At 43.1% G+C, this 142881-nt stretch overlaps 3 protein-coding genes and 4 pseudogenes across 9 annotated transcripts in view; 4 read left to right on the top strand and 3 right to left on the bottom strand.

Moving 5' to 3' along the window:
- The first annotated feature begins 7621 nt into the window (after positions 1-7621).
- Positions 7622-31972, top strand: CGN (cingulin). The gene is made up of 21 exons (XM_012767595.2): positions 7622-7758; positions 12812-13686; positions 14403-14503; positions 14652-14721; positions 14832-14930; positions 16372-16499; positions 17364-17496; positions 17829-18041; positions 18466-18614; positions 18865-18997; positions 22414-22623; positions 22943-23149; positions 23541-23798; positions 25514-25684; positions 26234-26395; positions 27380-27469; positions 28490-28573; positions 28666-28784; positions 29129-29237; positions 29627-29790; positions 30435-31972. Exons 2-21 carry the CDS (start codon positions 12826-12828, stop codon positions 30574-30576), a joined length of 3603 nt encoding a protein of 1200 aa, XP_012623049.1. The 5' UTR covers positions 7622-7758; positions 12812-12825; the 3' UTR covers positions 30577-31972.
- Positions 31973-33227: 1255 nt separating this feature from the next.
- TUFT1 (tuftelin 1) lies at positions 33228-75682 on the top strand. Of its 3 annotated transcripts, none has more exons than XM_012767597.3 (13): positions 33228-33347; positions 56302-56376; positions 56781-56882; positions 57871-57957; positions 58510-58599; positions 60454-60519; positions 64428-64541; positions 68352-68480; positions 69026-69120; positions 72390-72495; positions 73827-73910; positions 74794-74894; positions 75465-75682. In XM_012767597.3, exons 1-13 carry the CDS (start codon positions 33288-33290, stop codon positions 75526-75528), a joined length of 1173 nt encoding a protein of 390 aa, XP_012623051.2. In that variant the 5' UTR covers positions 33228-33287; the 3' UTR covers positions 75529-75682. The 3 variants fall into 3 exon arrangements, with proteins under 3 accessions (XP_012623051.2, XP_012623053.2, XP_012623055.2); XM_012767601.3 differs by lacking the exon at positions 33228-33347 and adding an exon at positions 53801-56089; XM_012767599.3 differs by lacking the exon at positions 56302-56376.
- On the bottom strand, positions 37145-37239 carry LOC142869783 (uncharacterized; annotated as a pseudogene).
- LOC105873063 (large ribosomal subunit protein uL6 pseudogene) lies at positions 51733-55226 on the bottom strand (annotated as a pseudogene).
- Positions 63143-63522, bottom strand: LOC142861132 (small ribosomal subunit protein eS25 pseudogene; annotated as a pseudogene).
- Positions 75683-94888: 19206 nt separating the features above from the next.
- Positions 94889-142881, top strand: part of SNX27 (sorting nexin 27) — an 81696-nt gene continuing 33703 nt past the window's right edge. The window contains exons 1-3 of one of the 5 annotated variants that reach the window (XM_076000126.1): positions 104597-105070; positions 130631-130862; positions 142499-142691. In XM_076000126.1, the coding sequence (XP_075856241.1) occupies positions 104760-105070; positions 130631-130862; positions 142499-142691 (736 nt within the window). In that variant the 5' untranslated portion in view covers positions 104597-104759. Of the gene's footprint in view, positions 95095-104596; positions 105071-130630; positions 130863-142498; positions 142692-142881 lie in introns of those variants that run through there. The other 4 variants (XM_012767603.3, XM_012767602.3, XM_076000127.1 and 1 more) reach the window with 4 other exon arrangements.
- Positions 100185-101455, top strand: LOC142869578 (ubiquitin carboxyl-terminal hydrolase 40-like; annotated as a pseudogene).

Raw genomic sequence — 142881 nt, forward strand, 5'->3', positions numbered from 1 at the left:
CCCAGGCAGTGAGTAATGCAGTTCCCTAACCCCATCTTACTGCCTGCTTTTGAAGACCACTCCTGGAACCCACTGAGTCAGTTCAGGTGGTCTGGGAAGCAGATGCTGAGACAAAGTTAGGAGTGGGAGAGGCTTATTGGGTGTTAACGCCTGTCAAAGATAAATAGGAAGGAAGCAGGAATGGGCAGAGAAAGCCTTTAGATAGTGACACAGATCTGATACCTTTGAAAGGAAATGAGGTGAGAAGCAAACCTGGGCAAGGAGACCCTCAAGCCATGGTGCAGATCTTTTCAAGTTGCAGTCTACCCAACAGAAAGCTGTGGAGAAAAGATGATATATAGTGGAATCCAACAGTGGGCAGAAATGGCCAGGGCCTAACACCTACACTATGTTCAGTCATTGGCTAGGGGCCGTCCAGGAGGATTGTGGCCTTACCTCTGACATTGTAGTGGGTCCCAAAGGTGATGCAGCTGGAGGCTGACAGCTAACTGCATTCTGGCAGTTGATGGCAAATTCTTTCTTAAAGGGATCCATGGCTGCCATGTCAGGTATTTTGTCTTTGAGCCCAGTGCTATTTCCATATGTCAACTTGCCTCTGTAGTATGAAACATGTATTTTGAAAAAGATTCAGATAAAGAACCTAAACAAATCGGGCAATTAGGGTGATTCTGGTAAAACTCTTTGCCACAATGGATTGTGAGAGAACCGGAAGAATCTTGGGCCTTCGGGAATATGTGTGTAGATTTGAGCTGCCAAGTTCCTGTCTCCTTCAGTGATGGGGGAGGGAAGTGAGTTGGGAGGTGGAATCAGCTGTTGTTTGGGTGTGTGGAAGGAAGCTGGCTCTCTCCTCAGAATGGCGTTTTAACAACTCAGAAGAAAAATTATGCAAAAAGAATCTGTTCCTTTTAATTTCATCAGAATTGGAAATATGTGGCCTTTCTTGCTCTTTTTTTTTTCTTTTAAATGATACTCGTATTTGGAATGTATACTGGAGACTTTGAACCTACTGAAATTTAGTTGCAACCGGGCGTGGTGGCTCACGCCTGTAATCCCAGCACTCTGGGAGGCCGAGGTGGGCGGATTTCTCGAGGTCAGGAGTTTGAAACCAGCCTGAGCAAGAGCGAGACCCCTGTCTCTACTATAAATAGAAAGAAATTAATTGGCCAACTAATATATATAGAAAAAATTAGCCGGGCATGGTGGCACATGCCTGTAGTCCCAGCTATTCAGGAGGCTGAGGCAGTAGGATTGCTTGAGCCCAGGAGATTGAGGTTGCTGTGAGCTAGGCTGATGCCACAGCACTCACTCTAGCCTGGGCAACAAAGCGAGACTCTATCTCAAAAAAAAAAAAGAAATTTAGTTGCTTAGAACATCAGAGGTGGGCAGCTGGGACAATAGAGGAGTTGGAGGATGTGGGGCAACTCACGGAGCTTCCGGATGAGCCTTTTCCCTGTCAGGGAGTGACTCTGATTAGATTGAAAAAAGTTTCTTGGGATTCTTTGTTCCAAACAGTTACTCTTGTTATGTACCAGATATGGCTACATTTACTACTGTTCCCAGCTGATAAAAGGAGATAGAATATGAATAGGGTTTTTTTCCCCCCTCAAGAAGCTCCAAAGGAAACAATACAACTATGAAATCTGGGATGTCTTTGTTCTCAGAGGTAACTGAGTAACAAAGATTTTAGAAGACTCCTCTAACAGTATAGCTTTCCCAGAAGTAAAATTAGAACAGAGGTCTCTTGACTCCTGACTCAGTGCTGTGCTTCAGCGATGTCCACTCATGAAACCTCCGTGGCTCTGCCCCCTAGCCAAACTGAGGAAAGAGTGCAGGACATAGGTCAGAAGGGATGAAATCTTTTTTGGGGACTATTGAAGGCCTTGAACCCAAAGGTTGGAAGGGTATGGAAGGTGAGTATATACAGTGACCTTTTTTTTTTTTGAGACAGAGTGTCACTCTGTTGCCCTCAATAAAGTGCTGTGGTGTCAGCCTAGATCACAGCAACCTCAAACTCCTGGGCTCAAGTGATCCTCCTGCCTCAGCCTCCCAAGTAGCTGAGACTATAGCCATGCACTACTGCACCCAGCTAATTTTTTTTATATTATATTATTTATATATTATATTATTTATATATTATATTATCCTATATTTAGTTGCCCGGCTAATTTTTTCTATTTTTAGTAGAGACGGGGTCTTGCTCTTGCTCAGGCTGGTTTCAAACTCCTGACCTTGAGTGATCCTCCCGCCTGCCTCAGCCTTCCAGAGTGCTAGGATTACAGGCGTGAGCCACCGTGCCCGCCTATTTTTTATTGTCTTACCTAACCACACTCAGAATAAAAATTTTACTCAACCAGGAAAAGCCCCAAGCGGTAGTATAATTGCATGTTATTAGTGCTGTTGAAGAGCAAAGTATTTGTAAAGAAAGTTCAAGAGAGGAAGATGAGTAATGGGCTAAAAGGACATCAGGATGTGTGGTCCTTGCTTTCCCTCCCTTTGCCACCACTGTAGTACATAGGGTTTAACAATCTAGTCAAGCCTTGCCATTAGATTTGTCATACAGGCCTAGATTTACCTTCTGAAGTACTGCCACTTTCTTGCTGAAGAGCCTTCAGTAGCTCTCCATTACCAATAAAGCCCACATTTCTTACCCTGATATTCAAGGCTTTGTAAAATCTACCCCAGAATTTACCTTTCGTCTTATTTCCCACTATTCCCTATTTCTTTGCTCAGTCTATAGGCTCTCCTTCTAGTTCATTCAACAAATACTATGCTTCCCTGTCCCCAGGGCCTTTGCACATTTCTTGCTCTCCTTTCCCCCTCTCCTTTCACCCACCTGTTTTTTCAAGGCCCAGATTAGATGTTACCCTATTCTAGTTAATAAACTTTTCAGTAGCATTTCATTTGTGCCATAGACTTGGCATTTATCATATCCTTCCTTTGGCTTTTAGATCATTCCAACTGCTCCAGAATTTGTTTACAAATTCTCCAGCCCGAGAATCATTCTTCTCTTTGGCAGGTCCAGCCATCTGGTGAACTAAATTTATTAATATTTGACTCAACTTTTTCAACTCCCCATTTCTTCACATCTGTTCTTCCAATTTAAGTTCCAGAATAGAGACCTCACCTCTCCTCTAAGTTCCAGGCTTTGACTTTCTCTCTCTCTCTCTCTCTCTCTCTCTCTCTCTCTCTCTCTCTCTCTCTCTCTCTCTCTCTCTCTCTCTCTCCCTCGCACCCTCTCTTATTTCTTGGCTCTTGCCCACTCTTCTGGCTTCTTCTGAAAACATAACCAAGTCTATCCTTCTTAAAAACAAAACTAACAAACATAGAACTTTCCCTTTCTTTTACCCTGTTTTCCTTTAAGGCAAGGTATCCTGTCTCCTTCCCTTTTATTGATAATATATTGTTTTCTTTGAGACAGGTTCTCACTCTGCTCCCTGGACTAGAGGGCAGTGGCATGATCATAACTCACTGTAACCTCAAATTCCTGGGCTCAAGTGATCCTCCTTTCTCAGCCTCCCAAGTAGCTGAGATTACAGGTTCAGGCCACCATGCCCAGCTGATCCTTGTATTTTTGTGGAGACAGGGTCTCTTCTATTGCTCAGACTAGTCTCAAATTCCTGGGTCCCAGTGACCCTCCCATCTCCTCAGCCTCCCAAGTGCTAGGATTACAGGTGTGAGCCATCATACCCTGCCGATAATATACTTTTAAAAAAAAATTTCAATCCTATCCTGAAGATAATATGCTTCTTATGTTGCAGTCCAAGTTGAGAGCCTACCACTCTGCTGAAACTGACTTCTAGAAGATCAACCATAACCTTTAAATGCCAAATTCCAGTCTCTTCTCCTACTTGAACATCTCTGTTCCATGGGCTTTTTCACCTCTCTGACTACTCCAACACTGTCCCCCCTTTTCTCCCCATCTGTACCATATTTCTCATGGTTTGTTCTTTGGTCCTCTTCACAAACTTTTACATGTATCAGGGTGATTATTAGTTCTGTCTGTAGCCCAAACTTCTCTTCTAAGCTTCATTTCTAGTTGTTTGCCAGACATTTTTCTGTGGATGTCCCACTTACTTCTTCAAAATGGCAAATTCCAAAGTTAATTTATCATATTCTTCCTTTTCTAGGTCCTCCCTAAATCCCTCCTGTCTCTTGTCCTTTCCATCTCAGCTAGCATCACCTCATTTCCATTATTATTTTTTTAATAGGTGCTGATCTTTGAGAGAACAATTTCAGTACAGTTGTTAGTGGTAGCAATGAGTCTTGGAGAACTCTGGAAAGAGCTGTAAGACAGGAATTTGGCTCCAGATCCACTCCTTTAATGAAATCTTCTCTGATTTACCTAGAACTTACTCTTATACCCCATTTCACAAAATAAAACTACTCTTGCACATATTAATATATCAATGTTATTTATTTCTCCTTTCTGGATAGTAGCAGGTCATTAAGTATGAAATGTCCAATTTCCATTCAAAAGTTTAGTTTATTATATCTCAAACAAGAAGCAGTACAATTAATTAAAGTATGTGTCTAAACTATCAACACAGTTTTGCCATCTTAATGGTAGCTTGTATACACCAGCAGCAAAGAAACCTGCAGAGCCAATGGTGATGAAATCGACAAAGGCATTTTCCACAGCTAGTTGAGAATTGAATATTTTTCCTTGCTAAAAGGGGTCCAAAGCCTGGAAGAAGTGGTAGTCAGTTGGTGCAAGATCTGGTGAATACGGTGGATGACAGAGAGTTTCCAAGTCCAGCTTCTGTAGTTTGAGCAGCCTTGTTTTTTGTGAAATGTGGTCTTACAAGAGGATTGGCGTGTCTCTGTTGACCAATCATTGCTGCAAGCATCCTCATCATTTTGTCCAATTAGTTGCAGTAGACATCTGCTGTAATAGATTGGCCTGGTTTCATAAAACTGTAGCTGGACCACCAAAGAGACACCATTAGCTTTTTTGATGAATATTTGGTTTTGGACTGTTTTCATCTTTATCCAACCATTGTGCTGAAGGCTTGTGATTGTCAAAAAGAATCCATTTTTCATGACATGTAACAATACAGTGTACAAATGGTTCACCTTTATGTTGTGATAGCAAAGAAAGGTAAGTTTTGAGACAATTTCTGATGCTCATTTAATTCATGTAGTACCTATCTATCCACCTTCTTTGTGACACAGAGTCTCACTCTGTTGCCCGGGCTAAAGTGCTGTGGTGTCAGGCTAGCTCACAGCAACCTCAAACTCCTGGGCTCAAGCAATCCTCCTGCCTCAGCCTCCCGAGTAGCTGGGACTACATAATCTTTTAGTTGTACTACTATATAATCTTTTAGTTGTCCGGCTAATTTCTTTCTATTTTTTTTAGTAGAGACAGGCTCTTGCTCTTGCTCAGGGTGGTCTCAATCTCCTGAGCTGAAACAATTCTCCTGCCTTGGCATCCCAGAGTGCTAGAATTGCAGGTGTGAGGCACCATGCCCCACCCAGAATAGAACTTCTCAAATCATCCACGTACTCTTTATTCATTAGCCACATCCTTCCCAAACACTTTCTTGATATTTCAAGCTGTCTGTGCTGAATTGGTTCCACGATAGAACTCATATTAAAAAATAACATGAATTTTTGACTTATCCATGGTTTCACAAAAATTGCTCTAAAATTTTTTTGAAACATAATCAGAAGATAAAATGTGTGTATGAAAGAATGAGGATATGCCTTCACAATTAAAATAAATCTACAAGTGTCAAAGTTAAATGTCAGAGATATCAATTGTCAAATTTAGTACTTAAGGAAATCAGACATCCTATACTTAATAACTTAATATATTAGCTTTAACGTTCTGCTTTTGCCATATTTATAAACTGGCTAACTTTGCCAAACTATAACATATCTTAAGAAGAGGGATCACTTCTCTTTGGAACACTGGAAAAAGACCATGGTGTCACCTTTGTCACCTGTGCCTGATTATGGCTTCCCTTTGAGATTGAATGCTTCCTTGATGAACACATGACAAAGACTGTGACTCACTCAGGCTCCTGGTTTTTCCTTGTAATCTGTATTCATTGTGCTGGGTAACCACCCCAAGTTTTTATTTACTGTAAATACGCTAAGTATCCTAATTGTTAAGGTATTACCTGGGAGAATTTGTGTGTTTCCACTTTTCCCATATCTGGGTCAATTTAACAATTCCACATTAAACAACAACAACAAAAAAAACCTTTTTAAAAAACTGCCCCTCTCCCCCAAAAAACTGCCCCAGTTGTCTGGAGGTGGGATCCCTGAGGGACAATTCGTCTCCTGATCTCCGCCTCCACCACACCTGTTTTGCTGTCCCTCCCCAGGGCACGGGCCGGTTTGAGGGCTCTAATCCTAACATAAAGCTTCCTTTGGAATGCGGAGACTTTGTATCCCAGCTAAGGAACTGGTAGGTGGACTTTATCCTCCTCGACCCACACCCAGTTTCTGAAGGCTAGGGGGCGGGGGAGGAAGCGAGCTCGCGAGAACTCCTGGCTGCATTGAAGATTCCTCTTTAACCACACAGAGGTACACACAGTAAATGTTTGTTGAATAACGAAATGAGAACAATACCCAGCAACGTAAGCTAAGTCAGTCTCTTTTTCTACGTATCTCCACGGCTGACATCTCAGAAGCCTGCGTTAATGCTGTTTGACTGCAGCAGGTATTAGCGGAGCTGCTGTGGTTTGCACAGCACCCCAGACTTGACTCTCTTCTGGAAACTGAAATCGATATCCCTGGTTCTTGAAAGGCTAACTCTGACAGGGATTTACAATTTGGGATTGAGTCCCCTTCGGTTTAAAATGAAGGTCATTCCCAGTCAGGTAAAGCTGTGTCCTCCGCTCTCATTCATGCATTCAGCAAATATTAAGCGCCTATTGCATTCAGCAGATATTAAGCGGCACGGTCCCTGCTGCAGGCGTTTGGGACAAAGCAGCGAATGAGAGATCCTTGCCCAGGTGGGGCTTACCGTGGGGAGGGAGGCAGGACGATGGAGATTATTATTTACATTATATAAGTTAGGAGGTGATAAATATTACACAGAAAAAGGTGTCAGGCTGGAAAATGATTGTGGAAGCCAGGCGATGAGGGGAGAGGATCCCAGATTGGGGTTCTGGCTCAGGGCGGGGAAAAGGGAGACGAGCTGGAGGGAAGGAGGCTCTGACGACGGGGAACAGCGGCGGCGCGTTCCGCAGAGAAGCGACGGCGGGGCATTCCGGCTCGCGCGGAGGTCGGTGAAGGGCAGAGAGGGCTCCGGCTGGCGAAGCCCACTGAGCAAGCCGGCGGCGGGAGGCTGTCCTCCTGCAGAGCCGAGAGGATGCTCCGGCGCGCTGCGGCCGGGCCGCGGTGGGGGCCGCCAGGGGACTCCAGCCACTACGCCCCCAAAATGGCCTCCGATGCCCCTCGCCGCCCCGCCCGGCGCTCCGCCGCCCGCCCGCCCGCCACGTGACCCGCCCGCTCCCCCCGCCCACCCGGCTCGCGACCCCGGGTCTGGGTCCCCGCGGCCGCGGCCCCGCCCCTCGCGGGGAGCGGACCAACCGGAGGCGGGGTAAGGCGGGGCGGGTGGTGACGGCCAATGGGGGTGGAGCTCCGGAGGGGAGTAACAGGTTGGTGGGAGGGGGAGAAAGAAGCAGGGAGAGCAGAGGGACGCAGGGGGAGGGCCGGAGCCGCGCGTGCTGCTCTGCCCGAGCCCGAGCCGAGCCGAGCCGGAGCCCGAGCCCGGCGCGCGAGCCCGGGAGCGCCGAGCCCCGCTGGGTGAGTGGACTGGGCGGGGGCGAGGGCACCTGAGAGGCAAGCGGGCCCTCAGGTGTATCCCTGAGGGGCGGCGGTTCAGGCAATCAGAAATACCCGCCTCCTGGGCACAGGTGCTGAGTCGGAGAGGGAAGGGGAGGTCAGGGTCAAGTGGCAGTGCTGATTAAGAGCTGGCCCCTAGTCTGAGGTGCCAGAAGCAGGTGAGTGGGAAGGTGCCAGGTGAGGCTAAGGCTGTTCCTAGGGCATGAACGCATTTCAGGGCGAGGATATCTCTGGAGGTCAGGTGCAGCCCTAGGGGCAGAATTTCTCCTGGAGACCAGAGTGGTGGAGGGGGGAGGAGTTAGTCCCAGTTGGGCAAAGGGAACTTGCTGCCTGAGGTTCAGAGACGTAAGGGGAGGGCATCTGCAGGTGCTGTTTTCTTGAGGTTCTCTACTGAGTCTGCCAGTCTGAGCTGGCCGCTGACACCTCCCTTCTGGCTTTGAGATGGCTCTGAAGTGTGGGGTCTTTCTCTAATTCTTCACCTGCAGGTGAAGGCAGTTGTAAATAAGAGACACCGAGGGACAGGATGAGAGGGCACCCCCATCTCTTTGCTCGGTGTAAAAGTATTGAAGGCTTTCAGTTTCTGTCCTCCTTTGCTTTCACACACGGGAGAATTTTTCCTTTTTCCTCTTGAGAGAATGTCCTCCAAGGGAGGCGATGAGGAAGCATTGATCCCTGGGCCTACAAAAAATGTCTAGGAATACTTAATTTCTCATGAGGCTTCTTTCTGGAGGTTGATGTCAAACCCTTTCCCCTAAGCACACGTATTTTTTCCTGTGGTTCTAGATGGGGGCCACTGGCTGAGGTTTGGTAGCCCGACCAATTTCCGTGATGTCTCCCAGAATCCCCATTACTCCCTGAAATGCCACCAGGCATCTCTGACTCCTGAACCATGATGGCTGGCAGACTGGCAGTAGGCACCGGTGGTGCAGGAAATAGGCAGGACTCCTCAGGAGACCACAGACTAGGGGAATTACACCTCCAGATCGCAGGCCAGATGAAAGGTACACGTTGGGGCCCAGACAAGACTGCTGAGGCAGATTTCCTTGCCTTAGGCAGGTGAGAGAACCAGAGCCAACCTTAGCGTGGCCCCTTTGAAGCCCTGCCTGAGGAAGGTTGTTGTAATTGGGAAATAGTAACCGCTATGTTTGTAGACAGGTTGCCTACACGTGCCTCTGGACCTCTTTTTTCATCCTGGATTTTGGGATTGGGGGGTGGGTTCCGGAGGACTGCTAATCCAGAGATTTGCCTGACTCTAAGAGGATTCTGGCTTTCCTAGAACCCTTCCTGTTTCCCAGGCTGGGCTGCATGCCATTCCCCTTGTGGGAGGTGAGGAGGGGGCAGGGCTACTTCTCTTCATGCCAGGGAAGGGAGAACTAAGGGCTAGGGAGGTGGCCAAGGCAAGTGTGGGATCAGGAATGTAACTTTGGAAACTTGAGAGGGAGGGGTGGAGGAAGACAAAGTCTTCCTGTCACACACTGGCCTGTCACCAGGTTCTTGTGTATCTGCTCCTCTTGCTTGTTCCCTCCTTACCATTGTCTCCTCCTTCAGAGCCTTGGCCTTGGCATCGGGCTGGCCAGAGCCCCTGCCCCTGGTCTTGCCCCTCTGCCTCCTCTGTGGTGTGGAATTTCTCTGGTCTGCTTTACAAACTGCCAGTGTAGTCTCCCTGGCCCTCCCCTTCCCCTTGCCTCTCAAACCAGTCCAGCCAGTTCGCGGGGGCCCAGTTCCTCATTGTGTGTTTTTTTCCCCCACTGGCCAAGCAGCTCTAGCCTAGCTCTCAGATTTCTGCTTTTTCAGTGGACCTAGCCAGGAGTCTACCTGGGGGTTCTTTGTGGATCCACCAGGAGCCTTCTTATCTCTTTAACTATGAGAAAAAGGGAGCCAAGTGATCAAGGTCACTGAGTTGTCCTTTTCTGTTTTGACCATTTGCTTTCCTTATTATCTCCAAGGGAGTTCTAATCTCTATACCTCTAGCTCTCCCATTTTCTAAATCTGCTGATTATTTAGCATCTAGCATATTCCCTGGCCCTGTGTGTATCAGGCCTTCTTTTGCACACCCGAAACCACCCCACCCCCACTTCCTGCCAGAAGTCCAGAGACCCTGTCACTCCTAGTTGGAAGCCAGACGCATAAGGCTGGGCCAGAGGTGATGGAATTGGGGCAGGGCAGGCTAATGAGTAACTCAGGGAGAAGTGGCTGTCTGGTACAGGTGTAGAGTGTCCTCCCCCTCCTTGCAGGCAGGAATGGCAAAGGCAGACAGATGAAGCTGAATTAACTGTAGCCTGGTCTCTTCCCAGAGTACAGTTGGTGAGGAGAGGCCTGGGCATGTGCCAGGGCAAGGAAAAGCAGGGCCAGGCATCTGGTGAGAGCGCAGGCCTCAGACTCCATGTTGCTTGGCGCTGGATCGCTGTTTACCTGCTCTGGGGCTTACGCAAGGCCTTGGAGCTGCCCTGCTGCCTTGGTCCCGCCCCGCTGTCCTCTGTAACTGAAGGCGGGTAGGTTTCGGGTTTTCCATGTTGAATCATTTAGAGCTCTGCTTTCTGACCCACCCCAAAGAACCCTTCAGTCCTCTGGTCCCCTGCTCCACATGTCCTGGACTGAAGGTGATTGAGGTTAGGCAGTCAACCTAACCTCAGACCTGGGGGAACACTTGATACTGCCTCTGAACAATTTGGTCCTTTTGCCCAAGGGGATGTGCACCCTGCCAGTCTTAGGTTGGGAACTCCTTGACCTGGATCTGGAAGATCAGTAGATGTACTGACAGGGTAGAGCTGCATCATGAATAAATCATGTGCTTTCTGAGAGCTGGCAGTCTAGGCACATCTGGTTCTAAGATCATGACTGGATAGAATAGTGCAGACCAGGAAGAGGTTCTGTTACTAAGGCAAACTAGATTTGCCTTGGGCAAATCTCCCCACTGCCGTGTGAGTCCGCCTTGGTTTGGTGTATGACCTTTAACAAATACTTATTGGCATCTACCATGTGTCCAAGCATCTGAGGACAGAGTGGTCAATTGATAGCCGTGGTCTTTGCCCTCCAGGAGCTTATAATCTAGTGGGGGAGACAGGAAACAAATAATCACTCCAATACATGTATAAAGATAAACTGGGGTAAACCTACCGAAGAAGAACAATTGCAGAACGTATAGCAAGAATTCTCACCTGGTTTGTGGGTGGCTGATTTGTGAGATCTGACCTGATTTATTGGGGGGTGGTCAGGGAAGGCTTCTCTGAGGAAGTGACACCCTTCTATGAACCAGGTGAAGCCAGAAAGTACCTGTTGGATGGAGTGGCATGTGTGAAGGGTAATATTTGTTGTCAGTTTTGATATAGGCATAGTCTAGGTGTTTTCATATTTAATATCTTGTCATTGCCCCCGTTTTTTATTAAAGTAGAACCTAAGTATAAAGTATACAAAAATGTTAAGTGTGTAACTTGATAATTTTTTATAGTTGTATATGCCTATGTAATTATTATCTAATTATCACAGGTAATCACTGTATTACGTATTATCATTATACCCATTTTACAGATGAGGAAATCAAGGCTTGGAAAAGTTGTGATTTGCCCAAGGTGATATATGTGATGTGAATGAATAGCGAAGCTAGGATTCCAGGCCAGATTCTGACTCTAGTCCAGTGTCTTTTACACTGGATGAGTAGTTTGGAGAACTACTTTACCCCTCTGCCTTCATAAACTTCGTAAGATGCTATGGTAAAAGTTGGTGTGGGCTGTCTCCTGGGGGAGGGTACTTTGCTTTCATCATTTTCTCATGGAATCTCAGGGCCAAAAAGATGAATCATTTGCAATAAATGACCTTCCTTTTCTATTCCTTTCTCTTGAGAGGCAGGCCTGGGAATTCTAAGAATGTTTTTCCTTAGACCTGAGACTGTTTCCCCCACCAAGCCCTTTCTCACCTGGAGCTCTGCCCCTCTATCCTGTCCCCTCCCTTCTCATCTCACCCTGGTTTCCTGGCATCCTAGCAATCCCTGAAAGGGACCTTGCCAAGTTTCCTTGGCCCAGAACTCCACAGGGAGGTTGAGTTGGGAACGTTTGTGTTCCTGTCTGGCACGTTAGAGGCTCCTCCTCCAGTTTGGTGCTAGGCTCTGGTGGAGACTGGATTTTTTTATTTACTTGGAAGAGAATCTCTCCCCCTAGTTCCTGGAGCCAGGGCGTACCTGGGATACATTCCATTTGCTGACTCTGCGCTTGGGCAGTGTGCACCCAGGAGCTGGCCTGTAGATGGTGGTGGCTCTGGCCCTCCGCTGGGACGCATGTACCTGTCTTAGGGCCCCATGGACTGGCACAATTAAAACCGTATTTAAATCTTTTCTTGATTAGGTACTATATCTACATGGTTCCAAATTCAAAAGGGACAAAACCATGCACAGTAGAAAGCCTACCCCTTTCTACTCTTTCAGAGAGTAGAAACTCTCCTCTCCCTGCCCTTGCCCTCAGTTTCTCCACCCCCGAGACATCACTGTTATTAGTTCTTTCGAGTCTTTTCCCAGAAGTGGGATGATACACTTGGAGGTCTTCTGTATTTTAAATGAGCTCTGGGAGGGGAGGCCCCCTTTTCCCCAGTGGGATGGAGGCATCTGTTCAGCAGGGTTTGGGTTCTGCCTTCACTGTGGGGAGGAGGAAGGCACATGTTGGTGTTAAACCCCAGGGCTATGTCATAGGAAATGGATTCTTTTAGGTCAGTGGGTCTCAAAGTAAGGTTGGTATCTGGGCCAGTAGGCTCAGCATCACCTGGGAACTTGGTTAGAAATGCAGATTCTTAGGTCCCAACCCAGACTTACTGAATCAGAAACTCTGGGGGTTGGGTCCAACGATCTGTATTTTAACATGCCCTCCATGGGCCTCCTGTTATTCTGCTGCTCAGATAAAGTATGAGAACCAGTGCTCTCTATCTAAGGAATTGACAGGGCAATCAGCCCCACCAGGGCTGGGCAGGTGGAGGTTTATCAGTACCTACTTCAAGTCTCTTAGCTTAAACTCTTTTCTTCATCTCCTAGGACCCCTCCTACCCATGGAGCAGGCATTTACCATGGCTGAGTCCCGGGGCCCTGTAGACCATGGAGTTCAGATTCGCTTCATCACAGAGCCAGTGGGTGGTGCAGAGATGGGCACCCTACGTCGTGGTGGGCGACGCCCAACTAAGGATGCGAGAGCCAGTACCTATGGGGTTGCTGTGCGTGTGCAGGGCATCGCCGGGCAGCCCTTTGTGGTGCTCAACAGTGGAGAGAAAGGTGGCGACTCCTTCGGGGTCCAGATCAAGGGTGCCAACAACCAAGGGGCCCCAGGATCTCTGAGCTCTGATTCGGAACTCCCCGAGAACCCCTACTCTCAGGTCAAGGGATTTCCTGCCCCCTCGCAGGGCAGCACGTCTGACGAGGAGCCTGGGGCCCACTGGAATGGAAGGCTACTCCGCTCCCAGTCCCAGGCCTCACTGGCAGGCCCTGCCTCTATGGGTCCCGGCAACAGGAGCACCAGCTTGCTGGAGCTTGCCCCAAAAGAGGCTTCCCCGGCTAGCACTATTGACACTGCTCCCCTGTCTTCAGTGGACTCGCTCATCAACAAGTTTGATGGTCAGGTTGCCGGCCAGGCCCGAGGCCGGACTGGCCGTCGAACACGGATGCTACTCCCTGAACAGCGCAAACGGAGCAAGAGCCTGGACAGCCGTCCCCAACGGGGTACCCTTGAGGAACGGGAACGTGAGTCCCCCAACCACCTGACCCCTGGCACAAAATACAACAGCCGTGGGAGCAGCGCGAAACAGCCAGTCCAGGCTCAGAGCAGTGGCTTTGGCCGTTCCCGTCAGACTCAGGACTGGGTCCTTCAGAGTTTTGAGGAGCCGCAGGGGAGAGTACAGGACCCCACCATGCTGCAGGTCAGCCCCAAGCCCTCCCCATGTGCCAACCTCAGCTCCTTCTCCTCAGCCCTGGGACTCTGTGCTAATTCACATAACCAAAGGCAGAAAGTCTCTACCTTTTGTTCTGCACTTTATCCACATAATAGGTGATATTCATATGCCCAAGATACCTCCATGGATAAAATTCTAAGGGAAATGAAACTAACTGTGAAATCAGTGTTCCCAAGCATGGAGAGTTACTTGTCATTGCCACAGTAACTGTGCGCCAGTCACCAGCATTTGCTAGGTCTGCAGCGTCCGTAAGGCAGGCTTGCAGGATAGGAGCGGTTTCGCTGGTGCTCTTGTTGAAATGCCACACCTTTCTCTCCCACTCAGGAATTAAAGTAGGTGGGGGAGTGACTTTACTTTGAGACAAACTTTAAGTCCATTCTGAAAGAAAGTCATTTATAAACCAGTATGGTAACTATCATCAGGGGCACATTACTTGTGACCCAGCTCACAGCTGGTTGAGATCTGTTGAGGAAACTCAGGTTTGTAGCCATAGTGTAGAGGTGTATCCTGCTTGGACCTCTCCTGGCCTGTTGTTCAGGCCTCTGCAGCCTGTCCTCTGTGCCGCACTTCAGGCTGTTCCTCGTGCTCCAGGGCCTTGTCTCCCGACTCCACTTCTGCTCCAGCTGAACCCCACACATGCTTCTGGCCTAATCCTCCTAGTTCTTTGTTTTTATTTTTTACAGTTCAAATCAACTCCGGACCTTCTCCGAGACCAGCAGGAGGCAGCCCCACCGGGCAGCATGGACCATGTGAAGGCCACCATCTATGGCATCCTGAGAGAGGGGTGAGCGGGGGCCCACCCAGCAGTGGGAGCACACACTTCCCTTCTTTTCCTTCCAGCTTTGTTCCCCATCTCCCCTGATTTTACCCTTGGCTTAGCTCAGCTACCTGTTTCCTCCCCTAACCCTTGCTTCTGACCTTTTGTCCTCCAGAAGCTCAGAAAGTGAAACCTCTGTGAGGAGGAAGGTCAGTCTGGTGCTGGAGCAGATGCAGCCTCTGGTGGTGAGTGGCCTTCTCTGGGTGGAGCAAGGGTCAGGGTTAGGGCTTCGAGGACCTCAGAGGATCTGGATCTGGACTCATTTCCTCCTCTCTTCCCCCTATATCTCTGGCAGATGGTTTCTCCTGCTTCTACTAGGCCCATGACTACTCGGCAAGGTGAGCTTGCCCAAAAAATGGAGGAGCTACAGCAAAAGCTGGATGAAGAGGTGAAGGTGAGGAACTGCTAGTTGCTGGAGGGATGAAGGATCACAGGGAGAAAGCCTTGGCCTGGGATGGGCTGAGCTAGCAAGGGACCGAGCATGCTTGTTTGTATCTTACAAGACAAGAGTGTGCGTTAGTTCGAACAAGGACTTGTGCCTCTGGAGCTTAGGGAGGCAGAGCACGTTAGGAATCCAACTACCTTTTATTCCCTTCCCTTGGGAGTTGCTATCATGGCTTTGCCACTTTCCGGCTGTATAAAACTTGAGAAAATTGCTTATATTCCCTATGCCTCACTTCATTGTAATAATGATGGCAGTAATAGTAGCTGTTATTTATGGAGTATAATTTTTGTAGTGGGTACTATCCTGGATAATATGTAATCATTATATTATTGGTAACCTTGTAAAAGTAGGCATTCTGGACCCTTTTCTGATGAGAAAACTGAAGATCAGAGAGGTTAAATAAATTGCCTGTGGTAGTAAATTGCAGAGAGGAATGAAAAAAATCCAGGTCAGTTTTTTTAAAATCACTACTTTCTCCTTTCACACTATTGCCTTGTATGTAGTTGGTGCTCAGTATATGTTGGATTGTAACATCCCTGGTTTCCTGGAAAGCAACATAGTGTAAGGGTTAAGTGGTGGGCTGTGGAGCCTAACTGGATTCACATCCTGGTACTGTTACTTGTTGGCTTTGAAACTGACTTTGACAAATTCTTTAACTTTTCTAAACCTTGGTTTCCGTAACTATAAAGTGGGGATAATAATAGTACTGTACTAGTTATCTATTGCTGTGTAACAAATTACCCCCCAAACTTAATAGCTTAAAAGAAATATTTCCCAGTGTCTGAGGACCAAGAATCTGAGATCAGCTTAGCTTGGTAATTCTGGTTCCAAGTCTGTCATGAGGTTCCAGTCAAGCTTTTGGCTGTGGCTGTTGCCTTTAGAAGAATAGAGTAGGTTAGAGGATCTGCTTCTAAAGTGGCTTGCTCAACTGTTGGTTGGAGGCCTTAGTTCCTGGCTCTCTAGACCTCTTCATAGTGCTGCTTTTGACCTCACAGTATGGCAGTCACCTTTCCTCAGAATGAGGGAGCCAAGGGATGTGGTCAGGAGGAAGCTGCAATGCCTTTTTATGACCTAATCTTAGACTTTATGCATCAGTTTCTCCTTTTTGTATTTGTTAGAAGGGAGTTCCGAGGTCCAGCTCATACTCAAGGTGACCAGAATTAGGCTTTATCTTTTGAAAGGAATGTCAAAGAATTTGCAGACCTATTTTAAGTCATCATAAGTACCAAGATTTGTATGAGGATGAAATGCAGATAATACATATAAGTTCCCAAGACCAGTGTCTGTCATGTAGTGAGTGTCCAGTGAGCATTAGATGTCCCCGTTATTATGAGTCCTCTGAGAGGCCTTCTCCACCCTCCATCTGCTATGCTCTCATTCCCTTTTCCAGAAGCGTCAGAAACCAGAGCCATCCAGAGTTGGGCTGGAGCGGCAGCTGGAGGAGAAGGCAGAAGAGTGCAGCCGACTGCAGGAGCTGCTGGAGAGGAGGAAGGCGGAGGCCCAGCAGAGCACCAGGGAGTGAGTACAGCTGGTGGCACATATGGGGCTGCTTGGGCGACTAGGCCAGACTCAGAGCCCTCCATTCCCGAAGGTTGAAGGAGGCATAAGGAAATCTCCAGAAGCTAAAAGGTGCAGGGATGCTTAGGATAGGATAGGACCTTTCTCTTTACCTTCTTTATCAATAATGGTGATGAGTGTGCATGATTTGGAGTTAAGGTACCTGGATTTGCCCATGTGCCTCAGGTTTTTAATATGTAAAATGGGCCTAATGATAGTACCTACCTCATGGGATTGTTGTGAGGATTCATTCATCTAGTCAACAGATGTTTGCCATGAATGCTATGTGACAGGCACTAATCTAGGTTCCTGAGATACATCAGTGAACCCTACAGATGAAGGGTCCTGCTCTTCAGAAGGTTAGTTTGTAGTGAGAGAGAACAGACAGTAAACAACCATATCACATAAGTAAATTTATAACATGTGAGAAGGTAGTAAGTAGAGCAGGATAAGGCAGATCAAGAGGGCCAGGGTGTAGGGAAGCAGGTTGCAGTATTCAATAAGGAAGTCAGGGGAGACCTCATTAAGATTTGAACAGAGGAGGTTTTATTTATTTATTTTAATTTTTTTTAGAGACAGGGTCTTGCTCTGTCACCCAGACTAGAGTGCAATGGCATGATTATAGCTCACTGTAACCTCGAATTCCTGGGCTCAAGTGATCCTCCTGCCTCATCTGCCCAAATAGCTAGGACTAGAGGTGTGTGCTACCACACCCCAGCTAATTTTTAAATGTTTTTGTAGAGAAATGAGGTTTGAGTGAATTAATGTATGTGAAGTATTTCGAAAACTGCCTGATGCATAGTGCTCAATGTTATCTATTATCAGGCTCCAGAACATGAAGCTCCTTCTGGACCAGGGTGAGAGTTTACGACGTGGGCTGGAGACCCAGGTGATGGAGCTGCAGAACAAGCTGAAGCAGGTCCAGGGCTCTGAGCCTGCCAAGGAGGGGCTACTGAAGGTAAAGAGTGGGGTTGTATACCCCAGCCTCTGCCTCCTTTTAGCTGGAGCATCCTCAGGTCTGGTCATCCACAGTTTCCCCAAAGTATGGGGAGCAGATAGCTGCTGCAGGCATTCCTTAGTGTGCTTTCAGGCAAACCAGTCACAGGGTAAGGCTAGAACACAGCGTAGTAGGTTTCCTTCATCCTAACTAGGCATGTGGGAGGTCAGACAGCACCTGGTACTATGCCTAACCCAAGGTACTCAATAAATATATTTTGACAAATGAGTGAATTAATAGACAGATGGATCCTAATATGGTCTCTTCTATATTTCCACCTTCATTTTGCCCAGGACCTGTTAGAGACCCGGGAACTTCTGGAAGAGGTCTTGGAGGGGAAACAGCGGATAGAAGAGCAGTTGAGGCTGCGGGAGCGGGAGTTAACAGCCCTGAAGGGGGCCCTGAAGGAGGAGGTGGCCTCCCGTGACCAGGAGGTGGAGCATGTCAGGCAGCAGTGCCAGCGAGACACAGAGCAGCTTCGCAGGAGCATGCAAGACGCGACCCAGGCACGTGAGGAGGCTGGGAGAGGGGGGTGCTATAGGGGAAAGGGGCTGCCTTGGAATCTTACATTTTTGGATTTTTCCTGGTTGCAACTGGGGACTCCCCATAAAGGACATATGTGAGATGTAGTGAAAACCTTGGCCAGGAAACCTGCAAAAGCGAGCCAGAAGTACCATGAGGTTATGTGACTAAAAGTCCCATGGGGAAATTACTGGGAGAGGCTTCCTGTAGATGACAGAGGGGTGGACTGTGAGTGACTTGGGGAGAGAACCTTCTGCTGGCATTGCACCAGCTACCCCTAGAGTATGAGGGGTGCAGCTGGCATAGTGACCTTTGGGGTCTGAGCCTTCCCTTTTACACACTCATGCTTTCATTTGAAGTGACCTCTTCCCACTGAGACTTCTGGTGCCCAACCCTCCTCTTCTCTAGGACCATGCCGTGCTGGAGGCCGAGCGGCAGAAGATGTCAGCTCTGGTGCGGGGGTTGCAGAGGGAGCTGGAGGAGACCTCAGAGGAGACAGGGCATTGGCAGACTATGTTCCAGAAGAACAAGGAGGAGCTTAGAGCCACCAAGCAGGAGTAAGGACCTCGCCCCACTCCCAGAAAACTTACCCATCATTCTTATAGCCCATTCCCTTTCTAGCCTTGCTGTGCTCTTGCTCTCCCATTTCTCAGGCTGCTCTTCTCCAATTCACTGTCCTCCCTTTTGGGAGTACATGCCTGGTGTGTTGGCCTCCAGAGAGGTGGTTTTTGTTGTCCCACTCTCCTAGGCAGGTGGCCTGACCGTGTACCCTTTCTTTTTTACTTTTTTCCACCTCGTTGGACTCAGACTCCTGCAGCTGCGGATGGAGAAGGAGGAGATGGAAGAGGAGCTTGGGGAGAAGATAGAGGTCTTGCAGAGGGAATTAGAGCAGGCCCGAGCTGGTGCCGGAGATACTCGCCGGGTCGAGGAGCTCAAGAAGGTACTTGAGAGTTGGGGGGCAGAATGGGAGGTGGGGGTGATGGCATCTGCTTCACCTATCTATGAGGGCCTCCCTGATAGTGGGGCTGTCTCCTGTGTGCTTGGCTTTCAGGCCCCATCCTGCCTGGTCAGCTTTATCTCTTTCTGGCACAGAAGGAGTGAGTATAGAGGTTTCCAGTGGAAAGGGCTCTCAGCGGCCAGGTTGGGGTATAGCCAGAGGCTGCTGGCTGCCTCCCAGGAGACATCATGGGTAGAAGCATTTAGGTGGATTTGTGAAACTCCAAGGTCATTTTTGCAGGCTTAGAAACTTAATTTGGTTAGCATAGCAAAAGCTGCTCTGTCTTTCATGGGGGACTCATTAACTACACTTACGAAACAAATGTTTACTATTGGAATGCGAGTTTATTAATTTACAATGAGAAGTATTATCACATGGACTGGAATACTTTGTTGGCATGGCCAGCTGACCTACATGGGAAGCCAAATTGTCATCTGAAGGCTGTGTAAAAAGTATAGAATCTGTACATGGGGAACTGAAGGATCCCAGTGTTTAATGAGACTGTCTGCTCAGTCTCCAGGGCATAGCCTTGCTGGTGGGGCTTTAACACTCGAAGTTCATGGTAAGATTCCCTTGTTGTTGTTGTTGTTGTTCTTCTTCTTTCTTTAAGTTAATCCTCTCTCTATCACGCATAGATGATATTTTTAAAAGAGTCACAAATGATAAGGTCATAAAATTGAAATGAATGCATAATTTCTTCATATTCCTTATGTTTTAGTTTATGAACAATAAGGCAACTGATTTTTTTTTAATGATTTAGATAACTTAGAAAATGTTTTCATTAATTATAGGGAATTGGCATTGATGGCCTCCTGAAGATTCTTCCAACTTTATATTTTATTGATTTACTATGATGGATGTATAGTAGGTGCATTATTATTAGTTAATCAATGCTTGTTTATTACACCTCTACTATAAGACTACCTAATTGTAATCAAGGTAATTATATTTTTAAATGAGTAAAAAAATTATAAAGTAATTATTTTCCAGATAAATAAAAGCCTGAGAGTATACAAAATACGTGGCAGAGAAAAACATAACATGTTAACCAAGTATACTTTGGTGATTGACATGCTGTGTTATATAATTTAAAATTCCATTTTGTCAGAAAAACTCCTGAAAGAATGGTGAAGTTAAAAAAAATTTTTTTTTTTTTTTGAGACAGAGTCTTACCCTGTTGCCTGGGCTAGAGTGCCATGGCATTGGCCTAGCTCACAGCGACCTCAAACTCTTGGGTTCAAGTGATCCTCCTACCTCAACCTCCTGAATAGCTGGGACTACAGGCGCACGCCACCAGACGCGGCTAATTTTTTTTTTGTTTCTATTTTTAGTTGCCTGGTTAATTTTTTTTCTATTTTTAGTAGTTCTATTTTCTATTTTAGTAGTAATTTTTTTCTATTTTTAGTAGTCTCTTGCTTAGAAGTCTGTTCACTGTACAGGTTGAATATCTCTTATTCAAAATGCTTGAGATCAGCAGTGTTTCAGATTTTTTTGGATTTTAGAATAATTATTTGCATTATGTTTACTGGGTGAGCATCCCTAATCTGAAAAGCTAAAATTCAAAGTGCTCCAATGAGCATTTCCTTTGAGCATCATGCTGGCACTCAAAAATCTTCGCAATTTGGAGCATTTTTGGAATCTGAATTCTCAACCTGTATTATTAGCTGACATAGTGAATGAACTTGGACAGTCCACTGGACAATCTCAGTTGATTTTATATTCTGGGTAAAAAAAAAAAAGCAATAACTTGTGTTTTATCTATTTCGTATGTTAAGTATATTTTATCAGGTATTTAATCAATAAAATATGCATTAGAAAAAAGACTAACAAAGTCCAGTATAGACCGTATATACTCTGCTATTTTTCTTTTTATTTCAAATTAGTTTTGTTAGTGTCTTCCATTGAAGATTCACTACCTATATACCGTATAACCCTTTAGACTAATTATGGTTCTTTCTGAATTTCAGAAGTAGCTAATAGCTAAAGAATTAGAATCAGAACTCATATTTAAATTTTATTTTTAAAATAAATCAGAAAAAATAAAATAAAATAAAATAAATCAGAGCTGCACCAGTATTTATTGTGTCACATATTTCGGTTTTCAGTATTTTTTTTTTTTGTGAGACAGAGTCTCACTTTGTTGCCCAGGCTAGTGTGAGTGCCGCGACATCAGCTTAGCTCACAGCAACCTCAGTCTTCTGGGCTCAAGTGATCCTACTGCCTCAGCTTCCTGAGTAGCTGGGACTACAGGCATGTGCCATCATGCCTGGCTAATTTTTTGTATATATATTTTTAGTTGGTCAATTAATTTCTTTCTGTTTTTAGTAGAGACGGGATCTCACTCAGGCTGGTTTCGAACTCCTGACCTCAAGCCATCTGCCTGCCTCAGCCTCCCAGAGTGTTCAGTATATTTTTTTAAACAGCCAGTTTTATTTTTTCCATATCCTCATCCACTGTCCTTCCACATAATTTTTTTTTATGGGATTATATTTCACTTACCATAAAACTCATCTTTTGAAACCGTACAATTTAGTGGTTTTTAGTATATTCATAAAGTTGTACAGCCTTCATACTATCTAATTACAGAACATTTTTGTTACCCCAAAAGGGTACTCTGTACCCATTTCCCCCTGGTGATCACTAATCTACTTTCTGTCTCTCTGGATTTGCTTATTCTGAATATTTCGTATAATTGGAATTCTATATGTGGACTTAAGTGTCTGGCTTCTTTCACCTACATGTTTTCAGGGTGGTAGCAAGTATCCGTACTTCTTTCCTTTTTATAGATGAATCATATTCCATTCTATGGACATAGCATATTTTGTCCATTTATCAATTGATGAGCATTACATATTTCTACATTTAGGCTACGAATAATGCTATCTAGCTAAAGAATAATGCTGCTACATGAACATTCATGTATAAATTTTTTGTGTAAACATGTATTTTCAGTTCTCTTAGTTATGTACCTAAACGTGGAATTGGTAGTTCATATGGTAACTTTGTTTCACTTTTTAAAAATTGAAAAAAAAGTTTGATTATTATCAGTGCATAATATTAATAGTTGTATGTATTTATAGGGTACATGTGATGTTTTGATACAGGCATACAGTGTGTATTAATCAAATCAAGGTACTTGCATATCCATCACCTGAAGCATTTATCATTTCTTTGTGTTAGAAACATTCCAATTTTATACCCTTTTAGTTGTTTCACTTTTTGAGAAACTGCTGACTTGCTTTCCAAAGTGGCTGAACGGTTTTATATTCCCTCCTGGCAATGTATGAGTTTCAGTTTCTCCACATTGTGGCATTGAAGTCTGGCTCTTGTGCTTCATCACCATTCCCCTTCCCTTCTAGGAGCTACGTCGGACACAGGAGGAACTTGAGGACCTGCAGGCAGAGCGGCAGAGCCAGGAGGTGGCTGGGCGGCACCGGGACCGGGAGCTGGAGAAGCAGCTGGCAGTCCTGAGGGTTGAGGCTGATCGAGTTCAGGAGCTGGAAGAGCAGAAACTCCAGCTACAAAAGACCGTCCAGCAGCTGAGACAGGACTGTGAAGAGGCTTCCAAGGCAAGGGGAGTGGGCACAGGGCTTAGGAGGTGGAGGCTGAGGGTTCTCGAGGGCTGACGAGCCAGAGGGTGTGGCAAGTTACCTATCGTGGGTATGTACTAACCAGCTCCTTGGTCCTAGGTATGTGGTTAAAGGCAGCCAGGATTTGGCAGCCCACAGCATCTCTGTAGGGGTGGGATTCTCAGGGAAGCTTCTGGCTGGCGGTAGCACCCCTCTATAATCTTTGTTCTTCTGGGCTGTCTCTGGGAGGGCTTCCCTGGGTGTTGTCAATGGCCCTGAGCCCTGGGGTCTGAGCCACCGCTCCCTGGACCGTCCATAGGCTAAGATGGTGGCCGAGGCAGAGACAGCAGTGCTGGGGCAGAGACGGGCTGCAGTGGAGGCGACGCTTCGAGAGACCCAGGAGGAAAATGACGAATTCCGCCGGCGCATCCTGGGTCTGGAGCAGCAGCTGAAGGAGGCACGAGGCCAGGCGGAGGGTGGGGAAATGGTGGAGGCACGACTTCGGGACAGAGTGCAGCGGCTGGAGGTCAGTGCTTCTGCTCACAGTGTTGGCTTCCTCCTGGTTCTCTCTGCTCATCCCTGGCAAATATTCCCATGCTGCATACGCAGCCATCAGTTTTATTTTGCTTTTAGTGTGCTTCTGTTTTGCCTCCCGAGACCCTCTGTTAACCTTGGGTTTATTTCCTAGAGTATACTCAGGTGTGAATGTTCTAGACTTTGCACTGGTATTTTTGTCTCTTATCTCCCATCTTTGCTTGCTTTCTGTGTCTTGATTTTTTTTCTGGTTCCTCTGACCCTGTTTTCAATGCCCACATTTTTCATAAATGCCTCCTTCCCCTCACCCAACTACCTACCTCAACTGGCTTGAGCCCAGGCTTTGCCTTCTTCCAGTCCAGCCCCCTTTCCACTCCTCCCAGGCAGAGAAACAGCGGCTAGAGGAGGCCCTTAGTGCAGCCCAGGAGGAGGAGGGCAGCCTGGCAGCAGCTAAGCGGGCACTGGAGGCACGGCTAGAAGAGTCCCAGCGGGGGCTGGCCCGCCTGGGGCAGGAGCAGCAGGCACTGAGCCGGGCCCTAGAAGAGGAGGGGAAGCAGCGGGAGGTGCTTCGGCGAGGCAAGGCTGAGCTGGAGGAGCAGAAGCGTTTGCTGGACAGGACTGTGAGCCGACTGAACAAGGAGGTGGGGCACGGTGTGGCCTGGGTCCTTAGGAAGAGGCCCGGCTGGCACAGAAGCTGGCCTGAGGGTGAGGGGCAGGGGTGGGAGTCAGAATGTGTGATGTTTGCTTTCCTCAAGCACATTGTATGGAAGGCCAAGGTCAAATGTTCCAAAAGTGGCAGCCTTTCTAACTCCCTTCCATGCTTTTCAACCCTTCCCCCCACATCTCATTCCTTTGTGGTCTTCATTCTTGGAGAATATCTCTTAGGAATCTACCTTAGAAGTCAATAAAACCTAAACACAAGAATCTTCGCTGGTAGAATTTTAAATTTGGGGGGAGGGGAAAGAGAAAGAAAAAAGGAAATAAATGGCTTTTTGCTGATAAGGTTCTCTTCCCAATCTCTTACTTTATAAAATGAGAGCAAATACTTAATATATTATATCAGTTCTAAGGTACACATTTTATCATCTGTCAATGAAAAAACGTGCACATTTTATCATTTCGAAATAGAATTGTATTTTTTTTTTGAAGCAGAGTCTCACTCTGTTGCCTGGGCTAGAGTGCTGTGGCATCTCAACCTCAAACTCCTGGGCTCAAGCGATCCTTCTGCCTCAGCCTCCTGAGTAGCTGGGACTACAGGCATGCGCCACCATGCCTGGCTAATTTTTTCTATATATTTTTAATTGTCCAACTAATTTTCTTTCTATTTTTTGTAGAGACTTTCTATGGGTCTCACTCTTGCTCAGGCTGGTCTTGAACTCTTGAGCTTAAACGATCCACCCACCTCAGCTTTCCAGAGTGCTAGGATTACAGGCATGAGCCACCTCGCCCGGCCTGTAATTTTTCTATTTTTAGTAGACACAGGGTCTCACTCTTGCTCAGGCTGGTCTCGAATTCCTGAGCTCAAGCAATCCTCATGCCTCAGCCTCCCAGAGTAGTAGGATTACAGGCATGAGCCACCAAGCCCGGCCAAGGATTGTATCTTACAATTGATGATATGTCATAGTTCAATTGGCAGACTTTTCTTTCTTAGTGGTACATCTTATAATCATTGGCACCTTAAGAGTTTGCTGAAATATAGTCATTCAAGTTTTACTTTGTGTTAGGCACTATTGTAAGTGTAAAACTTTATGTAATTAACTCACATGTTTCTCACAACAATCTTATATAGGTACTGTTATTATCCCATTTTACAGATGGGGTACTGAGACCCATAGAGCAGTGGTCCCCACCTCAGATCATCAGGCATTAGATTCTCATAAGGATTACAAAACCTGGATTGTTCGCATGCGCAGTTTATAGTAGAGTTTGTGCTCCTATGAGCCCCTAATGCCGCTGCTGATCTGTCAGGAGGTGGAGCTCAGGGAGCTCACGTGGTGATGTGAGTGATGGGGAGTGGCTATAAATATAGATGAAACTTATCTCTCTTGCTTGCCTGCCACTCGCCTTCTGCTGTGCGGCCTTGTTCCTAACAGGCCACAGACCAGTACCAGTCCTTGAAAACCTGAGGGTTGGGGACCACAGCCATAGAGGATAAGTTACTTGCCTCTGTTCACTAATAAGCGGTAGAGCCAGGATTTAGCGGTAGAACACAGGCATCTGTATATAACTATTAGCCATACTAGGGAACCTAGGCCCAGGAAAGAACAAGAGAGGGCTGCCTTGGCAGGCAAGAGGCTCTTGGAGAGTCTTTGGATTCTGCCTAGAGAAGGGACAACTCTTTTCTTCACGTTTTTAGCTAGAGCAGATTGGGGACAACTCTAAGGAAGCCCTGCAGCAGCTCCAGGCCCAGTTGGAGGATTACAAGGAAAAGGCCCGGCGGGAGGTGGCAGATGCCCAGCGCCAGGCCAAGGATTGGGCCAGTGAGGTGGAGAAGACCTCTGGGGGCCTGAGCCGCCTTCAGGATGAGGTAGGAGCCTGAATGATAGGAAGGTGAGAACCATCCCATTGTCCTTGGGTTTGGAGGTCATTGCCTTTTAACTGAACCTGTGGCCAAGGGTCTTGGGGCCCAGGTGTAGTCTAATGACTTGCAGAGACATGCTAACGGTGGGGTAGGGTAGAGGGGGTTGTCCACCCTAGGCACAAACAATAGGTGATACATCATCTGTAGAGCAGTGATTTTCAAACTCTGCTGCATATTAGAGTCACTTGGAGAGATTTAAAAAAAAATCTAATGCCCAAGCTATAGCCCATAGCACTTAAATCATAATCCCTGGGGGTGGGACCCAGGATCAGCATTTTTAAAAACTCCTCAGGTGATTCCAATTTGTGTAGAGAATTTTAAAACAATAATGAAAATGGACTAAAAGTCCCATCTGCTTTAAATTGTCACCATGTGCTGATAATTCTAAAGAAAGTCTGTGATGAGATGTGTCTCTCTGCATGGGCAGATTGCTCCCACCCCTCAGTCCCCACCTTCTGACTACACTGAGCTGTTGCATCTTTTCCTTCTGCCCAGATCCAGAGGCTGCGGCAGGCCCTGCAGGCATCTCAGGCTGAGCGGGACTCAGCTCGGCTGGACAAAGAGCTGCTGGCCCAGCGACTGCAGGGGCTGGAGCAAGAGGCCGAGAACAAGAAGCGCTCCCAGGATGACAGGGCCCGGCAAGTGAAGAGCCTTGAGGTCAGGACATTGGGGGGTGGCCTGTGGGGGTCGGGGCATTCTGGGTCCTGGCATAGCTGGGCCTTCCAAATCCTCTTTCTATACTAGAGATGGAAACTGGCAGCCTACAGCTGATGGGTTTTGTTTGGCTACAGTATTTTAAACAACTTTGAATTAAATGATAATGTTTAGAAATTTATAGGTGTCACATAAAAATTTGGATTTCTGGCTTCTTTCCTATTTGGAAGATATGCTAACACTGAGCTTCCAGTCCTGGGTGTGCATGGCAGCAGTGGGCTGGAGCTGAGCAGTGTGGCTTTTCCCCTTTAGAGTGAATAGTTCTCTTCAATATGCTATATATGATAATAGTAATAAGAGCAGCAGCAGCAAACATACTGTGCTGTGTGACAGGTACTTAGACTCATTTAATCCTCAGACTAACCCTGTGGGGTAGACAGTCTTGTTTTTCTTCGTTTTACAGATGAGGAAAACTGAAGCACAGAGAGATTAAGTACCTTGTCCATGGTTCTACTGCCAGAGAGTGGCAGATCTGATTTTAAAACCCAGGCAATCTGGCCCCATGTACATACTCTCAGCCTGTGCATAGTACCGCCTGGCTTGAATTTGCTCCCCCAATTTGTACTCTGGTGCTTCGGTTTCTGAGTCTCTTCATCTCAGCTTTGGCCCAGGTACTTAGGTTTCTCTGTCAGTTTTCCCCTTAGAGAAATAGGGTTCTCCAGTGAGGACTGGATTCTGGGGTTTGCCTTCCCGCCAAGAGGCCATGACCAGAGCATGTCCCACTCCCTCCCCACAATGCCACGGCTGGGCAGCAGAGGGCGCCAGCTTCATGGTGGCTGAGAATAGGGACAAGTACCAAAAGGTTATTGGGTTGGGTGTGCAAGAGAGGTCTGTGGAGGCTGGAGTTTGAGAGGGTGCTGGTCTGAGTTAGTCATTCCGGTGTCCAGCATTTGGGGCAGAATTAACCTTGTTGTCCTTCTGCTACAGGAGAAAGTCTCACGGCTGGAAACAGAGTTAGATGAGGAGAAGAATACTGTGGAGCTGCTAACAGATCGGGTGAATCGTGGCCGGGACCAGGTAGTCCCTTTCTTACCCCTCATCTGTGTCTACTCCTGACTAGATAACCTCTTTTTTTTTTTTTTTTTGAGACAGAGTCTTGCTTTGTTGCCCAGGCTAGAGTGAGTGCTGTGACATTAGCCTAGGTCATAGCAACCTCAAACTCCTGGGCTCAAGCAGTCCTGCTGCCTCAGCCTTCCAAGTAGCTGGGACTACAGGCATGCGCCACCATGTCTGGCTAATTTTTTCTATATACATTAGTTGGCCAATTAAATTTCTTTCTAGTTATAGTAGAGACGGGATCTCGCTCTTTCTCAGGCTGGTTTCGAACTCCTGACCTCGAGCAACCTGCCCGCCTCGGCCTCCCAGAGTGCTAGGATTACAGGCGTGAGCCACCGTGCCTGGCCTACATAACCTCTTAATCCTCTCAAAAACAACTCTACCCTCCCGTCTTTTGTAATCTGGACAGTTCTAGCTATATAATTTGTGCATGGCCCAGTCTATTTCAGGCTCGTCTGATTTGGGAAGGGTTGGCAAGTTTCCTCAGGTGGAAAGAAGCCAAGAATTTGGGTTGAGGAAGGAATCTTGGTGGTCTGGGCTACTCTCTGACCTGAGTTGGGGCTGCTTTGGTTCCAAAGGGATGCTAGTTCCCAGTGGGACAAAGGATGCCCTGTTTACATTCTGTATCTCCTCCCATTTGAATAAGCTGTGATTTCTTTTTCTTTTTTCTTTCTTTCTTTTTTTTTTTTGAGACAGAGTCTTGCCCTGTCACCCTGGGCTAGAGTGCAGTGGTGTCAGCCTAGCTCACAGCAACCTCAACTCCTGAGCTCAAGCTGTCCTCTCCCTTCGGCCTCTCAGAGTGCTAGATTTACAGGCGTGAGCCACCGTGCCTGGCCTAGTTGTGATATCTTAGTTGCCTAGGAATCTGGTGGGGGTTAGGGTTTGAAGACCATCGTCTCGTTACTCTGCTTCACTTGGTTCAGCTTGCTGGTTCATCCTTAGCCCTCCCCATGTCTGGTTCCTCTCACCCACTCCCACCAGGTGGATCAGTTGAGGGCAGAGCTCATGCAGGAAAGGTCTGCTCGGCAGGACCTGGAGTGTGACAAAATCTCCTTGGAGAGACAGGTGAGGGGGAGAGTGGGGAGTCTTGGGGATACAGCCCAGGTGTAGAATGACCAAGTGGAGTGCTAAACATGGAGGCTCCCTGTCCCTTTCAGAATAAGGACTTGAAGACCCGGTTGGCCAGCTCAGAAGGCTTCCAGAAGCCCAATGCCAGCCTCTCTCAGCTTGAGTCCCAGAATCAGATGTTGCAGGAGCAGCTACAGGCTGAAGAGAGGTGACATGAGCCTGTCCTCCCTCCTTCCCTCCCTCCCTCCTTCCTTTCTTCCCTCTCTCTGGGCTTTTCTCCTCTGGGGCTCCCTCCGTCTTCCACCTCAGATATGATTGACCTAGCCTGATCTTTAGGGGGCTGTTTCTCCTGATAAAGAGCAGAAGGAGTTGCAGAAATTCTGAAATGTGATGACCTCAATCTCCCTGATTCTTTGGATCTGTCCTGGATCCTCCCCAGTCTGATGGTGGGCTCATGACTGAGAGAAGTCCTTGGAGGCAGTAGACTTGGGCTAAGTTAGGGTTCTCTCAGAAGTGGCAGCACCCAGAGCTGTCCTTCTACCTCATCCTCAGGGAGAAGACAGTTCTGCAGTCCACCAACCGAAAACTGGAGCGGAGAGTTAAAGAGCTGTCCATCCAGATTGATGATGAGCGGCAGCATGTCAATGACCAGAAAGACCAGGTAAGGACATGGCACCCTGGGGCCAAGCAACCGTGGGACAAGCATACAGTATGTGTTTGCTTGAAGGCCAAGGGAGGCCCCTCTTCCACAGGTCTTCCAAACTTGGACTTTTCTCATATTAAATATAAAGACAGGGACATTAGATTGAAAGGACTAGAGCAGTTGTTGCAAGCATATGTATTGAGTGCTTATGTGCTATAATAGGTTCTCTGTCTAAGTGTTCTACATGTATTAATTCATTGAATCCCCAAGACAACCCTGAGAAGTTAGGGGACTTGCCCATGGTCACATTTTTCTAGGGAAACTATCCCTTGTCAAGATTGTTACAGGAGAGGGTCCCAGGCCATGGTAGCAGATACTTTCCTAATGGGACTTGGTATCCTACCCAGCTAACCCTGAGGGTGAAGGCTTTGAAGCGGCAGGTGGATGAAGCAGAAGAGGAGATCGAGCGACTGGATGGACTGAGGAAGAAGGCCCAGCGTGAGCTGGAAGAGCAGCATGAAGTCAATGAACAGCTCCAGGCCCGGATCAAATCCCTGGAGAAGGACTCCTGGTATGGGCTGCTCTTCTGCCCCCTGCCTCATAGGGACAGTAGAACTGTAAGGGAATGGTCTCCCCTGAGCTGGCTAAGGAGGAGAATCTCTAAGATGGGACTGTGTAGTCACTTATTCCTGGCTGGAAGCCAGTATGATTATTTCTTAATATCTCAGCTGCCATCCTCTCCCCAAAACTCAGATTAGTGAGGGATCTTGTGAGTAACTTCAGGTCTTAGAAAAATTGGAGTTGGCCGGGCGCGGTGACTCAAGGCTGTAATCCTAGCACTCTGGGAGGCCGAGGCGGGCAGGTTGCTCAACGTCAGGAGTTCAAAACCAGCCTGAGCAAGAGTGAGACTCCATTTCTACTATAAATAGAAAGAAATTACTTAGCCAACTAATATATACAGAAAAAATTAGCCAGGCATGGTGGCACATGCCTGTAGTCCCAGCTGCTCGGGAGGCTGAGGCAGCAGGATTGCTTGAGCCCAGGAGTTTGAGGTTGCTGTGAGCTAGGCTGACGCCACGGCACTCACTCTAGGCTGGGCAACAAAGCGAGACTCTGTCTCAAAAGAAAAGAAAAGAAAAATTGAAGCATGAAAAGGATGGTTGTCTCAATCTTTCTATTCTTCCTCCCTTACCAATATTCTTCTCTCTGACTTAGGCGCAAAGCTTCCCGCTCAGCTGCTGAGTCAACTCTCAAACATGAAGGGCTGAGCTCAGATGAGGAATTTGACAGTGTCTACGATCCCTCGTCCATTGCATCACTGCTTACAGAGAGCAACCTGCAGACCAGCTCCTGTTAGCTCGTGGTTCTCAAGGGCCTAGAAACCAGACCTATCCTAACCAGCCCTGCTTTGCCCTGCTCACCTTGGATTCCTCATGCCTGTGGATGACCCAGTTATTCAGACCTAAGACAGGGAGGGGCCTGAGTGATGGTGTTAAAAAAAAGCATCAGCAATAAGCTGATAGATGGACTTTCCCTTTCCACTGGAGGAGAGGATATTGTAGGCCAACCAAGCCTTTCCCTCAAGTGCCGACACCTCCCTCATCTCTCTCGTAGTGGAAGGATGGTCAGCATACAGGATGAGGAGGACTGAGCAGGATGGGAAGGGATATGAATTGCCATGTGTATAAAGCTTTATTTCTTTAGCCCTTAACCCTAAGGCTCAGGGAAATACCTTATGCTCTTCTGCTCCTGGGATTCCTGCAGCCTATTTTCCTCCCACCCTGGGGCAGGGTGAGGGGAACGTTATGGGTAGTAGACACGCAGGCGTGGCTCTACCCACTTCTCAGATGCTCCTCTTTGCACAGTCATGGGGCCCATGTGGTAGTCCCCACACCCCTCCAGTTCCTGTATTTTTGTCTTCTCCAAGCAGGAGGGTCCAAAGGGTCCTTTATCCTCTCCCCTTCCCATCTTCACCATTCCTACCTTGCTTCTTTCTTCTCAGTGCCTTAGCCAGGGTGAGGAGGTAAGGATGCTCTTCTTGCCTTTTTTATCTGCACATTCATACCTCTCCAAAGACCAGCCTTTCCCCAGCTGGGGCTCAGCCTTCCCTGCTGCCCCAGTGACTGGTCAAGAGAGCTGCTTGCTGGCTTCTCTATCAATGAACCCCTGGGAGAGGGACTTTTGGTAGGGCATGATAAGGTGGGGGGGGCCTGGTTCTGCTCAGGGTTTTCATCCTTCTTCCTCTCCTTCCTCTTGACTACAGATGTGGTTCTAAAGTGGTTGCACCTGGGAACTTTGACAACTGTCTATACAGGTTCTCAAAGCAAAGGTCTCAGTCCCTCTGGCCTTCCTTGTGGCTTTTCTGACCAAGTGTACCCAATTTCAATAGGGAACCAAGAAATTCTTATTTTTTCAGGAGCTTGGCTCTGATTTAGAGCTTTGCCTGGGGTAGAAGCTGACTATTGGTAGAATTGAGAAGAGGCAATGGAGGATTTATTCCTTCTTTGGATTTTGGGGAGAGCCAAGCCCTGGTGGGGAAGAGGTATGGGGGATGATTCACCTCTCTTATTTCCTAAGCAGGTTCTATAGGGAGCTTGTGGGAGGAGGAAGGCTATTCTCACCAATGACTTGTAATTTCATGATTTAAAAAAAAAATTCCCATATTCTTCTGCAAATCAGACATTCTCTCCCAATCTAATCCAGCCTTGGTTTTATTATAAATTAAATATTAAAATTATATATCTATATTGAAATCCTTGACTTGTCTTCTCATTCTTTTTCCTGGGTCATTTGGAGGTTCAAGTTTTATGAAAACGTCATATTAACTGTATAGCTTAAAGCTGAAGCTGGAGCTTTCTTTACCTCACTTTTCAGAGGTCCTTTACAACAGATCAGATGTGACCTAGAAAACCTGGAAATGTTTATAATAGCAGCTCCATTCTCTCCTGAACAACCTTTTGGGAAGAGCAAGGCCAGTAAATGCCTTCTTTGAGGTTAGAGGGAAACAGACCAGAACTGGTTTTATTCCCCTAGGTCCCAGGGATGACCCCACCATTCATGTCCCAGGTACAAAGATCCCCATCCATTTCTAACTCACATGACACTTGGGAGGTAGAGAAATTTCTGCCTTTACTGGCCTTGTGTTTCCTTAAACACAAGTTACTTTCACCAGCGCCTATTGCTAGGTATAGGGATACTGCCCACTGGATACTAGGTCAGACCTTACCTATTCTGCCTTCTGTCCAGGTGGACCATAGCTATCTGCTCAGGGCAGCTGAGCTGGTAGGAGGCTCTGGGGTCCCATTTGGCCAACCCTCTCTTCTAGACCCTCAAGATCCTGGCCTAGGCTTGGGGAGCAAATGTCATTGGAGAAGTCCAGGCTCATCCTCTCTCAAGAATACAAATTCCTTTTAAGGCAATGTGTCCCGCCTCTCCCAGCCATATAAGGGCACCTTAGGTGTAATAGTTTCTGCAAAACAAGCCCCACCCAGAACCTAGCTGGCTTTGACTTTGCCCTGGGCCTCTTGCCAGGGAAGGGCACCTGCCAGACTGGCTTAGGCCAGTATGAGTGAGCTGGCTCTTGGTGCCTGCTTTTCTGCGTTGGAGGAAAGGTTTATTCAGCTCTGCAAATCCTACAGGCTGGCGTATATATAGAGGAGAATGTATGGACACTTTTTAACGTTCCAAATCCTCATCCTCTAGGGGCAGACAGGGTGATTCTCTCTGACCAACACTGATCTTGGAGAGTTGAATGGAGACAGCAAGACTAACGAAGAATGTTGAGGTGCAACTATGGGTAATTAAGCAGCCCTAAGTCGCTCCCAAGCCCCACCTTTATGTAAATCTGAGCCAGCACGGGTGGGCGTGTCCCAAAGCCTCTTGGCCCCACCTACCTCGCGCTGTCTCCTCTTGTCGTTGGCCAGACAGCGCCCTGGGGGCGTGGCCCACCTGCAGCCTCCGCCCTTGACGCGCCTATACAGGGGGGCGGTTCCGCGCGCGCCCGCCTAGTAGGCGCCGGACCGCAGGGCCGAGGCCCGCGTTGTGCGCCGCGAGCCCAGCGGGAAAGAAATGAACGGGACACGGAATTGGTGTACCCTGGTGGACGTGCACCCGGAGGGCCAGGCCGAGGTAAGAAAACGCGTCTATACCGCCTTCCCCCTTGGTATGCTCCGTTTCTAAGTCCGTCCCTCCCGTGCCCCGCGTCGAGTTGGCTGACATCACCTGGTGTCCGGCTCCGTGCGGTCAGCCCTCCTATCTCTTTTCTATTGCCGGAGACGGGCAGTGGGCGTCCCGGGGAGTCTCGGGATGAAGACTCTTTCGAGGCTCGAGGGCTCGGGCGTCCCTGAGCGCGTTACTCGCGCGTCCTGTGGGCCGCCAGATCGGGTCGGAGGAGAATGAGCTCAAGAGACCGGATCCCTGAGCTCTCCTGGACATTGTGTCCCGCTGAGGCGGACTAGGCTTTCCCCTGGGTCCGGTGACCTCAGAGGCCATTCAAAGACTTTCACGGTGCTTTGAGTGATCGATCAGTAACAAAAAAAAGGGTAGAGGGTGAAATCCTAGGGCTCGGTCTGGACGGTGGGGGATGGGTAGGGCACGGATGGCGAGATTGGCCTGGGACTGACTCACCTTTTGCCAAGAGGGATATGGCTTTCCGCCTGGGGGTCACCTCTCCTCTCGGATTTCTCCTTCCCTCTTGCAGTTCTCCTCCCCTCCCCCTTCCGACCAACCGATAGCTTCCCGGGACGGTTTGTCGGTTTTGCTTCCGTCTCCAGCGGCCAAGCCCAGGGCACAGTGGATTAAGGGGATGTGGAACTTGGGCTGAGACTGGAATGGAAGTGACCCATGCGAGGGCTTCTGGACGGGAATGAGCGTTGGGGAGAGAGGGGGCGTCTTCCAGTGCAAGCTGGTCTATCCAGCTTCCCTCACTGCCTGCCTCCTCTCCCTGTTCTCCCAACCCCAGCTCACCATATGATTTTTCCTCTCCAGAGGCAGAGGAGGGTCATTTGTGGCTGAGTGTTTCTAGGCTCTGCTGGGGAACGTAAGCCACATAGGAGTGTACTATTTCATCCATTTCCAGGCTATTGTGGGTGAGTGAAATGGGAGCCAAGGTGACTCGGGGTTTGTATCACCCCCACCTCCCACCCCATCTGATTCCCTTACCCTCTGCCTGTCTCAGCATGCCCCTGAGGTAGAGCTAACCCAGCTGCAGCTGGATTATGGCTCTTCTTCAAAGAATATTTGTAGAATAGGTACTTATTTCAAATTTAAAGTGCAAATGGCCTTTTAATTCTGCTCACAGTCCCCTCTCCATTTCTGCCCATGCGATGAGTGTTTTTGCCACATTACAATATGGGTCTTGCAGCTGCCTAACACCAGTCGCTCAACCCCCAGTCATCTGTAGCCTGGCACTCTCCCACCTATGGGACCCTGAAGAGATGGAAAAAATCCATCCCTTACTGTGTCAGCCCCAAGTCCTACTTTCTCTCTCTCTCTCTCTTTCTTTTTTCTTTTCTTTCTTTCAAGATGAGAGTCTTGCTCTGTTGCTCACGCTGGAGTGCAGTGGCTGTTTACAGGCATGATCATAGTGCACTGCAGCCTCAAACTCCTGGGCTCAAGCCATCCTTCTGCTTCTGCCTCCTGAGTAGCTGGGGCTACAGGCATGTGCCACTATTGGCTTCCTACTCCATGTTCTTGCTCACTGTTTCGGAATGGTTTGGGGAAAATGGTATGAGATAATAAAGGAGAGGGATGTTCGGGCTTCTTTTTGCTTTCTGTAGCAAAGAGATCCAGAGAGAAGTCTAAGACCAGGCATGGGCATTGTTGAGAATGCATCACCACCCTCTGCTATTTCTTGATGTTTTGGCTGCTTGTCTGGTGGGACAGAAAGAGTCAGTAGAAAAATAGTGAACAAGGAATTCAGATAGTCTCCAGCCATAGATTAGTTTGAAGCTAACCAGAGACCTCTAGAACAAGGGGGAGACAGAAATTCCCTTTTATCCTTTTTTTCTAGGCCGAACTTGAGAATTATTTTACTCCAAAGCTTGGAATGAAGTAATCATTGCCCCGATCTAATCTTGGAGACATTCCTGGGCCCTTAAGTAGGGGGAGGAGATGGTAAACAATCAATCAGTCAGGAGACAGGCTTTGTCCCAGATTCCTCTCCTCTGAGCCAGCCTGAAGACAGAATTTATGGCTCTGGACTGTCCCCAGGAAGCTGTCATATATTCACACACTGAAGAGTGCTCAGTGCATGTGCAAAATGAGTGAGTGAATAAACACACGAACAGCTGTTTCTGCTGGAGTCAGCTAGGCAGTTGCACTGATTGGGTATCATAGTGGGAGTCAGGAACCTTGGGTTCTGTTTCCCCACCAACCTGGCCCTGTGCCTTAGTGCAGCACATAAGGACATGGAAATATGGTTAATATATTCTCTGCGTTTTTAAACTTTTATGTTTTAGGTTGTTTTTTAGAGATAGGGTTTTACTCTGTTATCTAGGCTGGAGTGCAGTGATAGCTCACTGCTGCCTTGAACTCAAGCAATCCTCCCACCTCAACCGTGGCAGATAGCTGGGACTACCAGCATGCATCACACCCAGTTAATTATTTTATTATTTATTGATTTATTTTTGAGACAAGAGTTTCACTCTGTTGCCTGGGTTACAGTGCCATGGCGTCAGCCTAGCTCACAGCAACCTCAAACTCCTGGGCTCAAGCAATCCTCCTGCCTCAGCCTCCCAAGTAGCTGGGACTCCAGGTTTGTGCCACCATGCGCGGCTGATTTTTTCTGTATATATTTTTAATTGTCCAGCCAATTTCTTTCTATTTTTAGTAGAGACGGGGGTCTCACTCTTGCTCAGGCTGGTCTCAAACTCCTAGCTCAAATGATCCTCCTGCCTCTGCCTCCGAGAGTGTTAGGATTACAGGTGTGAGCCACCTCGCCCAGCCAATTTTTTTATTTTTTATAGAGGCAGGGTCTCCTATGTTGTCTAGGCTGGTCTGAAAGCACTGGTGGGTTGTTTCTATTGTTGGAGGCAGATGCAGCAGATATAAGGAGCCAGTGTTTTTCAAAACTAGAGACTGTAACCACTAGTGGATCTGAAATCAACTTAGTGAGTGGGAACCAGCATACATAAAGGAATAGAATTAACACTCTCACAGCGTTAATGGGGGTAGACATTTGTGGCAACACTTTTGTTTCACTTATATATGTGTGTGTATGTACATATTATATATGTGTGTTTACTGGATCATGATGTAAAATATATTTCTGAGTTTGAAAAAGTTTGCAAGCCAATACAGTAATTTATACTGGAAAATAAAAGAACAAATAAACATCAAATTCATTTTTATTAAACATTTCCATTAATTTCCTTTGATTATAAACTCCAGCTGACTTAAGCAGAAGAGTAATTTATTAGAAGGAAATGGGGCAGCTCACAGAATTTAAGGGAAAGCTTAAAAAGACCTAACCGAGGGAGTCCTAGGGCCTGGGTAGGTGGAAGGAACTAATGAAGGCTTTCTATTGCCTGGTGAATTGGTTCTAGCTGTTTTAGGTCTTTTTGCCATTTTGCTCAAGATTCCAGGGAGAAGATGCCATTGTCCCTGGCCCCTACTTGGCCAGGGCAGAGTTCTTTGATTGACAGGCCCACCAGATTACCAGTCAAGGAGGAAGATTCTCCAAAGCAAGACCCAAGTGTTCCCAGTGCAGGGGAATGGAAGTTGTGCAGCAAAAGAACAGATGTCCATGACATTAGACTTTGGCGTAGATGATCTCTGATTCCCTCCCTCCCTCCCTCCCTTCCTTCCTTCCTTCCTTCCTTCCTTCCTTCCTTCCTTCCTTCCTTCCTTCCTTCCTTCCTTCCTTCCTTCCTTCCTTCCTTTTCTCTTTTCTTTTCTTTCTTCTTAAATCACTTTTTAATCAAGGATTAAATGTGCATAATTTAAAAAAAATGTTTAATTATGGCCATGTTAATCTTCTCTGTATCATTCCAATTTTATTATATGCACAGCTGAAGTGAGCACGTATGTGCATGATTTTAAATAGATCTAATAATATCAAAAGGCTTTTAAAAGAAAGTGGTCCCCTGCTCCAAGTTCTGCTCCATGGAAGTAAACACACTCAGCTCTTTTAGCTGTTTTGTCTGGTGTTTACCTCCACATTTCTAAATAATATGTTCATAGTGATATTTATTGATTTATCAGTTTTAGACATTTATTGACTTCCTATTATAGGAATTATAGGAAGATTTATACTCCCACCTCTTACATGCTCCCTTTCCATTCTCTTAGTGCAACTATATGTCAGTTTTTAGCTAGACTATGATTTCTGCTGGTAGCATTGTGGTTAAGAGCATGGCTCTGAGAATCTGACTGAGGTGGGCTCTAGTCAGGGCTTCGATGTTTGCTTTGTCCAAGATCATTTTGGTAAATTACTTGAATTTCTTCATTCTCAGTTTCCTCATCTGTAAAACATGGATAATAATTGCACCCTTCTCATAAGGTTGTTGGGAGGATTAAATGAGATAACATGTATGACACATTAAGTACTGTTGCCTGGCACGTGGTAAGTGCTCAGATGCCATTAGGTGTTGTTTTCTATTTGCTCTTGGCTTAGACTAGACCATTTTAACCTTTGAGCACTCAGCCAAGGGATGGACGAAGAGTCTGGAAACTCTGGTTTGATCAAGGTTTGCTTCTCATTATGTTGACATTTGTTTATTCCTATCTATTTCTTTCCATTTCCTTGATGGTCCAGGTCCTTGTGCCAGTGGGGATCCCAAAGGTGAGAGGGGGCCTGTAGATAGACACAGGGCAAAGACCTGAGTGACCTTTGCTAGTCCTAACTCAGCCAGGACTGGTCTCAGACGTGGTGATGGTCAGGGTTCATTTTGGCATCCCTCTCTGAACACCTTTCCTCTTCTTTCTTTTTCTAACCTCATGGCCAAGGCAGCTAGTGTCGTATGCTGCTCTAGGCTCTTTGATAAGGTGATTTTCTAATTTTTTTTTTTTTGAGACAGAGTCTCGCTTTGCTATCCAGGCTAGAGTGAGTGCTGTGGTGTCAGCCTAGCTCACAGCAACCTCAATCTCCTGGGTTCAAGCAATCCTGCCTCAGCCTCCCAAGTGGCTGGGACTACAGGCATGCGCCACCATGCCTGGCTAATTTTTTCTATATAAATTAGTTGGCCAATTAAATTTCTTTCTATTTATAGTAGAGCCGGGGTCTCGCTCTTGCTCAGGCTGGTTTTGAACTCCTGACCTGGAGCAATCCGCCTGCCTCGGCCTCCCAGAGTGCTAGGATTACAGGCATGAGCCACCGCGCCCAGCCATGATTTTCTTTAAGTAATCTATCATTGTTACTCTTCCTTAGAATATTTGCTTTTTTTCCATCCTCTGTATTGTTATTTATTTATTTTTTTCTGGATTTGTCTTGGCCAGGGAGGTTCCCTAAACAGCTGAGTGGATTTCAAATTTTTTTATCAGCTGCAGTCTGAACCCTTATCTTTATGTGGAATAGTGATATTCCTTTAGGACCTTAGAAGCTGAAGTAGTTTAATACCAAGTCTTTCCTGAGCCCCATTCTTTTTTTGTTTGTTTGTTTAAACTAAAGCTATGATTTATTAAAGGCTTGCTATGAGGTTAGCAAGCCTTTAATATATAATTTTTATAACAGCTTTATTGAGATATAATTCATATACCATAAGATTCACTCATTTAAAATATATAATTCAATGGTTTTTAATATATTCACGGAGTTGTATAGTCATGAATAAATCAATTTTAGAATATTTTTATCATCTTATAAAGAAATCCCGACCCATTAGCAGTCACTCCCCATTTTCCCCCAATCTCCCTAGCCCTAGGCAACCACTAGTCTACTTTCTTTTTCTATGGATTTACCTATTCTGGACATTTCATATAAATGTAATCATATAATACTTGATCCTTCTTTTATTAGAAGAATAATAATGTGGTTTCTTTTATTAGCATGACGTTTTTAAGGTTCATCCATATTGTAACATGAATCAGTACTTCCTTCTTATGGCTGAATAGTATTCCATTGTATGGATGTATTGTCATAGATAAGTTCATCATGGATGAATGTTGGTGGACATTTGGGTTGTTTCTACTTTTTGGCTATTATGAATAATGCTGCTATCAACTTTGGTATACAAGTTTTTGTGTGGACATATGTTTTCATTTCTTTTGGAGAAAAATACCTAGGAGTAGAATTGCTGGGTCAGAATATTTGCATTTTAAAAGAGAATTCATCTGGAGTCATTGCTGCTTATTCCAAAGGAACGAACCCATTCTAAAATGATGGAAGTCCTGGCTCTGTGACACCTGGGTGGGGAAGAAACTCTTGGGCAGAGGAACCTTTCAAGTTTGGTGACTGCCTGTTCCTTCCACTCATGATACTTGCCCTAACTCAGCCCATAAATTCCTCCTCACACCATTCCATCTCTCCCATTTATTGCCAGGTTCTTACTTGGAGGAGCACTGCAGCTGATGTCTCCAAGCCTGCCAGGACTTTGGGGAATGTGGGGCTTTGCCAGAGGAGGAAGGAGCAGGGAGGATCTGAGAGAGGAGGGTTACCTAATCACCAGGCATTTGGCACTAACATGTGCCCATACTTCTCCGGGGTGGAGGGGTGTGTGCACCCAGATGGTTTCGGTTCCAGACACGTGTGCTTAGAGCAGGTGGGACTCGCTTCCCAGCCTGCTATTAATTATGATACGTGCTTCTTTGGGTCACAATGCATAGTCTTGTGAAATTCTCTTGTGTCCTAGGGGTTGGGAAGGTTTAGTTGGGGGAATGCGTATGTGCCAGGAAGGCTGGTGGCCCAGATTTAAGCCTGGCCAATAGAGGCAGGAAGAAGAGAAGAGAATATAGCCTACGGTGGAGATGGATTGATGAAGGAAGAAAAAGGAAATGGTTTTCTGGGGTCTGGGACACAAAAGCAAAAATCACAAAGCAGCTTAGTCAGACACTAGAGCTGGCAGAGTTACTTGTGTCAGCCCTTTGAGCCGAGAGGGCCCTGAGGAACTTGCCCTTTCATTCCAGGCTGACTGGTCACCAGGCAGGTGTCTGGTAGAGAGACTGGCTTAGCAAAAGGGTGTCCCCTTCAGAGTTGGGTTCAGGAGCCTACTTCCTTCCCTAGACACACTCTCACTGCCAGGCCCCAGTGTTTGCCTTTGCTAGGGCTCCAGGTGATGAGAAGGGCTGCCCCATTTAGGGTGCCACCCAAATGCCTTTTCTTGTTCACCTCTCAGTCACCCCGGTCAGCCCTCTGCATACAGCTTGTCCAGCCTATGCCTCTGGGTAGGTAGCCAGATAAAAATCAAATGCCTGTTTTGTTGGCTAATCTGTGGGGAGGAAAAAAGGGAGTGATTCTTTGTGTCATTCTCTACAAAGGGCCATCTCTGGCCCAGAAAGCACTGCAGAAGGCAGGAGCAAGTACCTGAAACCTGCGAGCTGAGTGGGTTGGGAGTCTCACCCAGGAGAGGCACCCAAGCATCCCATCTGGCTCTTTGACTCTGTGGGGCTCTCCTCGCTCTGGTCTCTTGGGAAACATTTCCCAAGGGGGCTGGCTATTCCCATTTCTTAGACTAGGGAAATTGAAGAGGCTATTCCTGCGGTAGCTTGAGAGACCATGCACATTTGGGGTGGGAGAGGAGACGGGATTTAGGGACAAAGTGATGGAGGAGGGAGTACAGGGTGAAGGAGAATTAAGGTTGCCAGTTTGCAGCTTGGGCAATCTCCACTTCCCTTACTTTCTCTTAGAAAAAAACCTACACTTGACCCCCACCCACCACCCAGTCCTGTGGCCCCTGTAGAAGCCTGGGAGTGAGAGCTGGGAACATAGGCATTTCCCTATTCATATGAGCCTGTGGTGTGAGAACCTCACCTCCCTCTTTATCTCCTGGGCCTCCCTGTTTATCTTCCTATCTCTTCTTCTCCTTTAGTGTCTTGATCTCTAACCCCTCAGCTATGTGTTTACCCGCTCCCTGCTTTGAGGAGTGAGTCACTGCTACAGGTTTGTTTGAACAGAGTGATGAGTCTGTCTCTAATTTGGAGGTAGCTGGGCTTCTCCCCAAGAATGTTTATGAGGTTAGAGGCTGCTTACCTTGTGATTAGCCCTGCTTCCCCACCCCCACCCCTAGGAGGCTCTACTTCTCATCTTGCCTATTAGAGTCCTCAGTGGAGACCACCCTGGCAGACATTTTTGGGTCATTCCTAAAGTACCCTGGAGCCTGCTCACAGCCCTGAGGTCACTCCAGTTCTGGAAAACAAAATCACCAAGCAGAGAGGAACCCTCCTTGGCTCTGGGTTGGGACTGCGGGGTGAGAGCTGTGGCCTTGTTAACTAGACTGCAATCTTTGGTTCTGCAGGATGAGGTGCCAGAGAGAGCCCTAGATTTTTCACCAGCTCTATTTAGACAATTTACTTCATCCACCCTCTTCCCCTTGCAGGCTTGGTAGAGCTACTTGGGAAAGTAATGCTCATTTGTGGAGAGATTTATGGTTTGCAAAGCACTTTCACATTGCTCCTATGTATCTGCCTACAATGTCGGCAGGGTTGGGATTATCACTCCCATTTTACAAGTAGAAAACTGAGGCCCAGAGAGATTAAGTAGTTTGCTCAAGGATTAATGGATGTCATTGCGTACTCAGACATCCTGCCTCCAACTCCAAGTTTAGTATTTTTTCTTTCCTTCTCTTTATTTATGTGTTTTATTATAGGAGTGTTATACAAATATATTTTTTGTTGCTTAAGTTTAAAATACTAGAAGTATATGGCATAAAACTCCCTTTACTCACCTGCTTTTCTTCACTTTATTTATTTATTCTTTTTATTTTATTTTATTTTATTGAGACAGAGTCTCACTCTGTTGCCTGGGCTAGAGTGCTGTGGCACTAGCTAGCCTAGCTCACAGCAACCTCAAACTCTAGGGCTCAAGCGATCCTCTTGCCTCAGCCTCCCAGGTAGCTGGGACTACAGGCATGAGCCATCATACCTGGCTAATTTTTTCTATATATTTTTAGTTGTCCAGCTAATTTCTTTCTATTTTTAGTAGAGATGGGGTCTCCCTCTTGCTCAGGCTGGTCTCAAACTCCTGAATGCAAATGATCCGCCCACCTGGGCCTCCCAGAGTGCTAAGATTACAGGTGTGAGCCACTGTGCCCGGCCTTCTTCTTCACTTTATTGATTTAGAAATGCCATGTGGCATGCTAGTTAAGAGCCTAGACTAGAGAGATTGGGTTTGAATCTGGGCTCTGCCCCTTACTTGTTGTGTGCCTTGGACAAGATAGTTAACTTCTGTGCCTCAGTTTTCCCATCTGTAAAATGGGGATGTTGGTAATATGACTAGTACGTATTACATAGTATTTTTGTGAGTATTAAATGAGTTAGTATTAAATATTGCATGTAAAGCACTTAGAACAGGGCCCAAGAGGGATCCACACATAATCATTGCTATAACTGGAGTTGGCAATTACCAGTACTATGAATGCATGTGTGTGTGTGTATGTATATATATATATATGTGTACTTCAGTAAATGAGAAGGGCAAGGCATAGTGGCTCACACCTGTAGTCCCAGCACTTTGGGAGGCCGAGGCAGGAGGCTCTCTTGAGCCCAGGAGTTTGAGACCAGCCTAAGCAAGAGCAAGACCCATCTCTACAAAAAATGGGTAGAGATGTCCTGCTAAAAATGTCCTGCTAAAAATTAGCAGGACATGGTGGTATGTGCTTGTAGTCTCAGCTACTCGGGAGGCTGAGGCAGGAGAATCATTTGAGCCCAGGAGTTTGAGGTTGCTGTGAGCTAGGCTGATGCCACAACACTCTAGCCCAGGCAACAGAGTGAGACTCTGTCTCAAAAATAAATAAATAAATAAATAAATAAATAAATAAAGTGAAGAAGAGCAGGTGAGTAAAGGTAATTTTGTCTCAAAGAAAGAAAGAAACAGGCCGGGCGCGGTGGCTCACGCCTGTAATCCTAGCTCTCTGGGAGGCCGAGGCGGGCGGATTGCTCAAGGTCAGGAGTTCAAAACCAGCCTGAGCAAGAGCGAGACCCCGTCTCTACTATAAATAGAAAGAAATTAATTGTCCAACTGATATGTATATAAAAATATTAGCCGGGCATGGTGGCGCATGCCTGTAGTCCCAGCTACTCGGGAGGCCGAGGCAGTAGGATCGCTCGAGCCCAGGAGTTTGAGGTTGCTGTGAGCTAGGCTGACGCCACGGCACTCACTCTAGCCTGGACAACAAAGTGAGACTCTGTCTCAAAAAAAAAAAAAAAAAAAAAAAAAAGAAAGAAACAAGTACTGCAGAAGCTCCCTCATGTTCCCTTCTAGTTACTACCTATCCTCTACCCTCAAGCGTAACCGTTATCCAGACTTCTCACATGTATGTTAGTTTTGCTTATTTTTGTGCTTTTTATGTAAGTGGAATCATATAGCATACTTTTATGTCTGGATTGTTTTGCTTAACATTTTTGTGAGGTTCACCAATGCTGCATTGCAGTACTTCATTCTTTTTCATCATTGTTCCATTGTATGAATATATATATATCACAATTTATCCACTCTGCTCTTGATGAATATTTGGGTAGTTTCTGGTTTAGGGTTATTACGAAAAATGCTGCTATGAACTTTCTAGTATATGTTTTCATGGGGAGCATATGTATGTGTTGGGGGTGAAGGAAAAGCTTCCCCTTCACCCACTGAAATTTCACTTAAAATCACTGACAAAAGGCAGACTAATGGCAGAAAAGACATACAAACCTACTTGATCATAGTTTTAGGTGACATGGGAGCCTTCAGAAGGAAGACCCAAAGATAGAGGGAAAACGATCCATTTTTATGCTTAGGTTCAACAAACAGCTATGTAGCTATGTAGAACTATGATTGGACAAAAAGGGTATGCTAATAGACTGAGTGGGGAAACTCAGCAAGGCCTGTCTGTCCAGATTTTTCTTGGCCTCTGTGTGCAGCATTCCTTCCTTCTGGGTGTGGAGCAAGACCCTTTCTGGAGTAGGGGTCTTATGAATTATAGTAAAAAACAGAGGTCTGGGCCAGGTGCAGTGGCTCACGCCTATAATCCTAGCACTCTGGGAGGCCCAGGCAAGCGGATTGCTCAATGTCAGGAGTTGGAAACCAGCCTGAGCAAGAGCAAGACCCCGTCTCTACTATAAATAGAAAGAATTAATTGGCCAACTAATATATATAGAAAAAATTAGCCAGACATGGTGGCGCATGCCTGTAGTCCCAGCTACTTGGGAGGCTGAGGCAGGAGGATCGCTTGAGCCCAGGAGTTTGAGGTTGCTGTGAGCTAGGCTGACGCCAGGGCACTCTAGCCCAGGGAACAAAGCGAGAGTCTGTCTCAAAAAAAAAAAAAAGGTAGGTCTGATGATTTATTTATGGCCAGTTTCCTAGAGAAGCAGTGGGGAAGGGAGAGGGCAGGAAAAGTTAGAGTAATATTTTTAGGTTTTATGGCTGGCTGTGGGGAAAGTGGTTCAGGTTTCTATGACCTGCCTTGGGGAGGAAGGATTCTAGTTTCTATGGCTATCCTGGGGGGTGGGGGTGGGGGGAAATGAGAGACCAAAGAAAGGAGGGCAGGACAAAGACAAAAAGTTTTTGCTTCTGAGACCTTCATTTGGGGGTATCATTTTCTGAGACCCTGTATATGCGTTCCTGTTGGGTAGAATAATTAGGAGTAGAATTCGTGTCCTAGAGCATGCATATGTTCATCTGTGGTAGATACTTGTGGACGGTTTTCTGAAGCGATTATGATAATGAGCCAGTCCCACCTTCAGTTTGTGAGAGTTTCAGTTGTTCCACATGCCCGGGGCACTTGGCATTTTTTTGCCTTTTCTTTTTTTTTTTTAATGGATAAATACCTCTTTTATTTAGGGAGGGAGGGCACAAAAATACCTATTTCCAGGCACCAGATCCCTCTAAAAAGAAAATAGCCTTGCAGTTGTCCTTTTCATTTTAGTCATTCTGATATTTTGTGGTATTAGTTTCTAGTTCTTTGATGATGCCTAATGAAGTTGAACCCTTTCATATGTTTATTGACCATTTCTTAATGATGTATCTGTTGAAGTCTTCTGCTCATTTTTTTATTGGGCTCTATGTCTGTCGGTTTCTCTTTCTTTAAATATGCTTTTTAAAAAAATTTCAATTGGCCGGGCGCGGTGGCTCACACCTGTAATACTAGCTCTCTGGGAGGCCGAGGCGGACGGATCATTTGAGTTCAGGAGTTCAAAACCAACCTGAGCAAGAGCGAGACCCCGTCTCTACTATAAATAGAAAGAAATTAATTGGCCAACTAAAATATACAGAAAAAATTAGCTAGGCATAGCAGCGCATGCCTGTAGTCCCAGCTACTCAGGAGGCTGAGGCAGCAGGATTGCTTGAGCCCAGGAGTTTGAGGTTGCTGTGAACTAGGCTGACACCATGCCACTCACTCTAGCCTGGGCAACAAAGCAAGACTCTGTCTCAAAAAAAAAAAATTTTTCAATAGATTTGGGGGTACAAGTGTAGTTTTGTTACATAGATATGTTGTATAGTGGTGAAGTCTGGGCTCAAGGTGTATCTATTACCTGAATACTGTACACTGTACTCAATAGGTATAAACAAATATTTTGTCTTGAAATAATTTTAGATTTATAAAAAAATTGCAAAGAGCATACAGAGAACTCTTACATACTCTTCACTCAGTTTCCTCGAATGTTAACACCTTAGATCACCATGGTACATTTATCACAACTAAGAAATTAATGTTGGTACAATGCTGTTAACTAAATTATATAGACTTTATTTAGATTTCACCAGTTTTTCCACTAATATTCTTTTTCTGATCCAGAATCCAGTCCAGTATTTAGTTGGGTTTAGTCTTTTTGTTTTGTGGGAATGCTTTATATATTCTGGATATCCTTTGTCAGATCTATGTGTAGTGAATTTCTTTTACTTTGTCTCTTAGTAGTGTCTTTTGATGAACGAAAGTTCTAAATTTTAATATAGCCCAATTTATCAATTTTTTATTTTTATGGGGAAGATTCTTTTGTGCCATGTTTAAGAAAAGTTTTGCCTTTGCCAAGATTATAAACATGTTTTCCTATAAAACCTTTATTTTGTTTTACATTTAAACCTGCAGTCTACTTGGAATGATTTTTTTATTCTTATTTTATTTTTTAATTGACATAAAATTAAACTCATTTATGGATTATATAGTGATGTTTGAATACATATAATATACAGTGATCAGATCAGGGAAATTACTGTAAAAGCTATCATCTCAAACATTTATCATTTCTTTGCATTGGGAGCTTCAATATCCTCTTTCTAGTGATTGAAGCTATATATTATGTTTAACTGTAGTCATACAGTACTGTAGAACACTAGAACTTATTCCTCCTTGCTAGCTGTAATTTTGATATCCTTTAACAAATCTGTACATATCACCCTCCCCCATATACTTCTAGTATTCTCTGTCCTACTTTTTACTTCTATGACATGAATATTTTTTTAGCTTCCACATATGAGTGTGAATATGTGGTGTTTAGATTTCTGTTCCTGGCTTATTTAACTTATCACAATGTATTCCAGTTCAATGCATGTTGCAGCGGATAACAGAATTTCTTCTTTTTTTATGACTGAATAGTATTCTGTGTACATACCACATTTTCTCCATTCATCTGTGGTTGGAATCCTAGGTTGGTTTATTATCTTGGCTATTGTAAATAGAGCTGCAATAATTGAAGGTGCAGATGTTTCTTCAATGTACTGATTTCCTTTCCTTTGGATGAAGGCCCAGTTGTGGGGTTGCTGGATCATATGGTAACTCTATTTGTAGTTTTATGAGAAATCTCCATACTGTTCTCCATTGTGGCCATATTAGATTACAGTCCCACAAACAGAGTATAATAGTTCCCTTTTCTCTGCATCCTTGCCAAGAATTGTTAATTTCTGTCATTTTGATAATAGTCATCCTAACTGGGGTGAGATGATACTTGTGTGGTTTTGTTTGCATTTCCTAGATGATAAGTGATGCTGAGCATTTTATCATATATTTCATACATTTGCTGGCCATTTGTGTGTCTTCTTTTGAGAAATGTCTGTTGGGATCTTTTGCCCATTTAAAATAGATTGTTGGCCAGGCTCGGTGGCTCACGCCTGTAATCCTAGCTCTCTGGGAGGCCGAGGCGGGTGGATTGCTCGAGGTCAGGAGTTCGAAACCAGCCAGAGCAAGAGTGAGACCCCGTCTCTACTATAAATAGAAATAAATTAATTGGCCAACTAATATATATAAAAAAAAAAATTAGCCGGGCATGGTGGCGCATGCCTGTAGTCCCAGCTACTCGGGAGGCTGAGGCAGAAGGATCGCTTGAGCCCAGGAGTTTGAGGTTGCTGTGAGCTAGGCTGAGGCCACGGCACTCACTCTAGCCTGGCAACAAAGCGAGACTCTGTCTCAAAAATAAATAAATAAATAAATAAAAATAAAATAGATTGTTTATTTTTGCTATTGAGATGTTTGCATTCCTTGCATATTCTGTATATTAATCACCTCTCAGATGAATAATTTGCAAATATTTTCCCCATTTTGTAATTGCCTTTTCATTGTGTTGACTGAGCAGATTTTTAGCTTGATATAATCCCATTTGTTTATTTTTATATTTTTTGCCTTTTTAAAATTTCAGAATATTACAGGGGTAGGAATGATGTTTGTATATCAATTCCACAATTGATGGTGTGAGGTAGGAGTTAATGTACATTTTTTTTCCTCAACAAGGCATTTTTACTCTAACCTTTAGGCATATGGAGTCATTAAAATATTTTGAAGAGGAGCATTATGTCAAATTTAGAGGAACTGGTATTTTTGTATGTCTACTTGTATTAGTCACTATTTTCTTGCTTAGCCATCATGCTGTCATCTTACCAACTGAAAAACTAAGGCTGAGGGAGAGTCGTGTCAACATATACAGCAAATAGAAAACCAGAGCCTATGTCTGAGCCAAGATCTAACTGTTCCAAGTGCTATCTTTTTTCTGCAAGGGTGAGAGAAAGGTTGGGCTTGAGGTGCAGTGAACCAGGCAATAAATCTGGTGGTTATCTAGGTACTGTTGTATATCATCTCATTCTATCAAAATAGAAGATATATCCTAAAATAGAAATATATATAAGAAAAAAAGAAATTGAAAATAACTTATGTAGGGTTAGGTTGAATAAATTAGTTTATCTATAAAATAGAGTACTAGTAGCCATTAAAAGTTAATTTTGAAGAATATTAATGTGAGGGAAATTAATGATAAAATGTCAAAAGGGAAAAAACACTCACGCCTGTAATCCTAGCACTCTGGGAGGCCGAGGCGGGTGGATTGCTTGAGGTCAGGAGTTCGAAACCAGCCTGAGCAAGAGCGAGACCCCGTCTCTACTAAAAATAGAAAGAAATTAATTGACCAACTAAAAATATATATACAAAAAATTAGCCGGGCATGGTGGCGCAAGCCTGTAGTCCCAGCTACTTGGGAGGCTGAGGCAGTAGGATTGCTTGAGCCCAGGAGATTGAGGTTGCTGTGAGCTAGGCTGATGCCACGGCACTCACTCTAGCCTGGGCAACAAAGTGAGACTCTGTCTCAAAAAAAAAAAAAAAGGAAAAAACACAAATATATAACTGTGTACAATAGTATATACCTTTAGAAATATGCATGAAAAGTTATAAAGAATACATTATTTTAATGGACTATTTTTGGGTGGTAGGATTATTAATGCTTATTTTCTTCAGTTTTTGTCCCTAAAAATGCTTCATAGACTATTAATTACTTTAAAAAGAAGGTAGTTGTAGATTCTCATGCAGTTATATGAAATAATAGAAATCTCAAGTACTCCTTACTGAGTTTCCGCCCGTCACAACCAGGATTTTTTTTTTTTTTTGAGACGACAGAGTCTCACTCTGTTGCTCCAGCTGGAGTGTAGTGGCTTCATCATAGCTCACTGGAACCTCCAACTCCTGGGCTCAAGCGATCCTCCTTCCCTCCCTCCCAGGGTTACACTAGCTTCATAAAGTGAATTGGGAAGTGCTCCCTCCTTTTCTGTTTCCTGGATGAAATTATGTAGAATTGGTGTCAATTATTTAAACATTAGGTAGAATTCTGCAGTGGAACCATCTTGGCCTGGAGATTTTTTTTAGAGTTCTAAAATTATAAATTTAATTTCTTATTAGTTATAAGATTATTCAGATTACCTGTTTCATATTGAGAGAGGTGTAGTTTGTGTTTTTTTAAGGAATAGATTCATATAATCTAAATTGATAAATTTACGTTCATAGAGTTGTTCATAATGTTACCTTATCCTTTTGATGTCTTCAGAGTATATGAAATATTTCATTCCTCATATTGGTAATTTATGTGTTTCTCTTTTATTTTTTATCAGTCTTGCTAGGGTTTGTCAATTGTATTAATCTTTTCCAAGATCTTTGTTTCACTGATCTTACTTTATTTTTCTATGTTAAATATCATTCATTTATGCTATTATTATTATTATTTTTTTTTGAGACAGAGGCTCGCTCTGTCATGGCCCAGAGTGCCATGGTATCAGCCTAGCTCATAGCAACCTTACACTCCTGGGCTCAGGCGATCCTCCTGCCTCAGCCTCCCAAGTAGCTGGGACTACAGGCGCACACCACCATGCCCAGCTAATTTTTTTCTATTTTTAGTTGCCTAGCTAATTTTTTTTTTCTTTTCTATTTTTAATAGAGATGGGGTCTCACTCTTGCTCAGGCTGGTCTTGAACTCCGGGCCTCAAAAGATCCTCCTGCCTTGGCCTCCCAGAGTGCTAGGCTTACAGGTGTGAGCCACTGCACCTAGCCTACTATTATCATTATTATTTCCTTCCTCCTGCTTGCTTTGGGTTTAGTTTGTTCTTCTTTTTCTTGGTTCTTGAAGTAGGAACTTAAATTACTGCTTTGAGACTATTGTGTTTTCTAATGAATGCCTTTAGTTAGTGCTATAAATTTCCCTCACAAAACTGCTTTAGCTGTTTGATATTTTGTATTTTTACGTTCATTTAGTTCAATGATCATTTAATTTGCTTTGAGACTTCCTCTTTGACCCAAGGATTATTTAGAAGTGTGTTGCTTAGTTTCCTAATGTTTGGAAATTTTCCTGTTATCTTTCTGATTCCCTTATACTTTGATTCCATTGTGGTTAGCTAACATATGGTTTCAGTTCTGAGTTTGTTGAGGTTTGTTTTATGACCCAGAATATGGTCTATCTTAGTATATGTTCTGTAGGTGCATGAAAAGAATGTGTATTTTGCTGTTGTTGGTTGGAGTGTTCTATAAATGTTGATTAAATTCTGTTGGTTGATGCTGTTGTTGAGTTCTTATATATCCTTGCTGATTTTTGTCTAGTTGTTATCAATTTTTGAGAGATAGGTGTTGAAGTCTCCAAATATAATTGTGGATTTGTATATTTCTGCTTTGAATTCTATCAATTTTCGCTTCACATTTTGCAGCTTGTTTGATGCATGTTCATTTGGAATTGCTATGTCTTCTTTGTGGATTGATCCTTTTATCATTATGTAATGTCCCTTTCTGTCTCTGGTAATTTTTTTTACTATGAAGTCTACTTTATCTAATACTAATGTAACTACTCATACTTTCCTTTGATTAATGTATACATAATGTGTCTTTCTCTACCCTTTTACTTTCAGCCTGCCTATGTCTTTATATTTGAGGTGTGTTTTTTCTTCTTTTTTTTCTCTTTTTAGAAGATATAAGACACCTGTACGAGGTGTGTTTTTTTATAGACAGCAAATATGGGGTCATTTTTAAGAAATTCATTCTGCCAATCTGTTTTTTAAATATACAGTCTGTTTCATTTCCTACATTCCAAAAAAATTAAAAAACTAACTAGAATAGTATAATGAACCCATATTTTCCAATTTCAACAATTATTAATTCGTGAGTAATCTTACTTCACCTACAACTCCATTCAGTGCCTACCACAACCCACCTCAGATATTTCTAAGCAAATCATTTCACCCAAATTTCTTTACAACCTAACCAAATAGTCATCAGATTAACTCCTCAATATCATATGTTCAATTGATGCATCTGAATCAAGAGCTAAATAAGATCCATACATTCCAAATGGTTGCTACCTCTCTTTTACTTGCTTAATTTTTCTGATAAAGACTTTGAACATACTTTACTACTTTGAAGGTATTCATCACGCTTTCCTCATGGACTGGATGTATAGTAAGAGAAATCAAGACTGAACATTAAATTTTGCCTTAAAAATTTCTGTTCTATTTCTTCTGCATTGTTCTTAGTTCACTAGAATTTATTTCTGAACTATTTATTTGCCAGGTAGTTAAAAGGGATAATCAGCTTAAGAAAAAGTCCCAAATCAATATGTCTTTGACAACATCAATAAAATTGTAAATAGGTCTTAGGAATCATCTGGCATCTTGATGGAGCAGGACAACTCGTAGATCTTATTTATCAGCCTGCTAACCTGCTCTTTTTTCAGAGACATAGATTCCATCCAAAATTTTTCTGATATCCTTGTTTTTATCTGTTGTGGCTTGCTGAATCAAAGCAGCTGAATTTGAACCAAGCCCAATGTCGTTTCCTTCAAGGATTAACTCATTTTTCTGGGCTTGAGATATCGAACAAGCAACACCTGGCCTTATCTGAACCCTGTGGATATATTTTGTAGCCAACAAATTTCGTATTTCAACAAGAGAGCCGTTGTTCTGGATAACGACATTGATGGGGAAGTGAGCATACGCAGAGCTCATCTTGTAATGGAAGTCCTGTGTAACATCCTTGATGGTGTTCTGTGCATGATTACAAATAGTGCAAACAGTAGCCAGTTCCTTTCTGTTTCCCCACCATTTGTCAACCTGGAGCCTCTTTTTCTTTCCAAGGTGACTGAGTTCTACATTGATGTGATTGGAGTCCCTCTGCAGGGTTCGTCTGGGATCCTTCACAGTAACTGCGTCCCTTGAGAGTGATGTCAGTGTTTTTTGGAATGTCGGCAGTCTTATTGCTGAGAATGTCTCCATTCTCATAGTAGATGGGGCAAAGCCAATCTCTGCTTTTTTAATTGGTATATTTAGACCACTTCCATTTAATTTTTTTTTTTTTTTTTTTTTGAGACAGAGTCTTACTCTGTTGCTGAGTGCCATGGCGTCAGCCTAGCTCACAGCAACCTCAAATTCCTGGGCTCAAGTGATCCTCCTGCCTCAGCTTCCCAGTAGCTGGCACTACAGGCACGTGCCACTGTACCTGGCTAATTTTTTCTATTTTTAGTTGTTTGGCTAATTTCTTTCTATTTATAGTAGAGATGGGGGTCTTGCTCTTGCTCAGGCTGGTCTCAAACTCCTGAGCTCAAACAATCCTCCCACCTTGACCCTCCTGGAGTGCTAGGATTACAGGCATGAGCCACCGTGCCCAGCCTAAACCACTTACATTTAATATAATTATTGGTATGGTAAGTCTGCCATTTTCTTTTTGTATTTTGTTCTCTGTTTTTCATTTCTCTACTTTCGTTTTCTTGCCTTCCTATGGGTTACTTGAACACTTTTTAGGATTCTATTTTGATTCATTTGTAGTATTTTCTTTTGAAACAGAGTCTCACTTTGTTGCCCAGGTTAGAGTAAGTGCCATGGCGTCAGTCTAGCTCACAGCAACCTCAAACTCCTGGGCTCAAGTGATCCTCCTGCCTCAGCCTCCTGAGTAGCTGGGACTACAGGCATGCGCCACCATGCCCGGCTAATTTTTTCTATATATATTAGTTGGCCAATTAATTTCTTTCTATTTATAGTAGAGATGGGGTCTTGCTCTTGCTCAGGCTGGTTTCGAACTCCTGACCTTGAGCAATCCGCCCACCTCGGCCTCCCAGAGAGCTAGGATTACAGGCATGAGCCACCATGCCTGGCCATTTGTAGTATTTTTTAATGTTATCTCTTTGTGTAGCCTTTTGAGTGGTTGCTCTAGGTATTAACATAACTTATTGTAGTCTACTGGTGTTGTCATTTTATCAGTTTCTGAATGAAGAAGAGCAACATTTCCTTCCCTTTACCTTCTCCCATTTATAATATTAAATGTTATAATATTATATATTATTTAAATATATAATATTTAAATATTTACTCTCCATACATTTAGAACATCAGTATTATAATTTTAGCTTCAATCATTAAACATAACTTAGAAAACCTAAGAGGAGATGGAATCTCCATTGCATTTACCCATCTTTTTTCTGTTTCTGTCTTCACAATATTTCAGGTTTCTTTTTTTTTATTGTTTCCTTTCTGTTTAGAGAATTTTTTAGCCTTTCTTCTAGTATAGATTCTGCTGGTGAGAAATTCTCTTGGTTTCTCTTCATCTGAGAATGTCTTGATTTTCCCCTCATTCCTGAAGGATATTTTCTCTTGTTTTAGGATTCTGGATTGACAGTTAATTTCTTTCAGCACTTGAAAAATATTATACCACTTCCTTCTGGCCTCTCATTTCTGATGAGAAATCTACTTTTATTCAAATTATTCCCCATCCCCCAAAGTGTCATTATTCCCTCTCTTCTTTCAACATTTTTTCTTTATCTTTAGTTATCAGAAGTTTAATTGTGATGTATCATGGCACGAATTTTGTGTTACTCTATTTGGGGTTTGCTTGGCTTCTTGAATCTGTAGGTTTATGTCTTTTGCCAAATTTGGAAAGTTTTCAGGCATTATTTCTTTAAGTACTTTTTCAACTCACCTTCTTTCTCCTCTTTGTCTGGGATTCTGATGACATGAATGAATGGGATAATCTCTCAGTGCCCCAACCCAGCCTAGTTGTCTAAGCGCTTCCATTTGGAATGCCTGAGTTTATGAAATAAACCAGACTTGACCTTCATTGGCTGATAATTCCTTTGTTTTCACTAAGGGATGCCCACACTTTTCCTAGCTGCCTGCAGGTATGGGGAGATTGTGTTTTAACCCAAAGTGCATGTTTTAATCAAAATATGTCCTGGTGAAAAAGAGTTGGCAGTCATTCTGGCTATTTTGAAATCATTTCCTCTTCTTTTTTTTTTTTTTTTTTTTTTTTTAATAATGTTCTCTTGACCTAGATGTTATGGAGCATTCATTGTGCATTAAGAAAATACTGTGCTAAAAGGCTGAGGCAGACAGCAGCCCTTAAAGAGCTAAAAATTAGGAGGGGTAATTCCTCATGGAACACAAATAACTGAGAGGCAGATGTGAGGAGGAGGCCTTGTGATGTTGAGGGAGCTCAGGGAGGGAACATGTGTTTCCCACAGGATGCAGGGGCAGCATCATGGAAGATGTGGCACCTGGACGTGAACTCTTGAGAGACTTGCAGATGCCACAGGTGAAAATAGGAAGAAAGAATATTTAAGGTACAGGAAATGATGGCCACAAAGGCACTGAAGTTGGAAAGCATGGGATGGATGTATTGGATGGGGGTGGTGAGTTGACCCAGACCATGGAGAGCTCTGTATGCCACACTAAGGATCTGGCTTTCATTTCATAGGCATTAAATGTTTTTGTAAAACCAGCTGCTTTGCTAGGATTGGGAAGGCTTAAGAGCCATTTGGCTATCTTTCCTAAATTTGGGTGCATTCCAAGCAGTGGGAGGAGGCTAATGTTTGAGTGCTTCCCTCCTGTGTGGCAGAGAGTTACCTCCATACATTGTCAATTAATCTTCAACAAAACCCCCCTCAGTTGTATGGTAGTATTCCCATTTTACAGATGAGAACACCAAGAGTTAAGTGTCTGACCAAAGACTGATTTCTTCTCTACCAAGTTGGAAGGTTGTCTTCTCCAGGTGTTTCGATGGTTAGTAGGGTTCCTTAAAACCTGTTATGGGTAAGATGGCATTGATGCTCCTGGGCCTCGAGGCACGGGATGACCAGATGACCTCAACGTCACTCTTCCTTGGGTAGCCCAGCATCCGTCTTCCCTTTATCGCCTGGAAGAGGCTTATACTCCACCCTCATGCTGTCACAGAATGGAATCTGGAAGGTACCTGAAAGATACTTAGTCCAACCCCTTATTTTTCCAGTGGGAACCAGAGGACCCAGGTGGCTAAGCCCGTCATTCACCTCCACATATAATGGGTTACTGGAAGGTTTGGTCCACTCTGCCTTGCTGGCCCTCTGTCAGTGTTGTTGTCTTCCCAAATCTCTAGGCCCCCACTTGTCCCTCTCGACACATGTTTTTCCTTTCAGGTCTTTTATTTTCCCCACAAGGTGTTTTAGTTTTTGTGTTTTTTGGAGATAGGGTATCACCCTGTTACCCAGGTTGGAGTGCAGTGTAACCTCGAACCTCATTGTAACCTCAAACTCCTAGGCTTAAGTGATCCTCCTGCCTCAGCCTCCTGAGTAGTTGGGTCTACAAGGGCACACCACCACACTTGGATAATTTTTAAATATTTTGTAAAGACAGGGTCTCTCTGTGTTGCCTAGGCTGGTCTTGAACTCCTGGCCTCCCAGAGTGCTAGGATTACAGGTGTGAGCCACCATGCCCAGCCTGTCTACTTTGAAATTAGGTTGATCTCTAGATAAATATTTATTATCTTACCTGCTTTCACTTGGATAATTTCTGTCTGTGTGGCTCATACAAATGGGAGTCTGAATTCAAGTATTTTCCTATAGTTTGATTCAGGAAGAATATGCTAGTCTTGTAGAGTGCATCAGTAATTTCCTAGCTGGTTGTGTGGAGCAGAAATTCTGGATTAGGAATGACCAGTCCGGGGATGACCTCCCTACAGCTGCGGGAAGGGGAGTCCATGCAATGTGCTCCCTGTACTCTGAATACCAGGGAAGCCCCATGGGAGCCGTGCGGAGCAGTGAGCTGTGTAGTCTATGGTGCAGTGAAAAGAGAACTGTCAGATGGCCCCAGAGACATCCCAACACCTGGCCACGGGCAAGATAACACCGTCTCTGTGGACCTCAGTTGTCCTTGTCTGTGAAGTGGTGATGATACGACCCATTCCACAGGTTGGCAGAAGCACACCTGTACTTGTAGACTGTAAAGGTAAAGGGTTTTTGTTCCTGTCATTGTCATTATTAGGGCAGCGTGGACATTTTCAGGCTGACTCTCCAGAGTGAACTGACAGGGGATGAACTTGAGCACATAGCCCAGAAGGTATTGAGGTTTCTCGTGCGGCGAGGCCCCGACCCCTCACCAGTTGTCCCTCCTTGCTGCTGACCCATCACCCCATGCTACCTGGAGCCATCTCTGCTGTCGCAAGCTTGGGAGCATCTCCTTTCAGAAATACCAGCTGACCTCAGCATTGCGCACTGCTTTGGAGGATGGGGAGACCCCCGCTAAAATGAAAACTAACCTGCGATTTCTACTAATTTTCCTTGTCCGGGGTTCTTGCTGCTGTGTGGCTTCTGTTAGAGGTTCTGAAATGAATTGTTGGAAGGGAAAACCAGACTAACTCCTCAAGTCTTCTGAGAAGCAGGTCTTCTGCGTTGGTCGAGGGGTTGGAGTTCTGGGCTGGCCATGTGGTTTCTGAGCCACCTCTCTCTGTGTTTCTCTGCTAGGCGGGCAGGAAGACCTATGCCATGGTGTCCAGCCGCTCAACTAGTCATTCTCTGGCTTCAGAACTGGTGGAGTCCAATGATGGACATGAGGAGATCATTAAGGTAAGCTTAGTTGGCCACCTTTCTACCTCCTCTCATTCTCCCTGCAGGTACATGAGAGGGAGCAGCTGCAATTGCCAAAGGAAGCTTGTGGTTTGACTGGAAGGAACCAGACCTGAGATACTAGTTCCTGGCCATCTCCTGGAAATATCCTTAGACTTCCAGGAGACTATAATCCGCCCATAGTGGCTTTGGTACAATCTGGCGGCAGGGATGACCTTACTAGGTGCTTATCCAATGGCCAGTTTTTGCTGCTGGAGGTTGTAGAGACAGGTGGGAGGTGTGTTTATGGAACTTATTTTTTAAAATTAGAACAACTTTTTATTTCTTTTTGTTTTAAATAAAAAACAGCTTTTTGCAATAAAATTCACATACCATATAATTGACCCAGTGAATGTATACTCATGCTGCATAATGATGTTTCAGTCAACAATGGACCACATATATGGTGGTGGTCCCATAATACCATACTTTTACTGTACTTTTTCTATGTTTAGGTATGTTTAGAGGCACCAATACTTACCATTGTGTTGCAGTTGTGTTATAGTATTCAGTACAGTGAAGTACTGTTCAGGTGTGCAGCCTAGGAACCATAGGCTATAGCACATAGCCTAGGTGTGTAGTAGGCTATACTATCTAGGTTTGTGTAAGTGCATTTGTTTGCATGACAAATTTGCCCCGTGACACATTTCTCAGGATAGATCCCTGTCGTTTGGTGATGCGTGTGACTGTATTTGTGTGTTTATGGCTATATAGCTATATATCATTTAGCTAAATTTATTGCGTTAGGATAAATTTCCAGAAGTAGATTTGCTAAGTCAAAGAGTAAATATATTTCTAAGTGTTCTGATCTGAATCACCAAATTGCTACCCAGTAAATTGATGGTAACAATTTAGCCTCCTACCAGGATTGTATGAAGCTGCCCGTTTTTTGTGGAATTAATTTAATTTGAGGTTTCTTAACTAAATAGTGTTATCTTCCTTTTTTCAGGTATACTTGAAGGGGAGGTCTGGAGACAAGATGATCCACGAGAAGAATATTAACCAGCTGAAGAGTGAGGTCCAGTACATACAGGAGGTGGGTGCCTCTTCTCTGTGGAGGAGTGGTTGGGTTATTTCTCTAAAGCTCACATTTTTTTTTTGGCTTCCTTTTTTTTTTTAAGGATTCTGGTTTTTTCTCCTCTGTTCCCTTTATGACTCTGAAGTGCCACCATGGCCTCTCATGTGTCAAACATCATTTTTGACCCTTTATACCCAATCCATTAATCCACAGGTACTTTACAAAGGACCATGTGCCTAGCACTGTTCCCCAGCCATATTATCTAAAGTCTCAGTCACCTTTCCCAACGTTTCCTAACTATCATCCATGGCTCATTTTTCTCCTTGGCATGTGTTACCACATAACATATTACATGTTTTATTTATTGGTCTGCTGTGTTGTGTGTCTCCCCAACTAGAATGTTGGCCATAGCCCCACTTGACCCAGGGTCTCTCCTTCCTTCCTGCAGCCAGTACTTAGAACAGCATCTGACTCACAGTAGTATGGGCAGGGGGCGGGCACAAAGGTGGGGGAGTCGGTGTGCTCCCTTTCTCTGCCCTAAAGCTCAAGTTTCTTGCCCTCCCTTCCCAGGCCAGGAACTGCCTGCAGAAGCTCCGGGAGGACATCAGTAGCAAGCTTGACAGGGATCCCAAAGAGTCTGTCCATCGACAGGAGATACAGGTAATAGGAAATAGCCCACGGTTGGGTCCCCACTGAGGAGGTGGGCTTGTGCCAGGCATTCTCATGTGGCAATTACATGGTGTGTGCTGAATCTAGCACCACTCCAAGAATGGAGAAAATCTAGGCATGCTGGCTTCTCTGAACACTCACAATCTAGAGTTAGGGCTCTCCGGCAGATGGGTGCTTGCACTTACATGTGTCAGCCTGTGTATAAGTACACCTGACCCTAAAACACCATACAAAATGGAATTTTATAATGAATGATCATCAGTTACTGGCAAAGCCTCTTATCTATAAGTGTTCTATGATTGATCTTCTTGCAATGTAGAGTTTTATAAAGCACTCTCCCCTAAATCCAAACTTCTCATAAGTTGATCTTGCTTAATTTGGGTGATACTTGTGCTATAAACTGAAGTCTTCGTCCTGCTTCTTCCTGGCCTGTTATTAATCTGTTTAAATAACTATTAATATATCTAACCTGGTATGGAAAGCTCCTCGAGGTTAGGGGTTCACCTCTCCGCCCTGTAGTCTGGGATGTAGAAGGCATCAGTAAATATTTGTTAGACTGAGCAGATTGGATAAATCCTTTCTGGGATGGAGAATCCTGGGATCGTGCTTTTCAGCTTTTCCAAAATTTGAGGATAGAAATGTCCTGACTCTCCTTTAGGTTCTGAGCTGCATTTCCTTCCTTTGCATTTCGGTTTGGGCGGGGTGGTCATTCTCCAGCAGTCCCTGCCTTCATTCCCCTGGAGGGAGCAGTGGCCCAGCAGCTGGTGCCAGGACAGTTCTTTGTCTTGGTCAGGCACTGGGCTTGTGTGGTGGACATTCCCTAATTTATTTTTCTGTGGCCAAAAGGTAGGACTTTCGTGTGGCTGGCGGGAGATGCTTTGTCAGGTGGTGGAAGAGCCTAATGTGCTCAGAGACTGGCCCAAAAGTCCAGGCCTTGCATTTGCACAAATCAGCCCTCAGATGATGAATAATCAGGCATTCTTTTGGAAAGAATATGACAAAAGCTGCTTCCCCTTGCCATTTATGCTTTGTCAAACCTTGTCAGGATCCCTGGGGGCGAGGGAAACTGTTACAGGCAGTTGCTCGTGTTCCCCTGGCTGAGAGGAATGGGCTCCTTGTATTTTCCAACCTGCTGAGAGGTTTTAGCCTGAGGCTTCTTTCGTCCTTCTTACAAGGTTAGGGTGCTCTGTCTGGGGGGGCGGGCCACACACAGTTCTCCACCCCCTCTGATTTCTGTGTTCCCATAGAGCACTGGAAGTCTTTTTTTCCCTTTCCCTTCCCTTCCTTCCATGCTTTGCCTTTCTCTCCTTCCTTCCCTTTCTTCCCTTTCCTCTCTTTCCTCCTCATCCTTCTCTCTCTCCCTTCCTTTTTTCTCTCCTTTCCTCTTCCTTCCTCTCCTCCCTCTTTCTAAGATTTGAGTCTTAGAAGAATAATGTTTGTTTTTTTTTTTTTTTTTTTGAGACAGAGTCTCGCTTTGTTGTCCAGGCTAGAGTGAGTGCCGTGGCGTCAGCCAAGCTCACAGCAACCTCAAACTCCTGGGCTCGAACGATCCTTCTGCCTCAGCCTCCCGAGTAGCTGGGACTACAGGCATGCACCACCATGCCCGGCTAATTTTTTTTATATATATATCAGTTGGCCAATTAATTTCTTTCTATTTATAGTAGAGACGGGGTCTCGCTCTTGCTCAGGCTGGTTTTGAACTCCTGACCTTGAGCAATCCGCCCGCCTCGGCCTCCCAGAGAGCTAGGATTACAGGCGTGAGCCACCACGCCCGGCCTAGAATAATGTTTTTAAGCTGGTTGCTTGGGACTGTTTTAACTACCAGTTTTATTTTTGTTTCAACAGGTGGTTCTAGAAAAGCCAAATGGCTTTAGTCAGAGTCCCACAACCCTGTACAGCCGCCCACCTGAGGTAGGTGACAGAGGGGACACCCTGGTGACTCTGCTTAGCCAGGGGCAGACCTCCTCTTCCCTGATCCCTTTCTTTGTTTATTGCTCCCTCACAGATGCACTCTCTCTCTCTCTCTCTCTGCTTTGTCTCACTAAATACAAGAGTAATACTTAACTTGATGTAAAAATTCACACAATAGAGAAATATAAAAAGTAGGAATTCCCCTTCTCCAGTCCCAGTCTTGGGAAGTATCTGCCGTTAGCAGACTGAAGTGGGTGGGTCCTTCTCAAGCAGCACTTCTCAGCCTCGGCTGCCCCCTGGAATGGCCTTAGAACTTTAAAGGAGATCATACCTGGGTCCCAACCCCAGGGATAGTAATTCTGAGATGTGACTTGGGCATCAGGACTTTTAAAAGCTCTTCAGGTGATGCTAGTGTTTAACCAAAGTTGAATGCCAATATTCTATAGTCAGGTGGTGGAATATGTTTTCCTATACATAGATAACCATATTTAAATACCATATTATATATGTTATTATATACACAAATACCATATATACATGTGTATATATATATAATACATACTTTTCACAGATATAAGATCATGATAAAGACATTATTCCTTGCTTTTTTAATTTTTTTAAACTGAAGAATATAATTATAGTCATCTTTCCATATTAGCACATATAGATCTAAATCAATCTTTTGAATAACTGCTTAGTATTTCCTTCCATGGCTGTACTATAAAAAAATGTTTTTTATTAAATACTACATATAGCATTTCTTTATATTTTGTTTTGTTTTTTGAGACAGAGTCTCAATCTGTTGCCCAGGCAACAGATTGAGTGCCATAGCATCAGCCTAGCTCACAGCAACCTCAAACTCCTGGGCTCAAGTGATCCTCCTGCCTCAGCCTCCCGAGTAGCTGGGACTACAGGCATGTGCCACCATGCCCAGCTTATTTTTTCTATTTTTTCGTAGAGACGGGGTCTCACCCTTGCTCAGGCTGGTCTCGAACTCCTGGCCTCAAGCAATCCTCCCACCTGGGCCTCCCAGAGTGTTAGGATTACAGGTGTGAGCCCCCTTGCCTGGCCTGTGTTTGTTTTTTGTTTCTTCAGTTGGGTATTTTTTTGCATTGGATGTTTTTGGCTCTCAGGTACAGGGTTGACTCAGACCCACCTATTAGTTCTCAGCACGTCATCCTCATGAATGCCCTCAAGGCCTCCTAACTGGTTTTACTTTTTCTTTTTTCACCTCTTTCCCTACCTACCCCACAAGGGTCACTCTCCCTAATGAATTCGGTATCTGACTTTAAATATGCCTGTAAAATGTTTTCAATTTACAGGATGGGCTTGCGCTATATCTTTTTTATTCTGCTTTTTCTTTTTTTACCCAGCACCATGTTTTTAGTGGTATATCTAATACATTGCTGTCATAAAATCTAGTTTTTCTTTCTACCTCCCTCATGTAGTGTTTTTTTTTTTTTTTTTTTTTTTTTTTTGAGACAGAGTCTCACTTTGTTGTCCAGGCTAGAGTGAGTGCCATGGCGTCAGCCTAGTTCACAGCAACCTCAAATTCCTGGGCTCAAGTGATCCTCCTGCCTCAGCCTCCCAAGTAGCTGGGACTACAGGCATGTGCCACTATGCCCAACTGATTTTTTCTATATATATTAGTTGGCCAATTAATTTCTTTCTATTTATAGTAGAGACGGGGTCTTGCTCTTGCTCAGGCTGGTTTTGAACTCCTGACCTCAAGCAATCCACCTACCTGCCTTGGCCTCCCAGAGTGCTAGGATTACAGGCGTGGGCCACCGTACCCAGCCCCTCATGTAGTTTTATCGTACTTTTTTTTCACTTTGTATTATACCATTCTTTTTTGTTTTTGTTTTTTTTCAAGACAGAGTCTCGCTTTGTTGTCTAGGGTAGAGTGAGTGCCGTGGCGTCAGCCTAGTTCACAGCAACCTCAAACTCCTGGGCTCAAGCAATCCTTCTGCCTCAGCCTCCCAAGTAGCTGGGACTATTAGCATGTGCCACCATGCCTAGCCAATTTTTTCTATATATTAGTTGGCCAATTAATTTCTTTCTATTTATAGTAGAGATGGGGTCTTGCTCTTGCTCAGGCTGGTTTCGAACTCCTGACCTTGAGCAATCTGCCCGCCTTGGCCTCCCAGAGTGTTAGGATTACAGGCGTGAGCCACTGCGCCTGGCCTCACTTTGTATTATATCATATGATGAAATACTATTTTCATGAAAGTTTGTCATGTCATTAAATAGTCTTATGAGACGACCATTTGAAATAAATACATAATAGTTGTGTTCCAGGAGCCTTGAAAGCATTTTCACCTGTTCAGTGGCTTAGGTGAGGCAATAGGGGAATTGATCAGATAACTTACTGATGTCTAGATTTAGAATGTCTCGATTCTAGCCACTCTTCAGATGTGCAGTTTGGGTTTTCCCATTCCCTTGAATCACCACATTTGGCAAATAACGTTAATGGCAACAAATTATATTAATAACACCTGGTAATATCTGTTTAGCCTCTTTCTTCTGACAAGCTCAAAGCCCTGCCAGATATTATCTTGGCTATTGTTTTCTTTTTTCAATTTAATAAAGTTTTATTTTTCCAAATACAGTTGGTTTGACCCGTTCACACATCTTCGCCAGCAGCTGGGGCATCTCTACCCTTGGTATTTCTGGTGTAAATTACTTGAGCTCTGTGCTTTGGAACCAGCTTGATGAGGCCTTTACTAAGGAGCTCCTGAAGGGCTGCCCTGGCCAGGGAACCTCGAATCCTCAGTCTCTCAGAGACCACAGCTGGGGTTATAAGCTTATAGTTGGGAACTTCCTGACAGAGTTTGTCATATGTAGCTTTGTTAAGCAAGACTAAGTTGTTGAGCTTGTCCCGAACTTTGCCTTGGGACCACTTCTTTTGGGCCTTGCCCCCAGATTTGTTCACTGGGTCTTTGTCTGTCTTGGCCGACTTTCCGGCATCTTTCTTCTTCTTGTCGTCCCTGGGCAGCATCTCGAAGCTTGGAGAAGCGCTGCAACTACCACGGCCTCGTTAAGATGTCAGATAAAAAAGCATCTTGGCTATTTTTAAGGCAGCCTGTAAGGCAGGGTGTTGTAAGGAGTCTTCTCACTGCTTCACAGATGAAGAAAGGAAGGCCCACAGGTCCTGGTAATAAACGCAGCGACTGGGACCCTGTCTCCCTCCTCCTAACTGAGAGCTCTGTGCTCTGGTTTGAAGGTATCACTGCTTCCCACCGTGCAAGACGGGGAGCGATTCTCCCGTCAGACCCTCAGGGAGCTCGTAACTGGTGTCTGGTGTCTGTGCAGCAGAGGTGGGGGCGAGACCCTACATGTCAGCTCAGCCCTAATCACCAGCCCACAGTTGGGTGTGTCTGGGAGAGAGACTGAGCAATAACCTTGATGAGACACCTTTTCCTACACTGAATCAGATTGTGGACAGTAACCCTTCACACGCTGATCTCGGTGCCTGGTGCCGAGAACGCTAAAAGGTGTGCCTTTGGGCCCCCGCCCTGGAGACGAGTTCCAAAGAGGAACACGGACCCCGCTATCAGAGAGGTCTGATGCAGGGAAGCAGGACACAGCATAAAGATGGCATGCATACACATACCTGCCAAGAAATCATTGATTGACATAAGTACACACTATTACTGAGCGTGTCTTAAAATAATTGGGTGATTTGAGGCTAGCTGAATTCTTTAGGGTGTGAAGGGAGAATGTTTCATTGAATAACTCAGAAGTCAGTGAAATGGCTGCCTAAGACCAACTCTGCCCCGTGTGATGTTAATTCTTTTGTGAGTGTGGTCTGGGTGAGATGGTGCAAACCAGCGTATGGCAGGGAACGGACCTTCTTACCAAATAACAAACGTGGTGGCTTTGCCTTCCTTTCCCTGCTCTGGTCGTAGGTGGACACCTGTATGAATGAAGATGTCGAGAGCTTGAGGAAGACCGTGCAGGACTTGCTTGCCAAGCTGCAGGAGGCTGAGCGTCAACACCAGTTAGACCGTGTGGCTTTTGAGGTGAGATCTGGGATTTGGGGAGAAGGTGCCCTAAGGGATGGGCTGCTGGATGCAGGTGCCAGTGACGTTCTTGGTTTGGACTTCATGTCTCTCTGGCTGGGTGTCACCAACTGGAAATGCAAGGCTTTAAGGCCTGGGGCACTTGTCTGTTTTTCCCTCTCCTGGACACTTATGGTGGTTTATTGTCCAAGGCTGGCCCATAGTTCAGAGGTCAGCTATTGGCCAGGTGCGGTGGCTCACGCCTATGATCCTAGCACTATGGGAGGCCGAGGCAGGTGGATTGTTTGAGCTCAGGAGTTTGAGACCAGCCTGAGCAAGAGCGAGACCCCGTCTCTACTAAAAAAATGGAAATAAATTAGCTGGACCAACTTAAAAATATACAGAAAAAAATTAGCCAGGCATGGTGGCACATGCCTGTAGTCCCAGCTACTCGGGAGGCTGAGGCAGCAGGATTGCTTGAGCCCAGGAGTTTGAGGTTGCTGTGAGCTAGGCTGACGCCAGGACACTCTAGGCGGGGCAACAGAGTGAGACTCTGTCTCAAAAAAAAAAAAAAAATCTAAAGGTCAGCTCTTGATTTTCTGCTCAGATGAAGTTGAGCGGTAACACTAGCGTGGGACAGCAGGTCAATCAGAAGTAATTTCTGCGAGAGTCACTGGGCTGTAAGGCTCCATGCAGGCAGGGACTGCTGCTGTCATGATCACCACTGAGTCCCCAGTGTCTGGCACAATACCTGTCTTAAGGTGGGTGCTTTGTGAATGTGGACTGGACGAGTGCTGTCGGCTGTGTCGTTATAGAAAGAACTTTGCCCATGGAGTCACAGGACCTTAGCTCTAGGCTTTACTATGCAGAGCTTTGTGGTCTGGAATGAGTATCTTAATTATTGTTATAAAAGGTAACAGATTTTTTAAAAAATGCATACTAGATTATTACAGAGGTCTATAAATGGAGAGCAAAAGCCCCCTACTATTAAAAATATGTAAGGTCTTTCATACTTTATAGAAAATTCTTTGAGTATAAAATAAGGTCCATGGGACAGTTTTCTAACTACTCCATGAGATCAGCCATCTGTTATCTGCTTTGCTCTTCCATAAATAAAGTATTCTTTATGTCATAAATATGTTATGATAGGATTATATCCTGCCTAGGCATGCTGGGAGCTGGCAAAAACAGGAGGGCAGCCTGAACTCTTCTTTCTCATGGAACTGAGAAATATAACTATTATACAAAGGGTTCATGAAATGTGCCTCACAAGCTTGTTGTATGCATTAAATGAGGTAATATTTGTGAGAGCACTTTGTTATTCTACAAGGTTTTAGAAGTATAAGAGATAGTTTGTATTTTTCTTCACAATCAGTTCCATAAGCAGATTTTCCTATCATAAATAGTTTGGACTTAGGGTAATACTAAGGTTAGTTTTTGATCTCAGAACAAACCAGCTGTCTGATAAAGACGTTTTCTGCATCTGTTTCAGCTTCCACAATGTGGAACATTTGGTTGGTGATGTATCAGTTTGGTCTCCTACCTTCTCAGAAACAAAACAGGAGGAAGGGGAGGTTGAGGCTGGAGCACTGACCAGGTTGTGAATTTTGGAAAGAAATTTCTGCATTGGGAGGCATTTCGAAGTTGTAGAAATTACAGAAATACTTGTCAGTTTTGACCACACACTGAGGACTCTGCTGCTCTGGGTTTCAGAGCTGGAGCAAAAGTGCCCTGAATATAAGCCCGAGGCCAGAAGGTGCCAGACGACTGCAGCCAACCGCCCACGGTTCAGAAGAGGCTGTTCCTTAGCCCCATGGTGCACAGCACCACCTGCAACAGGAAGTGCTCACGTTGTTCCCACCATTGGGCACACCCGTTTCTAATTAAGAGGCTCCTTTGGGGGGCGAGGCTGGCAGGAGCTACAGGGACAGGTGTGGAATGGGAGTGTGTTGTTCTGTTTTCTAACCTTGGTGATCCTGTGATGGGGTGTGAGGGTTGGGCCACGGGCCCCAGCGCTGTGAGCATGGTGCACGCTGCGTTCTGAGCGCTCATTGGCCCGGGTGCGGTGTCCACGTACAGAAACGGAAAGCCTTCTTTTCAAGTTCCTGCCCATGTGGCTGGCCTGTTTCAGGCTAAGTCAGGTCATTTGAGAGCTTTCCTCAGTCTTTCCTAGTGAATTGGACTCCCTGGCCTACTTTTCTGAACCTTGGGGTAGGAAGGGCAAGATCATCAGTTAACATGAAAATAACCTGCTGCTAAGCCTGGGTTTCCCGTTCGACTGGCTGCTCGCTGTCAGGAAGGATTTGCAGTGAGAGTGCGTTTGCTCCAGACAGGGCTGGCATGCGGCGTGGACGTGTCCCATCGTACATCATCCCGTGCTATGCTTTCTCCTCCCCGGTTCTGACTTCAGGAGGAGCCGGACAAACTGGCTGCTGGTGTTCTCTGTTTTTCCAGGCCTGGCTAGGCTTTTCAGATGTTACCTGGATCCTTTTTTAGTAAATGATGAAGAGTCAGTGTAGGGTAACTGGGAAGCGTTGACATGGAGGGTGAAGTAACTGGGTTCTAAAACTGGCTTTGTCATTCACTAGCTGCATGACCTCTAATAGGCCAGTTGACCTTTACTTGTGAAATTCCATTTCTGATTTTATAAAGCAGTTATTGCACGCAAGGTACAATAACTTGGAGCTCTGGAAATGTAATGGTGCTTAGGTCTGTGTCGTCACGATGCTGACCGTACTCAGGGCAGGTAACTGGGCAAAATCCACTCAGTGCTTTGAGAAGGAAGGGCTGTGTGTCTTCTGTGGGCACACAAAGGAACAGCTCCTGTGCAGGCTCAGAAGGCTCCCTGGAAGAGGGGGTGTCTTAAGTGAGACCTGAAGAATGAGTAGGAGTTGGCAAGATGCAAGTGAGAGAAACAGAAGCAAGTTCTTACTTTTATTTCTTATTCTAAAATTCTGCTTTTATTTTTTTCTCAGTTGGCTTCTCATCTCTGATGAAGGACAGATTTTTCCTGGTGCTTAGTAGCCCTTCCAGATGCTGTTTAGGCCTTTGTATGTGGGCTCTGAAATATCGCTTGAACTGAGGGCAAGGAATAGTTGGGGAAACAGAAGTAAGAACGTGGAGATGTAGCCTCCCTGGGATTATTTGCTTTTGAATTAGTGGTGAAGCCACAACATTGAGTTAATCTTGGCTGGCACTGCAGGATTCCTGCGTATGTTGAAGAAGTCAGCCGTCTGAAAAGTATTGCTTGTGTGTTCCGGGTGTCACTTTATTTTATTTTATTATTTTTAAATTTTTTTCTAGAGACAGTTTTGCTCTGTCACCCAGGCTGGAATGCAGTGGTGTGTTCACAACTCACTGCAACCTTGAACTCCTGGGCTCAAGTTGTCTTCCTGCCTCAGCCTGTCGAGTAGCTAGTACTATAGGCATGCGCCTCCACACCCAGCTAATTTTTTCAAAAATATTTCATAGAGATAGGGTCTCACTATGTTACCCAGGCTGGTCTTAATCTCCTGGCCTCAAATGATCCTTCTGCCTTGGGCTCCCAAAGCGCTGGGATTATTGGCATGACCCACCATGCCTGGCCTGGGTGTCACTTTAAAGTGGAGCTCAATCGTATGCCAGTTAACCCTGCAAATAGAGTTAATCTGCTAGAGTCCTCCGAGGTGGTCCTGAAAGTGATGGGAGGTGGCGGGGCACTCATCAGAGTTGCCTCATTTCTCCCATCCTGGTGCCAGAGCTGCCCCAGGTTCCTGGGTTCTTTTCTAAGGTTTTTATCCATGTTTGCACTTTCTTTCCCTACCATTAAACACATCCTCATCCTGTATATAGGTCAAACTCAGCCAGTACCAGAGAGAAGCAGAACAGAGTAATGTGGCCCTTCAGAGAGAAGAGGACAGAGTGGAGCAGAAAGAGGCAGAAGTCGGAGAGCTGCAGAGGCGCTTGTTAGGGATGGAGACGGTAATGGTGGGCGTCTTGCTTGGGATTGCTGGACTCCTGGGCTGCGCTGGGCCCAAGGATTCATTGAGATGGCTGTTGAGACTCTGCTTTTCCGAGCAGCTCCAGAAAAAGCACACTTCCATGGGAAAATCTTTCTCTCAGCTAGCTTCAGCCTCCCCCTAACTAGAGTTGAACCCATTTCCACTTTAATCAGATTCTTATACAGATGCCCCTTTGGGGCTTTTGAAGACAGTTGCTGGGAAGTCCTGCAGCCAGCTTTCTCGGAGGTTGGCCGCCATGGCTGGCAGGTGGGCCTGCATAACGCAGGGCCAGGTTCTCCCTCTGGGCAGCTGGGCGAGGCTGGGAAATGTCTGTGTGTGGAGGGTGGAAGGGTTCTCCCTGACAGGGGAGGGTGCCCCACCAAACCAGCTTGTCTTGCTGCTCTTTGGCAGCTCTCCCAGGCCCAGTAGGGGCTGAGTCCCAGTCCTGGTGCCCATCTCACCTCAAACCCAGAAACTGCTGCCATTTTCTCATTGTGGGTTTCCTCTCTCTTTTGGTCCACCCAGGAGCATCAGGCCTTACTGGCCAAAGTCAGGGAAGGGGAGGTGGCCCTAGAGGAACTTCGGAGCAAGAACGCTGACTGCCAGGCAGAACAAGAAAAGTAAGGGCTCTTGTTGACTGTGAAATTGGGGTGCGCGGAGGGGAGGGCGGGCCGCGCAGCCTGCAGCTCCTGTGGTGGCCAGATCTGGGGAGGAAGCGAGTGCTGATGTCAGATATTCCAGCTCTGACTCACGGTGTGTTTGCTCAGGGCGGAGCCCTGCCTGGGGAGATGCTATTTGGAAGGCGGCCATCTCCAGGGAGTTCATTTTCCATGGGGTAATAACCTAAAGAAAAGACCTTTCCAGTTTGAGAGCCAAGGTTAAGTGAAAGCTGGGAGGGCATCTGCTGCCACAGCACACCGTTCTGCAGAGGATTACTCGGGGTGTATTAGGCCCCACCGTCCTCCCCGCCGAACCCAAAACTGACTGTAAACTATTGAGGGTAAATAACTTCCTCACAAGTTATGCTGATGAAAAACAGAATGAGCTGCCTTACGAGGAGATACTGAACTTCCTGTCACCTGAAGCGACGCAGATAGAAACCGAGAACCACCTGTCAGCTGTGGCGGCTGGGCGATCTCTGAGATCCTTCCTACCCCCAAAGGGTAGAGGGTTTTATAAATTCCTTCTGATCAGACGGGATGAGAGAGGCTCCAGACCAGTGAAACCCACAGAGCAACGAGTGCGCCTTCTGGATTTTCAGGAATGTGGAAGTTCTTTATGCCGTTGGCAATTAATAAATAAGACCACAAATGGTAAATCGATTTTAATATCAACATATTGGGTCTGATCTCCATTGTGTAAGTTGGACTTTTTTTTAGTTCAGCGAGACATTATTTGAAGGGCCTTCTAAGGAATTCCAAGATTCACAGACACGATCCTTGCCTTTCAGGACCCTCAGTCTTCTGGAGGCATTTTCTCTCTGTTAGGGTAACCTAGACTGGACTTCCTGGCATGGAGAAGGCACAGCTCTTATTGAAGCCTCCTTTCTGACTTGACTTCATATCAGAATACCTTTAAATTACTCAGCATTCCGTCTTCCTCTCTGGTGGAGGTGCACTTGGGCAGACCAACAGAAGGGAGGAGCAGGAGAAACAGAGGACTGGACAGTCCAAAGCCACGGCTTGGGCATGCACGTGGCAGCTGTGCATCATAAGTGCTGACTTTCCAAATGAGAGGAGCCCGAGAACTAGGGCATTGGAGAGCTGAGGGTGGAAACTTAGAATGTTAAGCTCAAGAAGAACGTGGGGTGGCTTTGGCTGCGTTGTATCCCCCCTGCCCTGAGCACGGCCCACTTTCTGGGACACTTCAACGTCCTCTGGCAGAACGGAGCAGTCATGGATTCTTTCAGGGGTCCAAACCCCTGGGCACTCTTTCTCCCAAGTGTCCTGACAAAAGGAAAACTGCTCCTCTATTCATAATCCCTCTGACACCAAATGTGTGGGTTTTCCACACCAAGCACTTTTCCAGTTTGCAGTTGGAATCAACTGGGTGTCCTTCAATAAAATTCAATTCTAGGACTGCCCAGGGTTAGTGCAGGAACCCCCCCCCCCATTAAGGGCTCAGTCCCACAAGGCTACCCCCACTTCAGATGCCAGTCACAAGTCCAAGGGTACCCATGCTTCTGTCCAACCTGGCATGAATTGGGGGTTCCCATGATCCTCTCCTCAGGTTTGATAATTTGCTGTAGTGACTCATGGAACTCAGGGAAACGTTTTGCTTATAATTACTAGTTTATTATAAAGGATAATATAAGGATTCCAGTGAACAGACTGATGAAGAGGTACATAGGGGGTGGTCTGGAAGAGTGCCAGAGCTTCTGTCCCCATGGAGTTGGGGCGTGCCACCCTCTCAACGTGTGCATACATTCCCCAACCTGGAAGCTCTCCAGACCCTTTTGTTGAGGTTTTTAAAGGAGATTCCTTTACATAGACATGATGGATTAAATCACTGGCCACTGGTGAATCTCAACCTCCAGCCCCTCACCCTTCTACAGAGGTTGGGGGTGGTGGAGCTGAAAGTGCAGACCCTTTAATCAAGCCGTGGTCTTTGACTAGCCCCCATCCTGGCTTTATCTAGGGATCCCAACCAACAGTCATCTCATTAGCACACAAGAAGACACTTATTCCCGGAGATTCCAAGGGTCTTGTCAGGAACCAGACACTAAGACCAAATACTGTAACAAAACATACTCCTGTCACCCCTGTATACTCCGGAAATTACCAGGGTTTCAGGAACCCAGGGTAGAGACCAAATATATATTTTTATGTCACAGTGACTGTTAGGGATCTGGGCTCAGTTTGCTTAGAAGATGCAAAGGAAACAATAGTGGTTTGGAGGCCGGGCGCGGTGGCTCACGCCTGTAATCCTAGCACTCTGGGAAGCCGAGGCGGGCGGATTGCTCCAGGTCAGGAGTTCGAAACCAGCCTGAGCAAGAGTGAGACCCCGTCTCTACTATAAATAGAAAGAAATTAATTGGCCAACTAATACATATATAGAAAAAATTAGCCGGGCATGGTGGCACATCCCTGTAGTCCCAGCTACTTGGGAGGCTGAGGCAGGAGGATTGCTTGAGCCCAGGAGTTTGAGGTTGCTGTGAGCTAGGCTGACGCCACGGCACTCACTCTAGCCTGGGCAACAAGGTGAGACTCTGTCTCAAAAAAAAAAAAAAAAAAAAAAAAAAAAATAGTGGTTTGGAAATTATGAGACTTAGAAACAGAGTAGCTTGAAGAGGCTTTAAGGATCCTTCTGATATCTTATCTCCTTCCTGGTATAAAATCCCTAGGGAGGACAAGGCGGGAGGATTGCTTGAAGCCAGGAGTTTGAGACCAGAATAAACATCTACAGGCAAACATCTACCTCCTCTCTAAAAAAAAAAAAAAAAAAAAAAAAAAAACAAATTCCCGCCAACAGCTTGATGGTGTTGGGTATAACAACCCCAGCTCCTACTTGAATGTTTCCTTCCAGTAGTGAGGAGCTCATTACATGTGAGGCAGCCCGCTTTCTGATGATCTGATACTGACAAAGTCTTTCCTGCATTAATATAAAAACAGCTTACCTGGAACATGTACCTGTTGGTTCTAGTTTTACCCTCCAGAGCCATCCAAAATGACTTATCCCTTCTAACTTCTTTGAGGCTCAGTTTCGTCACTTGGATAGGATGATCGCCAATGGTGCTTCCAATGTGCTGTTCTAAGGTGTCCCACCACCTATGGGGAATCAGGTGGAGGGAATCACACCTGATGAGAGCCTCCCAGGCCCATGGCTCTTCTTGTACTGGGTAGAGTAGGTATATTTTTCCTTTGCTTCAGCCTCCGATCTTTCCTCCCAGAGCTGCTACCCTGGAAAAGGAAGTGGCTGGGTTGCGGCAGAAGATCCACCACTTGGATGACATGCTCAAGAGCCAGCAGCGGAAAGTGCGACAAATGATAGAGCAGGTAAGGAGGGTCAGGTCTCAGCCCGCCCTGGGTTGTTACTCCCAGTCTACGCTTTTATTTGTTTATTCTCCCAGGGAGCTTGGTTTATATTCCTGCGTTTCCCATGAAACATTTACAGGTTTGGGTTATTGGGACTTGATTTTCTTCCATCTTTCCCTTAATTTTTGGCCATTTGGCTTCTGCTTTCCCAAAGGAAAGGAAGGAAAAGATTGGTCTCCCTTACATGCCGAAAATTGCTGGTAAATGAGTAATTGAGTCATCATAACTCTGTTATCTGCTTGCAGATTATCAGTCTTCCTGCCTCATGGCAGATTTCCTGCCCTTCCCCACCTGAGCTGTAGGGTAGTACATTCTGTATATGCCCATTTGCAGAATTGTTTTGAGAAATTAACACCCCCTAATGGGGAAGGTGTGTTTGCTTCTTGTCAGCTCCATTTGCATCTGTTTTTTCTACTGTTGTTTCCCATTGTCTAGAACAGGGTCTGTCATATAGTAAGCACTCAATAAATATTTCTTTTTCTGTTTTCTTTTCTTTTCTTTTTTTTTTTTTTTTGAGACAGAGTCTTGCTCTGTTGCCCAGGCTAGAGTGCAGCAGGGTCATCATAGCTCACAGCAACCTTAAACTCTTGGGCTCAGGTGATCCTCCTGCCTCAGCCTCCAGAGTATCTGGGACGACAGTAGGCCCACACCACCACGCTGACTAATTTTCTTTCTTCCTTTTTTTTTCTATTTTTTTAAATTTATTTTTTATTTTAGTGTATTATGGGGGTATAAGTGTTAAGGTTACATATATTGCCCACGTCCCCCTCGCCCCTCGAGTAAGAGCTTCAAGCGTGTCCATCCCCCTAGCGTTGCACATCTTACTCTTTGTGGTTGTATATACCCATCTTTTTTCCTATTTTTAGTTGCCCGATTAATTTTTATATTTTCAGTAAAGATGGGGATCTAGCTCTTACGCAAGCTGGTCTTGAACTCCTGACCTCACGTGATCCTTCCGTCTCGGCCTCCCAGAATGCTAGCTTAATAAATATTTCTTGAACGAAAAAATAATTAGTATTTTCTAAAGCCAAATGGGGTAGGTTTTGAATCATCCATTATTTTGGATTATCAGGGTAGTGTTCCCCTCATATATCCCTCACTCTCACCCCTGGGATAATCAAGAGTTTAATATTGACTGAAATGAAGCGTTTGTAGAAAAGCTAATTAAGTCATGTGAGAGTTGCAGAGCTCGCCTTTCATCTCTGCTAGCTTCCCCAGCAGCAGGGTGAAGTTTGGTGAGTGTCCAATGAGTCATCACATAATGAGCTCCCGTGTCTCCTCCGTCTTTGCAGCTCCAGAATTCAAAAGCTATGATCCAGTCAAAGGACGCCACCATCCAGGAGCTCAAGGAGAAAGTCGCCTATCTGGAGGCAGAGGTTTGTGTGCTGGACAGCCCCGGCAGGGGAATGGGGCTCCTGAAGACAAGATGGACATGAGGGAGGGAGAGGTTGTAGAGGGGTCTCGGTCCTATCTAGCTGCTGCTCTGAAGCAAATATCTGGGATGGTTGGTGGATCTTCAGTTCAGTTGAGTAAACATTTTCTGAGAACCTCCAGGGAGTTGCTAAGGTTGGTGAGACCTGCCCCTGCCCTCCAGGGACCTGTCATGGTGCATACCATGGTGGCGGTGAACCCTTCATTCCCATCCTAACGGGCCTTGCAGAGGAGCTGACAGTGACAGCTGGGCTTTGAAGGAGGAGGAGGCATTCTGTAGTTGGAGTCTTTTCCATGGCTAAGAGGACGGGCTTGATTCCCTGAGGCCTGGTCTTCCGAGTCTGGTTTCCATGTTATTACAAAGCCCTTCCTGTCTGTTGACTACCTGAAGATTACTTTGTAGCCACTGTGTGAAGATTCCTTGTGCCTGTGAGGTAAATGGTAGAAAGGATTGTTCATCTTCAGGGAGTTTGATGCGTTTTTTTAAAAAGACCAAAGAATGCTTTATAGAATAGCATTATCGACAAAGGTAAGGGACTATATTCAATTGACAACAAGAAATTATATACAAGAAATGTATATAGAGGATATGTGGGAAATGGTCAGTGTCGCACAAGCCATTCAAGGAGGTCCATGAATGACTTCTAGATGTATATGGACCCCCTGAAGTGATATGAGAGGAAGAGAGCAATCTGTAGCAGTGAGGACGGACGACGGGAGCGTGCATCCGTGTCGTGGGGGTGGGGCAACAGCAGCACAAACACAGAGGTGGATAGACCAGAATGCCCCAGAAAAAGGCCAATTCTAACCTCATAGCTTGTATTGCAGAATTTAGAGATGCACGATCGGATGGAGCACCTGATAGAAAAACAAATCAGTTATGGCAACTTCAGCACCCAGGCCCGGGCCAAGACAGAGAACCCGGGCAGGTGAGTAAGCGCATATAGATAGAACGGGCCCAGGTAGGAAGGGAAGGAGGAGGGAGAGAGCCATGTGAAACCTTTAATGGTAAGGCAAGGACAGGCTGTTTTAAGTCCAGCTTTCTTCCCTCAGTCTCTAATCTGACCCATTCTCCACCAGAACCATTTTCTAAGCTAGTTAGTAGAGCCTGATATCATAAACCCAAGGAGGTCCATGAATGGCTTCTAGGTATACATGAACCCCCTGAAATGGTATTCAGAATGTATTGGTAATATTGGTGTATTTCTAGGGAGAGGGTCTTTTGCTTTCAAGAGATTTACAAAAGGGCCTAAGACCTTGAAAAAAAAATCAAGAATCACAGCTATATCCACTTCTAAGTTGTTGAACTTCCCCTCTCCTTGCATCATCCCTGCCTCCAGGCAAATGTATCGAGCCCCAAATCTTCTCTTAGATGTCACTGACAGTCACTTTTTCAAAGTGTTTGGAACCCATGAGATCAGCCAGCACTGAAGTGTGAGATTCCAGAGGCACATGTGGAGGGTGGGCAACAACACAGCCGTCTCCAACTTTCTTTTCAGTGTTAGGATATCCAAGCCTCCCAGCCCGAAGCCCATGCCTCTCATCCGAGTGGTGGAAACATGAGCTGCCAGGACACGGATGCTGCTGTTGCTGTTGCCTCCTGCCTTCGGAGAAGCCCACCACCCCTGTTGGCTGTTAGCACTGACTTTGACTTCCTGACTGTTCCCTGGCTGCACCAAGGGCTTGGGCTCACATGTGCCACCATTCCCAAGCTCCTCGCCTCTGTATGCTGGGCAGACAGAGCATGAGCGCCTCCTCTGGACACTGCAGACCTTTGGAAGACGTTATCCTGCAGGCAGGAGACAGGGCAGTATCTTTATTCCTATAGTTACTATTTTTCTCTGTAGAGAGATCCCTTCTGTTGCAGACTGAAGTCCAACTGCCCTAGAAGCCAGGCCTTCATCTGGTCAGGAGAGGTGACATTTGCCTCAAGGATGGAGGCATAGATGCCCAGGGTGATTGGAGAATGTCCTGGGGGAATGAAGTTCTTCTGTAAACACAGCTCAGTTCTTAGCAACAAACTATTTGTTTTTCTACTTGCTCCACCCTCAGCCCTTGCTGACCTGGGCCTCCTGCAGACAGACTGCAGGGCTCGGGTCAGAGTCAGTGAACCTAAACTTCGACTGGATTGGCCTTGTCTTTCTGAGGAAAAGGTTTTGAATGTACATTCAGGGATAGTTTTTTGCAGAAAGATTCTCTAGGGCCACAGTTACGTGTGACTTCTCTCTGCTGTGAAAACTGCCAGAGTCTCCTGGGTTTTCCCCTAAGGTGTACCACAAGGCACACCTCAGTCATCTTGACCCAGAGCCTAAAAACTGTTTTCACTGGGTTATATCAGTCCCAGCAAAATCCTCATTGTATTTATTTTGCTAAGTTATTGGTGTTTTTGCTTACATCTCATAAGTGATTTAATACCAAAGTTCTACAGCCTTCTCTTGCAGTGTTTGGATTTGTTTGAAACTGGGGAAAGTGTTCCCATTGGACTTGTTAATCTCTGAATGACATTGTTATTTTTCCCTCCCTCCCTCCCTCCCTCCCTCCCTCCCTCCCTCCCTTCCTCCTTCCCTCCTTCTCTTCCTTTCTTCCTTCCTTTTCCTTTCCTTTTTTCTTTTTTTTTTGAGACAGTTTCTTGCTCTGTCACCCAGGCTAGAGTGCAGTGGTGTCATCATAGCTCACTGCAACTTCAGACTCTTGGGATCAAGTGATCCTCCTGCCACTGCACCTGGCTAATTTAAATTTTTTTTTTTTTTTTTTTTTTTGTAGAGATGGGGTCTTACTGTGTTGCCCAGTATGGTCTCAAACTCTTGGCCTCCCAAAGTGCTGGGATTACAGGAGTGAACCACCATACCTGTCCAAGAATGAAATTGTTATAAATCTTTCCCTTTCCTCTGTTTCTTTTCCCTTCCTCCTCCAAACTTGATTTACACCTTAGGAATGCAAGTATACTTTCCCTGAGGTGTTGGGGTCTGAGAGTATGTTGTTTGGGGGTGAAAAGGACAATCAGGACTCTTCTAGGGCGAGGAGCTGTTCTTCCCCTGACCCCTCTAAACTCCTCTGCTCTATATATAATTGGTCTTTTATCCTGGCTCTGAATGACCCCGCAGCTTGTCTTTTTCTTTAGTGCTCTTCCTACAGCCTCAAGAAGTAGATGAGCATCAGAGTGTGGTGCTAGAGGAAATAGAAAAATTAAAACTAAATATAGATTAAGTCTTTAGGCTCCACTTCAGAACCAGAAGCCTTAAGTCTGTGCGTTTCTGTGTAACAGGGCCGGGCTCACATTCCAGCTTGTCCATATGGTGTTCTGGGACTGGAGGCAGCTCCCTCATTTGTGAAATGAGGGGGTCAGACTCCGCGTCCTTTCCAGTTCTGATATTTTTTTTTCCTGTGGCATATTCTTTGTATGGTGAATTTAATAAATTATGTTACTGTGTCTCTTTGACCTCCTGGCCTGGTTTCCTTTCACTTTTGGGGGAGGATGAAAGCACATAATATTAGTGCCTCTTGAATGGACATGCTGTTGTCCACATCTGGGAGGTATGGTCCAAACATGCCAAATGCTATGTACAAGGACTTGGTGGCATTTAGAGGTATTAGAAGCAGCTCAGCTCCTTGGTTTGAGTCCTGATTGTAGGGGATAGCCCCTAATTCCCTAACTTTAGCTTTGACTCTCTCTGGGGGTGGCCCTGTGGGAATCTGTAAGCTGGGCCACTTTGTGTCCTCCTTTGGAAAAGGTGCTCAGAGGTCCTGGGATTACGCAGAGATACGCCAGTCAGCACTGGAGGTAGGTGAGTAGCCCCATGTCCTTTGCAGAAATGGGAGCACTCTGGAAATGCTGACTGCAGCCAGTTAAGAGTTTAGTTTCTGGCTATCTCTGGGCATCAATCAGTCCCATGGTTTTTTTTTTTTTTTTTTCTTTCTGCCAAGAGGCAGTTGACTGCGGAGCCAAATGAGGACATAGCTGAATTCACATGAATCTTCTCTGGGCCATAGAAACTGGAAATACACCCCTCCCTCATCCCTGGCCTTGTTTCCTTTCTACCTCCCCTTACTCTCCTTCAATTGAAAGAGTGTAAAGTTTTCTCTTACTACTATTCTTCTCCCTTCTGCTTCTCAGCCAATTCACACTACAGGCTTCAAAATGCATTGAAAACCTCCTTGCATCCTAGACCTGGATTTGTCTTCTGACACCCGTGGTTCTCCTCTTTCTCTGTCAGTCTTGCTTGGCATGGGTATATCCAGACTGTGCTTGTTCTCAGAATATTAACAGGGTGGAGCTGACTAAGGTGCCAGGAAGACTTGCCAGGCTGGAGGAATACAGGAGTGAGTGTGCCGCCACACGGGGCAGGGAGGCTTTCCAGCTGGATCTCCCCACGTGGTGGGAGGAGCACAGATGTGGCTTGGAGATAACGTAGTGGCCTGGAGGCCTTCCGGAGACTAGAACTAGAGCTCAGAGATTCCTTGGACAGAAAAGTGCCCCTGGTGTGTGTTTCCCAGAGTTGAGTTACACCACTGCCAACAGGAGCAGGGCCATGGGCAGGGGCTAAGGAGGCTCTGTGGGAGGGAAAGTAGTCAGGGAAAGGCAGTTTCAATTAGGGACGGGGAACAGGGGACCTGAGGAGAAGGAGGTAGAGCTCAGGGCCTGCGAAAGGGTGTGGTCTGTAAGCTGCTCCTGGCTTCAATAGCCTGTTTATTGCCTGTGTTTTGTCATTTTTAAGCCACCTCCTCCGTGCTGCTTTAATATTTTGTGGAGAGAGGATGGAGTCTAACTCCCTGGGACCTTTGCCATGAGAGATTGTTTCTTTGAGCTGGGCTAAGAGCTGCCCAGACATGCAGCCCTCATCAGCGGCCTCCCGTAAACCCGGAGCGTCAGCCCCAACGTGGGAAAAGAAGCTTGCAGGAGCGCGCTTTGCCTCCCAGACAACTGCCCTGTCTTCTCCCTTCTCATTTGTTCCTTCCCCTGAGCAGAAAAAAAAAAGCCTGGCAGTAACATGATATTTCAACCAAATGGTGCTTTGAAACTTTTATAACACTAAGTTTTCTGAGGCCAAACATTGGTTGGCTCATTTTCATCTGTATTTAAAAGTACCTTTTGCGATGGGATGTTCCACTTTGGAAAGATGCTCTGACATGACACAGGTTAAAGCAACTTAATTCGACTGAGGAGGGTAATGTCCTTTGGGTTGGAAAAGTGGCGTTCTCTCTTTAACCAGCTCGTCAGTATGTGATGCTGTTTTCTGTGGGGCCTCTAATAACCTCCCAGGCTCCCTCATTCCTCAGAGCCAGGCCTTGCCGGGCTCAGGCTCTGACCCAACAGCAGATGTTAGCCTAGGGCCCTTGGCCTCTTTTCCATGCCCCGATTTAGGACTCTAGCCTTGCAAGGAGAAATTATTTCCTATCTTCCCTGTCCCAATTCTAAGTGCCATGGCCTTGAAACTTGAAAGTTGGAGACCTAAATACTCTGTCTAGTCCCTCTTTCTCCAAGGAAAAATCTTATCCAGGCTGAGGATAAAGGAGATGTTTTTTAAAAGCCAGTGCTTTCTAGCACAGCGTGCTCTGTGGGTTGGCAGTGAGACCTACTTTGAACTCTAAAATGTGTGTGGCCTTTGTGCTGGAATCTATCTTCCCCTGGAGCCCTCTGGGACTCGGGATTGAAGGTAGATGGTGGCAGGATAATTAATTTCCTGACAAGGTGTTGATCGCCAAGTCTTAGACCACAGAACTTCAGAGGGAAAGGAAGTCATTAGTCCTCATGACTTAATCTATCAATTCAGTGCTGATCACACACCCAGCCCTTTCCTCCCTCCCACTAGGATTCCAGGCCCAAACTTGCATATGTCTGCAGGAATTTTGTGACCCTTTTATGTCTGTTTTATGTCTATCTGTCTGTGCTTGTGTTTGAACTGGCCTGCTATGTAAAATATATTTCTTACTGTGAGAAAACATGTGAAGAATACTGGTCTATAGGACAGACCCCTTTCCTTGGCTGTATCGTAATCTCAGGATCAGGAGGTCCAAAATTGACTTCCTTTCAAACTTCTCCCCTTTTAACCTCTTGCACTTTGTCTTAGTGGAAGCATAACGCTTCAGCGATTCAGGCTAGACATTTTCAAGTCATCTGTGACCCCTCTTTCTGTTCCTTTATCCCTTACATCCAGTTTGTCACCATATCCTGATGTTTCCTCCATTGAAATGTCTCTCATATGCCCCTTCCCATGTTGACAGCCTCAACTTAACCCATCTCTTGAATCTGGGTTGCCACTGAGGCTGTCCTTGCTGATCCCACACCTTTAGTCTCTTACCTGGCCCAAATCCACCTCCCCCCATACACACTGCTATTTGAATCTTCCCCAAATGTTATTTTCATTTCATGGTTGGGGCTCTTTAGCCAGGACAAAAGAATGCTGATGGGAAACATGATAGCAATCTCCAAAGAGATAAAAGACTGTCCTTGGGAGAAGTAGCAGCAGTTCTTGCTCCAGAGGACAGAATCTGGATCTGTGGATGGTGGTTATAGGGAGACAGCTAAGAAACAAAAGGATGCATTGACAGAGTGGAGTGGACTGTCTTGTCAAGCAGTGAGTTTCCTTACTTATACCAGCAATATCCCAACTACAAAACAACATAAAATAATGACAAATAGAAAGTACCTAGGAATAAGCTTTATTTGAAATGTCAATGATCTATGTGAAGAAAATGACCAGAAATATGAAGAAATTTCCCATAGTTGTTGATAAGCATGGGGAAACTTAATGAAGAAAATTTTTTTTTGGATGGGGAAATTGAAATTGTAAAGATGTCAGTTCTTCCTTGATTTATTTTTTGGCTTTGTATGATTACAGTGAATTACATTGTAATTCAATAGAGTCTTTTTAGAATTGGATATCATTATTTAAAAATTCATCTGGAAGAATAAATGGGAAAATGGCAAAGAAAATTTTGAAGGCACAGCTTAATTGGGAGGATTATTAGCCTTGGCAAATAGCAAAACATTATATAGCTTATAAATCAATTTAACAGACTAGCTACACTGAAGTAGACCCAATTATACAATATAAGCATTTAAGGATAAAATAAGCATTGCAACTCAATGAGAAAAAAGACATTTAAACAGTTGGTTAAAAATTGGGGGAAAGAAAAGGACTCTAAATAGTATACCTAAATAAATTTGAGATAAATTAATTAAATATTACAAATTATGCAAAAACTAGAAGAAAATAGAATTGAATATCAAATCTGAAAGCAGAGATACATTTAGCATTTTGATATTACAGGTCACGAAAGAAAGTATTTTAGTTCATAATAATATAAAATTTCTGAATTAAAGAACTATAGGCCAAAAGAAAGAGGAATTATTAGTGATAAATATAAATGAATAGGCAATATTTTTATTATAGGTATAAGCAAATTGATACAGGTACTAAGATTCCACTAGATCAATGGCCAGGACCAGAATGGATAGATTGTAAAAGGATTCATATTCTTTTTTTTTTATTTTTTTTGAGACAGAGTCTCACTTTGTTGCCCAGGCTACAGTGAGTGCCGTGGTGTCAGCATACCTCACAGCAACCTCAAACTCCTGGGCTCAAGCGATCCTGCTGCCTCAGCCTCCCGAGTAGCTGGGACTACAGGCATGCACCACCATGCCTGGCTAATTTTTTCTATATATATTAGTTGGCCAATTAATTTCTTTCTATTTATAGTAGAGACGGGGTCTCTCTCTTGCTCAGGTTGGTTTCAAACTCCTGAACTCAAACGATCCACCTGCCTCAGCCTCCCAGAGAACTAGGATTACAGGCGTGAGCCACCTCGCTCAGCCTCATATTCTTTTTCTACATGTAGTTGTTAAGCTCGTAGTCTCTGCAGGCCACCATGCCTTGGACCAAAGAAAGATTCAGGTAGGGCTAAAGCAGTGAGCAAGACAAGAATGGTCCTGTCCTTGGTGATCTTGTGTTAGGTAGGATAACATGGGCTACAAGTCATAGAAAATGTGACTACAATTGATTTAAGTAATAAAGGATCAGTCTTACTGGTTCAGGTAATAGAAAAGTCCAGAGACACTTTAGGCTCAGGTGAGCCTTTATGGTGTTAACAAAAGATCAGTAATTATCCCCAACACTGAATCAGTGAGAATGAAGAATGAGGACAAGTGGTTTGAGGAAAAGAGAAGTTTGTTAATTTGCCAGCAAATTAGGAGGGTGGCAGATGCCTTTAAGCAGAAATACAGGGCTTTTCAAAAGGTGTTTTCAGGCTCATGTGATCAGTGTTACATGTCATGGCTTTGGGCTATTGTTGGTGGCTTCCATTGACCTTATTTCTGGTGAGGGTGATCTCAGGTCATGACCTTTGTCCAGACAATTCTGTTGAGCCAGCTCCTATGGTTTAAGATGCTAGCAAACAAACAGCAAAGAACATTTTCCTGCCCCTTTGATTACTGGCCTTGGGCAGGAATGCAGGTTTTAATTCCCTAAAAGAATGAGAGTTTTAGAAAGATAAATCATAAAACATTTTGCCCCCTTTCAGACCTTTACCTGTGTTACAAGGGAGCAGCACGAGGTCTCACCAAAGACCCAGTTTCTTTCCATTTCTTCCCTCTGCACAAGAGGTTTATTGCAGTGCTTATTATAATAGTGTAAAATGGGGAACAACATGTGTCCAACAATAGAGAAATGGGTAATAAATTAGGATGCAGCCACTCTGGGATATTATGCATTCACTACAAATAGCCGTTATGAAGACTATGTCGCATCAGGGAACAGTGCTTAGAATGTTAAGTGAAAAAAAGTAGGACACAAAATTTTATGGACACTTATTTCAGCTGTGCAAAAGAAAAGAATGTTTCTGAAAAGGCTAGAAATAAATACATCTTAATGCTAGCCATGTTAGTGGGGTGGGTTTTGCCCTTGTTTGTTTTTTGTTACCTTTATTCTTCATCTTCCAGATTTTCTAGAGTGTTCACTCTCTCTCCAGCTAGGCTGTATGCTCATTGCCTTCTGCATATGCTGGGATCATTCCTACCCTTGTATACTTGCTAATGTTATTTCTTTTACCTGTAATGCCTTCCTCTTTTGACCTATTAATCCATTAAATATTTTTCGATAATTGATACAAGGGTATTATGTAGCTTATGGAAGATAATGTATATGAAAACATCTGTAAATTGCTTCACAGATGTTAATTGTTATTGTTAGGAGGGGGAATAAAGGAGGAGGAAGCAAAAGAACCTACTATTTGCACAATATTGAGCCAGGGACAAAAGGGGAGGTCAGGATGGAAAATACAGAACAGAGTTGTAGCCCTGCGGAAGTTTACAATCTCGTCAGGTGAGTGGTGGGAAAAACAACATGTGGAATAGGTGAATAGGCATGGAGCATATGAAATGCTAATGTGGGAGAAGAATGGGGAGAAGGTAGAGCTGGAACTAGGCCCTGAGATCCAAGGAGAAAGGCAGGAAGAAAGAGCTGGAAATGAATGTGGGGGGTGATGAGCTCAGCTGAAGAGTCCTTTGGGAAAGTGGTGGGAGAGGAGGGGGAGGGAGAGACAACTGAGTGGGCCTCCCCCACCCCCAATCTTTAGAGCAACAGGTCTCCATTAGAGTTTTTATTTGTTTGGTTTTTACTAGCATATAATTCTAGGGAGACAGGGATCTTCCTTGCCTGTCATGTTCAATCAACACAGAATCCCTGGTATCTAGAAGAGTGGGTGCCTGGCACACAGTAGACAGTAAAGATTAGTTGAAGGGAAGTTGGAATGAATGAATAACAGGAGTGACATGGAAAATAAGAAGGCTAATCCCAAAGAGACAAATGGCATGGATTGAAAGGTCAAGGCTGGCATCAAGGAGTAGATGTTAGAGCTCCTGCAGGCATGAGGTAATGAGGGACTGAACTGGGATAATGGCCACTAGACTGGAAAGTAGGGGACAGGTGTGAGAGGCATCTGGGAAGAATGGATCGGCCTTGGTGACTGATGGACTGGATGTAGGAGATGAAGGAGAGAAAAGAATCAGAGAAAGAATCAAAGAAAGTTATTCTTCATAATTTAGCCTGAATTCTCTTCTATGAATTCTTCCCAGAAATTCTCAGGCCTGTGCTGTGTTCCCTTTCTTTTTTTTTTTTTTTTTTTTTTTGAGACAGAGTCTCGCTTTGTTGCCCAGGCTAGAGTGAGTGCCGTGGCGTCAGCCTAGCTCACAGCAACCTCAAACTCCTGGGCTCGAGTGATCCTTCTGCCTCAGCCTCCCGGGTAGCTGGGACTACAGGCATGCGCCACCATGCCCGGCTAATTTTTTTGTATATATATCAGTTGGCCAATTAATTTCTTTCTATTTATAGTAGAGACGGGGTCTCGCTCTTGCTCAGGCTGGTTTTGAACTCCTGACCTGGAGCAATCCGCCCGCCTCGGCCTCCCAAGAGCTAGGATTACAGGCGTGAGCCACCGCGCCCGGCCTGTGTTCCCTTTCTGAACCCAACTGGCACAAATAATCTGTACTACTCTGTTGTAGGATGTAATAATGGACTATTTTGCATTATAATTCAGACTTTGTGTATGTTTGCTTTTCCAAAAAGATTGTAAGTTTTTAAATGTCATGGATATCTAGTCCTGCCACAAAGTATTAATAGATGGTCAGTAAGCATGCACTGATGTAATAGAAACCTATATTCTCCTCCATAATGAAGAGAGCACTTACTTGCTTCTTTTTTTGAATTGTTTTTATCTTCTCTCTTAGTTGGTCCCAGGGAATGAGGAAGAAGGTACCAATATGCTCCTCACAGAAGTCAATTGTCAACTATTAGCATTGCCATCTGCAATAAAGAGTCTCATCCATTCATTCATTCATTCACTTTCTCTTATATTTGGTCATTCAACAATAGAGGAATAGTATAGCATAGAGTTTACGGAGATAGCATGGGCTTTGGGTCTTGCTTATAATCTAAATCTGTTAATTACTGGCCATGCTGGTTTGGAAAAGTTATTTAAACTCTCTAAGCTTTAATTTCCTCATGTCTTCCTAATAAGAACATTTACTGAGTGCTTACAATATGCCAGACATAGTCATTTTTTTCCTCTGAGCCTTTTTTTTTGAGACAGAGTCACACTCTGTCCCTCCAGCTAGAGTGCAGTGGTGTCAGGCTAGCTCACTGCAACCTCAAACTCCTGGGCTCAAGCGATCCTCCTGCCTCAGGAGGATCAGGAGACTCTTTATTGCAGATGGCAATGCTAATAGTTGGCATTTGACTTCTGTGAGGAGGATATTGGTACCTTCTTCCTCATTTCCCTGCGCGCCACCACACCTGGCTAATTTTTTTCTTTCTCTATTTTTAGTAGAGATGGGATCTAACTCTTACTCAAGCTGGTCTCGAACTCCTGACCTCAAGTAATCCTCCCACCTCGGCCTCCCAGAGTGTTAGAATTGCAAGTGTAAGCCACTGCCTGATTCTAAAGCCTTTATTATTAATTTTAACTCATTCTTAATTATTAATAGAAAACAGAAAATGCCATCACAGTAGTCCTGCCACAGATCCCAAAAGAGGTTTTCATTTTATCTTGACATAATGGTGGGTCATAATCAGTTGTGAAGTGTCAGAAGTAATTTGTCATTAACTTAAACAGATTGGTTAATTCAATGTTTTCTCTAAAATCACTTAAACTCACACTCTAATATACTATCTTAAGTAAGGAAAAAAATACGGAGTTACAATTATATGGCAACTATGCATAATCTGAGCCTAACCTGTCTATATGAAAGTCTACTGTTGTTTCTAATGTTTATAGTGAGTTATTATTTTATTGTTATTCCTGCTTTCAAAACATTTTTTCCTGTGGATATATTTCTAAAAAGAAAGATACCATGAACAGATGAAATCTAATGTCAATAAGCATTTAATATTATATAGTAACCACCCATTACAATTGCTCAAAACAAGGTATCATAAATGATTATGAAAAGTTCTTATTTACTTTGTTGAAGATAATCACATAATAGCATCACCTTGGGTTATTTTATTTTATTTTTTGAGACAGAGTTTTGCTCTGTCTCCTCAGCTTGAGTGCAGTGACTGGATCATAGCTCACAGAAACTCAAACTCCTGAGCTCAAGCAATCTTCCTCCTTCAGCCTCCCAAGTAACTAGGACTACAAGGCATGTGCCACCATGGCCAGTCTATTTTTTTCTGTTTTTTTCTAGAGACCAGTCTTGCTCTTGCTCAGGCTGGTTTCAACTCCTGATCTCAAGCGATCCTCCCACCTCAGCCTCCCAGAGTGCTAGGATTACAGGTGTGAGCCACCATACCCAGTCTACCTTGTTAAATCATTGTAAGGTTTCATGAACAAGTTACCTGAAAATCACATCCCTTTTGTACACTCAATATGTCGCCAGACACTGTCATTTAATTCCCATTTTACAGATGAGGAAATTGAGAAACACAGGGGTGGGAAGTGGTGTAGAACCAGTTCTAGGTCACAGGCACTCTGGCACCAGAGCCCTTGTGCTTACTGCTGTGCTTTACAACCTCACAGGTGTAGCAATGGTCATCACAAAGCTATATGTGAGGCTGGGCACGGTGGCTCATGCCTGTAATCCTAGCACTCTGGGAGGCCGAGGCAGGCAGATTGCTCGAGGTCAGGAGTTTGAAACCAGCCTGAGTGAGACCCCCATCTCTACTAAAAATAGAAAAAAATTAATTGACCAACTAAAAATATCTATACAAAAAATTAGCCAGGCATGGTGGCACATCCCTGTAGTCCCAGCTACTCGGGAGGCTGGGGCAGAAGGATCGCTTGAGCCCAGGAGTTTGAGGTTGCTGTGAGCTAGGCTGACGCCACGGCACTCACTGTAGCCTGGGCAACAAAGTGAGACTCTGTCTCAAAAAAAACAAACAAACAAAAAGCTATATGTGAGGACCTTATGTAGTATGTCTGGACGTAGCAGACACTGTATATGTTAATTATTAATAAATGTTTTTGAGCATTTAATATGTCAAAAGCATAAGGTTAGGCTTTGAGGATATGAAGAGGGAAAAATACAGACTGGGCCCTCAAGTTGCCACCAAGTCTGGTAGTGCTACCAGATATTTGTATGCCGAGAGGCAATCAGACAATCACACATTATCCCTGCTAAAAGAAATCTTAGAAAGCATCCAGTCCAACTCCCTCATTTCACAGATGAGGAAATCAGGGCCCAAACGTGGTGGTGAGGGAGTGAATTACTTTAGGTTGAAGTTTGGACAAGAATCTAGATCTACACTGGGGTGCTGTGTCCTTGGCCTAAGGAAAGTTCAAAAAGTCAGAGAGATGGTCCCTATCTGAGGCCTGTGTGCACTTACAAAGCAGCTTTTTTGAGGGAAGATGCAGTTTAGGAGGGTTGGGACCATGGGAGGGGTGACAGGAGCGGGTGGGGGAGGGAGTGAAGGAATGATGGACGGATCCCTCTGGGATCTTCTGGGTGCAGCTTGCTCACCAGAGTCTGCAACTCTGTAGCATTTTTGTGTCGTTTTAGATTTCAAATGGCTACTTTCTCTCCCTCCCCTGTGTTCTAACAAGGGTGGGGTTTCCATTCCTGGTTCTCTGATGCTCAGACCTCCTTTCTTTAAAAAACAAAATAAAACAAAAAAGTGGGTGTTGGCCTAAGGTCCCTTTTAGCTCTAAAATTACATGAGTCTTTGGGGAGGAGACGATGCCTTCAGAGCAGGTTTAGTCAGAGGAGAACCTGAAAATGAGGATTTTTATCTTTCGCCAAGTGGAGATACTCCTGCGGCCCCAGGTTTCAGCCACTAGAGGGCAGCAGGTCCTCGAGACCTGGGCAGGTGGCCATGGGGGGCCCCCACAGGAAGATAAGCAGGCTGTTTCCTCAGATCTCGCTGGGTTTCTGGAGTTTGCATGTTGTAAATCCTACACTCAGTTCCTTAGCAAAGGGCAGCCAGCCGGGCTAGCGTGAGATGAGGGAGCAGTTTTACAAATTAGGTCTAGCACCAGGAAGGTAAAGATCAGGCCTAAAAAGAAATTGGCAGCTTGAGCAAGAGCCAGACCTTGTCTCTACAAAAAATAGAAAAATTAGTTGGGCGTGGTGGTGCACTCAGGATCGCTTGAGCCCAGGAGTAAGAGGTTGCAGCGAGCTATGATGACACCACTGCACTCTAGTCTGGGGGACGGAATGAGGCCCTGTCAGAAAGAAAGAGAGAGAGAAGAAAAGAAGAGGAAGAAGAAGAAGAGAGAAATTGGATTCTAGGAAAGTAAATATTTTATGAAAAATTGAAAATGTGTTGTCTATAGCTTACATCATCAGAGGTAGAGGTTTGAGAAGAGCTGGGAACATTTTATAGGCTGGTAAAAATTTTGATAGGCTGAAAGGTGAGTTAAAACACTCATAAGTCTGTGTGTTAGACCAGCTTTTTCTAGAGTTCCTTGAGAAGTTTAAGTTCATTTTGCTCATGTTTAATAAGCCCTCACTCAGGAAAGAATCAGTTCTGGAAGTTTCCAGAAAGCCCAGCCAAACCATACACTAAATTTTTTTGTTTTTTTCTGGAAAGGATGAAATAACCAGAATCACGATGTGTCCACTGAATGAACAGCACAGGCCTGGGCACCTTAAGGGGATAAAAGGAAGGAGAGGAAGTTCAGTGAGGGTGGCAGGGAGGGCTGGGTGCTGGCTTGGCTTATCCTACCACGATGAGGTTGGGTGGTCCCTTCACCTCTCTGATCCCTGGTTCCCTCCTTTGTCAAATATCAGGTTCTTCAGAGTTCTAATCAGAATAATCACATTTCAGATCATCACAGCTGCCCAAAGATTCCTTCCATATGACCTGTTCAATGGCCTTTTCAAATATAAAAGACCTGGATTCCTTAAGAAGACAGTTCCTATTAATAGATTATAATCTTGCAGAAGACCTAGAATACCCACAGAACAAAGACTTAAGGATACAATCTTTGTATAGAAAGATAACATTGCTTCCTCAACAGTAATAGAACTTGAGCGTCAATCTATCCTCCCACCCCCACACCCAGGGCCATGGAGGAATCTTCGAAGGTTGGGATTAAACTGCCCACAGCCTTACTTGTTTGGCCTCACTTCTGGACCTCTGCTACCTTGCCAGTTGTTTCTGAGACACACCATGTCCTTCCTCACCTCTCTGCCTTTGCATATGTGGTTCCTTCTACCTGGAATTCTTTTCCCTGCCTTATCTGGGACGCTTTTAGTCAACTTTCAGAGCCCCGCTCAAATGACACCTATTTGGTGAAGTCTTCCCTGACTCCCCAGAGAATCCCCAGACAGAGTTAATCATCTCTCATCAGGGCTCACATAGCAGCTGGTACAAAACTTACCACCCTGAACAGTACTTGTTTGCTTTCATGTCTGCGTCTCCCCCAAGACCTGACAATTCCTAAACGGCAGGGGCTGATCATCTATCTCTGTGTCCCCAGCCCTGGCCCAGTGCCTGGCAGGTTGTGGGTGCTCAGGTGATGCTGGCAGTGAATTCCCTTTCGTGCAGCTAGCAGGGTGTTTTTCCAGGTGGCTGCCCAGGATCACTGAACACCAGATAATCACTCCTGGAGGGAGCCCTGGGGCACTTGCCTGGCATCAAGAACAATGCAGAGAACTGAGTGCTAACATTTAATGTTTGTGCACTAGAGGGTACACATCATTCAAAACTTGAAGGAGGCTGTTTAGAATCTATTTTAATCACAGAAGATCACATATAAGGTGAAACTTTCTGACAGTGTGATTAAGCTCTGGGATGTGAGTTTAAGGGGATGGTGGGTGTTCCACATTGAAGGTCTTTATAATAAGATATTTTTCAGAAAAGACTATCTGGAGCAGGTTAAATACAAATAGATGACCTCTGATTTCAAGGTCATACAGTGGAAGTGGGTAGGCCTCTTGCTCAGCTCTGGGCATTGGACATGGGGTGGGGGTTGGTACCTTCAGGTGGAGTGGCCTGGCCCTCTGTGCATAGGTGTCAGGGTTAGCACATAGCCGCCACGTCTCTGCACAGCAACTCACAGCTCTCCCTCATTTGCAAACATCTGAGAGATCAGTAAATATTAGTTCATATGTGTTGTCAATAAATAGATTTTTCAAGAGCTGCCAACACCTGCTGGTGCTTTGTGCTTGTGCCTGTCTCTGGCTCCGAGTCTTCCCCTCTGCCTCTTTGTCCTAAAGGCTCTTGGTGTGGATCTGGGGAGAGCCAGCTGTATTGAAAGAAGACTAAAAGACAAAGGGGGGAAGGTGCAGGTAACCTCCAAGAAGAAAGGAAGGTGATGTCGTGGGTGATTCTATTCTGTGCAGGGGACTCCCTTGCAGGACATTTTTTTAGGGGGTAGAATTTCTTGATTTGTATGTCAGTCAAAACAACCAAGGGTCTGGGAAAAGAGAGGAGGATGGCCCATGACTGGGGAAGAAGTAATAATTGAAGCCGGGAAATGGTTTTTATGCACAAATTAAAACAGGCTAAAGTTTAGCATTATGGTTATTAGAGAAAACCATGAACTTATACATTTTTTTCAAGTTTAGCACAATTATTTGTTCTTAAATAGCCTGTTTTATTTTTAAAATTTTATTGTAGTAAAAATACATATACATAAAATTTACCATTTTGACCACTTCTAAGCATACAGTTCTGTGGCATTAAGTACATTCACATTGTTATGCAACCACCACCGCATCCATCTCCAGAACTTTTTCATCTTCTCCAACTGAAACTCTGTACCTATTAAACACTGACTCCCCATTACCCATCCCTGGCCCATGGTGACCTCCATTCTACTTTAATAAGTGTGCCCTGCAAATTTTTATTTCTTGAAGTATCTCCACATATAGATGAGGTAGATATCATCATCTCTAGTTTATAGTTGGAGAGACCAAGTTGAAGAGAATTGCATCAGATACTACTGGCAATTCGTCCATCCTCTCATGTCCCTCCTCTCATTCTTTTAGTTTTTGTTTTTGTTTTTGTTTTTAAGACAGAGTCTCACTCTGTTGCCCAGGTTAGAGTGCTGTGGCATCAGCCTAGCTCACAGTAACCTCAAACTCCTGGGCTCAAGCGATCTTTCTGCCTCAGCCTCCTGAGTAGCTGGGACTACAGGCATGCACCACCATGCGTGGCTAAGTTTTTCTATATATTTTTAGTTGGCCAATTAATTTCTTTCTATTTTTTAGTAGAGATGGGATCTCACTCTTGCTCAGGCTGGTTTCGAACTCCTGACCTTGAGTGATCCTCCTGCCTTGGCCTCCCAGAGTGCTAGGATTACAGACGTGAGCCACTGTGCCCAGCCATCCTTTGATTTTTGTAGAGCCCCAATTTTGTTCTGGGATGTACACTGGGATGGGTCTACTCTTATAATAAGTCTTTATTAGTCCTTAGCCAATGGTTGGTTTAGCAGATTAGCATGCAATATAATTTTGGCCCATGAGATATGAGAGAAAGCTGATATAAGGCTACCAGGAAGGGTTTCTTGCTTCTAGACTCAAGGAGAAATTTCCCATTTTCTGCTTCTCAATATTGTGGCCATGTTTGTGGGTGATGCCCAGAGCTCAGCAGCCATCCTGCCACCATGACAGAAGTTGGCCAAATGGCCCAGATGACACACTGAAGATGGCAGAGGGGAGACATAAAGGAATCTGGATCCTTTGTGTGAATGAGTTGCTGAATTAACCAACTTGGGAACTCCAAGCAAGTTTAGTCTTGCTACTTATATAGGATCATGCATTTCCTTATTATTTAAACCATTTCTGAATTTTCTCTACTTGCAGTCAAAAGCATTCTAATGATATGTTAAAGATGAAAGCTAAACAGAAACCAAGGACAGAGGACCCAAGTCTCATACCCTTTTCCATTGGGGGATGATAACAACTCAGAAACCCCACTGGTCTTTTTGTTCTGAGATCTCCCAACCTATTGTATTATTTATGAACTGTTGGCACTGGGAAGTAATTTCTAAGAAAAAGGATCCCTGGAAAATTTAGTTTGATTTGGAGGGAAAAAAGTTGGGGGTGTCTTGGAAAGAATAAAGAGCTAATAGAGTGACAATGGCCTAGGGAGTTGTAGCTGGACAGATGGTGAGAAATGATGGTGGCCCTCTGAAACATGACAGGTGAGGTGAGAGGGCATGAATGATGGAAAAAAGCCAATCAGTGTGGCTGTAAGAGCCAGCGAACTTTTCTCTCCAGCGAACCTCAGAGAGATGGTATATGGCAATGTGGAAGACAAGGGCTCGAAAAATGAACAGGTAAAGGGGTTTGAAACGCACAACTATAGAATGCAGATAGAGAACAACATAATTATAATTACATACCAAGCTGACATAAACACTTGCTGACGTTAAACCTGTGGCGATTGTATTAGCTTTTCTCTACAGTCTACCCTGCAAGCTTCCTTCTGAGGCATGTAACTGGGCATGTGATCCAGGGTTGGATAATCATAGTTCTTCTCACAACTTTAATGGGGCCAGGTGGTGGGCACGTGACTTAAGGAAGGACAAATCAATGTCCTTCGCTGGCAGGCCATACACAGACTCTGAGAATAATAAGGTGTGTTTTGCTGATAGACAAAGAGAAGCAGAGATGAATAAAAAGGAGAGGCAGATGAAAAAGACAGAGGAGCCCCGAGTCCTCTTTGACAGACCCTCAGGCCATGGTTCCTACAGCACTTGCTTTAAATCTGCAAGCTATCCTAGTGTGGCAGATTATATTTTCCACCATGATTTACATGCTCTAATTACAGCATCAACACTCCTGCCATCAAATAGTGATGCCTATGCTCCCATCTCTTGCACCTTGGTAGAACTTTGTTCTGCCCTCTCACCTCACCTGACTGTAATGTTTCAGAGGGCCACCACTTGTACCAAAACAATATGGTGGAAGTATGCTATGTGACTTTTGAGGTTAAGTCATTAAAGTGCCGTGCATTACTGCTTCCTTCTCTTGGGATATTTGCTCTTGGAACCTAGCCACAGCTTGAAGTAGCTGAGTAGCCACACATGAAGAGGCCAGGTGTGAGGGTAAGATCAATAGCCCTAGCTGAGGTCTCAGCCAATAGCCATCTCTGGCCACCAAACACATGAGATATTTCCAGATGATACCAAATTCCAGCCCTGAGACTTTGAGTCTTCTCAAGTGAGGCCCCAGGTATCAAGGATGAGAACAAGCTATCCCCACTGTGTTCTGAGTCCCTGACCCACAGAGTCCACGATCACAGTAAAATGATGGTTTTATGCCCTAAGTTTTGGTGTGGTTTGTTATGCGGCTACAGTTAACCGGAGTACCCGGTATCCTCCTTAGCTATGTGGACCAATAAATAATCTTCTTTGCTTACGTTAGTTTGAACTGAGTTTCTGTTACTTGCAGCTAAAGGAATCTTGGTGAATTAACCCTCTAGTCTCCAGGAATTATCTCTACTCTCTGTGAATCAGTTCCTCAGTTTGCCAAAAATGTAATTTTTCATGGGGTCTTCATGGAAAAGGTATGGAAAGGTAGCAAAGAGGAAAGAAGAGAGAATTAGAATGAGGGCCTAAAAAAGGGTCCCCTTTTTGTTTTCTTCAACCCATGAGTCCACGTGTAATGGATTCATGCCTCCTTGCCTCTTTTAAACCACTTAAATTTTCTTCTTAGAGTTGAGTTCTAGCCACTGATTTGCTGAGTGACCTTTGACAAGTTGCTGTACCTTGCTGGGTATGTTTCTTTTTTTTGGAGGGAGGTATTCCTTTACCAGGAAAATGAGGGAATGGGGCTAGATGTGATATTTACTAGTATTATTACTAATAGCTATGTGCTAAGCATTATGTTAGGCATTTTTCACATATTACACATTTCATCCCCACCAGGGCCCTATGCAGCAGGTATTATTTACCACTTTTTGGTCCTTTCCTGGACTAACATTCTATAAACAATTGTTGAGCTCCTTCTCTGTGCTTCTCACTCTCAGACAGTCAGGGCATGGCACAACAAGTCACATGTGAATAGTTCCTTGTTTTTAGGAAGCTTGTGTTTGGTTTGGAAAGGCAAAGCTAGATATTAAATTGCTATGGTCTAAACTGACTGGCACTAACCATAAATACAATAGGAGTTACATTAGTTATCTACTGCTGTGTAACAAATTGCCATGCTTTTTTATTTTTTTTTATTTTTTTGAGACAGAGTCTCTCTCTGTTGCCCCAGCTAGACTGCAATGGCATCGTCAAAGCTCACAGCAACCTCAAACTCTAGGGCTCAAGTGATTCTCCTGGCTCAGCCTCCCTAGTAGCTAGGACAATAGGCTCGTACCACCACGCCTGGCTAATTTTTCTATTTTTAGCAGCAACAGGGTCCCATTCTTGCTCAGGCTTGTCTAGAACTCCTGACCTCAAGCTATTTTCCTGCCTCGCCTCCTGGAGTGCTAGGATTACAGCTGGGAGCCACCACACCCAGCCACAAGTTACCACGCCGTTAGCAGCTTAAAACAACATGTATTTATTTAATCTCACAGTCTCTTTTGGTGTCAGGAGTCTGGGCTCAGTTTAACTGGGTCCTCAGAGTCTCACAAGACTGCAATCAAGGTGCTGGCTGGGCTGGGTTTCTTTATGAAGCTCAGGATCCTTTTCCAAGCTCATGTGGTTTTTGGTGGAATTTCATGAGGGTGTAGGACTGAGGGCCCCATTTTCTTGCTAACAGTGAGCCGGAAGCTGCCCTCAGCTCCTGAGGGCCCTGAAGTTCCCTGCCGCGCGGCCATGTCTGAGGCAGTGTGCAGCATGGCAGCTCCCTGCCTCTCGGCCAGCAGGAGACTCTTGTCTGGTCTGCTACCAAGGAGTGTTATATAATGCAACATCCTCATGGGAGTGACACATCATCACCTTTGCCATATTTTATTGCCTAGAAGCCAGTCACAGGTCCCACCCACACTCAAGAGGAAGGATTACACAAGAGCATGACTCATTGAGGGGAGGTCTGTTTGCCTCAGGAATTTAGAAAAGAGAGATGTCAGAGTGAACTGGAGCCCTCAGGGGAGGCTTCATGGAGGGACTTCAGTCAGGGCTTGAAGGATGAATAGAATTTAGATCCACAAAGAGGAAAAGAGAAGAGGTAGAACATTCAGGACCAAAGGACTCTATGAGCAGAATTGTGAAGGCAGGATTCTCACCTATGTAGTCACCACACACAAAAAGGTAATAGAAATCTGCTGACCTTCTGGATCACAACGGGTGGGAGGAACTTTTTCTTATTTAATCAAAAGGAGGCTGGATGGTGGAGAGTGTCTTGGCCTTGGTGTCAGAAAACTTGGGTTCAAGGTTCAGTTCTGGTATTAACTAGTAGTGTGACTGGGGCCTGCTGGTTACCTGAGCTGGTTACCTCCCAAATTTCTTGGGGGTACGTCTATTGGCATTGTTATTGTGAGGATGAAACAGGCTCTTGGATGGGAAGTGCTCTGCAAATGGTCGTGGTTCTGTTTTTGAAAGTAGCTTCATTGACTTTTAAGAACCCACTCTGGCCTTGCGCAGTGGCTCACGCCTGTAATCCTAGCACTCTGGGAGGCCGAGGCGGGTGGATTGCTTGAGGCCAGGAGTTCAAAACCAGCCTGAGCAAGAGCGAGACCCCGTCTCTACTATAAACAGAAAGAAATTAATTGGCCAACTAATACATAAAGAAAAAATTAGCTGGGCATGGTGGCACATGCCTGTAGTTCCAGCTACTCGGGAGGCTGAGGCAGTAGGATCGCTTGAGCCCAGGAGTTTGAGGTTGCTGTGAGCTAGGCTGATGCCATGGCACTCACTCTAGCCTGGGCAACAAAGTGAGACTCTGTCTCAAGAAAAAACAAAACAAAAAAACCCACTCTATCTGGGTCCCCTGGCTCTGACTCTTCTTTCTTTGTCTTTCTCCTTGAGTCTCCTAAATAGGGTGGGGGCAGGAGGAGATTCTCCTGGTTCTGGCCTTGGCCCTCCTGTCATTTTACTGCACACTGTAACTTGGGGCTCTCCTCTGCCACCACCCAGAGTCTAAAGCTCCCAAATCTATGCTGTGGCCCAGACCCTTTTCCCCAATGCCAGACTCATGTGTCCAACCAATTACTGGACAATTCCTCCTGGATCTTCCTCAGGCTCCTCAAACCCAACAGACTCCAAATTAAACTCATTATCTGCCCCACAAACCTCTTCCTCTTCATGCCTTGTCTTGGGGAACCACCCCCCCCCCCCCAAGTCAGGCATCTTATGTCATTCCTTCCTCCCCAACCTTTGCACCTGAGATCCCATAGGTCACCAAGTCCTTCTTTCCTGTGCATCCCCCTACTTGTATTCCCACCACTGCTGCCCTCGTTGGAATCTCATTAATTCTCACCTGAATCTCTACAATTGCTTTTCTTTTTTTCTTTCTATCTCAATTCATTATCCACATATCCTACAGAGTGAACTTTCTGAAGCACAAATTTGTTTTGTTTTTGTTTTTGTTTTTTTTTGAGACAGAGTCTCACTTTGTTGTCCAGGCTAGAGTGAGTGCCATGGCATCAGCCTAGCTCACAGCAACCTCAATCTCCTGGGCTCAAGCGATCCTACTGCCTCAGCCTCCCGAGTAGCTGGGACTACAGGCATGTGCCGCCATGCCCAGCTAATTTTTTCTATATATATTAGTTGGCCAATTAATTTGTTTCTATTTATAGTAGAGACGGGGTCTCGCTCTTGCTCAGGCTGGTTTTGAACTCCTGACCTCGAGCAATCCGCCCGCCTCGGCCTCCCAGAGAGCTAGGATTACAGGCGTGAGCCACCGCGCCCTGCATGAAGCACAAATTTGTTAATGCTGCTGTTCTGCTTAAAAGCATTCAAAGGCCCTTAAGGATGAAATTCTTAGGGATGAAATTCAAACTCCTGGGCATGGTATTTAATATCTTAAGCCCTCCAGATCTGACTCTTGCCCACCTCCCTTGTCCCCTTCCTGCCCTGTCCCCTCTGCTCCAGTGCTACTGAACTGCCCACACTGCACTGTGTTCCTTGAAACCTCTGTGTTTGAATATGCTGTTCCTTTTGTCAGAAATGCCCTTCCATTACTATCCTTCTCTGCCTTACTAACTCTTCCCATCTATAATCACTCAGTTTAGCTCTCCGATGTTGTGAGACATCTGCCCTAAGTCCTTGCCCTCTGGATGCTTGAAGGCCCCACCTATGTGTATTCCTTTCACCTTGTACAAGACTCTTGTCACAGCTGTCATTATGATGTCTTGTAATTGTGTGTGTGTTTTTTTTCCCTGTCATCCTATTTTTATTTTTTTACATTGAAATTCAACATTCATTGAACAAACATTTTTGAGCACCTACACATACAATGATCCATAAAGCAAGTAAAATCAAATACCACAAAGAATTTCTTGGCTACAGTTTGTTTTCCAAGGTTCTGTGATTTTTGTATAACATATTAATAGCTTGGCCTTGGCTTGAGCACACTATTTGTGTGGGGTTTCTTTTGTTTTGTTTTGTCTCTCCTGCTAGATTTTGAATTCTCACCAGCAGTAATGTTTAATGATGTTTTATTTTCTTATTTTGATGTTCTGATAACTTTTTCTTCCAATATAATCCTTTCCAAATAGATACTTTAAAAAATTTATTTTTGGCCGGACGCGGTGGCGCGCGCCTGTAGTCCCAGCTACTCGGGAGGCTGAGATGGGAGGATCGCTTGAGCCCAGGAGTTCTGGGCTGTAGTGCGCTATGCCGATCGGGTGTCCGCACTAAGTTCGGCATCAATATGGTGACCTCCCGGGAGCGGGGGACCACCAGGTTGCCTAAGGAGGGGTGAACCGGCCCAGGTCGGAAACGGTGCAGGTCAAAACTCCCGTGCTGATCAGTAGTGGGATCGCACCTGTGAATAGCCACTGCACTCCAGCCTGGGCAACATAGCGAGACCCCGTCTCTAAAAAAGAAAAAAAAAAAAAATTTATTTTTGAATAGGCAACACCCTCATCTAACTGAAAATTCAGAAGTTACAAAAAGGTGTAAGGTGAAGCTGGTCATAGTGGCTCACACCTGTAATCCTAGCACTTTGGGAGGCCAAGGTGGGAGGATTGCTTGAGCCCAGAAGTTTGAGACCAGCCGGAACAACATAGCAAGACCTCATTTCTATGAAAAAATTTTTTAAAATGGCATGTGCCTGTAGTCCCAGCTACTCAGGAGGCTGAAGGAGGAGGATCACTTCAGCCCAGGAGTTTGAAGTCGTAGTGAGCTATGATGATGCTACTATACTCTACCTCTGACAATAGAATGAGATTGTCTTAATAAAAAAAAAAGGTGAAAAGTCTCCCTCCTACCCCATCCCCACCCCCACCCTGACACCCCAGCTGTCCAGTCTCTCTCTCCAATGGCAATCGATACTATCAGTTTCTTATGAATACTTTTAGAGATATACACATATACATGGTTCTCCTTTTATACACAAATGGTATCATGTTCTACAGACTGTGCTGCACCTTGTTTTAACCATGTACAGTATCTATAAGATCATTCCATATCAGTGTAGTGAGAGCTTCCTTATTCTTTATTTACAGTGATTCAGTTTTCTATTGGGGATGGATCATAATTTAGCAAATGAACATCAAGCTGTTTCCAATCTTTTGTGAATAAAAACAATACTGCCATGACTTAACTTCATAAAAGTGCCATCTCACATGTGTGCAAGTGTAACAGTAGAATGAACTCCTAGAAATGTAACTGCTAGATTAAGGGGTATGTGCATTTGTAAGTTTGATCATGTCCTATTGATCATGGAGTTTGTAAATACCATCGTATTTATCCCTGCATCCCTAGCTACTATCACAGAGTAGGCATTCAGTATATTTTAATCTAATAAATAAATGAGGAAAATAACTTTTAGTGGAGGCTCCCTTCTTTTTCCTTTCTCTGATGCTTTGTTTTAGACAAGTTCCATTCCACCCAACACTCAGTTCAAATTAAATGATTCACATTTAATCCAAATGCCACTATTATTTTGGAACAAAATTCTTATCCCAACTTTATTGTGTAACTAATCAAGATCCTTCATCATTAGCTTGGTTGTAAAATAAGGTCACATTAATTTTATGTTCTAATTATAATGACTTTGAGTCCTCATCCCTTATTTTGAGAGATCTCTTTCTTATACCAGATTTTTTCCCCCCTGAGCAATCCCTGGAAACCCTCACATAGACTGTAAATTCTTTCAAAGGGTTGCTTGTTGCTTTTATAAGTCATTAGACCTCTGCTTCTCCTGGATTCATTGCTTATTAGCTATATGACCTCTCCATGTCTGTTTATTCTTCTTTAAAACAGGGGACATTTAGAGTAGTGAGGATTAAATGAGAGCATAATGTGCTTAGAATATTGTTTGGCACATAGTAGAGTTGGGAGATACAGTCCTTTATGGGTCTTTGATGCTTGTACCCATCTTCCTGGGTATGCCAAGAATGCAAGGTTTTGACTGCTCTTTACCAGGGTTATTTCTCAAGGTTGTGTTTATAACCTTGAGGGATGAAGTAATGTTTCCTTCCAAGACAAAGAACAGGTTTTTTTTACTGCTTCCTATAAAATGGCATGTTCCCCAAACTCGTTCCTCAGATAAGATGTAAAGTAAGTGCACAGCATCTATCTTAGCCCTTCGTTTCATCCTGGTAGGATTTGGGGGGCAAGGGTAACTGACACAAACATGCCAAAGCTCATGTTGCTTCCCGTGTCCTGATAATAATCCTTTGTCTCTGACCCATGAATCTTGTGTCTTCTACAGCTGCGATCCCCAACTGCCCCTGGCCACAGCTGTCCACGGCCTGTTAGAAACCCAGCCTTGCATCACCACCTGAGCTCGGCCCCTGTCCCGCCCAGCATCCATGGAAAAAATTGCCTTCCATGAAAGCAGTCCCTGGTGCCAAAAACGTTAGGGACCGCTGTTACACAGTACGCATGAAACAGTAACAAACTAACTTATTACCCTATCGGTTGAATAAAATCAAATCCCAGACTTGAGCAGTAATCACTTAAATTAAGTAAGCTATTTTCATTATTTTTGCTCTTGTTCTTCCACTTGCCTTCACTACACACTCTGTACAATATCCACAAAAATTTGTGTTTTGGTAGGAGGCCAAAAAACACTAATTGCTGCCATTTGCAAAGAACTCTGTTGTACTGTTGGGGAAAACAAACAATTTGAAATAAAGGTAACTTCTCCTGGCCAACATGGTGGCGCCCAGCTGGGGCGGCTTGGTTGCGCTATGTTTTGGCCAGCGTGGGTCTGCGCTTTGGGCCGGTAGTATTCAGGTTCACAATGTTTGGGGGCCTCTTTGAAGAGGATTATTTCAGTGTGTCAAAAAAGCAGTATGGAAGAGGGAAGAAATTACAGACTAAAGCTTTGGAGGCACCTGCTTTTAGAGAATGCACCAATTTAAGTGGAATCAGAAATCTGGGTGGAATTTGTTACCTCAATTTCCTTCTTCAGATTCTTCATTTCACACCTGAGTTCAAAGAAACTTTATTTTCTCTTGGTCCAGAAAAGCTTGGTTTGTTCGAAGATAAGGATAAATCCGAGGCTGGGCGCGGTGGCTCACGCCTATAATCCTAGCACTCTGGGAGGCCGAGGCCAGTGGATTGCTCGAGGTCAGGAGTTCGAAACCAGCCTGAGCAAGAGCGAGACCCCGTCTCTACTATAAATAGAAAGAAATTAATTGGCCAACTAATACTTATAGGAAAAAATTAGCCGGGCATGGTGGCGCATGCCTGTAGTCCCAGCTACTCGGGAGGCTGAGGCAGCAGGATTGCTTGAGCCCAGGAGTTTGAGGTTGCTGTGAGCTAGGCTGACGCCCTGGCACTCACTCTAGCCTGGGCAACAAAGCGAGACTCTGTCTGAAAAAAAAAGGATAAATCTGATGTGAAGATTCGAGTCATCCCTTTACAGTCACAGGGCTTGTTTTGCTCAGCTTCTGCTCTTAGACCAGGAAGCTGCATCCACAGCAGATCTCACTGACAGCTTCCGGTGGACCAGCAATGGGGAAATGAGGCAACACGATGTGCAGGAACTGAATCAAATTCTCTTCAATGTTTTGGAAATGTCTTTAGTTGGGACCTGTGGCCATAACTTCATTTGCACCACTGAACCTTTGTTAAGCAGATTGTTTGTAAAGAATGTAAGAATATCAGTGAGAAGCAGGAAGACTTCTTAGGTCTAACAGTAGCAGTCAAAAATGTAACTGGTTTGGAAGATGAACTCTGGAACACACATGTAGAAGAGGAATTTTTTTTTTTTTTTGATGAGGCATATGATTTTATTGAAATTCTTTGTTTTTTTTTTTAATTTTTTTTTATTTCGGAATATTATGGGGGTACAGATTTTAAGGTTTCAATAAATGCCCATGAAGAGGAATTTTTTGACTATGACAAATTGTACCACTGTGGAACTTGTGACAAGTTGGGTAAAGAAGCAAAGGCAAAGATATATACCTGCCTTTTCCCAGGATCCCCAATTAGTACTTACTAAGTACTCAGTACTTAGTAGTAGGAAGGTCTTTCAACTGAAGTTGTTTTCTTTTCTTCTTCTTTTTTTTTTTTTAAATAGAGATGGGGTCTTGCTCTTGCTCAGGGTGGTCTTGAACACCTGGCCTTAAGCAATCCTCCTATCTCAGCCTCCCAGAGTGCTTGAAGTTGACTTGTATGAAAAAGTCTGGTGGAGATACTTGAAGCTCTTAACACTAAGGATTGAAAAGACATTTACATTATTATCTGTATTTTAACTTTTTACAAAAAGGATTTTTTTTTTTTTTTTTTTTTTTTAGAGACGGGGTCTCGCTCAGGCTGGTTTCGAACTCCTGACCTTGAGCGATCCGCCCGCCTCGGCCTCCCAAAGTGCTAGGATTACAGGCGTGAGCCACCGCGCCCGGCCCAAAAAGGATTTTTTAAAGCTTTCAAAAACAGGAAAAAAAAGACATAAAGGTAACTTGAAAATTATTGCCAAATTCAAATTATTACTTGGCCACTCTAATATCCAGTTCGAAATCACTGAGACCATAGTTTCCTCTCTACACAAGTTTTTGTTTTCTTTTTCTTTTTTAAAGAGACAGGGTCTTGCTCTGTTGCCCAGCCTCGAGTGTAGTGATGTAATTATAGCTCTCTACAGCCTCAAACTCCTGGGCTCAAGTGATCCTCCCATCTCAGCCTCCTTAGTAGCTAGGACTGCAGGTGTGCACCACTAAGCCTGACTAATTTCTTAATTTTTTGGAGAGATGGGGTCTTGCTATATTGCCCAGGCTGGTCTCCAACTTGTGGCCTCAGCATTTCTCTCGCCTTGGCCTCCCAAAGTGCTGGGATTACAGGTGTGAGCCACTGCACTTGGCCTATGTATGCTTTCTGTATAGTTGGGGCATAGTTTTTAGGTACAGTCATGTGTTACTTAATGATGAGGGTTCTGAGAAATCTACCATTAGGTGATTTCATCATTGTGCAAACATCACAGAGTATACTTATACAAACCTAGATGGTAAAGACTACTATATACCTTGGCTATATGGTGTAGCATATTGCTTCTAGGCTACAAACCTGTACAACATGTTACTGTGCAGAATACTGTAGGCAACTGTAACACAACAGTAAGTATTTATGTATCTAAACATAGAAACGGTACAGTAAAAATACAGTATAAAAGATAAAAACTGTTGTATAAGGCATTTACCATGAAAGACTGGAAGTTGCTCTGGGTGAGTCAGTGAGTGACAGCAGTGAGTGAATTGGAAGGCCTATACTGGTACATCACAGTAGATTTCATAAACACTGTAAATTTAGGCTGTACTAAATTTATAAAAAATTTTTCTCCTTCATCAATAAATTAACTTTAGCTTACTATAACTTTTTTACTTTATAATTCTTTTTAATTTTTTTTTATTTTTTTTATTTTTTTATTCTTACACTCAAATACACTCTCAGAGTTTTTAATTTTTTTAACTTTGTGACTGTTTTTGAAACACAAACACATTATACAACAGTGCAAAAATATTTTCTTTCTTTATATCTTTTTTTTTGAGACAGAGTCTCACTCTGTTGCCCAGGCTAGAGTGCTGTGGTGTCAGCCTAGCTTACAGCAACCTCAAACTCCTGGGCTCAAGCAATCCTCCTGCCTCAGCCTCCTGAGTAGCTGGGACTACCGGCATGCAACACCATGCCCAGATAATTTTTTAATATATATTTTTTAGTTGTCCAGCTAATTTCTTTTTATTTTTAGTAGAGACAGAGTCTCGCTCTTGCTCAGGCTGGTCTTGAACTCCTGAGCTCAAACTATCCTCCAGCCAGAATGCTAGGATTATAGGCATGAGCCACCGCGTCCAGCTCTTTCTTTATATCTTTACCCTGTAAGATCTTTTTTATTAAAAAAATTTTTAAATTTACTTTTTAAATATTTGCATTATAATAAAAACTAAGACACAAACACACATATTAGCTTAGGTCTATACAGAGTTAGGATCATCAATATCACTATCTTCCACCTCTATATTTTGTCCCACTGGAAAGTCTTCAGGGGCAATAACATGCATGGAGCTGACATCGCCTGTGATAACGATCTCTTCTTCTGGAATACCTCCTGAAGGACCTGCCTGAGGTCCTTTTTTTAAATAAGTAGAAGTATACTCTAAAACAGGCATCCTCAAACTACAGCCGACAGGCCACAAGCGACCCGCAGAGGACATTTATCCAGCCTAGCTGGGTGTTTTTGCTGCTGCTGCCTGTCCCGCTTAGCAGCCAGCTCATCCTGAGCCCACAGTGCGCAAGTGTGCCGCACTCTCCAATGGCCCTTCAGTGGTCTGAGGGACAGTGAACTGGCCCCCTGTTTAAAAAGTTTGAGGACCCTTGCTCTAAAATAATGATTAAAAGTATAGTGAATACATAAATCAGTAATATAGTTATTACCATTATCAAGTATTATGTACTATACATAATTTTATGTGCTAAACATTTATAAGACTGGCATCCAGATAGGTTTGCTTACACCAGCACCACAACAAACACGTGAGGTAATGTGTGCACTATGATGTGATGGTTATTATGTCACTAAGTGACAGGAATTTTTCTTCTCCATTATAATCTTATGAGGCCACCAACCTATTTGCAGTTTGTTGTAGACCAAAATGGTATCCGCCTCACAACTGTAGTTGCAATACAGGACAAGAAATTTGTTCAAATATAACTGGACCTTAGTTCCTGATAGTTAATAGCTGGATGGCTTTGAGCACTCTAAGGTTTAGTTTTCTAACATGTGAAATATGGAAACTAATTCATCATCCAGTTGTCTCACAGATTGTTCGGGCCTTGTGAACACAAGTTACGGAGCAAATGAGTTAATATAATTTAATACTGTGTTGAATCACAAAAGTCAATTTATCCTAACATTATTGTTTTTAGAGATTTGAAGAAGAAGAAAATAAATAAAAACTGGCCCCGCATCAACAGCTGCATCATTTTGCCACGCTGGCTGCTGACTTAGACGTTCACCACCCAACAGAAGACCAAATTCCTAATAGATCATTAAAGAGAAACTACAACTCCCAGCAGGCCTTGCTCCCGCAAGGCATCCCACAACCTCCGCTCAGGCCCGGGCCCAGCCTTCTCCCCGCCCCTCCGCCTAGAAACTACATCTCCCAGGAGGCCCCACGACGCCCAACAGCCCGCTTTCCCCCCGCCCCTTGCCTCCCCTTTACCCCCTGCCGGCAGCTCCGTGGCCGACTCTGTCCCGGGGCCGGCGAAGCGGGCGCGCGCGTCGGGGGTCGCGCGGCTGCTGGGAAGGGCGAGCGCGCTCCAGGAGGGAGTGGAGGCGTAGGGGGCGGGGGTACGGCTCGCTTGCTCGCAAGATGGCGGACGAGGACGGGGACGGGATTCACCCCTCAGCCCCTCACAGGAACGGAGGTGGCGGCGGCAGTGGGGGGTCTGGGTTCTACTGCGCCGGGAACGGCGGCGGAGTAGGCGGCGGCCCGCGGGTCGTGCGCATCGTCAAGTCCGAGTCCGGCTACGGCTTCAACGTGCGGGGCCAAGTGAGCGAGGGCGGGCAACTGCGGAGCATCAACGGGGAGCTGTACGCGCCGCTGCAGCATGTGAGCGCCGTGCTGCCCGGGGGGGCGGCCGATCGCGCCGGGGTGCGCAAGGGGGACCGCATCCTGGAGGTGTGAGTATCGGGACCGTCCGCTGCCCCACCCTCTCCATCCCCCTCCGCCTGTCCCTGCATTTCGCCTCTTCCCCTGTCACCCTCAGGCCGCACCTCCCCCAACCCCCGAACCGGCTCTCGGGACCCCCGCCCCTTTCAGGCCTCGGCTGCCGGGCACCTCTTGTGGGTTCACCCTCTCCCCCCACACACCCTGGGTTTCTGCGACTCCCGTCTCCCCTCTGTAGTTTATGTCCTTGCGCCCCCATTGCATTTACCCCTGGCCCGATTCCTTAGGGTTCTTTTCTGCCCCTTTGCTTTTGCGTTTGGCATGCTGCTTTCACTCCCCCTCGCCCTCCTCATGATGAGCCTCTTCTGCTCCTTACTGACGGCATCTCTTTTTCTGACCCAGCCAGTTCCAAGTCCTTCCCAAGTTCTCATCTTTAGCATCATAGTTTCTTGTTCTCCACCACTCTGCTCAGCCCTGTGGACTGTCTCTTCTGCCCTCTAGACCGAGTAAGCTGGACCTCTGTTCTGCTCCTACTTTTCCTCTGGAAACATAATCCCTCTCTACTTCGCTCCTTTTCTTTCCTTGGTTATCCTCTCGTTATGGTTAAGCACCCCCTAAATTTTGCCTACTGTGTGTCCCTTTCCTCCCCTCCTTTTAGTATTCATATTCCAAGAGTATACCTTCTTTTCTGACCCATGCATGCCTTTTGGGGAGGACGTGCTTGGTGTTTGACACTAGTTTCTCTTCTCGATGGTCCACGTATTTCACCCTGGTTTTGAATCTAGGGTCTTTGTCAACACATCCCACTGAGAGCATTCGTGTTCTGGCCCCGTCTTCACTCTTGCGCTGTGCTCACACTTCTTTCTAGTCCAGTCAGGTTTATGGTAGAGCTCTCCTAGTTCCCCCCAAACTACAAGCCCCTTTTGGGTCTTTGACCGCTCCACTTTTTGAGGGCATTCCTGTCTCCATTCTCTCTGCTACTTTGTCCTCTTGTGATACGGCTCTTGACTTTATCCTAGTCTTTCTCTCTTCTAGATTGCTTTCCCTTTTCTTTCTTTCTAAGGCGTCTTCTGCTGCTGCAACCCACCCTCTTCCCCTGCTGCAGTCCCTCCCCTTCGTACTCCTTCATCCCTACTTCCCCTCCACATCCCTTAAACCTCTTGCAGGAATGCTGACTTGTCTTGCAATTTCTGTGCACACCTCCTCCACTACCCTAATCTAGGCGTTACGTTTGTGTTTTTGTACTTTGTATTGAAATTCATGTAGAGATTGCTGGTTGACTTGTGGGTGGTATATGCCCTCATTGTCTCCATCCTCCTCAGTGGTCTTCCATTCTATATTTCTCTCCTTACTGAGTTTATGTTGTGTAATCTTTTTTCACACTTTTGCTCTCTCCCTCAATGTTGGGATTTGTGCATATACAGTCTTTTTCATAAATTTTATTTTAATTGTAATTTCTACAACCTTCAGTTTCTTCTTGTGGAACAGTAGGTATACCCAAGGTTTGCAAAGTAGGTAGTATCTTGAAAGTCTGGCTTTATAGGGGAGTCCATTCCTTCTTCTTCATCTTGTGCCCCCTGCCCTTCTCCTTGACATTTTTACTCTATGATATCCACTCATTCTGTTTCCTCACCCCTTCCACCTCAAGGAATAGTTGCTTAGCTAAGAAAGTGTTTGGAGGTATTATACCTTTCCTCTGTCCTTTCTGTAAACAGATGCTTTCTTTTTTCATTAATGTCCTGCATACTATTTTCTAGTATTCTTTGGTAATATATTCTTAATCTTTTGGGGGACAGGGCATTCAGATATAGAATGCAGTAATGACCCTTAGATTTCTTGTACCTGGGCACCTAATTATTTTCTCTCTAGATAACTCAAAATCTGTGGCTGATGTTTCCTTCTGATAGAAACTGCTGGAATAGTCATTTTCCTTTCCCTTTGGAAATTAACTTTGGACCCAGATTTTTTTTTTAAATCTCAAACAAGGTTGACCAGATGTTTATTTTTAAATTTAAAACTAATGTATTTCAAATTATAAATTTATCATAAAGTTCTAAATTATTTACTCTCTACAGGATCTAAAGAAACTAAACTAAAACTAATAATTCTGTGGGAGACTACAGCTAACGGGATCTGTCTCTGCAAATATACACAGACAGACACATATATATACCAATAGTCATTCATAGTAGGTGGCTTCTTGCCTTTACTGTGGCTTCTGCAGCAGAGCCCAAACATACACTTTAAAGGAGACCTCAGATAATCCCTCAGGACAACAGGTAGAAGGACTTGCCTCAGACTCAGGTTCTGGACTAGGAACATAGGAAATTTTTGCTTTCTAGAGCAGAGACATTACTTTTTGGCACATCCTTGGTGGTGAGTAGAGAACTTTGTCTCTTTTATAATAGTGGGCAGGGGAAAAGAACACTCTGCCTAGAAGACCTCTCTCTAGAAGGGTGTGATGATCAGAAATCTTCCTGGCATTGGTTTCTCATCCTTCCAACTGTATGTATTTTGATTTCTAAATTCTTTGAAACTTCTCTGGTACTATAGTGGAAGTACTGATAGTTGCAACACAAAGCCTAACTGGTTGGCAAATCCTCTGAGACCTCAACTATAGAGTTTTTTTTTTCTTTCCTTCCTGTCTTTCCTGTCTTCCAAAGTCTGCATCTTCTCTTTAGGTTTTCAAGTAAGAGGAGGAAATCAGCAACCATATAGATGTGTTTCTTGAGGGATATCGTGCCTGCTACTTGTTTTCATCTTGGTGAGGTTGATGCTCATTTTCCTAAAGCATTTTTAGGGCAACATTCCTTAGAGGTTTTTATTTGTCTCTCATCCAGGTTCTTTCAGTTAACCTCTGTTGTCCCAGGAAAGCTTTCTATGTTGATCAAGTGCCAGGTAGGGTCATAATTAGGGACAGATGGAGTACAATTGTGTAGATGTAGTTTGCATCAAGTCTTAGGTGGATGTCTGGACCTTAACAATTGCTGTTTAATTAATACTTTTCCCTATTTTAGACTCTTTTCTGCCATATACAAATTGTTTTTATTTCATTTTTCCTGTATTGCAGTTGTTTGGACAACTGACATAGGTGTGAAAGAACAGAGTAACTTTGAGATTTAAGAGGATATAAGCTAGCACACAAGTAAGAACCTAAACTTCTTTGTGTTTCTTTAAAGTCTGCTTACCAAGGCTCTGTCCTCCTCAAATGTTGGAACAATGGTTAAACTAAATTGGAGCCAGTATGGTTCAGTTTGTCCTTTCTCCTTTCAAAACTGACTCTCTAACTGATTTGGGAAAGAGTCATGTTGCAGGGCTTGGTACTGCAGTACGAACAAGCCCTCTGGGCTATAAATTTTACTGCAGATGGAAAGTTTTCTTGACTAGCAATGTTAGTTTCCACCTTGTAATTTTTCCCAGAGTAACATGTACTGAGTGCCTTTCTTCTCTTTGATGTGTATATACCTGGAGGCTAATGAATGAAGAATGCTTTCAACAAATAGAACCAAAATAAATATGTCTTTTCACTAATTATACAGTATATGAAGAAACGTTTGATTTCAGGTTAATTTTCTTAAGGTAAAAGTAGTTCCAAGAGTGCTTGATTGATTTCTCGAGAGATACCTTTAGGGGGATTTTGTTATACAGTAGATAAGGATATTGTTTGTATTTTTGAGGGATTAGGTTTGTCTATTAGCTATTTGTTTTGTCTCTTTGACATTTGGGCAGTGTGGTCTTTAAGCATGGACTAGTAAGGTTGGCTTGCAAGCATTCAAAATCATGATATATTTGTTAGTCAAGGAGTATGTGCTTTTTCCTTGATAGCTACCAGATGATAGATCCATCAACTTTTCCTTATTAAAGTTAAGCCATAATATAAATTAAAACTATGTATATCAATTTGTTTACTGAGAGTTAGGTTTTTTTACTTCATTTTGTGTGAAAGCTTGAAAATCATTGAATAAAAAGAGGTCGGTGCTATGAAAAGTATTTTTACAAGTTAAGTGTGAGTCATGTAATATTGACTACCTTCTCAAGAGCTGCTTTCTCAATTGTAACTGAGTTCTGTTTGGCTCAAATTTTCTAGGTAGATTTTGGTAATAATGTATGAAATCATGGTTATTGATCAAAGGAAATTTTATGGCAGTGGTTCTCAAGCTTTAGTGTGCATAAGAATCACTTGGGCGTGCTTGTCAAAAGTATAGATTTTCAGGCTCACCTTTTAAGAGTTGCGATTCAGTAAATCTTTCATGGAGCCTAGAAATCTTTATTTTTTTTCTCCTTTGCTAGGTGTGGGTAATGCAACCCACATACTTAGTCACATGCCCAGAGTGACACTATAGGTTATAAACCTTGGATTCTCAGTTTATTTTATTTTCATGGTTATATCGAAAGTCATGAGTTAAGACTATTCTAACAAATAAGAGATTTTTTTTGGCTCCTGAATTCTAGCTGAAGTGGAAAATCAGTTAAATGCTAACTATTCTATCTGATCATTTATACTTTATTTATTGGATTTTGCTAAGCTCTTGCAATAAAGGTAGATGGTTAAGAGGTAGAACAAGTTAATAGTAATAATTATACTACTCTGCAATGTATATAGCATGTTACAGTTTGCAGTGTTTTTATATTTGATCTTCACAACAGCCCTGTGAGATAGGAAATTATAAGATCCTTGAGGTAAGGGACTACATCAAATACTATGTATTTGTTGTATCCCTAGTCCAGTGTCTGTTTGCCTATTAATAAATCTGAGTATTATTATCCCTATTTTATAAGAGAAGAAACTGAGTGTTGTGCTAGTGAGTGGCAACCAGAATAAACCCAGGTTTTTGGATTCTAAATCTAGTGTATTTTCCGTTGTTTAATTTTTTCAGCTTTTTTTTTTAAAGACAGGGTCTTGCTATGTTGCCCAGGCTGTACTTGAATTCCTGGGCTCAAGCGATCCTCCCTCTTTGGCCTCTAGCTGGAACTATAGGTGTGCATCACCACTGTGCCTGGCTTCTTGACTGTTGTTAATAGTAAACTATACTTGACTGTGACTAGTTATTTAAAATTCTTAAAATTCAATTATATTCTATAAACTTGGATAGCAGTTGAACTTTGGTTCAACTATTGTGAAATGTTAACTATTTTTTATCTTTACTCACTATCACCCATTGTTAAATTGGGTAGGAGACAGGGGACTAAAGCAGGCATTCTTTGCCCTTATTGTTTCTGTCTTTACTATGTTGGTTATTAGTGAAGAGAACATGGCAATCATAATTGTAACTTCAAGAATACTTTTGATTTCACAGGTAGTTGAAGTTGCAAGCACATAAAACTATATTTGAAAAACCATTACCTTCTCCTGAGAAATCACTTCTACAGATTGCTGTGGCCAGGACAAGATCTTTTTTTTTTTTTTTTTTTTTTTTTTTGAGACAGAGTCTCGCTTTGTTGCCCAGGCTAGAGTGAGTGCCGTGGCGTCAGCCTAGCTCACAGCAACCTCAAACTACTGGGCTCAAGGGATCCTCCTGCCTCAGCCTCCCAAGTAGCTGGGACTACAGGCATGTGCCACCATGCCCGGCTAATTTTTTGTATATATTAGTTGGCCAATTAATTTCTTTCTATTTATAGTAGAGACGGGGTCTCGCTCTTGCTGAGGCTGGTTTTGAACTCCTGACCTCGAGCAATCCGCCCGCCTCGGCCTCCCAGAGAGCTAGGATTACAGGCGTGAGCCAACGCGCCCGGCAAGATCTTTTATTAGTAGCATAAAGATTTGTCTGGGGCTCACGCCTGTAATCCTAGCTCTCTGGGAGGCCGAGGCGGGCGGATTGCTCGAGGTCAGGAGTTCAAAACCAGCCTGAGCAAGAGCGAGACCCCGTCTCTACTATAAATAGAAAGAAATTAATTGGCCAAATAATATATATAGAAAAAATTAGCCGGGCATGGTGGCCCATGCCTGTAGTCCTAGCCACTTGGGAGGCTGAGGCAGAAGGATTGCTTGAGCCCAGGAGTTTGAGGTTGCTGTGAGCTAGGCTGACGCTATGGCACTCATTCTAGCCTAGGCAACAAAGCGAGACTCTGTCTCAAAACAAACAAACAAACAAACAAAAAAAAAAATAAAAAGATTTGTCTGGGTCTTATAAGTTATTGTGAAGAACGGTTCTCTTTCTAGCAACCACTGACTAGTTTGTTTCAGGTGAGCGTTCATTACCATGCTTTCAAGAATAATAATAATAATTATTATTATTATTATTTTGAGACAGAGTTTCACTTTGTTGCCCAGGCTAGAGTGAGTGCCATGGCGTCAGCCTAGCTCACAGCAACCTCAATCTCCTGGGCTCAAAAGAGCCTACTGCCTCAGCCTCCCGAGTAGATGGTACTACAGGCATGTGCCACCATGCCTGGCTAATTTTTTCTATATATATTAGTTGGCCAATTAATTTCTTTCTATTTATAGTAGAAACGGGGTCTCTCTCTTGCTCAGGCTGGTTTTGAACTCCTGACCTCGAGCAATCCGCCTGCCTCAGCCTCCCAGAGTGCTAGCATTACAGGCGTGAGCCACTGCGCCTGGCCCAAGGATAATTATTTTTTTTAAGATAAATGCCATTGGGAATAATTCTTATGATCTGTTAGATAAGCAAAGAGACTTAATTGACAAGCATACACTTAACAATTTATGATCACTGGAGAGTGTTTTGTGAGCATGATCTGTGGCGAGTTCATTCATTAGATTATGGCATCGCTAACAGGATATTGTAGGTTTAGGTTAGAGCCAGTTAAGTTCACTCTGTTCTCCAGCTGTCAGCTATATAGATGTTCTTTGTGCATCACTTGGGCAATGCAGTAAGTGCCTATGAATGGGTGGTACAGTTCCAGCCCATATTTGGAAAAAAGTCTTTAGGTGGCTTTTAATTTTTATTTTTTTGAGACAGAGTCTTGCTTTTTCCCCGGAGCTAGAGTATAGTGGCATCATCATAGCTCACTGCAACTTCAAATTCCTGGGCTCAAGTGATCCTTCCACCTCAGCCTTTCGAGTAGCCGGGACTATAGGCATATACCACCACACCTGACTCATTTTTCTATTTTTTGTAGAGATGGGGTCGCCTTCTTGCTCAGGCTGGTCTTGAACTCCTGGCCTCAAGCAATCCTCCCGCCTTGGCCTCTCAGAGTGCTAGGATTACAGGCATAAGGCACCTCACCTGGCCAGTTTTTAAATATTTTGTTAAAAATTGCAACTCACGTAAGAGATACATTTTATATTATAACTGAATATATTAATATATACAAAAACCCACCTGAAACAAGTTGCAGAAAAACTATTTTCTGGTATGCACTCTGGTATTTTTTAGTCTGTTCATACTTTGGTTTTTAGTTTTGTTTTGGTTTTTTGAATGTTGGTGGCAGCCCACTACATTAATTTCATGACTCTTTTAGGTTGTGACCTACTGTCTGAAAAACAGTGACTTAGGGGATCACTTTTTCTGATATTGGCCCACTAATATTACCTCATATTCAATCTGGTTCCACAATTAAACACAAACTGTGTATAAAGTACTGCTAGGCTTGTATGAGTCACAGTGTCCCTGCATCCTTGCCCTTGAGCAGCTTACACTGTATTGGGGAAGGTACACATAAACAATTTCCTGTTGTACAGCGAAACAAAGTAATGGAGATAAATGAAGAACACAGTGGGAATTTAGAGGAAATAGTGACTATGCTTCAAAAGATTAGTGGGGAGATAGGTTATAGAAGGTTTTTAAACTGCGATTGAAAGACAAGTATAATTTCAGTAGCAGACAAGGGTGAAAGATTTCATAGGCTGAGGAAACTGTGACCAAAGAGAGGAAGATGTGAAAAGTTCTTAGAATAGCAAGAGGCCTAAAGTTGCTGTTTGTCTGTAGATGATTTTGCAGAGACTGGAAAGGAAGGTTTAAGTGAGATCAAAAACAGCTTTGAATGCAGTGCTAAGAAGTTTGGATTTTACTCTGTTTATGAGCTCAGAATATAGCTGTATGTGTATTAGATACCCAAGGCTTCCTGTGAATTTAGTTTTTATTTAATTATTTACCAGAAGAGGTTGAATGACTTTTCCAAGGCCAAAGAGCAGAATCACTATTAGAAGAATTTCAGAGCATCTAGTCTCTTGGACTGTCTTGTACTATATAAAGAAGGGAACTAAGAACAACTAAGCTCTAACTCCCAGAGCTTGCAACAGCTGGTGAGGAGCTGGTTGCCTTTAATTTGTGTATGTATTTTACTTCACAATCCAATCCAGCTTCTCAAATATCCATTTCTCTTTCTCTTTAAATGACTGTACTTACTGTTGTATTTACAGTCGATCATTTTTATCCTTATATACTGCAGGTCCAATTGTCCTTTCTCTACCTATGACGTCCTGTTTTAGTTGTACTTTCCTCCAAGTCTGTTCCTGTGATTTGAAGATGCCTCCTGTAGTTTAAATCTTTATTTGGGTTTACAACATGTTGTTGGGAGTTGAAGAGACTGAAGACAGATGAGTCTTAATACAGTAATAAAATTTACACCTGAAATCTACCTTCAAAATGAAAATTCATATGAAGATCCTTCAAATGAGTTTAAGAATGGGTGGTGACCACAAAGTGAATTTTTGTTTTGTGTCATAATGTAAGGAGTACTTCAGGATTACATTTTGTGATATGGTATTAGTCAAATGCTAGGTAGTATGTGTGTAGTTTCTGTTGTTTGTTTATTTATTTTTGAGACAGAGTCTCACTTTGTTGCCCAGTCTAGAGTGAATGCCATGGCATCAGCCTAGCTCATAGCAACTTCAATCTCCTGGGCTCAAGCGATCCTACTGCCTAAGCCTTCTGAGTAGCTGGAATTACAGGCATGCACCACCATGCCCGGCTAATTTTTTCTATATATATTAGTTGGCCAATTAATTTGTTTCTATTTATAGTAGAGATGGGGTCTCGCTCTTGGTCAGGCTGGTTTCGAACTCCTGACCTCGAGCAGTCTGCCTGCCTTGGCCTCCCAGAGTGCTAGGATTACAGGTGTGAGCCACCACGCCCAGCCTCTTGTTTATTAATTAATACTTATTACTCCCTGCCAACTAAGTAAGGTTCTCATAATAGTTGAGGAAATGTATCTATCTGCAAGGTATTTGAATTGCTGAGTAAGGAGCTATATTTGAGTAGTCTTATGTGTGCTTCCTCTAATGAACTTCAATTGTTATGAAAACATCTTTTAAAAAAATGATTTGTTCTTGCTTAAGCTATCTGAAAGTTTTTAGATTTTTGTGTTGGACCTCAGAGCAAGACTAGAATGACAGGTCTATATATTCTATGGACTTGATACACAAGTAATTAGCTTACTTCCCTTTGGAAAAGTACAGAGCAGTCTGCAGAGTCAGCTGCTTGTGTGGATGTTCTCCCAGCTGCTTTCAAGAGGTTGATTACTCTTACAGAACTGTTCAGTAAGATTAACTAGTAAGTCTCCCCACCCCAATACTGCAGTACTTTTATATCTGTGTGTCTATCTAGTTTTAGTTATATTTATTTAGATTGATTAAATGAATATTTGGAGATCTTTGAAAACATGATGGCTTCTGAAAATTTTGGAAACTTTTTCTACTTCTTTTGCTGATCAGTTTAATCATCTAGAAAATTTGTCATTTATAAAGTTTGTCTACTGAATGTACTGTGAGGATTACTTAGTTTTTACTCAAAATTATGGTCATTTTGAGCCTGATAGAGTTAAAATTACTTTTTGGATCTGTTTTCTTAAGATATGTAACCTGCATCTATCTTTACTTGGAAGCAGCAATGAATTTTGTTCTCTGTACCTGGTGATTTGAATCAAGGAAATGTGACACTGAAGTTTACTTTGTGAGTTATGTGCTGGTAAATTATTTTAGATTTCCCTGTTCTGCTTAGTTATCTTTTATATTGCTGATTTGCAGAAGGTCCTACTATACTTTTTTTTTTTTTTTTTTTTTGAGACAAGATCTCTCTTTTTCACCTGGGCTAGAGTGCAGTGGTATCATCAAACTCTTGGGCTCAAGCAATCCTTTTGCCTCAGCCTCCCGAGTAGCTGGGACTGCTGGCATGCACCACCATGACCGGCTCATTTTTCTATTTTTTGTAGAGTGGGGTCTCACTTTTGCTCAGGCTGGTCTCGAAGTCCTGGCCTCAAACGATCCTCCCACCTTGGTCTCCCAAAGTGCTAGGATTACAGGCATGAGCCACTGCTCTGGCCAAACTTTCTTCTTTTTCAGTATATTGAAATAGACTACAGACGTATAGAAACTGTAGCCTGTGTTCCTCAACTTCCAAAAGAAATTGCTGCAATTTAATTTGGATTAAAAGATAGCATTTAATTGTCAAAGGGTCATATCTCTTGAAAAATATATCTCATTATTAATTTTTATAGGATGTATTTCATAAATGAAGGTTTGTTGAGCTGTTTTTTCAGTTTTGATAGATTTACACTATTCACATTCACGTGCAGTACCACTTGGATGAACTGAATATTTGGGAAATGGGTGGTTGGAATTCGGGGTACGTGCTGTGGCCCTGAAACAAACTTATTAGATCATCTCAGGAATCATACTTTTAATTACATTATGTAGTAATTTAGAAATAGCAGTGAAATAGAACTTAAAAAAATTAAGATTCCTTCTCTGGTAATTTACCTGACTTGCAAACTAAGATTGTTGACAAAGCAAGTAGGTTTTATTATTTAATTAACTCACTGTGGTCACTATACTGAATTAAAAACATTTGGGGTTGCATTTAAATTGGCCATCTAGGCAATGATTCAAAATGTAGCAGATCTCAAACTCTGAGTTGGTGTTGGGAAATGATAAAGGACTGGTTGTGTTTGTTTTGCTTGTGAATAACTGTGTGTATGGGAGTCCTCAGAAATGGTGCACATAGGAGGGAAATGAGGTTAGGAAAATCATCACTGCTATTAGCAACTGAACTTTTCCATTTCTAACACTGCCCTGCAGTGTGAAGAAATAACCCATTGTTACATCCAGCCTTAGATTTGCATAGAACAAAAGGGTTGCTATATACTGATCAAGTTTTTAAAGACAAAAATTTAAAAAACAAAAAAATTCTGTCAAAGCTAAATAAATCAACATTTTGTATATTTTTGGAGTTTTAGTATGAGAATTTTCTTTAAGACCTCACTGGTAATTCTTTTTTTTTTTTTTTTTTTTTGAGACAGAGTCTCGCTTGTTGACCAGGCTAGAGTGAGTGCCGTGGCGTCAGCCTAGCTCACAGCAACCTCAATCTCCTGGGCTCAAGCGATCCTGCTGCCTCAGCCTCCCGAGTAGCTGGGACTACAGGCATGTGCCACCATGCCCGGCTAATTTTATATATATATTAGTTGGCCAATTAATTTCTTTCTATTTATAGTAGAGACGGGTCTTGCTCTTGCTCAGGCTGGTTTCGAACTCCTGACCTCGAGCAATCCGCCCGCCTCAGCCTCCCAGAGAGCTAGGATTACAGGCGTGAGCCACCGCACCCGGCTCACTGGTAATTCTTTAGCATCTCATATATGAGTAAAGGCTTAAATTATTTTATACTAAGTATGGTAAATTTAGTATTCATGACATGAAACAATGTAATTACAATAGCTTATTCCCAGAATTTACATGAAATAAAGGCTTGCTTTCAAAGTGTCAACATGTCTAGTTTTTATTCCTTCTCTTTACCTTCTTTGCTATCCTTGGGATCAATGTTTATATTTAAAAATTAATAAAAACATTTTGTTAATTTTATTTTCAGTGCATTTGAGAAGAAAGCCTTATTTTGAAATTGCTTACATAATTGAATATTTTAATCTTAAGTATCATTTCTGCCTCCCATAAAGAAAGCAAAATGATCACTGATACTAAAGTTTAAAAAATGTAGAGTATGCACAGTATTTTTGTACTTTCCTCCAAACAGTGAAACCACTATAAAAGTTAAAAATAAAGAATGAAATTGTAGAAGTGCACGGAGGAAAAACATTGTTGTTTGTGCACTAGCCTTAATAATTTTTTTTCCATTCAGGAAAACATTTTCTTTATGAGTGCTTAGTATGTGACAAACATGGGATTAGACAACTGAGGATAGAAAGCTGAATAACATTTAGTCCTTGCCCTTTGGGAGTTTAGGATCTGGTGGGGAATCCAGTAGATCAATAAACAATCGTAATCCTGGTTTAAACCCAGGGAAGGTGAGAAAGCACAGAAGATGGCACCTGATCAGAGTTGGCAGAGGAGGTGAGGATAGAAGCTTCAGGTCTCTTCTTAAGCCCAGTTGACTTGAAATCTCTCTTCACCCCCCACCCTCCCCTGACTGTATATAGAGCAGTTTCTCCAAGTCCCCATAAGTACTTTTCTGCCGTTAGTCACCTAAACCAGCAAATGCAAGTGCCCAGGTACCACGTGTGTCTTAACAGGAGTCTCTCCCAGAGACAAATTTATTAAAACTAGGAGTACCATATAGTTGATCACCTAAACTGACACTTTTGAGAATGAAAGGGACTCTGTTAATTATGCCAAGACAACAGGTGTAAACCAGGTGTCTCCTAACAATCTGGAACACAGATTTATAGCCTTAATAATTTTAACATAGGATGCTGTTTTAAAATTATAAGACTGGAATTTTGTATTCTAATTTTGTATTCTGTATAAGATAAGAAGTGAACAAGTTTGTTTTTATTCTTAGTGACAAGGAGTTACACTGGCTTTAAAGTTAATTATCAGTTAACAAAACTTTTTCTGAATAACGATTATATTTTTATATTTATTTTTTAAATATCTTAAAGCCATAGCCTTATTACACTTTTCCCCCTAAATGACAAATATAAAATATCAGGAGGTTTTTATTTTATTTTTCCAGAAATAAATCTACCTGAGTAAGATAATATTTGTGTACTGATTTTACCTTGGAATTAGAAGATTTGAGGAATCTATAACTCCTTCTTCCGAATGATAAACCTTTGTTACTTCTGGCTAGAGGTATTAAGCTTGAAGAACAGATGAGCTTTATTTATACTTTTCCTGCCTCAGGCAATAGTCTTTGTGAATGGAACACCCAGACTAAGCTAAAAAGTCTCTGTGATGGTAAGCAGCTTTTTTGACAAGTTATTCTTTCCCCTTTCTGGGAAGACCAAATGCTGATTGACTCCCATCTGTTTCTCAACTTGGCCGGGGCAAAATTGTTATTGACACTCTTTTGCCCAGTGTTAAATTTCTGGATGTAAGTGCTTTAAAAATATTGATATGAAGATTAAATCTTACTTTTGATACTAAAAAGGCACCAAAGGATTTGTGAAGTAGGGCTCTCTCTAGAATGCTGGAAACTTATTCAATTTGATATATATGTAGTTAACATTTGTTTGTTTCCCCCCTCACTTATCAAAGATGAGACCTAATTAGAATAAGGTGAGAGTTTTTTGTTTGTTTTTATTTTTGGTTACAGTTTGAGTCAAGACACATTTAAATTCTCTTTTTCTAGCAAACAATAGACTCAGAATTATTGCATTAAAAGCATGTTTCCTGGCAGTGGTCTTAAAAATTAAGAGGAAAAAACTGAAATTGATTGTAATTTTGGGATCCTTTAACTTTAGTTGTTTTCTGCTCACTTGGATTTAGGCAGTTGCTCAGGCTGGACAATGGTTACACTAAATCATGACTGAATAGAGGCACATAGTTTTTGTTTTGTTTTCTGGTACTACAGAATGCTCCTGGCTCATCTCGTATATTTCCTGCCCCAGTCTTAGAATTGGCCATTTCTCCTAGGGGCCTTAGTTCCTTTTGTTGGAGACTGGTATTAGAAACCAAGATCTGGGTACTGGGTGTGGTTGTTGCTACTAGGATGTGATTTTTTTAGGCCATTCCAGCTGACAGCAAATAAATATATGTGTATATATTAACCCCTGCATAGATGCATATCTATATATACTTATCTGTGTAACCATCTATATTTATATTAAGTTAAACTTGAGTTCTTCCTGACGTTCCATCTCTGCTCCATTACCACATGAATCATTCTAACCTCCTCCCCCTGCTGATCTGTAAATTTCCATTCCAACAGTGAGAAACTTGGCTCCCCCCATCCACTGTCCATTTACTTAATTGTTCAATTCCAGGACAGTTTCAGAATTGTTAACCTGTACCCCTGTGGAAAACAACTTTATTGGCTAGAGTACAGTACTCTTGTATAGTCCCTATCGCCTTTAGTCTTACAGATACCATTCATTTCCAGTTATTTAGGGCCAGACCTTTTCCTCTACCCACTGTAGTGAGGTTGTTTAAAATACATTTGAAATACAGTTAGGTTCTCTTGTCACACTCTGAGATTCCTCTAACCTCCTGATATTTAAAAATTTCCATACATTATCACTTTGTGTTATAAAGTTCTAGGGGTTTTAACAAATGTGTTTTGTCATGTAGGTACCATTCTGTATCATACAGAACAATTTCACTGCCCTAATAATTCCCTGTGCTTCACCTGTTCATCCTCCCTCTCCTCTCAAGCCTCTGGTGACCACTGATCTTTACCTTTCCTGGAATGTCATATACTTGGAATCATATAATATGTAGCCTTTTCAGACTGGCTTCTTTCAATTAGCAATATGGACTTAAGGTTCCTCCATATTTTTTCATGGCTTGATAGCTCATTTCTTCTTATAGCTGAATAGTACTCAATTGTATGGATGTTCCAAGTTTATCCATTCATCTATTGAAAGATAAACTTGGTTACTTCCAGTTTTTGGCAGTTATGAATAAAGCTACTATAAACATTTGTGTGCAGGTTTTTGTGTGGATATTAGTTTTCAACTCATTTAGGTAAATACCTAGGGGTGTGATTGCTGGATCCTATGGTAAGACTGTAAGAAACTGTCTTCCAAAATGACTGTATCATTTTGTATTCCCACCAACAATGCATGACAATTGCTGTTGCTCTACACCCTCACCGTATTTAGTATTATCAGTTTTGTTTTCTCTTTTTGTATTTTAGCCATTCTAATAGATGCATAGTGTTATCTTGTTTTCATTTGCAATTCCCTGATGATGAATGATGTTGAGCAACTTTCCATATGCTTATTTGCCATCTGTATATCTTCTTTGGTGAGGTATCTGTCCAGATATCTTATCTATTTTTAAATTGGATTGTTTTCTTTCTGAGTTTCTGTTTTTGTTCTTTTTTTACTTTGAGTCGGATGTGGGTTAATATTGTTGAGTTTTAATAGTTGTTTGTATATTTTGGCTACAAGTCCTTTATTAGATATGTGTTTTGCAAATATTTTTTCCTAGTCTGGCTTGTATCTTCATTCTCTTAACATTATCTTTCACACAGCAGCAGTTTTAAATTTTTTTTTTTTTTTTTTTTGAGACAGAATCTCACTTTGTTGCCCAGGCTAGAGTGAGTGCCGTGGTGTCAGCCTAGCTCACAGCAACCTCAAACTCCTAGGCTCAAGCAATCCTCCTGCCTCAGCCTCCCGAGTAGCTGGGACTACAGGCATGCGCCACCATGCCTGGCTAATTTTTTGTATATATTTTTAGTTGGTCAATTAATTTCTTTCCATTTATAGTAGAGACGGGGTCTTGCTCTTGCTCAGGCTGGTTTCGAACTCCTGACCTTGAGCAATCCGCCCGCCTCGGCCTCCCAGAGAGCTAGGATTACAGGCGTGAGCCACCAAGCCCGGCAGAAGTTTTAAATTTTAATAAAGTTCAGCTTAGCAATTTATTCTTAAGTGGATCAGTGCTTTTTGGTGTTTTATCTAAAATCTCATCGCCAAACCCAAAATTACCTAGATTTTCTCTTATGTTATCTTTTAGAAGTTTTATGGATTTGCGTTTTTATAATCCACTTTGTAACATAGTATTGGCTCTAGGTTATTTTTTTTTTTTTTATTTTTTTTTTTTTGAGACAGAGTCTCACTTTGTTGCCCAGGCTAGAGTGAGTGCCATGGCGTCAGCCTAGCTCACAGCAACCTCAAACTCCTGGGCTCGAGTGATCCTTCTGCCTCAGCCTCCCGGGTAGCTGGGACTACAGGCATGCGCCACCATGCCCGGCTAATTTTTTTTATATATATATCAGTTGGCCAATTAATTTCTTTCTATTTATAGTAGAGACAGGGTCTCGCTCTTGCTCAGGCTGGTTTCGAACTCCTGACCTTGAGCAATCCGCCCGCCTCGGCCTCCCAAGAGCTAGGATTACAGGCGTGAGCCACAGCGCCCGGCCAAGCTCTAGGTTATTTTGTTCTTCATGTTTACAATTTTAAATTACTGCTTTCTAGTTTATCAAATTGTTATACTATAATTTTCTTGATTATTCGTCCCCCTGGTGTTGACTTTTTATAAGAACAGAAATTTGGAAACAACCTAGATAATAATGGATATGTTTGTGCTTAACTTTTTTATGTTTAGGATTATTTCATTTATTCTTTCAACAAATACTTGAGTGTTCTACATGCCAGTTCTTACCCTTGCAGAGCTCATCTTTTGGTTATTTCCTTAGGATAAATCAGCAATGCAATTATTAAAAGAATATGAACTTTTTTTTTTTGGTGACAGAATCTTGCTCTGACACTGAGTGACAGTGCAGTGGTGTCATCATTATAGCTCACTGCAACCTCAAACCCCTCAGCTCAAGCAATCCTCCTACTTCAGCCTCTAGAGTAGCTGCCACACCTAGCTAAGTTTTTTTACTTTTTGTAGAGATGAGGTCCCACTATTGTCCAGGCTGGTCTCAAACTCCTGGGCTTAAGTGATCTTCCTGCCTCAGCCTCCCAAAGTGCTAGGATTATAGGCGTCAGCTACCATGCCTGGCTATAAATATTTTTAAAGAGGTTTTATAGTCTATATGTTTAAAGTATTTCAGTGTCTTTGACAGTTTCCTAAATGTTGTATATTTGGCTGAACAAATCCTTTTTCAAATACTCTGTCAGAAGAAAATGCTTTATGGTACTGAATGCTTAAAAATCTAACAAGTGGAACCTAGGCTTCCTAAGAAACAGAATCTGAATTATATTTGTAATGCAATACAATGGTATTAAGGCAGTGTTTGATGAATTTGCCTCTTAGCCCTTACATTATAGCTTTGATAAACTTGAGAGAGATGCTGCTGCTGTCTGACTTAACTTTATAGTCATCTGTTGCTGAGTTCTTAACTATATATACTAGGCCTGAAATATATGTCCTATTGTTTATAGGAGTTTAGGAAGAAAGCCAGAGTAGTAGGAGGAGTAAAGCTTGTAAGACTTGGAAGTATCCAAAGTTTAGCTTATTTTCCACAAAGATATGGGAGGTGAAGGAGAAAGCATGTATTTTATTCTTTAAATGGTTTTATGCTGTTGATATATACAGATTCATCTACTGGAATCTTCATAATTAGCCTTGTTCACTCATAACAGCAAAAAAAAAAAAAATCGGAGTAATCTGAATTATGTTTCATCCAGATGATGGACTGCTATTTCGCACTTATAGATGAGGATATTATGTAATAATTTTTATTTTAAAGCAACTTTATTGAGGCTTCATTTACGTACAGTCAAATGCACACATAGTCAGTACAGAGTTGGGAGTTTTGACAAAAGTATACACCCATTTAACCACCACCTTAATCAAGATATAGAACGCTTCCATCACTTCAGAAAACTTCCTTCCAGGCCGGGCGCGGCTCACGCCTGTAATCCTAGCTCTCTGGGAGGCCGAGGCAGGCAGATTGCTCAACGTCAGGAGTTCGAAACCAGCCTGAGCAAGAGCGGGGCCCGTCTCTACTATAAATAGAAAGAAATTAATTGGCCAACTAATATATATAGAAAAAATTAGCCAGGCATGGTGGCGCATGCCTGTAGTCCCAGCCACTTGGGAGGCTGAGGCAGAAGGATTGCCTGAGCCCAGGAGTTTGAGGTTGCTGTGAGCTAGGCTAATGCCAGGGCACTCACTCTAGCCTAGGCAACAAAGTGAGACTCTGTCTCAAAAAAAAAAAGAAAACTTCCTTCCATTCAATACTCATCTCCTCCCTTCTAGACAACCACTGATCTGATTTCTACACTATAGAATAGTTTTGCCTGTTCTGAAACTTCAAGTAAATGGAATCAAGTCAATAAGATTCTTTTCTCTCTCACTTTTTTTCCCTGAGTGTGTTTTTCATATTTATCTATATTATTGTGGCTATGAACAGTTTATTCATTTTTATTGTTGTACTACTCCATTGCATGAATATTCCACAATTTGTTTATCTGTTCACCTTTTGATAGACATTTGGGCTATTTTCAGTTTTGGACTCTCATGAATAAAGCTACAGTGAACATTCAAATATAGTTGTTTGTGTGGATGTATTTTCATTTCTTTTGGATAAATACCCAGGAGTGGACTTGCTGGATCATGTAGTAAATGTATGTTTAACATTTTAAGGAACTGCTAGATTGTTTTTGTTTTAGGCACTTATCAGCAATGTATGAGAATTGCAATTGTTCCACATCCTTGGCAAAACTTGGTGTTGTCACTCTTTTTTTAATTTTAGCTATTGTGGGTATGTAGCCATTGTTTTATTTATTTATTTATTTGGCCCTTCCCCCCATCTTCCAGCCATTGTGTTGTTGTTGTTTTTTTTGTTGTTTTTTTTTTGAGACAGAGTCTCACTCTGTTGCCGGGACGAGAGTGCCCTGGCATCAACCTAGCTCACAGCAACCTCAAACTCCTGGGCTCAAGCAATCCTCCTGCCTCAGCCTACCACGTAGCTGGAACTACAGGCATGTGCCACCATGCCCAGCTAATTTTTTCTATATATTTTTAGTTGTCCAGATAATTTCTTTCTATTTTTAGTAGAGACAGGGTCTTGCACTCCTGACCTGGAGTGATCCTTCCACCTCGGTCTTCCAGAGTGCTAGGATTTCTGGCCTGAGCCACCGTGCCCAGCCCAGCCATTGTGTTTTAATCTACAAAATTGAAATGTATGTCTTATTGTTTGTAGTTACAGGAATTTATTGTCTGTTTTAATGGGCTGCTTCTGAGGGACTAATTACCCTTTAATTACTTTCTTGCCTGTCACAGGGGAGTCAAAATAGTAGTGTGCTTACCATGTAGATAGAATGGCTCCTTGCTGTGGTACATATAGTGACTGGCTTTGTCATTTCCATTCATACCTAGTTTTGATTATATACAACTTTCTTCACAAGCAGTATACAAATCCTGACTAGAGCTTTTTCTCCTGCTTCTGGGAGTGTTTATATTAGCTTTGCATTTTCCCTAGCTTGCTAACTTTGGTTGAATAGAAGTCTTATTTGAAACTACCCCCATTAACTAGCTTAAGGCCCCTCTCCTTTGGGGCCAAATGTTGGTCTTATGTAAAATTGAACATTTTATTAAAATCATCAAGTGTATCTTTATAATGTTGAAGACATAAATTAGGTATCATCTAGTTGCCTAAGGAAGCAAAATTTTGGTCATATTTGTGGGTTGCTGGAATTTTTGGCAGACTTCATTTTTTCCTTCATTTTATTATGAAAAAATTCAAACATACAGAAAAGTTGAAAGTATTGTATAGTGAATATCTGTATACTTATTACCTAGATTCTATAATTAACATTTTTTTTGAGACAGAGTCTCACTCTGGGTAAAGTGCAATGATGTCATCATAGCTCACTGTAACCAAAACTCCTGGGGTCAAGGGATCCTCCTGCCTTAGCCTCCCTAGTAGCTGGGACTACAGGTGCACGCCACAATGATTGGCTAATTTTTCTATTTTTTAGTAGAGACGGGGTCTCACTCTTGCTCAGGCTGGTCTCAAACTCCTGAGCTCAAACAGTTCTGCCTCGGCTCACAGAGTGCTAGGATTACAGGCATGAGCCACCACACCCAGCCCTATCATTAATACTTTACTATATTTGCTTAATCACATATCTGTTGATTTTGTTTTGATAATGTATTTAAGCTACTACCTTTCTTTAAGGAGGAAGCATAGATTGGTATGTCCTGCTGGGCAATAGGTACTTTTTTGTGTGATATGGGACTTAGCAATTTTCTGATGCAGTGATTTTGTGAAGGTGGCTATTTTGTGAACCCCATTATCATTGGTTGAGAAGTTAGTCATTTATTTTCACACGAATTCCAACTATATTATGTCACAAAGACAGAAGAAAGGCAAGGGAAATTGGTGGTAGAAAGGATTTATATCATTAGGGAGGCCAAAATACTACCAACCTGTTTGTTCAATTTTTATAAATACTATAACACAAATAGCTATCATTTATTGAGTTGTTACCATGTTCTAGAGCTTTATCTCATTTTAGTTCTCACAACAATTCCATTAGCTATAGGTATTATTAGCCCTATTTCATGGATTAGAAAATTGAGGCCTAGATTGAGCAATTTACATAAGGTCTCATCTGTTAAATGACACAATTGATATTCAAACCGAAATCTGTTTGACTCCCAAACCCATGCTTTGAACTTGAAGTGTGTACTGCTGAAAGTTTTCCTTTTATTGGAGAACTTGTATTTTGCATTTATTTATGTCTTCAGAGTTGTACAAACTGTTGAGCCACGCCTCATTTGAGCCTGGTATAGTAGCATTCTTGTGGAAAAAAGTATATCATATAAACCTTTTTATATCATATAAACATTTTTATGACTGTGAAGACCTCTTAATTCTTGAGGAAGGAGGGCCCTTTTTCAAATCAGGCATCCTGAGTTTTTTACTGACCTCATTTCATTCTCTGAAGAATGAAGGAATTTCCCACTTTGTATTAAGTTGTGGAATATATAGCATTCCTTCTATTCCTTGAACCAGATAAATAATAGCAAGTATGTTTAGGATATGACACTATAAGTTTTTTCCTTTTTTTTTTTAAAGAGGTTTTTGGGATGATAGCCAATTTGAAACTTGGTCTTACTAATAAAGTGGTGAAACCTAAGCAAGCTTCCTTGCTCCCTGGCTACTCTTGGTGTAAGTCTCACTTAAGTTTTTCTGACAATTTTCAGGGCTTATTTTTGAGAGTGACAGAAGGAGCAGTGTATTGTGATTTGAAAACTGAATGGGTGGGCCAGGTGTGGTGGTTGAGGCCTGTAATCCTAGCACTCTGGGAGGCTGAGGTGGGAGGATTACTCGAGTTTAGGAGTTTGAGACCAGCTTGAGGAAGAGTGAGACCCCATCTCTACCAAAAATAGAAAAAATTAGCCGGGTATGGTGGCACATGCCTGTAGTCCCAGCTACTCGGGAGGCTGAGGCATGAAGGATTGCTTGAGCCCCGGAGTTTGAGGTTGCTGTGAGCTAGGCTGATGCCATGACACTCTAGCCCAGGCAACAGAGTAAGACACTGTCTCAAAAAAACAAAAACAGGGCCGGGCGCGGTGGCTCACGCCTGTAATCCTAGCACTCTGGGAGGCCGAGGCGGGAGGATTGCTCAAGGTCAGGAGTTCGAAACCAGCCTGAGCAAGAGCAAGAGCGAGACCTCGTCTCTACTATAAATAGAAAGAAATTAATTGGCCAACTAATATATACAAAAAAAAAAAAAAATTAGCCGGGCATGGTGGCGCGTGCCTGTAGTCCCAGCTACTTGGGAGGCTGAGGCAGGAGGATCGCTTCAGCCCAGGAGATTGAGGTTGCTGTGAGCTAGGCTGACGCCATGGCACTCACTCTAGCCTGGGCAACAGAGTGAGACTCTGTCTCAAAACAAACAAACAAACAAAAAATAACCTGAATGGGTGAAGGTGTGTTTTGAAAGCAATAGTTCTGAAAATTTTTAGAGATTACATATTTCTTTTTGAAGCTGATGAAAGTTAGGGAAATTCTCCCCAGGAAAAAAATGCATAATATGTATGCAAATACAATTTTACATACAAATTTTTTTTCCTTTTTTTTTTTTTTTTGACACAGAGTCTCACTTCTGTTGCCCGGGCTAGAGTGCCATAGTGTTAGCTTAGCTCACAGCAACGTGAAACTCCTGGGCTCAAACGATCCTTCTGCCTCAGCCTCCCAAGTAGCTGGGGCTACAGTCATGCGCCACCATGCCTGGCTAATTTTTTCTATATATATTAGTTGGCCAATTAATTTCTTTCTATCTATAGTAGAGACGGGGTCTCACTCTTGCTCAGGCTGCTTTCGAACTCCTGACGTTGAGCAATCCACCTGCCTTGGCCTCTCAGACTGCTAGGATTACAGGCGTGAGCCACTGTGCCTGGCCTCTTTTTTTTTTTGAGACAGAGTCTCACTTTGTTGCCCAGGTTAGAGTGCTGTGGCATCAGCCTAGCTCACAGCAACCTCAAACTCTGAGGCTCAAGTGATCCTCCTGCCTCAGCCTCCCGAGCAGCTGGGACTATAGGCATGCGCCACCATGCCCGGCTAGTTTTTTCTGTATATTTTTAGCTGTCCAATTAACTTTTTTTATATTTTTGGTAGAGACGGGGTCTCGCTCTTGCTGAGGCTGGTCTCGAACTCCTGAGCTCAAACAGTCCACCCTCCTCAGCCTCCCAGGGTGCTAGGATTACAGGCGTGATTTTTTAGATTCACTGACTCCCAAGCCTATCAACTGAGTACCCCAGATTAAAAATCCTTTAAAGGAAAAAATTAGGGAACTGAAAAGTAAGATTTGAGCATCAGTTTTTAAACTTTTTTCACAAATGCACATCTCATAAAATTGATTGCACCAATAAAAAGTCTTACAGGGGTCCTTAAACTACGGCCCATGGGCCACATACTGGTGTTTTTGCCCATTTGTTTTTTTACTTCAAAATAAGATATGTGCAGTGTGCATAGGAATTTGTTAATAGTTTTCTTTTTCTTTTCTTTTCTTTTCTTTTCTTTTCTTTTCTTTTCTTTTCTTTTAAGACTAGTCAAGTGCAGTAGCGAGGGGGGGGAAGTAGTAGAACAAGGAGTTCAATCTGTAACTGACTGTGAACCATCACGTGAGATAACTCACTACCTTCAGACCAGCCTGTTCATAGTTTTTTTTAAAACTATAGTCCGGCCTTCCAACTGTCTGAGGGACAGTGAACTGGCCCCCTGTTTAAAAAGTTTGAGGACCCCTGTTAGTATCTAAGATACTTTGTTCAGTCTCTAAGGTGTTAGTTTTTAACTGTGTTAAGAAAAAATTAACATGGGTATTCACAATTAAGCTAAGGTTCTAGCTATAGATGAAATTCTCTGATGACTTCTAAACTTTGCTTTTTCAATTTGTTTCTTCTACCATCAAAACATTTTCTCGGAACTAGTAAGGACTGGCTCATGCCTGTAATCGTAGCTACTCAGGAGGCTGAGATGGGAGGATCTCTTGAGGTGGCTGGGAGTTTAAGACCAACCTGGGCAATATAGTAAAACCCCTCCCCACCCCCATCTCAAAAAAACCCCCTAAAAACTAGAGGCCAAATAATTAGATGAAATCCTGTGCCAATTCCTGACTTTAGATTTCTATTTCTTCTTTAACAAAAATCCCTATATACATAGTACTTCTTACTTCCTAACTTTAGGTTTCTATTTCTTCTTTAACAAAAATCACTATATACATAGTACTTCTTTCCTTTTCAAACCTTTATTTATTTATTTTTTTGAAACAGAGTCTTGCTCTGTTGCTCAGACTAGAGTGCTGTGGCGTCAGCCTAGCTCACAGCAACCTCAAACTCCTGGGCTCAAGCAATCCTTCTGCCTCAGCTTTCCAAGTAGCTGGGACTACAGGCATGCGCCACCATGCCCGGCTAATTTTTTCTATTTTAGTTGCCTGGCTAATTTCTTTCTAATTTTAGTAGAGATGGGATCTTGCTCTTGCTGAGGCTGGTCTCAAACTCCTGACCTCAGGCTATCCTCCCACCTTGGCTTCCCTGAGTGCAGGATTACAGGCATGAGCCAGCACACCCAGCCCTTTTTAAACCTTTTGATGCAAGTATTCAGGTATTGTTCTAGGCAAGTTACATGTTATTTTACATTAATCCTTACAACAACTCTGTTAGGGACTTATTATTGTCCCCATTTTACAGATGTGAAAAGCAAGGCTAAGAAAGGTTAAATAACTCCATCAAGACCAATTCTGGTGCTACAGGACAGGACTAGGCTATTTGAACTCAAGTAACTCTGGCTTCAAAGCCCATTTTCTTCCATTTTACCATACTGCTGTCTGATCAGATTAGACTGTGTTTTTTGATCTGTAGTCTGACTGATCTGAGTAAAAAGCCCAAATTTCCATCAGTGGAAAGTGCTCTTTATTTTCTTTTATGGCTAGCTTATTGTAAAATTACTGATTTTGTTGTTGTTGTTATATGTTAGACTTTTAAGTTGTGAAATGTCAAGAGTCCTGAATTTACTGGCTAGATTGTTAAACCCTAAATAAATAAGGACAGAGGCTAGCTGACCGATCTCCTGCCTATTCTGTTTATATAAGTGGATGTTTCTGACAGAGACAATTTCAGTGACTGAAAAGTTTATGGAAGGTTTGTTACTAAACTTAGCATCATTTTCAGAAAGGAAAAATCCTAATAGTTTAGAACAAGACTGAAAAAGAAATTAACTCTAAAGGGTAGATGAGCTTTAAATATTAAATTAATTAGAGGCCAGGTGTGTATTTTCTATTCTTGGGATAGCCATGAGAGGTAAACTCCAGGACAGCTGCCCAGTGGTTTTTGCTGAACAGGCAGGCTGGGTCAGCATTCTGAGAAGGTAGTTTGGTTTGCTGAGTGAGTTTTGTGAGACTCAGCATCTTTCTTGACAAAATTGTTGTTCTTCTAAACCTTGTGCCTTTCCTTATTTCAGCCTTTTATACGCACTGAAACAGGAAGGAAAATGAATAGGTTGATTTTACTATATAAACTTAGGTATATATTTTTTTAGATTGGACTGATCACACAGGGCTCTAAGTGAGGCAGCTCAGAACAGGAAAAAAGTAGATAGAATCCTGAGAGGTTAATTGAAGTGACTGGGGAGAACAAAGGAAGTTAGGTCAGATCATGAGATTTTAGAGATGTAATAACCTTGCCTTTAAAAAAAACCAAGTGATAGAGCAAACTAGTGTATATGAAGATTAATACTGTTTAATTCCCAAAGTAATAAAACTTGTCATAAGGGAAAATTAAGTTGACTAATTTGAGGATATGGGGAGAAATTGGATATAAATGTAAAGGAATTATCTTGAGTCACAACTGTTTTTGAGTCTCTATTTGCAAATTAAGGGAATGCATTTTGTGAAGTTTCTTTTAACAGAATCCCCATGAAGTTTAAATAGGACAAAGAGTACAGTTCAGGTGACTTTGACTGTTTTGTATACATGCTTGGTTAGGTGAGGAAATTGGACTGTTTAGCTTAAAAAGCATTGTTTCCTCCTCAGCTTTACCCTTTTTCCCATGTGCTTTCCTGAAGCTATGTGTGGGATTCTAGTGTAGAGGAAGGGTAGGTCTTCTCACCTGTTTCCATTTTTCCCCCCTGCCATAAGTTCACAAACAGTTTTTCACATGAGGATCTGTGAAAACATAAACAACTTTTTTGGAACCAAATTAATCTTTTGACTTTATCGTTCATACTGCGTGTCACTGGAGTGGGGGCCGGAGGGTGGAGATACAAGGTGTTTGGACCCTTCTGGTTTATGGGATTGTCTTTTTCCCTTTTTCCCCTTAGGAACGGCGTGAATGTTGAGGGGGCGACACACAAGCAGGTGGTGGACCTGATCCGAGCAGGCGAGAAGGAATTGATCTTGACAGTGTTATCTGTACCTCCTCATGAGGCAGATAACCTAGATCCCAGTGACGACTCGTTGGGACAATCATTTTATGATTACACAGAAAAGCAAGCAGTGCCCATATCGGTCCCCACATACAAACATGTGGAGCAGAATGGTGAGAAGTTTGTGGTGAGTGTCAGCCCAACTCGGTCCTCAAACATCTAGCTTTGTTTCCGTCAGTCTTATCATTATGAAAATATAGCAGTAGAATAAAAGACTACAACCTCTGTCAGTTTGTCTACCAGGAAAATGGTTTCACACATAAATAAAAGACAGTGACCCTGATTTATTACAGTTGATAAACTACAGTGATAAAGAAGAGTCCTATTTCTGCTTAACTATAATTCCATTTTATTTCCAGGCAGTTTCAAATTTGCATTCTGGTCGGTTGTAAACATGTGAGTTTTTGTTTGTTTAGTTTCTTTTCTGTTTGTTCTTTTATTGGTTGCCATATCTCTTTGCTAGTAGCAATCTCTCATTTACTGTTGATTCTGTGGTGCTATAGAGCAAGATTAACTTAAAAATAATTTGGGTAATGCAAATTATGTCTTCCAAAATAATTTGGGTAACACAGAGGTTCATCCATCCCAGAACCTGTGTGTCCCTACACTCCTTTCCACATCTTGTTCGTTTTCTTTTTCTTTGGAGATATCTATGTGGTTAACTCTGGTTTTTCCCAAGGTCCTAATTATACTCTGAATACAATTCCAATGAGCTATTTCATCCATTTCCAATCTATTGATGTTGTAGAAATGCAGGAAATCCCATCTTGAATTCCAGGAGATTCATGTGCTAGCCCCTTCTCTGACTGCCTTTGTTCTTCAAAACCTAATTGCCACTGATAGCCCAATCTACTTAATTTTTCTCTTGGTTGCAGTATGCTTTATTTGCCTTTGATTATTTTGGGAATGTTGATATAATGAGAAATGTTTGCTATACTTAGTAGGAAATGTAGCGGGTTCTGTTAGACGTTGGTAATCAGACTACAGGTGTTTAAAACTGACCTGCTGACTAAAGTTGCAGTCTCTCAAACTGGGATTTATCCCCTGCATATGAACGAGCTACTAAACATTTATGATAAATTCTTTTTAGTGAGGAGATGAGAAAAGCAAGGAAGCTAGAAAAGTTGCAGAGGATCAAATAATATTTGCAACTGCATCTGTAATTTAGCTGGAGATGATAACACATAGGTTTTACACCAACATGGCCTCTGTATTCTTAGAACCACGCACAAAATTTAGAGTTTTATGCTTCAAAAGTGCTAACTTTGAATCATAAGGCATGCAAGAAGTTGAAATCAAGGTCAGGTCCCTCAAAGTAGAGCAGATGGGATGTTGAAACCATCTGGGAATTATCTAAAACCTTGGGAACTTGAGAAAAAGAATGAAACTATTAATTGTCCTTTTTAAAAAAATCAATTTTATTGAGTATAATTTACCTACATCAACATTCACCCACATTAAGTGTCCACTTTTGTGAGTTTTAACAAATGTTCATAGTCCTATCACCACCACCACCACCATGAAGATATAGAACATTTTCATCACCCCAGAAAGTTCCTTCATGTCCCTTTGCAGTCAGTCCTCTTTCCCTCCCACTGCCCTTGTCAACCACCGATCAGCTTTCTGTCACCATGTTGTGCCTTTTCTGGAATGTCAAATAAATGGAATCATACAGTATGTACTCTTGTGTCTGCCTTTGTTCAGTTAGTATAGTCCTTTTAATATTGATACACATTGTTGCATATATCAATAATTTGTTTCTTTTTATTGCTGAGTAGTAGTCCATTGTAGGGATTTACTACAGTTTGTTTATTTACTCATTGTTGATGCTTTGGGTTGTTTCCACCTTGGGGCTGTTATAACTAAAGCTTCCATGAAATAATATTAACATACAGGTCTTTTTGTAGACCTATGTTTTCATTTCTCTTGAGTACATATCAAGAAGTAGAATTGCAGGGTCTTGTGGTAAGTGTAAATTTAATCATATAAGAAACTACTAAACTATTTTCCAAAGCGGCTATACCATTTTTGCATTCTCATCTGCAGTGGAGAGTTCTAGTGGCTCCATAACTCTTGAATGTTTGATTTTTTCAGTCTTTGTAATTCTAGTCATTTTCTTGTGTGTATAGTGGTATCTCACTCTGGTTTTAATTTGCATTTACCCAATGATTTGTGATGATGAGCTGATTTTTGTGTGCTTAGTGACCATTCATGTATCTTCATCGGTGAAGCATCTGTTCAACCCTTCTGCCCATTTAAAAAATTGGGTTGTTTGTCTTATTATTTTGTTGTAAGGGTTCTTTATATATTTTTATATAAGTCCTTTATCAGATAGATGTTTTGTAAATATTTCTCCCAGTTTGTCATTTGCCTTTTCTTTTTTTAAAGTATCTTTTAAAGAATAGAAGTTTTAAATTTTGATTAAGTTCAGTTTATCAGTTTTTAAATTTATGGATAATGCTTTTTTGTGTTCTAAGAAATCTACCTAACCCAAGGATACAAACCTTTTATGTTTTCTTATAGAAGTTTTATAGTTTTAGCTCTTTTTTGTAATAACTAAGGTATGATTTATATTCCACAAATTCACCCATATAAAGTGTACAATTTAGTTGTTTTTAGTGTGTTCACAGAATTCTACACTCATTACCACAATCAATTTTAGAACATTTTCATACCTCCAAAATAACCCAGTAATACTGTGTAGCCATCATTCCCCAGATCTCCCATCCCCTCCAGCCCTAGGCAACTGCTAATCTACTTTCTATCTTATAGATTTACCTATTCTGAACATTTCATATAAATGGAATCATATTTTGTGACTGGCTTCTTTCACATAGCACAATATTTTCAAGGCTTGTCCATGTTGTAGCATGCATCAAGACATCATTTTTATTGGCAAATGACATTCCACTGTATGGATATACCACTTTTTATTTATTCATCTTCAATTGATATTTGGTCTGTTTCCACTTTGGGGCTATTATGAATAGTGCTGTTATGAACATTTGTTTACATGTTTTTGTGTAAACAGATGTTTTCATTTTTCTTGGGTATATACCTAGGAATGGAATCGCAGGGTTATATGGTAATTCTTTATGTTTAACCTTTTGAGGAACTGCCAAACTGCTTTCTAAAGTGACTGTACCATAGTTTTCATTGTTCATACTTTAGGTCTGTGATCCATTTTGAGGTTTTATTTATTTATTTTTTTTTAATTGTGTGATATAAGGGTCAAGAGTTTTTATTTGTTTGTTTGTTTTTCATATTGATATCCAGTTGTTTCAGCAGCCTGTGTTGAAGAGAATGGTCATTCCCCTTTGAAATACCTTGGCATCATTGTTGAAAATCAATTGACCATATAAGTGTGGTTCTATTTCTCAACTTTTTATTTGGTTCCATTGATTACATGTCTGAACATTTCAACATTTATGTCATTTTGGGGTTGGCTTCTGTTAAGTGTCTTCTCCCTTGAGAATGGGTCTTATCCTCCTTATAGTAATTTTGGATTGTATCTTGGATATTATGAACATTACATTGTATAGACTCTGGGTTCTGTAATATTCCTCTGAGTAGTATTGATGTTTTTGTTTTACCTGACAATAAGCTGTAAGCTGTGTCACCTTCTGTGGATTGTACCTCAAGTCTCAGTTCAGCTCTTTCAGCCTTTGCAGTGCTGCTTTGAGTCTGTATACATTGTTCAGAGAGGGCTTAGTCTGAGATACATGTGGTATTCATTGACAGAATTAAGGGATCCCCTTTTCTGGCTCTCTCTTGCTTAGGATTCTCCACTTACTCTGGTGGCAACCATGGTTGCCTGAAATCTTCTCCCTATATCTTTGAGTGAGACAGATATCAGGGTTTCTACTGGAGTTTTAGTTGCTTAAGTTGTCTTGTGACTGATGCCTACCAGCCTGCTTAAAAGCCCCTTAAAAGCAGGAATCCCCCATCCCACCCTGTGTAGATCATTGTTCCATGTTTTGATTCCCCCCACAATCTGCCTGCTTTTAGTGTATTGTTCAGAATCCTCAGACATAAAAACAAACAAATAATTTTTTTGTTCGTTTGGGTTTTTTTGTTTGTATTTTGTCAATTTGTAGTTGTTTTATCAGTGGGAGGGTTGATCTACAGGGAGTTTATGCAACAATACCTGAAGCAGAATCCTCAGTTCTATCAGGTTTTCTTTATGTATATTGTAGTTGTTTTGTCTTCTTGATGAATTAACCCCTTTAACATTATGAAATATCTCTTTTTATCCCTGGTGATAATCTGTATTCTGATGTCTTTCTCTGCTATTAACATATATAGCTACTAATAGGCACTTCAGTTTTATTTTGGTTATTGTTTTCAATGTATATCTTTTACATCCTTTTACTTTTAACCTATTTATATTTTTATAATTAAAGTGGGTTTCTTTTTTTTTTTTTTGAGACAGAGTCTCACTTTGTTGCCCAGGCTAGTGTGCGTGCCATGGCATTGCAGCTTAGCTCACAGCAACCTCAATCTCCTGGGCTCAAGCAATCCTCCCGCCCGAGCCTCCTGAGTAGCTGGGACTACAGGCATGCGCCACCATGCCCTGCTAATTTTTTGTATGTATATTTTTAGTTGGTCAATTAATTCCTTTCTATTTTTAGTAGAGATGGGGTCTCGCTCAGGCTGGTTTGGAACTCCTGACCTTGAGCAATCCGCCCACTTCGGCCTCCCAGAGTGCTAGGATTAAAGCGTGAGCCACCACGCCCAGCCTAAAGTGGGTTTCTTATAGATACCTTATAGTTGGGTCTTGCTTTTTTATCTAGTCTGTCAGTCTTTTTTATTTGGAGTATGTAGGCTGTTACCTTTAGTGTAATTATTGATATAGTTAGGTTAAATCTTATCATATTTTTCTTTGTTATCTGTGTCTCATCTGCTCTTTATTTCTTTTTTCCTCCTTTCCTGCTTTTTTTTTTTTGATTAATAGGTCTTTATAAATGATTTCATTTTATCTCCACTATTGCTTTATTAGATATAATTTGTTGTTTTATTTTCTTAGTAGTCACTCTAGGTTTACAGTCTACATCTTTAATTTATAAGCATATATCTTCAAGTAATTATATATTACTTCATTTATAGTATAAGACTCTTCTTACAAGAGTATATTTTATTTCCACCTCCATCCTTTGTGCTATTGTCATACATTTACTTCTTATATGTGTTATAAACTTTATGATACATACATTATTATCTTTGCTTTAAACAATTACCTTTTTTTTGAGACAATGCCTTGCTATGTTGTCCAGGCTGGGGTGCAGTGGCATTATCATAGTTCACTGCAACCACAAACTCCTGGGCTCAAGCGATCTTCCTGTCTCAGCCTCCAGAGGAGCTGGGACTATAGGCATGTACCACCACACCTGGCTAATTTTTGTATTTTTTGTAGACATGGGGTTTCATTCTTGCTCATGCTAGTCTTGAACTCCTGGTCTCAAGTGATCCTCCTTCCTTGGCCTCCCGAAGTGCTAGGATTACAGGCTTGAGCCACTATGCCCAGCCCAAACAATTACCTTTTAAAGAGATTCAAAATGAGAAAAGAGTTCTTTTATATCTGACCACATATTTACCATTTCTGATATACTTTATTGCTTTGCGTAAATCCAATTTCCATCATATTCTCTCTGCCTGAAGAACTATTAATATCTTTTGTAGTGCAGATCTGCTGGAAATAAATTCTCTTGGCTTTTGTTGGTTTGGAAAAGTCTTCATTTCACCTTTATGTTTGAAAAGTATTTTTGTGGAGTATGGAATTCTGGATTGATAGTTTTTTTCTTTCAGTAGTTAAAAAATGTCACTCTAGGCCGGGTATGGTGGCTCACACCTGTAATCCTAGCACTCTGGGAGGCTGAGGCGGGCGGATTGCTTGAGGTCAGGAGTTCGAAACCACCCTGAGCAAGAGCAAGACCCCGTCTCTACTATAAATACAAAGAAATTAATTGGATAACTAATATATATAGAAAAAGCCGGGCATGGTGGTGCATGCCTGTAGTCTCAGCTACTCGGGAGTCTGAAGCAGAAGGATTGCTTGAGCCCAGGAGTTTGAGGTTGCTGTGAGCTAGGCTGATGCCATGGCACTCTAGCTGGGGCAGCAGAGTGAGACTCTGTCTCTAAGAAAAAAAAATGTCACTCTAGTCTTCTGGTTTGCATAATTTCTTATGAAAAGCCAGCTTGTTTTAATTTTTGGTCTTCTCTGTGTAATATTTTAACCCCTTCTGGCTGTCTTCAAAGTTTTCTGTTTATCTTTGGTTTTCAAAGTTTGATTTTTATATGCCTAGATGGGTATTCCTTGGTACTTATTCTACTTGAAGATTCTATAGTTTGATATCTTTAATGATTTTTGGAAAATTCTCAGCCAGTATGTCTTTAGATATTTCTTCAGCCCTGTTTTTTCTCTCTTGTCTTTCTTAGATTCCAATTACCTGTATATTAGACTGATATTGTCCTAGAGCTTTTGGATGCTCTATTCTGTTTTAGTTCTTCTTTTTCTCTGGTTCCCATTTAGATCATTTTTACTGACTTGTCTTTAAGTTTGCTGATTCTTTACTCAGCTGTGTCCAGTCAACTGATGAGATTCTTGGAGGAATTCTTCATCTCTGATAGCATGCCTTTTATTTTATCATTTCTGTTTGATATTTGTATATAGTTTTCATATCTGCTGAAATCTCTGTCCATACATGTATTCTACCTTTTCCTTTTTCATTAGATCTTTTTTTTTTTTGAGACAGAGTCTCACTCTGTTGCCCTGGCTAGAGTGCCATGGCATCAGCCTAACTCACAGCAACCTCAGACTCCTGGGCTCAACCGATCCTTCTGCCTCAGCCTCCCGAGTAGCTGGTACTGCAGGCATGCACCACCATGCCCGGCTAATGTTTTCTATTTTTGGTAGAGCCAGGGTCTCGCTCTTGCTCAGACTGGTCTCGAACTCCTGACCTTGAGTGATCCTCCCGCCTCGGCCTCCCGGAGTGCTAGGATTACAGGCATGAGCCACCTTCATTAGATCTTTTAGCATATTAATCACAGTTATTCTAAAGTCCCTGTCTAATAGTTTCAACTTCTGGGTCTCACCTCTGAAATTGCTTTATCTTTTTACAGAAGTATTAGGTTTTTTTTCTTTTCTTTTCATTTTTGTCTGGTAATAATTAACTGAATGCCAACCATCATGTGTAGAACAGTAGAGATGACTAGAGTAAATAGTATTTCAACCTGAAAATGGGCAAGCCTCTGCTGTTAGGCAGTTGAGTGAGTTAAGCTGGGTTTGTGTTTTCTTGTGGCTCTCATTACTTTTATCGTACCATAGGCTTCAAGTTCCTGTAGCAGTAGGCTGCTGTTACCTTGTGCTTAGAGTGAGGCCTGGGTTCTGGAGGGTTTTTTTTTTAGTATTTCTGTCTCAAAGCCTTCAGTCACCTCTACATGCCTGCACCACAGACAAGTTCTCTCTCTTGCTTGCTCCTCTGCCACTGATAGACTGTTCTTGCTTTTTATTTGCGCTAGCCTCTTTTGGTAGAGGTGGATGTTGTGGGGTCCAGCCTTAGCCATAGGCAGGGTCGGTCTGTGTCGCCGTGCCTTAGTTATTTTGCCCTTCCTTCTTTTCTGAGACAAACTCTGCTTAGTATCTGTGGTTAGTCTTGGGAAAGAGTTTCCTGTCCCTCCTCCAACTATCGCAGACTCTGCTTGGTATCAGTGTGGAAATCTGGACCTAAGATGGTTTCCTGCCTCTCGACAGGAGTACAGAGTATTTTGCTTTTTCCCCATCCCCAGAAGCAGTGGATCTTTGTGCCCTCTGAATGAGATGGTCTGCTACCTGTCTTCATCTGTTTCCTACTGCTGTAACAGAATAACAGATTGGATATGAAGAAAAGAGATTTATTTGGCTTAGGGTTCTGGAGGCTGGGGATTCTACTGTCAAGGGGCCACATTTGGGGAGGGCCTTCTTCCTGTATCATAACATGGAGGAAGGCATCACATGGTAAAGAAGTACCTGTGAGACAGAGAAAAGGAGGGCCTAACTCCTGAGATAACTATAATGTGTTCTCTCCATAACTGCATTAACCCTTTCATGTGGGCTTTACCCTCACGACCTAATTATGTCTTAAAGGTCCCTCTTATTACCCTCCCAATGGCAAATAAATTTCAACTTAAGTTTTGGAGGGGACATTCGAGCCATAGCACTGCCCATCCCCCAGTAGCCTACAATTTTTGCTTAGAAGAGAAGGGTATGGGAGAGTGGTTGGGCATTGTATCTGTCCCCTAGCAATTGCTAATCACCTCCTGTAGACCTGGGCCACCAAGGGAGGCTATCTCTAGTCTCCTGCCCTGCCTCTAGTCTTTCTTCTGAATACAGTAGAGGCCCAGGGAAAAAATTTGCAAGTTAGTGGGAAGTCTCCTGGTGTCTGGAGTGGAAGTGCTCTTTTTTTCTTTCTTTATTTTTTTTTGAGACAGACTGTTGCTCTGTCACCCTGGCTAAAGTGCAGTGTCATCATCATAGCTCGCTGCAGCCTCAAACCCCTGGGCTCAAGCGATCCTCCTGTCTCAGCCTCCCAAGTAGCTGGGTCTATAGGCATTTGCAACCATGCCTGGCTAATTTTCCTATTTTTTGTAGAGATGCAGTCTTGCTCTTGCTCTGGCTGCTCTCAAACTCCTGTCCTCAAGCAATTCTCTTGCCTTGGCCTCCCAGAGTGCTAAGATTACAGGTGTGACACACCAAGCCTGGCCTGGCTTCCTAAATCCCAAACAAAAGCAGAAACAGCCTATGATAGCTGCTTAATGTCCTTTTCTACTGACTCTTTTGTCTTTGTCATTTCTGAGTCTGTTTATACTGGCCAATTTTTCTCCTGGTCATAGGTCAAATATTTATGCTTCTTTATTTTATTTATTTTATATTTATTTAATTAATTTATTTTTCTTTTTTTTAACTTCAACAATTCCTTGTTCTACATATGCTTCTTTATATGTCTAGTAATTTTTGATTGGGCATTGTACCTTGTATATTAAATGCTATTGGGTGCTAGATTTTGTTATATTCTTTTAAAGAGTGTTGGATTTTTTTTTTCTGGCATGCAGTTAAGTTATGGTTTATTTTAATCCTTTGGGATTTGCTTTTAAGTGGTTTAGAGTAGCTCTCTAGAAAAATTTAGCCCCACTCCTAAAGCATGACCTTTTTGAATTCCCTTCTGAATTCCACATAGATTCAGGGAAGTCTCTTTATTCTGGCTGGAGGGAAGTTGAATGATGAGTCCATATCCTGTGTGAACTCTGGGAATTATTTATTTACAACTCTCCCTTGGTTATAGTTCTTTCCTCAGATTCAGCTAAAATTCAAGGAGACTCAACACAGACTTTTGGACCTGTGTCTTTCTTTAGCTCCCTTTTGTGTGCTTAGCCCTGCAAATTCTAGCTGTTGTGGCTTCCCTGAGCTATAGTTTCTCTCTATTCAACTCCTCAGAACTCTGTTTGGGTGCCCTTCCCTGAGCCTCAGTTTAGAAGTTACCTCCAGGCAGAAAGCCAGGCTTGTGGTAAGGCTCATCTTGTTTGTTACCCTTACTCAGGGATCACAGTTCTTAGCTGCCTATTGTCCAATGTCTGAAAATAGTTGTGTCCTATATTGTGTCCAGTTTTCTAGTTGTTTATAGAGGGAAGTTAATTACAGACCACTTGGAAGTCCCCATATTATCCTGTAAAAGCAGAATATTTTTGTTTAGGGAGAATTCAATTAAAAGTTGATTTTAAATATTCTTGGCTTTAAAAGAAATACCAATGGAACTCTACATATTATGTAGAGAAATCAATTCCAGATGGATTAAGGACTTAAATGCAAAGAAAAAAAAATTAAAACTCTTAGTAGAAAATATTGGTGAATAGCTTTTAGAGCTTGGTGATAGAAAAAAGTTTCTTAAGACACAAAAAGGCCAGGTGTAGTGGCTCATGCCTATAGTCCTAGCACTCTGGGAGGCCTAGGCAGGAGGATCACTTGAGACCAGCCTGAGTGAGAGTGGAGACCTTGTCTCTACTAAAAATAGAAAAAATTAGCTGGGCATGATGCTGTGCACCTGTAGTCCCAGCTTCTGGAGAGGATAGCTTGAGCTCAGGAGTTTGAGGTTGCAGTGAGCTGTGATGATGCCACTACACTCTAGCTGGAGAGACAGAGTGAGACTCTGTCTTAAAAAAAAACCACAAAAAAAGACAAAAAGTGTTGGTTATAAAAAGATTGATAAATTGGACTTTTTAAAAACTAAAAACTTTTTAAAATTTAGAAGACTTTTAAATAAAGTAAAAAGACCAGTGACACACTGGGAGAAGATATTCATAATACACCAATGAAAAAGATTGTCAAGAACATATAAAGATTCTTGACCATCCTCAAAGAAAAAAAAAATTTATAAAGAATGCTACAAATCAATGAGAAAGCTAAAAAACTCAATATAAGGGTAGACAAAACACATGAATAGGTATTTTAAGGACTCACATGGCCAATAAATATATAAAGATATATTGAGCATCATTAGTAATTAGGGAAATATAAATTAGGGCCACAGTAAGAAATCTTTTCAGACCCATTCTGTTGGCAAAAATAAAGAGAATCTTTTTAATATTGCTGATAAGAGAATAAATTAGTGTGACCACTTTAGCTTACATTTTGGCATTATCTCCTGAGGTTGGATATGCACGTGTCTTATAACCCTGCAGTTCCACTCTCAGGAAGAATCTCTTTTCCTTGTACAACAGGTGGCATGTATACAAATGTTGCTAGCAGCACTGTTCACAATAGCTAAAACCCAGAAACAACCCAAATGCCTATCAATGAGAGAGTAAATTAAAAACAAACAACTATGATATAGTCATACAACCAAGTGCTATATGCAGCAGAATAAACCACAAAGATATATAATGTTGTGGATGAGACTGAGTGAAAATGTTCTAAAAAGTCTCATCCAGCATGATACCCTATTTTTACAAAAACTAAAATATCCTTAAAAATTAAAATAAAAAATAAAAAAATTTAAGGATTATATATAAATGCAAAAATATATAATATATAACATATATATTATAAATAATATATAAGATGAAAGCAAGGGAATGATAAACATGGTTGGATATGATAACTTTTTGGGGTCAGGGCAGCAGAGAGATGGGATGGAGAAGGCAGAGACTATATAGTTTGAATTAAGTTATTATCAATGTCTTGGCTTTTATTTTGCTTTTTACCATATCTGCTTGCTAACAAAAATGCTATTGCTTAAATCATTTTTAGTTCTTTTCTTGGGAATTAACTTTAGAACCAGTTTGGGCCACACACAAATGTCAGTCACATTGCTTTATAATCAACCCTAGGTTTTCATCTGCATCCAAATTTGCTTGTTTGTTCATTCACTGTTTTCACCACATTGTCTTCAAATGACTTAACTTTCAGAAAATAAAATCTATCCTTAAAAACTGATAATTGCTGCAAAGGCTAAGCAGTTGGTAAAAACAAAACAAAACCCCAAAAAACTGATAATTGCCTTTGAAGATATTTAAAAGCGTGTTAGAGATCATTTTAATAGCAAAAACAAGATCATGCCCCTCTTGAAGGGTAGCCCTTTTTTGTGCATATGACTTTTGGCATATTTGTTAAAAGTACATCTTAAAGTGCCTAGCAAAATACACCTTACCATCATCAGTCTAAGCCTGACTTTAGATGATTCTGTGATTTAATTTGTAGTAAGTAGGCTTTTCTTTGTTCTTCTCCCTCACCAGGTATACAATGTTTACATGGCAGGGAGGCAGCTATGTTCTAAGCGGTACCGGGAGTTTGCTATCTTACACCAGAACCTGAAGAGAGAATTTGCCAACTTTACATTTCCCCGTCTTCCAGGAAAGTGGCCCTTCTCATTATCAGAACAACAATTAGATACCCGACGTCGGGGTTTGGAAGAATATCTAGAAAAAGGTAAGCCAACCCATTAAACTCTACTAACCTGAGTAGACACAGGGTCTAGACATGCGACTTCTAAACTGTATGGCTGCGTTTCCTGAAACTCAATAGTGAAAATCAAGTTTCTGACTATAGTGTTGAATGATCTGAGCTTTGAAGAGAATATTGGAATGCCAAGTACAGTGATCAGTAGCCTGTTTTATTG

This window comes from Microcebus murinus, chromosome 2, assembly GCF_040939455.1.
Source record: "Microcebus murinus isolate Inina chromosome 2, M.murinus_Inina_mat1.0, whole genome shotgun sequence".
Lineage (NCBI taxonomy): Eukaryota > Metazoa > Chordata > Mammalia > Primates > Cheirogaleidae > Microcebus > Microcebus murinus.

Coding starts and splice junctions, on each gene's coding strand:
- CGN (XM_012767595.2), top strand. CDS start 12,826: ATGGAGCAGGCATTTACCATGGCTGAGTCCCGGGGCCCTGTAGACCAT. Junction 18,042..18,465: donor GCATGCAAGACGCGACCCAG/GCACGTGAGGAG, acceptor CCTCTTCTCTAG/GACCATGCCGTGCTGGAGGC. Junction 27,470..28,489: donor TGAATCGTGGCCGGGACCAG/GTAGTCCCTTTC, acceptor CACTCCCACCAG/GTGGATCAGTTGAGGGCAGA.
- TUFT1 (XM_012767601.3), top strand. CDS start 55,970: ATGACCAGTCCGGGGATGACCTCCCTACAGCTGCGGGAAGGGGAGTCC. Junction 64,542..68,351: donor TAGACCGTGTGGCTTTTGAG/GTGAGATCTGGG, acceptor TCCTGTATATAG/GTCAAACTCAGCCAGTACCA. Junction 73,911..74,793: donor TCGCCTATCTGGAGGCAGAG/GTTTGTGTGCTG, acceptor CTTGTATTGCAG/AATTTAGAGATGCACGATCG.